The sequence below is a fragment of the Juglans regia genome, chromosome 7 (assembly GCF_001411555.2).
Source record: "Juglans regia cultivar Chandler chromosome 7, Walnut 2.0, whole genome shotgun sequence".
NCBI classification, from domain to species: domain Eukaryota; kingdom Viridiplantae; phylum Streptophyta; class Magnoliopsida; order Fagales; family Juglandaceae; genus Juglans; species Juglans regia.
Genome location: NC_049907.1, coordinates 40,080,827 through 40,202,722, shown reverse-complemented (window position 1 = coordinate 40,202,722; position 121,896 = coordinate 40,080,827). Strand labels below are relative to the sequence as shown.

The 121,896-nt window shown below is 36.4% G+C and overlaps 10 protein-coding genes and 1 non-coding gene across 16 annotated transcripts; 6 read left to right on the top strand and 5 right to left on the bottom strand.

Moving 5' to 3' along the window:
- Positions 1 to 521: 521 nt before the first annotated feature.
- Positions 522 to 4,979, bottom strand: LOC108985532 (protein WVD2-like 3). 2 transcript variants are annotated; one of them, XM_018957877.2, is made up of 8 exons: positions 4,817 to 4,966; positions 3,809 to 3,972; positions 2,299 to 2,866; positions 2,058 to 2,146; positions 1,811 to 1,904; positions 1,634 to 1,705; positions 1,327 to 1,437; positions 522 to 1,035 (listed from the first exon to the last, which is right to left on the bottom strand). In XM_018957877.2, the coding sequence occupies exons 3-8, from the start codon at positions 2,860 to 2,862 to the stop codon at positions 730 to 732; spliced, it is 1,236 nt and encodes a 411-aa protein (XP_018813422.2). In that variant the 5' UTR covers positions 2,863 to 2,866; positions 3,809 to 3,972; positions 4,817 to 4,966; the 3' UTR covers positions 522 to 729. The 2 variants fall into 2 exon arrangements, with proteins under 2 accessions (XP_018813422.2, XP_018813421.2); XM_018957876.2 differs by lacking the exon at positions 3,809 to 3,972 and having other exon boundaries at positions 4,817 to 4,979.
- Positions 4,980 to 13,052: 8,073 nt separating this feature from the next.
- Positions 13,053 to 14,956, top strand: LOC108985523 (uncharacterized protein At2g34160-like). Its single transcript, XM_018957857.2, has 5 exons — positions 13,053 to 13,346; positions 13,995 to 14,043; positions 14,304 to 14,366; positions 14,514 to 14,578; positions 14,662 to 14,956. Exons 1-5 carry the CDS (start codon positions 13,140 to 13,142, stop codon positions 14,710 to 14,712), a joined length of 435 nt encoding a protein of 144 aa, XP_018813402.1. The 5' UTR covers positions 13,053 to 13,139; the 3' UTR covers positions 14,713 to 14,956.
- Positions 14,957 to 15,045: 89 nt separating this feature from the next.
- LOC108985520 (ureidoglycolate hydrolase) lies at positions 15,046 to 21,890 on the bottom strand. The gene is made up of 12 exons (XM_018957850.2): positions 21,537 to 21,890; positions 21,277 to 21,362; positions 19,711 to 19,785; positions 18,991 to 19,119; positions 18,069 to 18,155; positions 17,736 to 17,938; positions 17,551 to 17,653; positions 17,197 to 17,288; positions 16,971 to 17,033; positions 16,489 to 16,729; positions 16,113 to 16,153; positions 15,046 to 15,306 (listed from the first exon to the last, which is right to left on the bottom strand). The coding sequence occupies exons 1-12, from the start codon at positions 21,732 to 21,734 to the stop codon at positions 15,209 to 15,211; spliced, it is 1,416 nt and encodes a 471-aa protein (XP_018813395.2). The 5' UTR covers positions 21,735 to 21,890; the 3' UTR covers positions 15,046 to 15,208.
- Positions 21,891 to 22,547: 657 nt separating this feature from the next.
- LOC108985521 (DNA repair protein XRCC4) lies at positions 22,548 to 32,346 on the top strand. 5 transcript variants are annotated; one of them, XM_035691984.1, is made up of 6 exons: positions 22,548 to 22,837; positions 22,929 to 23,071; positions 24,918 to 25,046; positions 25,665 to 25,787; positions 26,780 to 27,027; positions 31,899 to 32,346. In XM_035691984.1, exons 1-5 carry the CDS (start codon positions 22,705 to 22,707, stop codon positions 27,014 to 27,016), a joined length of 765 nt encoding a protein of 254 aa, XP_035547877.1. In that variant the 5' UTR covers positions 22,548 to 22,704; the 3' UTR covers positions 27,017 to 27,027; positions 31,899 to 32,346. The 5 variants fall into 5 exon arrangements, with proteins under 5 accessions (XP_035547877.1, XP_035547878.1, XP_018813400.1 ...); XM_035691985.1 differs by lacking the exon at positions 31,899 to 32,346 and adding an exon at positions 31,108 to 31,892; XM_018957855.2 differs by lacking the exon at positions 31,899 to 32,346 and adding an exon at positions 27,481 to 27,826.
- On the bottom strand, positions 27,437 to 31,096 carry LOC108985519 (pentatricopeptide repeat-containing protein At1g63330-like). Its single transcript, XM_035691965.1, has one exon. The coding sequence runs from the start codon at positions 29,574 to 29,576 to the stop codon at positions 27,618 to 27,620; it is 1,959 nt and encodes a 652-aa protein (XP_035547858.1). The 5' UTR covers positions 29,577 to 31,096; the 3' UTR covers positions 27,437 to 27,617.
- Positions 30,365 to 30,493, top strand: LOC118349114. Its single transcript, XR_004802105.1, has one exon. It is a non-coding gene; the product is annotated as a small nucleolar RNA snoR74 (small nucleolar RNA).
- Positions 32,347 to 32,978: 632 nt separating the features above from the next.
- LOC108985515 (glu S.griseus protease inhibitor-like) lies at positions 32,979 to 33,679 on the top strand. The gene is made up of 2 exons (XM_018957845.2): positions 32,979 to 33,103; positions 33,238 to 33,679. The coding sequence occupies exons 1-2, from the start codon at positions 33,082 to 33,084 to the stop codon at positions 33,429 to 33,431; spliced, it is 216 nt and encodes a 71-aa protein (XP_018813390.1). The 5' UTR covers positions 32,979 to 33,081; the 3' UTR covers positions 33,432 to 33,679.
- Positions 33,680 to 48,228: 14,549 nt separating this feature from the next.
- On the bottom strand, positions 48,229 to 63,126 carry LOC108980039 (TNF receptor-associated factor homolog 1a-like). The gene is made up of 13 exons (XM_018950855.2): positions 62,995 to 63,126; positions 62,020 to 62,257; positions 60,050 to 60,161; positions 59,176 to 59,264; positions 59,004 to 59,072; positions 58,786 to 58,915; positions 57,839 to 57,997; positions 57,185 to 57,533; positions 56,824 to 56,936; positions 51,859 to 52,012; positions 50,545 to 51,014; positions 50,247 to 50,448; positions 48,229 to 49,824 (listed from the first exon to the last, which is right to left on the bottom strand). The coding sequence occupies exons 2-13, from the start codon at positions 62,195 to 62,197 to the stop codon at positions 48,448 to 48,450; spliced, it is 3,402 nt and encodes a 1,133-aa protein (XP_018806400.1). The 5' UTR covers positions 62,198 to 62,257; positions 62,995 to 63,126; the 3' UTR covers positions 48,229 to 48,447.
- A 3,930-nt stretch (positions 63,127 to 67,056) lies between these two features.
- LOC108980037 (FHA domain-containing protein At4g14490-like) lies at positions 67,057 to 69,186 on the top strand. Its single transcript, XM_018950853.2, has one exon. The coding sequence runs from the start codon at positions 67,108 to 67,110 to the stop codon at positions 68,284 to 68,286; it is 1,179 nt and encodes a 392-aa protein (XP_018806398.1). The 5' UTR covers positions 67,057 to 67,107; the 3' UTR covers positions 68,287 to 69,186.
- Positions 69,187 to 81,585: 12,399 nt separating this feature from the next.
- Positions 81,586 to 85,560, top strand: LOC109007273 (cellulose synthase-like protein G2). The gene is made up of 8 exons (XM_018986885.2): positions 81,586 to 82,196; positions 82,317 to 82,421; positions 83,376 to 83,513; positions 83,605 to 83,817; positions 83,932 to 84,034; positions 84,163 to 84,332; positions 84,440 to 84,787; positions 84,911 to 85,560. The coding sequence occupies exons 1-8, from the start codon at positions 81,597 to 81,599 to the stop codon at positions 85,460 to 85,462; spliced, it is 2,229 nt and encodes a 742-aa protein (XP_018842430.2). The 5' UTR covers positions 81,586 to 81,596; the 3' UTR covers positions 85,463 to 85,560.
- A 21,502-nt stretch (positions 85,561 to 107,062) lies between these two features.
- On the bottom strand, positions 107,063 to 108,623 carry LOC109006721 (protein ALP1-like). The gene is made up of 4 exons (XM_035691541.1): positions 108,027 to 108,623; positions 107,662 to 107,893; positions 107,294 to 107,538; positions 107,063 to 107,227 (listed from the first exon to the last, which is right to left on the bottom strand). The coding sequence occupies exons 1-4, from the start codon at positions 108,621 to 108,623 to the stop codon at positions 107,063 to 107,065; spliced, it is 1,239 nt and encodes a 412-aa protein (XP_035547434.1).
- Between the last annotated feature and the right edge of the window lie 13,273 nt (positions 108,624 to 121,896).

Sequence of the window (121,896 nt, the reverse complement as noted above, 5' to 3'; positions counted from 1 at the left end):
CGTCATTCTTGCTTTCTTTTTTCCACCCTTTTCCTTTTAAGAGCTTTCAATAATGAGGCTTAGCATAATCACGCAAAAACATGGATTTCCAACCCAACAAAAGCACAACTTAATGGGTCCCTCACCCTAAACTTTATGCTCCTCATCTCTAGGTCAGGGTGACAGTAAACAAATATCAGAACTCCCACACTACCAAGCAAAATATGGGTACACGTTCTACACTGAAAACAAAAACTTTGATGATTATGTTATACAAGGACTGTTTTGTGCAATATCCCAAACCAACAAAAGAAATAATTTCGAATCCTAATCGAGGCATCCTGTCCAGAAAATAATAATAAATAAATAATAATAATAATAATAATTAGATGGGGCCTATGTAGTAGTAGGTCATACCCTTGGCTAGGTTTTTTTTTTCTTTTCTTTTCTTTTCTTTTTTGGTGGGCAAGTTGTATAAAATTAAAAACACTTCCATTTTCAATCTGTAAAATAAAAATTTGAATTTTACATGGAAGAAAAGAAAAAGGGAAAGGAAAGATGAATCCTTTATATATATATATGAATGGACATAACTTACAGAATTTACACATCATACATTAAACAAAGCACTGCAACAAGTCCTTGCATGTTAAAGGAAATAACTTACACATATTTTTTAGAGCAGTCACAAGAAAACTAGAGAAAATGAAGATCCATTTCCTCTCATAAATTAGAAAACTCACCAGAAACTCAAGAATGGACATTAACAACCACATTCCCCTCACCATTAGCCTTGGTTGTAAATGATTCGTTTATCCCTTCTGCTTCTTTGGATTCATCTTCGAATTTGCACAGGGTATTACCATTCTGGATGTTGATCTGATCCTTAATAAAGGTGGAACCATCGGTGGTGGTTTCTTCTTTGACAATACCAAGGCTAAGACGATTTCCCTGAGCACAAGCTCCTTTCACCTTGTGTCCCCGGGATAAACTGACTGTATCACTGCAGCTCTTCCTTCGGCCCAGCTTTGGTGATTTTGCACGAGTTGGTGGCAACTAACGTTCATGCAAGCAACAAAATTAATTTTAAGCATACTATTAAGATAGTCATTTTCTGTCACTTATGATCTCTAAACAGAAAGAACCTAGAAGTTCAGATACTAGCTTAACAATTTTCATTTGTTGATAGATAAAATTCATTGGAATAATGCCATGCACACCGCTAAAAAAGAGCAGAGAAAAGCAAGAAAGGAAAGATAAATAAAAAATAAAAAAAAATTACATGTTCCGGAAAAGCTCCTGTACTTCTATATGACATCATAAGAATAAGAGGTGTCTTTGCAGTACCTTTTTGAGTTCAGCCTTTGGTGGAGGTCCCTCATGATAGAAGCTTGGCATTGGGCTTGCCTTAAACATTAAACTTCTCCTCAGTTGTTTAATAGATGCCTCTTTCTCTTCCTTAAATTTTCAAAATTCATGAAGAGGACAGAGGCAAAGTAAATTATAGTAATATTATCTAACACAGCCACACAAAATTAATAAACAGAAATGAGTGAGGGAAAGCAACGACAGAAAAAACAGTCTATTGACCACCATGTGGGAGAGAGAGTACTCTAAATAGTCTAGTTCAAAGATACTTGAGAAAGAATCCTACCTTTGTCCTTGCTTCACTTTGAGTTTTCTCAGCTTCCAATGCTTGGTGTTTCTCCTCTAATTTTGAATAAAACTGAAATGTGGCAACATGATAGGGATGTGTGGCTTTGCATTTAGGCTATGTCATAAACACAGTACCTATATTCAAACATAAAAGGAACTTTGGAAGTAATAATACCTCCCTCCGCTTCTCTGCACGCTCAGTGCATCTAAATATTGGAGCTGATGCAACAGTCGGCCTGGACTTAATTGCCCTTGTAGATACTGCAGTTCTGTGCATAGTCAAAGGATGAAATTGATTTTAGAACTGAGAAGGTGAGGGGAGACACTAGAAAATTAAGAAAGAACCGTGATTTTTTTTTTATAAGTAGAAAGAAACATGAAATAAAACAAGTAAACTCCAATTGAAAGGGGTAAGAGAATACGAGGAAGCAACAGAACAGGAATCTTCTTCATCAGGATGCTTCTTGTTATCAGGTTGCAGCGGCTTCCTCGGTACCACTTGTGATATTTGCTGCAGGAATATACAGAAATTTAAAAATCAATTGAAAAAAAAAAAATTATATTTTACCAACTAGAAACGGTAATTTATTCATGATTCAATGTTTGTGATTGTGATCTTATGACATTCCTTTTACAGGAAATCAAGAATTAGTCAGTAGTTACCTGATAGGGCTTTGTGGTATTTGGATGTCGCAAATTGTTAGCAGCAGATGATTTATTCAGGCGAGTCCCAGCATCAGGTTGAGCACCAGCAGGAGAAATTCCACATGAGGCACGCTTTTCAGTTGCTAGTGCAAATGGCTGTGGAACAGTGTGTTTTGTTCGAAAATTTGCAGCAAGAGCTCTAGATGCTTGCTTGACAGGAATTTGTGACCTATCATTGTCCTTTTTCTTCTGGGTTTCTGATTTTATCTTTTCTTCAGGCAGACCAGCTTTAAAATGTGAGTTTATTGCATTCTGCTCTTCCTTACATTTTTCATTATGACAGAGTTCAGGTACCTCTACTGAATTTTCAGTAGTACATTCCTTAACATCATATTCCTTCACTTCAGTGCTTTCTTCTGAACTTTGGATTTCAGGACCCTCATTAATATGCTCGTATGACTCAGACCCATCATGATGAATGGGAGCAGTCTCATGGTTTGAATCATGGGAAACACCATTTGAATAAACTATGACACAATCTGGCTCCTTGTCCATACAAATATCTGGAACTTGTATTCCCATTGCACTGCAATAAAGGAACATAAATATCACATTCACACTAATTTGGTCATGCTCTCAGTGCCACAAACATCTCTGCATCCCAAATTCCCAACCATTACATTTTCTAATCCAATTTTGTTTTAATTTCCAAGTTACCATGTTATTAATTACAATCATCTTAAAATGGCTAGAATCACGTAAACATAGATATAAAATTAGTATTACCTCTGAAGCCTGAAGCCTGAAGCATACACAAAATATAACACCAATACCATTTTCTTTGATATGTTAGCAGGAAATTAATTGTATGGATCAAGAAAAAGAGAGAAGAAGAATCTTGGAGAGACTTTCTCCAAGAGAAACAAACATTAGAACCTATACGAAAAGCTTTTAAAAGTTAACATGATAAAAGGAACATACAAGATGCACATAGAAACAACCAAGGTGCACAGAGACTAGTGAACCAAAGGAAAAAGAAAGCAATCCAATTTCAGTCCACAAACAATTACATCTTGGTTAATCCACTTCCCAGGAATGTATTTGTGATATCATCTCTCTTCCTATGGGCTCAACTAAAGTCTTCATTATACTTATAAAAAAAAAAAAGTCTTCATTATAGAAAGTTGAAGTTTAGAGGAAATTGAAGCCTTCTGGCAGAAAGAAAACCTTGGAAATTATATATATGAATGAAAGAAAGGATAAATTCAACTTCCCAAAAAAAGAAAAAGATAAATTCAAAAGAAATGAGATTTCATTTGATGGGGGGAAATGCTACTAGTAGTAATTGTGTATCAATATTGTTGGAGTAAAGCAAATTCAACACAAATAACAGACAACAGGGACACAGTGAATCTAAAAGACTGAAGTATGATCACAGGAAATTACGATATTCATATGAAAAGGATATAAAGCAATGAATTACTCATGTCAAAGGGAGCACAGACACTTGTCCATACAAGAAGCAAACCTTAAATTGGATGTGAGAATTCCAGGAGAAAGCAAGGGGTTTTCCCAAGTGAAAGATAGGCACTCGAGCACTACAAAACAATATGAAGAATCCTCGTAGAGGCAGGTATTGGCGTTTGCTCAATCCACATTTAGGATATCGCGAGCCCAATATAGAATCACTGACTAAGAAGCATCAATTCCAGAAATTGGGAGACAAATCAAGACGAATTCATAATTTTTCAGTCTTAGCAAGGTAAATGAGAAGCACTAATAGCAGATAAGCGACTAGGATATTCTTCTATCACTAAAGCCAATATTTCACCAATTCTAGATTCAATCAAGAAAAGAGATCACTCATCTGCTGACTCCAACTATAAATAATCAATCTATCTAATAACATTCACGCCGACGTCAAAATTCATAGCTTTAAACTTTTGCTTGAATCTTAACTGCTATGAAATACACACAACATATATACCGATATACGTGTACACACACAGAGGACTAAACTCAACTAGAGCAAATAGCTGCGTTAACCCCCGCTAATCAGGGATTTTTGATCTTTGAAAAAATCCAGATTGACCAGAGAATGAGCTAAATCTGACCTGGCGATGCTTTTCCAATTAAAATAAACGCAGTCCAAGAAGATAGAGATCGAATAAGAAAGCTTCTTTTTCATGTTCAATGTTTATAACTAAGGGAAAATAAAGTGCTATTTCGATTCCAAAAATGACAAATTGTCCTACATTTCCGCGGGAGCGAAACAAAGCTCGAAGCAAACAAATAAATTACAATTTCAAATCGAAGCAACAATGAAGAAGCAGAAAACGGAACCGAGAGCACGAAAAGGCAAATCCAGAGAGAGGGAGAAATCAAAGAGGGAAGAATAACAAGCAACCAAACTACACCGCACGGATCGAGGCATTGAAGATTTGAATTTAGAGCTACATTTCAACCATGCACGAGTAAGCAGATCCGAGAGAGCAGAGAAAGAAGCAGAGTGTGGCAAATGTGGGAAACAACTCACGGTTTTGGTCCGATCTGTGAAAGCACGGAGTCTCTGCCTCCGGTCTCAGACTCTCAGGTTTCTGCTGCTTTCAGGCTTAGGCCTTGGGCCTTGTGGACGATGGTCCTCTCTCTTGTTATCGAGCTGTGAGTGTGCGTCTCTCTGTCTCTTTAAGTGCGCTTCTGTTTACACGTTGGTGCTCACGCTTCTGTTTAATATGTGTTGCCGTGCCTCGTCGGTGCTCACGCCGTCACTTCACGCCGTAACGTAGCTTTCGAAATGTTAATAACCACAGGTCCATACAGATTACAGTACGTAATTTTCTTTAGGAGTAATTCTAAATACAACCGTAAAGTGCGTAACCGTCGCGTAATCGTTTTGAAAAAGAGTGGGGTTCACTATTAAAAAATTAATTTTTTTCATGTGGATCCCATGTTTTATTCATTTTTTTCAAAGCGATTACGCGACGGTTACGCAATTCACGATTGTAAGTATATTTTCTCTTTCTTTAGACACCGCCGTTCCCATTCTCTTTTCTAAACAAAAAAATAAAATAAAAATAAAAAACTCATTTAAATAATATTAAGAATTTATTAATAAAATTATAAATACCCAAAAATGGAGAGATAGAAAGCATCATTTTTATTTATCAAATAATTCTCTCTTTTTTTATCAAATAATTCTCTCTTTGTTTTTAATTCTAATTCGTGAGGAAAATAATTTGTCACCAACATCTTGTTTTCACGTACAAATTATATTTTTTGCAAGTGAAGAAAGTATGCGATTCAACAACACTATCATTGAGGATCAATAAAAGTATAAAAAGATTGCTATAAAATCAAAATCAAAGACTTCTCTGCATATAAAAGGAATATATGTAACGTATTTATATATATATATATATATATAGGGATCAAATCATCATAAATACTTTTATTTTAGTATTTTCATAATCTAATAAATAGAGCATTATCCTTATTTTTTATAGAAAAATTCTTCTTATCAATTAGTATTCATCACCCCACACTTCACATCCTATGAAAAATACTTTCACACTCTATAAATAACATTCTCACATCTTATAAAAAAGTTATAAGTGTGGAGTATAAGAGTGAATAATAACTGATGCATAACATTTTTCTTTTTTGATCAAAAGAGTGAGATCGCTCAAAATCTAATCCGGCTTCACTTTGTTTTGTCTTATTGAATAGAGTGCAACTACATTTTTTTGGGTATATTTGATTTGCCATTGAAGATTGCAAACAAATTATAGAGTTTGTTTGACTCCAAGTTAGACAACAGTGGGACAGATGAAAGGCTCACGCAATGCTCCCAATGTTTTTCCAAAAAGGGTTAAAAATCTATATATGTTCTTGTCTGATTGATTGAGTGTTATAATAATGACATACTTCCTTGTGAATGCTTGTAAAGTATCAAAACTCTTTCAAGATTAGCAAAAGGCATCGCATTTTCCTATTCCACCCTAAAATATTTAGGAATTTGGTTTATTTATTTGTTAAAACTTTGGTTTTTTTTTTTTTTTACACCTTTTCTCAATGCTCATCTTTGGGTTTTGGTGATCATAAAAGAAATAATTACATACGAAGCGCCAATGTCTAATTTGGTTGATTAATAATATATTATATGTGAATTAAGTGTCTCAATTTATTTGGGGAGGGCATTTTTTTTACATATGTTTAATTATTCTAATCGTGAGTAGTTTGCTTGTAATTTAGATTTTTTCTGTATGTATTAATCACAGCTATAACTTCATTTTCACGAATGAATACATTCTATTTCTCATAAAAAATATATATATATATATATCCTAACCTGTTCTTTGTATTACTATTCGGGACATAATATTGGCGATTAATTTACGCTAAGCAAGAGGATTAGGGGCTTTCAGAATTGCGGTCAAATTGACACAAAGATGTTCGTGTCTTAGCCAAAAAGCAAAATGCAAGAGAAGACGTTACATCCAATAATGGCTTAGGCCCCATCCTCTCATCCTTTGATTATTCCCTCTAACCCTTTTGATAAAGGCTTAACACCCTCTAATTAATATTATATCATATCCTCCGTGCCACTTGCCCAGTTTACCCTTGGTATAACCCCCAACCATTTGATAATATATTGATAACAAGAGGGCAATTATGGATAGCAAAGATTATGGACCATATAATAGGGGGACATGGTGAAGCCGTGGATATGTACTTTGTGAGCTGTCAAGGTTTATGAATGGAGTAGAAGAAAAGGGTGTAAAAACATAATCGGTGTGGGACAGAGTGGCAATTGGTGGACCCGCCTCTCCCTATGTCACGCATCACAATCTTCAATGGGAAGTGAATCATCAATCGCCAGGGCCCCACATCCCAGATTGTACATATCAACGGCCGTGATTGATTACTACAGCCATCATTTCATCATCATCCCCTCCCTCTCTATACCTCATTTTTCAGTCCCACAATATTATTAAATAGCACTGGTGACATCAATGAGGGAGCTCCTCTAGTTTTGTTTCCCTCCTCCTCCTGTGTGTGATTTATGGCGGTTCAAGACCAGGTTGTCAACTTCACACGTGGGGTTATGTATCAGTTGTCTCGAAGATCAACAACCAGTTGGTGGTGAGTTTAATCAAAGGATTATACTGAACAGAGTATAGGGTCAACCATCTTTCTGCGGATTACTTTATGGGCCAAAGTACCTATAATGTGGTCTAGTGATGGATCTCCCTACGGCTACTTGCATGTAATTGATTTGTTATCATAAATGAGATGGGTCTCTCCAATATCTGAATGAGATAGGTTTTGATTTGTAAGGTCGAGCTGCTAGGCCAGGAAAATTACTAAGCATTCATAAGTTAGTGCGTAAATATATCATTGTTACTGACAATCTCGCTCATATGTGATTTACGTAATTTAATTTAATTTAAAAGATAAATTTTATAAATTAAATTTTATAAATTAAATTATATCATATAGATGATGTACAGTATAAAGATTTTCAAATAATACTATTAATATAGTGTAAAATGTGTCTCAAGCATTCCCAATTTGCAAGGTCGAGGGTAAGGGTGGGCAGCAGGCCGCATCTGGCCCCTAGCGGCGAGGGCGGGTAGGGCCCAACTCCGTACCTCTTTTTTTTTAATATAAATATATAAATATTTATTATTTTTACTATATATAAATATAGTAATATGCATTAAGTAGAATTTTTACTTAATACTTTATGTAAGTTACAGTGTAGTAAGGTAATCATTTTATAGATTATTTTGAAAATCAATGTTTTGAATACTGTATCAGTACCGGCTGATATGTATCATACCGAACAGTAACCGATATGGATGAGATAGGAGTTTCGTACCGGGTCAAATACAGGTCATTTCGGTGTGTTTTGGTCAATACTGGCTAGTTTTCGATGTACCGGCAGGTTTCCAGTTTAGCAGTCGAAATTTTATATTTTTGTATTTTTAATGTATTTTCATAATTTTCACATCTAAAGATTATTTTTTTAACTTTTTTTAATTCATTTTTCTCGAGGACTAAAAATCAAATCTCTACTCTCATTTTTATGATGAGGATGAATAATTATTTTTTTTAATAGTTGATTAGAGAACTTACAAGTATTATTGAGTTTTATAAATATGTATTTTAACTTTTTAAGACTTGCATTTATGCTATTTTGAAATATAATTTATACATATATAATTAATTTATCTATATATAAACTATCCTGAAAAAGTACCGATACCGAAATATCTTGTTTCAATATCTTAACCAAAACGGTCACCGAAACGGTATTCAAAACTTTGTTGACAATACAAGTTTCATACTTAAGTAATGTGAGACTCTTATATTACACTACAATTTATACAAGATATGTACTAATAAATTTAAAAGACTATATAAATTTTAAATTATAGTCATATTTATAAATTCAAATTTACAATTTAAGTCTCCAAATGTGTTTTTGATCACTTTTAAATTTAGAAATAATTCTTGGATCTAGTGGAATGTAATCTATTATTGAAGTGGGTAGAGGCAGAGTAGATTGAGAGTCTGTCCCCCCCTCAGCATTAGGGGTGTTCATCCGGATCCGGATCCGGATATCCGGCCATAACCGGATCCGGATCCGGATGTTAAACCGCCCGGATTAATCCGGATTTAATCCGGGTTATAACCGGATTTAATCCGGGTTTTTTTTTTTTTTTTTAAAAGACTTTAAAACTTAAAAAAATATTTTTATAGCACTTAGTTTTTTTTTTAATTCTGATAATAAATTAACAAACAAAATAAATAAAAAAGCAAAATAAATAAAAGTGTAAAACAAATAATATTGTTGTTACATCACAATGCAAGACATAAATTTACAAAAAACAAAAGAAAAAATAATACATCACAACTAATTAAACTAAAATATAATTTACAAAGAACAAAAGAAATAAATTTACAAAATAGACCAAATGCAACCCATATTCCCTTTGGATCAGCAAGCATGTTAGTGATGGCTGCATCAATAGCATCTTGATTTTCCTGCCTTGCTGCTCTGGCTGCAAGCAAGACAACTGTGTCTTTGTCTATATCTTTGTTAAAAACCTGTGCATATATGAGTTACTGTTAGGATTATTAGAACAAATGAGGGAATTGAATTACTAGGATCTTCTTAGAGTTCCATGCACAGAAATTCAGAAGCTTCTTATTGAAATCAGAAAAGTGAACGGTAAATTGCTACGTTTTCCAATGGAAACCAATGAAAATAGCTAAATCATGCAACCATTAGCGCCTATCTTTAACTTGTTCTCGCATTCAATCCTAATGAATTAATTGAAGATGGGTGATTAATTTGTTTTTCACTCACCTTGAGTTGGGAAATCTCCATTGAAATCATTGTCAGATGACGATATAGCCTTCGCTGAAGATAGTGCCCCAATATATGGAGAAATACTCCCAATGAAAAGATTTCCACTCATATCTAAAATCTCCAACCTACTTCAATTTGCCAAATCTACAAAGGGATTTGAAGACAGAAAGTATGAAAAAAAATATAATTTAGAAAGGTAAAAAAGATTTATGAATCTATGGACTTGGAAAGAAGCTGTAAATACAAACAGTAGTAGTAAAATATTTCTGCACTGTAATTGCTATATCTTACATGTGGTGCTTTTAATATTTCTGCACCAAAAGACATTTCTGATTTTGGGATATTACACTTGATACTTCTAAAGAGAATAAAATAAAAACACCTCAAAAAATTTGGACAACAAAATCACATTGACGGGATAATATAACACTAAAATAAAGGGAAAAAATGTTCAGTACTTCATGAGACCATTTTCTTTCAAACCAAACAGCCCACGCCAAGCAAGAAGGGACTGCCATATTTTCAAACAACGAAAACCCCCTCCCACCTTCACATTTCCTACTTTATATTGGGCTTAATCGAAGAGACTCAAAACCCCTCTCGCAAGTACGTAGAACAATGTTAATCAGAACTTTAAACACAACAAAACATAGATCAAACAAAAATCAAACCCAACAACCCAAAAACGAACCAACAACCCACACAAATCAAAACCCACTTACTCAAATCTAAAGTGCATCTAACTTTAAACACAACATAAAAATATCTATATAAACCGAGCAAGAGAGATGAACATACCGTAGGTTTCGGAGTTGAGAGAGACAGATGGGGCTCGTAGACTCGGCGCTCGCAGTGACGGCTAGCAACTAGGGTTTCACTTTTCAGCTCAGTTGAGATAAAATGAGAGGTAGAGAGGCGCTCGAGGGGTGCAAACCAGTGAGATGAGGGCTAGGGTTTCACCGTTTCAGCGACGAACTCAGAAAGAAGTATGAGACGAGAACGGAGAATGAATGAAACTTAGGAAAGTCGATGCGAAGAAATGAGGATTAATCTCAAGGTTAAACGGCGTAGTTTTCCATTAGCAAAAACGACGCCGTTTTAAATCAAAATCATTGTTTTTAAAAAGAAGCAGCCGGTTACGGAAACCGGGTTAACAACCGGATCCGTAACCGGATCCGGGCGGGTACGAAATTGTTTTTACCCGCCCGGGTTTAATCCGAGCGGATAACCGCCCGGATCCACCCGGATTCCGGGTTTCGGACCGGACCGGAAAAAAATCCGGCCCGGTTGAACACCCCTACTCAGCATACGGGGCGGGATACTCCACCCCCGAGATGCAAGGGCGAAGGGCGGAGAGAGGGCTACCCCGCATCGTATTGGGTAGCACCCCTAGTCGAGGGGCCCTTCTTCGTTTTTATTTTATTGTTGGCTCTTCTCACCATTGAGTACAGAATCTAAAGTTCGGACTGGGCTTTTTAGAGGAGTTGATTCAACCAAAACAGGCTTTCCATGCTTCCCCCAACGAACAGGAATGAGGAACCCATAGATTGAAGCAACTTGAACAAATATAACAATGAAGTCGGAGAAAAAAATCAAGAGGAAGATGGAGCAGTGACATCTCGAGCAAAGGCAAGAGGCGAAACGAGCAAAGGCAAGAGGCGAAACGAGCAATAAACAATGACCAAAGGCCCAAGAGAGGTCCAAATGAGACCAGGGTGGAGGCCTTGTGCTATTTTTTTTTTTAAAGGAAAATGTGATTTTAAAGTAATCAGGCCCATTTAATTTTTTTAAGAGAAATGCTTTGAATCTAAATTCGGGACTCAAAAAATGTTCTAAATGGAATTTTTTTATTTTTTTTACCGAAGGATTAAGAAAATATTTTCAATAATGTTGTGAATTTTTTATTTTTTTTAAATATTTATGATGATTAAAAAAATATATGAAAAAAAATTACACTATTCGGAACATTTTTTGGGTCTCGAATTCGGGGACCCATAACAGTACTATTTTTCCAATGACTCTCTAAAGCCCATTTGGATAGTGAAAGTATTTTATCTCATCTTATTATTATAATTTTTTTAAATTTTCACATAAAATATAATAAATAATTTAATTTTTTCAAATCACAAAATAATAAGAATATTAAAAAATAATATTCTAATAATATTTTATTCAACTTTCAACTTTTATCTCAACTCATCTCATCTTAACTTACTATCCAAACGGCACCTTACCGATGTATAACCTGAAGACAATAGTGGCAACTGAAATGACCCAAGAGCATTCTCATCAGGTTATTAAATAATGAGGAATGATATTTGCAGTCATGGAGAACGCAAACGCTGCACAATCTTTTTGAAAAAAATGAGTAAATACATGATTCATATGAAAAAAATTATTTTTTAATAATAGATCCACACATTTTCAAAATGATTATAGTGTTTGCACACTCTACAATTATTTGTAGCATTACTCTTAATAATTACTTAAAATTAGTCATTTTTTTTTCATTTTAACTATCCATTTTTCAAAGCATCTACACCCCATTATTTATTTTAACCATCTCTTTTCACGATTTAATTTAAATATTCTTTGTTTTATTCGATACTTTTCTTTCTCTTCCAACCTTAAGGGTTAGTTTGGGTAGATGAGTATTATTTTATTATTATTATTTTATATTAAGGATTGAGAATACTCCACTTTTATTCATTATTTTATTATTATTTTTCATCTACTTTTTACTATTATTCAATATTTTATCATTACTTTTTCATTCTTATTCACAGAATATCTGAGATCACCTCACTACTAAAACGTAACCTAAAACTTCATTTTTTTGCAAGTGTCAGACTATTATGCCGCCCAAAATAGCCTGCCCAACCTTACTGCACTTCACTTTTTGTTTTTGCTTTTTTCATTTTTGTTTTTACATTTTTTAATATATTTAAATATTTAAAAAAAATAAAAAAATACTCCAATACATTTTAAATCACTTTCTTAATAATTAAATAAAAAAAAAATTGGCGAGCGGTCAAATTGAGTGGTAAGCTTGGGAAGGTAAATATTATTGTCTATTTGTTATTAAAATATATTAATTACATTTATCATCTTCTTCAGACTGTTGAGGCAAGCTCTGTATTCTGAAGCGGCTAGGTAATGCCACAAATGAAAGATAAAAAAGGATTTGCTTTTTGCAGGGGTCAAATTGGTCATTCAGGAAAATTAGAGTAACGACCTATGGGGGGCTGGCCTAACTAACTAACTGTACAAGCTTGCCGCCAAGAATCCCCACTCCAATCGAACACAACCACGCGTCCATTGGCGGTTAGCTCTCCGTCCGTGTAACGGGAAGAGACTTCTATAAATTCACAATCCACTCCAGTCACCGTCCATTTCACACATTCAGCATTAGATTCTTACCTGCAAACACATTTTCCCGCCCTCTTCATAGTTCCGATAGAGAGAGAGAGAGAGATCTTCAATGGAGGCGAGCGTGGTTGTTGAGGAGGCCAAGAATGCCTCAGAGAGACTCAGCAACAACAAGAAGCCAGCTGTTGTAGTTGATGTTGGTGTCGAGGGCAATGCTGCTGCTGCTGCTGCTGCTACCGAGTCTTACAAGAAGAAGAAGAATCACATTCAGGTCTCCAACACCAAGAAACCCCTCCTCTTCTATCTCAATCTTGCCAAGGTATACTCCCCCGCCCCTCCCTCTCTCTCTCTTTATGTTCCTACTTTCTCCTCTTTTTTCTTGGATCAGAATCTATTCACTTTGGTTGCTGATAAACCTGGGAAAGAAAAATGGGTAATTGGAATTTGTGGAAAGTTCGGGTTTTCGCTTTATTTTTCCTCTGTTTCTTAGTACCACAGAATCTGGTGAGGGTTTTACTAAAGTAAGAACTGGGGGTTTCTTCGTTTTATTGCTGTTTTCGAAGCATGTTTGAAAGTGATGTTTAATGGCATTAAACCCTTAGGTCTTGGACGCTACTTAATCTGTAACTTGATCTTCACAATCTCTGAATCTTGATTTTGTTCTGTTTTGTAATAACTGGTTTTTCAAGTCTTGATTTTGTTTGCCTAGGTTGTATTCATCAAAGGAAAATTCTATGGTAAATTAGGTCATTTCCTCTGATTCATTTGTTTTTCAATTAGGTCCGGTAACTTTTCTCAAGTACTTTTGGCAATTGATTTACTATCTCATTTCATTGGAATTTGTGGAGGGTTCGATTACGCTCCTAAACAAGTTCCTGCTGCTTCAGTTTGCATGTTTTGCTGCAGCGAATTAAGTATCTTCTTTTTTTCTAATGCTGTTATGTCTAACCGTCCTTTTTCGTTTCAGAGGCTCATAAAACAGTACAACGATATCGAGCTCTCCGCCTTAGGCATGGGTATAATTCTCGAATCCTTACCCTTTTTCTTTTTATTTAAATTATATCTCTTTGTCCGAAAGTTTCTTCAATGTTCTTGCCATACCATTTAGATCCATCAATGTTTTTTGCCCGCTTGAAAGACAGATCTTAATTATTGACACTTTTGACTCTGAATTTCCCATCATGAAACCATGATGATTAGCACTTTACATCCCGCACTTTAGAAGCCATTCATAATCTTTTGGCATTGTGACTAACTTCTATTTGATCTAATACAGCAATTCCTACTGTTGTCATAATCGCTGAGATTCTCAAACGTAATGGATTGGCGATCGAGAAAAGTAAGGAGTCAATATATTTTTTGCCATACAAATTTCATAAAAGACCTCTCTGCGGTCAATATCTAACGTATCAAAATAAGAATTAAGACCACTCTGCGGTCAATATCGAAGTTATTAAAATTCTATTTAACTCGGGAAATGGAACAGGGATAACGACATCTTCTTTTGGTGCAATGGATGGTCAGAAAGGCCGGATGATCCACAAACCACAGGTTGCTTTCTATTCATTCATTGCTTCTTTTACCTATTTTTCCCGGTCAAATATATTTAGTAACTCTCTCTGTCACACATACAGATTGAGATTGTGCTGGAAAAGGCTGACAAGACCACTGTTGCTACGGCATGAAAGAAGTCTGCTGATCAAAAGACATGACGAAGCATATCATAGGGTTTTCGTCCTGGCTTTAGATTTCAGTGATTTTTTTTCACACTTTTACAGTTTGGTTATGCTGGTTCCAATTAGAGCTGCCACTAATTGAACCTTGGCATTTGCATGTTTTCTTTTGTATTTTACTGTTCTGTAAGATAGAAAAGAACTGTTTCATCTCAGTGCCAAATAATAGAGGAGATCTACAACTTTGCAGCTCTCACTCTCTCTCTCTCTCTCTCTCTCTCTCTCACACACACACACACACACACACACACAGACGGGAGTGCAAAAACACATGCCAGATGAATGTGTAAAAATAAAGGATACTCATAGAAAAAGGTGCTAAGATCTGTAGTGGTATCCTAAAGAAGACTCTCCAGCAGTTTGCTTTCTATGTAAAGAAGAAATCAAACTTCTCAATGAGTTCTAATGCTAAATCTTATATTATTTGACAATAATTATGGATGATGCATCAGGTCAGGGACAACTTTGCAAGAGTCACGGCTAATACCTTGACCCCATTTGCTATGTCCTCAATGGAGGCATATTCTTCAGGCTTGTGGCTGTAACCTGCAGAACCAAATTGATTTCAAGTAGATTAAGCGCATATTGATAACTTGAACAAAAATTGCCAGAAAATTGACATCCTTACGCACACAAATTCTGTATATTCCTATTTGAGTAATGCTAGTGACAGGCCTAGAGTGTGCGAATCCAATGCACACCCTTTGAAAAATTGGGACCCACCATGAAAAAGTGAATTTTTTTTATGGTGGGTCCCACTTTTTTTTCAAAATGCCTATATGAGACTTGCACCCCAATGCCTATACAAATCATTTTCTTCCTATCTTACCCCATGCCACTGAGATGTTCATCCCTGCTTGTATACGTATGTGTGTATGTGATATCCCATGTGATAAGAATGTAGGTGGTGAATGGGATCCCGCATTACTTGGGAAGGAGAAGTTATTGCTCTTTATAAGGTTCTAATGGGGCTCCAATTGCATTATTAACTAGTCATTTTAGAGTATAGGTCATATGGTCTAGGTTTTCTATTGGGGCATTGTAGTATATTTTTGCACTCGTGCAATTTCTTTTTATTCAATGTTAGAAAACCAGTGTACTTTTATGCTTGGTCTACATGGATACCATATAGGTGACATTGGAGTTCCAAATAAAAGCAAAAGAATCAGTGGCAACTGACATGCTTTCCTCAATAAGTATATCTAATTATATTACCTATGAAAGATGAAGTAACTAGTTGTCTATATAGGACCCTAACAATTTGAAATTATATTTTAAGGAAAAGTGAGAAAATTAAAAAAGAAATATGAAACCATAACATTGGATATAGAAAAAGAGGAAAGAGCTCGTACCCTTGTAACATGGAATGAATATCATGCCCATTGGAGATACCCTGCAAGAATGTTAAAATGCATGATCAGAAAATTTTTGTAGCCAGATAAACAATGCCATCGTTCCATAGCCCAGAATTCCCTCAAAAAGCTACGCTGCATAAATATGTTGAATTAAAAAAAAAATTGAATGCTGTCCTAATTAACTCTCGGTAAAAATTCATTAAGCACAAGAGAAGCATCTACGGCAAGGACCTATTTTATGCACTAGAAACCGAAGAGCAAAAGTGGGGAAAAGAAGAACCACAGTCATGATAGTACATGACATTCTGTGGGAAAACAATGTGCACATCAAGTGTGGTTACAAGATTTAAATCTCAAGTGTTGTCTCTCACACCTGGCCATAAACAGCGAATCGTGGTATGCTCTGCTAATCATGAACTTGTGAGTTAGGTTTAGCTCTTTTGATGCAGCTTCCACGGCCTTGATTATAGCTTTTTCAGCAAGGGCCGGTGGGTCTTGATTAATAACATTGAATTCAAATAGCCTCACCCCACGGCCTTTCGCTATTCTAATTGCAGATTGACGGATGTTCTCAATCACAGTGTTTCTTCGATCTTCATCAATGTCTCTTGTGTCTGCCAAAACATATAAGTAAAAATCGAAAACAATAGCTAGGAAACCAACTAAACCAATACCTCAGACAGTCAATATTTGGAACAGGAACAGCATGTGAGGGTCATATATATGAATATCTTCAACCAACCTAATAAGCATTAACAACAAGCTATTGTACCAAAATCCATGGAAACAACCATCCTATGTTTACTTGGCACAATATGCTTTCCTGGTAATTTTATTAACTGAAAAGAAGCATACCGATTTCTAGGTGTGATTTACTTGGGATGCTGTTAATTGCTCCAGGATGAAGCTCCAGAATACCTTGGAAACAGGAAATGTAAATTTATAATGGACCTCTACACTAACAAGGCAAGAAAAGAAGAGACAATTGGTTTAGGAAAATGGAAGAAGGGCTCAACTATTGAGTTAAAAAAAGATAATTATAAAAAAACCGATATGTAGGTATGAAGAAAGGATGGCTTACCGACTGTACCGACAGTATCGACTGATCCAGATTCTAGTACATGTTTCTCCACAGCCAATGCCAACTCTGCAGCTGCCAGGCCAGCATCATTTCTGCTCCAAATTGAAAAAAAAAGCTACTATTGTTTAAGTGAACAAGCAAATGTGCGTGTGTGATATTTACACACACACACACATTCTAAAAAATTATCCGCTTCTAAAAGAGTTGAAAATTTGACAGCTGGAAATACACTATTATCAACACAAAGTACACTCCAAAAACTACTTAGAGAAGTCTGCAACCAGAAAAAAAGAAAAGACAAGTTCACGGTGTTATTACAGCCAGGAGAGAGGTTTTCACCTCCAGGAAAATCACCTGTTTGGCATTAGGACGGCCCCTGCATGGCCTCCATTGCCTTCAAATTCCACTTTGATGCTTGCAGGGGCAGCGATGGCAGTTACAATACCAATAGATATACCTGGATTGAAAACAATTGGATTGATGGGATTTTAAAATACATAGCAAAAGAAAGGTTATCATTAGCAGTGAAATAATTCCACCTTCTTCCTCCAGGATGGGGCCCTGCTCAATATGCAATTCCACAAAAGCCGAGTAACTTCCTTTCTTTATAAACACACTGGACAAGTCATTGTCATCCTTTACATATCCAGCAGATCTCGCAGCATCTAGGAATGATCCATTTTTAGCATCAACTGTTGTCTTCAGAGCTTTTGCAAGTACCTCAATTCCTGCCAATAGGCGGCTGCACATTTAAGATCACATATGAGGAACCCCAAACTAGATAATGGGATATCGTGAAGGAAAATCCAACTCATATGGTAACCAGAGTGACGTAGTGCAACCATATAAAGATATATTTTGAATACAGAAACCTTCCCAAGCAGCTGATCCCAAAGCGTGTAGGCTCTTCGGAGGTGAATAGGATAATTTCCAGTGACCTTCTAGGTTTGAAACCAAATCTGCAGAAAGCCACCAGTCAACAAACCATGGACCAAAAATAGTTGCAACTACATGTTTGACTTGCGAGAACCACAAAACTTAAAAAGGAACTTGTACATTCCTCAGAATATCATAATTCATATGATGTAGCAAAAAGTTCAAAATGATCATTTCGATATCATTTTATGAAAATGAGATACAAATAGAGTAGTTTGCATATTTGTTTCTTATAGCTATAACTTCAACTGATGAATGGAAAATAAGATAGCATACTAAGTGCTGGAACCCAATTTCAGGAGGCTTTTGGGAATCTTTGGATGAATGGATACATCAGCCACCCATCACAGATGAACAGTGTTTCAAATGTTTTGGTTGTCACTCCAAAATTAGAAGGTCAGAATATCATCAATTTTCCTTTTAGGATCCCTCTAGTTCCACTGTTGGTTTGAAAGAAGGATGCCTACATAATTATCAGCTCAGTCCTTGGGTTATTAGGGTATGGCTCAGGAGAATTATCAGCTCACTCCTTGGGTTATCCCACTCTCCACACATCTCGCTGCTCTTTGTTACTTTCCAGAGATATATTGACTTATAAAAAAAAACATCTTAAAATATATCCATGTGTTAAGTTATGCACTTCTCATATGTTTAATGGATTTGCGTGGTAATTAAGAGCTAAATTAACCATGCTAAATTTTTTTGATTGGTCAACAAAATTTTATTCATCATAATAAGTACAGGCACCGTAAACAAAATTAACCATGCTAAATTAGCAGGCTTGCCCATCTAGAAACATACTTAAGATGGAAATTGTTTTAGAAGGCCTGCCTTAACATCAGACAGAAAGTTTCAAACCTCATTAGCACATTGATGGCTTCTATAGCACCTAAAACGCCAACAACTCCATCATACTTCCCAGAGTAGGGAATAGCATCAATGTGAGAACCTGTTGCCACTGCAGAAAGCTCAGGCTCATAGCCATCCCTGCATAATATAGCTTAGTGCAAGCCATTTGATAAATATATGATGAAGAAAAATTTGGGGTAAATGAGGCAGCGATGCAAATATGAGACTGAGATGCAAAAAAGCTCATTATGATACCCCGATTTCAATTTGGCTAGAGAGAGAGAGAGAGAGAGAATGACATACACTGATGATGGAACTATTTTCATTAATCATTGAAAATAAATTTACTCTCACAAATATCCAATTGACCAAGTTAGATGCATTTCATAACCAATAAATTGACAGGAGCTTGCTTTGAGTAAAAGTTCCCTACCAAACCAATCTGGACATTTGAGCAAGATAAAAAAAGAAATCAGAAAGAACCATAACAAGATAAAAGGCAAGATGGATGACAATTACCATATTACAAATTATACCATTTCTACAGTTGGAGGCCCCCAAGGTAATCTTTAAGAAAAGAAAAATGACACCTTAGATATGTAATAGGTTGGGTCTTGTCTCCACTCTAATTGAAAAACAACAATATATTCTAGCCAACCCCAAGAAGCAGGAATTTAAGAAGATTTGAGTTGAAAATAGAAAATATTCAAAGATGTAGACATGACTCACCATCGGCCAAAAATGTTACCAACAGCATCCTCTCTGACAGAGAGACCAGAGAGTCCCATCAAGTTCTTGATGTACCTGCAGTTTAGTTATTACAAGTGGATAAAATGAGGAAAGGGAAAGCCTCATATCAAGAAGAAGCTTGGTATTTTTATAACAAACTCAAACACAATTTCTTGTTTATTAAATGGCAGTAACACTGCTCCTTCTCTAGAAAATTATTTTTTTGGTTTCAACCATTTCCTCTTGAAAAGTCTAGTACTACATGGTCTTTGAGAAACTTCCTAAAACCGACTTAAACAAGTAGATATCTTGAAACTTCTCCAAGCACCGACCATATGTGGATGAAAAACCTTCCCTCATCGATTTCAAAATGGCTGTAAAGTGGAGCCCATAACTCATCATTTGTGTATCGGGTAATTGTATGAGAAGGTGAGTGTGAGCAAGTGTGGGTCAGCAAGTAAAAGTGAGCTAAAAAGTCAAGTGCTTGTGTCTCAATTGATTGAGTGTGCTTTTTGACAGTGAGCCCAAGTGTCAAGTGAAGTGAGTTTTTTGTGGAGTGTATGGTATAGGCGCTAGTTCAAAAGCTGTTGAGTGAGGCCCAACTATATATTTAAAGTGTGAAGTGTCCAAGAGTCTTTTGTTTTTTTTATTAAAGTGTGCCAGTTTTCCATTTTAATAAGAAAATATTTTTGTTCAACCTCAACAATATGGTATCAGACTTCTCTAAGTTCAACATTGTTCTTTTCTTTATCCCATATTAATCAATACTGAAAAAAATTTATTTGCTGTGCTCACATGCAGAGTTAGTCCTAGCTAAACTCTAGCATGTAATCATACTCTAACATCTCCGTGATGCTAAATGTGACCAACATATCAATCTACTAATTTATGTAAATAGTAGATGCGTCAAACTGCTGAGATTCCAAGATCAGGCAAGAGTCCTTAACTATGGGTGCATTGGTTATCCTATGAACATTTGCATGATTCATCAAAAGCTATAATGAAATTGAATGTATGAATATATCATTTGAAGTGCAATCGTTCAAGGAAATTAAACTCAGTTGCAAAATTAATAGCCTGAGATCATTTTAATAGAAAAAAGATGTCAAGGTCAGGGACCAAATAATGGGTGGGATACATGGAAATGTGTGGAGCAACCAGCTGGTGACTATCGTGACTGCCCAAGGTAGCTATAAACCATAGCACACCTCTTTCCATGATTTAACCAGGCCAAATTATAAGTTCCGGTCCTGACAGTAATTGGTGCCATTTTCAAAATGGTTCAATTCGCGATGGTGAAATCACACACAAACTCCAGTATAAAACAAAGATGGGGCAATTCAACCCACATGGATTCCCAATCCGGAGTAAGATTTTCTGCTCTTTTAGGTTAATCAACAATAAATAGAACACAGCATTTGGAGCATGCCAAACCTCCTAAAGTCATTTAAAGAGAAAAAATCATTCGGTCAGATCACTATCACATAACCAATTTTTTATTTTTTTAAAAAAATGACCCCATGTAGTTGGAAATAAACCTTAGTTGAGGTGAGTTGTGTTATATACCTGCGTGCCAAAACATCCTTCTCAGTGTACAGGATCCTAGTCACTGATGGGGCAGGTGTATCCGAGAAAGAAGCAAGTTCATCGATCTAATAAGCAAAATTCACAACAACTCTGAGATTAAACAAAAACTATACACACGGACGCACACGCCCAGAACTCTTAGTGTCGCACTCAAGTTATTCTGAAAACCTCAAACCCAATATCCTGAACTTCCAAGCGAATGAAAACCCCATCCATAACTTTAACACTGGGTTTAGTACCTGTTTCTGTAAACTTTCCATCTCAACGGATAGTGAAGAAAATGAGTTTTGAATGAAAGAGTGGGGCTCCTGAATTGGGTACCCGGAAAAATCCTCCATGGTTTTGGCCGTTGGGTCATCATACTTGTGAGCGACGATTACAGAAGAGCAAAAGCAGAGCACGATAAGTGGAAGGAGAGGAGGGAATCTCAGGGCCATTTTTTTTCTTTGGGTTGTGTTTTGATAGCAATTATAGAGCCATTATATGCGTAATTATATAAGGAAGGCTGCACGGTGCCTGCAACGCGGCCAAGTGCGTCTCGCGAGCACTCCAGGTTATCCTCCCTGCAAATCTGACCCCGATATTTTTGTTTTAAGTAATGTAAAGCTGTGGGGTTTGTAAGTATTGTATAATGATTTTTCTTTAAAATAAAATTTATTATTAAAATATTAATTTTTTTATATAAATTTTATATTTATTATTATTTTTTTAAATGAATGTACAACTCTTATATATTACAAATATCATTTCACTTTTGTTTTTATGCGCTGGACCCGACTTGACGAGAAAATTATAAGCCTGTGAGCTGTGACATGGATCTCACTCATCAATATTTTCTTGCATATTATCTATGTAAAAGTGATCACCGCATATCCTATTTAAAATGGGTGTGTAATGTAGAGGGATGCATGAATGTAATGTAATATCTTCATACTATAAAATGTTAAATAATTTTTTTACCAAAATGCCCTTGATGAGGAGAGAGAGAATGGTTACTCTTTCTTTAAGTTGGCCATATTTTGAACGATGAAGAAAAATTTTTCTCTTTAATTATTATTTATTATTTTATATCTCACATTTTATGAAAAATATTTTTATATCTTATAAAATATTCATATATTTTATAGGTGTAATGTGTGAGAGTGAATAGTAATTAATAAGTAAAATTTCTCAATAATAAAATATTTTATTGCATTTTTGTCTATATTTTATTTGTTTTTCTACATTGGGAATTTTACTTTATTTTATTTTATTTCTAAAGAGAGCTGGTTTAACATTCTGTTTTGGACGAGTATATATGGGTTTGACGAGGCGGGAAAGAATCCATATTCTCCGATAAATAGAACCCAAATTCTTATTCCCCTCCCCGTCTTCCAAAATCTCGTTGAACTAAAGTGAAAGACAGCAATGGAGTCAACCCGACATTCATGCTTAAAGCTCGAACCCCAACATAGCGAGCCCATCTTCGTAAAGTGTACCTGGTCCCAGTCCCGCTTTGACCTCTCCATCACCGACGGCCTCCACGCCTGGATCTGCCACGGTACTTCAATCTCTTATAAATCGAACTTCGAAACTAAATAATTTAAAGCTCACTGGAATTTTCGTTTCGATTTTGGACTTTTCAAATTCAGCGTCGGAAGAGGAGGTGAGAGACCGCGCGGCTCAGTGGGACCAGCCGGTGACCGAGTACGTGGAGTTGGCTGAGCGGTACTTAGGGTTTCAGCAGCCCGGTTCTATCTACCAGTTCACCGATGCCGGAGATGGCCACAAAAGGGTCTGTACTTCTCGGTAATTTTCTTTTTTATAAGTAAACAATTGTATTAATAGAATAGGCATAGCCCAAAGTATACAAGATGATATACAAGAGCAAACACTTATCTACGCTGAAGAAGAGGAAACAAGAAATTCAGCCAAGTCTAAGCCATTAAAGTCTATAGCTATGGCCCATACGAATAGCATTCTAACAAAAAATATCTAAGATCTTTAAAAGATATCTCCTTGTCTTCAAACGTCTTGTCATTTTGCTCTTACCATAAGCACCATTGAATACAAATAGGAACCATCTTTGGTAGGTCCCTTATAATTGTAAACGACAACACTCAAGTATATGTTTTCTTCGGGTGAGGATGTACCACAAGTATTTGCTGGAATAATTTTTATATCTTTTCATTGATAACCCACGGCTGCTTAAATAGCAGTCCACGTTCATAAAACTGAAAATATAACTGAAAAACAGAGTTGCCGAAAACAGAGGAATCACCTAGAGCCACTACTAGTAGCTGACACCTAACAAATGAAATAATGAAAATTGACTCCACGTACTAACGGAAATAGAAATGCAACAACAGAAAGATAACATCAATAGAAAATAGAAACTGACTTCAACGGCTACGACCCAGTCCATGCACGCATGCATGCCACTCCATGCACTACGTCCTTACTTTTGTTAGCCTTCGCATGTCTAACCTCCTCCCATATACTTGGAATTTGGTTTTAGGCCCCTCCCCGAACGTCGTGGCCTATCAATCTTCAACACAACTTTGATTTGTGGAATTCCTCATAGATTGGTCCAACAAGCTAGGAGCGCCTCCACTGTGGTGGGCATAAACCAAGCTATTTCTAGCCTGTTGAACACCTTAGCCCATAGCGCCCTAGCAACATCACAATGCAATATAAGTTGATCCATAGTTTCATCACAATTCTTACACATGCAGCACCAATCTAGTATGATCACCCCACGTCTTCACAGATTATCCGTCGTCAAGATCTTTCCCAGTGAAGCTGTCCATACGGTTGCTTTGGGAGGTGCCTTATTCTGCCAGATACTCTTCCAGGAAATTGAGTGTTTTGGACCTGCGTGAGAGACTTATAGAATGATCGAACTGAGAATATGCCTTTCCCAGCCGGTACCCACCACAACTTGTCATTTCCTTGGATGCTCAGTTTCACAGAATACAACAGTTGGAAGAACTCTTCAAAGCTACCAATTTCCTAGTCTTGGGCCGCCCTGCTAAAGACGATGTTCCACTGTACTTGATCTCCAACTATCACTATAAAATGAGCCATTGAAGCTTATTTCTCACATGCAATCCTGAAAACTGAGGGGAATAAATTTTTTAGTCTATTGTTTTCATACCATATATCGCTCCAGAATTTTATTCTAGAACCATCTCTCAACACAAGTCTAGTGTGACGAAAAAACACCTCCCATCCCCTACTAATATGCTTTCAAGTCCCCAATCCGTGAGGCCCATTTACCTCTTTACGACAAACGCCCCCCCCAACATGCAGATCCTTTTCGGTAATTCAAGCTTGTTATTTACTATTTGAAATTTTATGTATTGTTGAACAGTGTTCGGATGCAGGGAAAATTGGGGAAGATGTTTATAGTGAATAATGATAGTAATATAAATGATGAATCATAAATGTCTTCCCTAGAATTATGAGTTTTTACTTCAAATAGACCCAAAATGCTTAGTAGTTATTACATGGCTACTTTTTTTAGAAAGTCATTTTCTTGTTCAAATATGGAAATGGGAGAGTAAAGTTCTGAGGACTTTATTTCGTGAAGGGGCTTATGTAAAATGGTTACTTGACTGGATATGGTATTCATTGTGCAGTTGTCATGGACTTTTGACAAGGAAGGCACAACACTAGAATGGCGGTGGAAGTGTCAACTGTCACCCAATAGTAAGGAAACTACGGCAGGGATATTGGACTTTCTCATGGATGCAAATATAAGGCTAAGTGTATGATTGTACATTTTGTTTTGCTGCTTTATAGACATTCAGTGAAGTTTCCATATTTACATTTTGTTGAGAAAAGGATCTACCAAATAATGTAAAGCTATTAAAAAGAGGACGGTGCTACACCCACCGAGGTGTAGCCCAAGAGAATCTCCCGATAAGGCCATTTGGCCCTTTTTTTTCAAACATTTTTTTTTTATATCCTTGAACATTTAAAAAAAAATTCACAACATCATTAAAAAACACTCCTTAATCACTAAGTAAAAAAAAAAAAAGGGGAAAATGTCTTGGGACCATCTCTCGGTGGCCCAAGCATTTCCCTTCAAAAGAATGTAAGCAATTTACATGTTTATCTCAATGCGATGTATTTCTACTGGTGGAGACAAATCCATGAACCAAAAACAGAGGGCAAGATAATGGTTAAGGAAAATCTCTCACAAGCAATATGAGATTGATCTTGTTCAACAAATTCCTAAACGTGTTATTAAATTACTAGCCACTTTTATTTTATTATATTTTATTTCTAAGGTATTCTTCTGGAATTGAGATATGTAGTTCTCATGCATATACGGGTAATTTGTTTGTTTTATATATATTTCTGTACTCTGTATGCGTGCATAGGAAGAAGTTGTCAGAAAAACTCAATCGTTTGAGAGGCTAAAAGTGGAAGCTGAGAAGTGTCTAGCGCAGAGCGAGAAAATTAATGATGAGAAGGTGGAGTTCGAATCTGCAATATATGAAAAGGTGTGTTCAATAAGTTATTTTGTTTTCTCAGCATCTTACGTAGCATCAGTTCTTTTTTCTCCTTATTTTTATTTTGCTAATTGAGCTCCAAATGTAGGTTATGGCATAATCAATCTACGCGGTATATTGACATGAATAATATTTTAGTACTTGTACCCGTTAGTTTGAGTTTAGGATGTGAAACATTAATGGTAGCCTCCATCTTATAGGTTTAATTAGAAGATCGGGAAAGGTTTTTGTTTTCTTTCAAGATAAGGCTAATTTGTCTTGTAGCGAGTGAAAATAAATACAAAGCCAGGAAAAAGAGGGGCAAACTGCAAAAGTAAGGTCACTTTGAACCCTAACGATTCAAAACTGTTTTCTCAATCCTGAAGCTGCTCATTTAATCTAAACTTCCCCTACCCCCTCTCTTTAACAAATATATAAAGTAACGATTTTGTTAAGCATCAAGTGGCTTATGTTCATTATCTTCATCCGCAAGAACGGGTTGTCTACTTAAATTAATAAATGTTAGGGGCAGCCTGCTTTGTCGCTGTAGCGATCTGGTTGTTGGTTATGGAATTCCTTTGCAAGATTTCTGCCTCTCTTATTTATTTTCTTTTTTGTATGTAATATTTGGTTTGAAGATTGCACGAATACGGTTGAGGCTCTCTTGTTATACTAATTATTTTAATGTGACTAAGCCTCTTTCACAATTTTAGTGCATCTTTCACATTCACATCTGCTTAGTGAGATGAAATCGGAATGCTCACTTCTAGAAGTGATGTTTTATGTTAAATATTTTGATCTTTTTTAATATCAGTAAAAGCGATTTTTTTATCTCACGTACATGTATGTATCACGATGCAATCAATATCATCATTATATTTGATCTATGGATGCAGCTGGCAAAGCACTGGAGTAGTTCCAGCTACATTTACTAAATAGACATAATCATCATTTACATCTTTTTGGAAACATTATGCATGACTTGACCTTTTTTCTGCCTCTAGTTTCTTGGGGTCTTGAATTCAAAGAAAGCAAAACTCAGAGAGCTTCGGGGTCAGCTTTCAAATGAAAAAGCTGCTGGGAAATTGCCAGAAGATGAATCTTCTGAGAAAACAGATAGTTTTGACAATGGAAGTGATGATGAGAAAAGTGAGGAAGAACCTGCAAAAGATGTTACAGGCACTTCAAAGCTTGTGGTAGGGAGTAGGCCTCGTGGTCGACAGAGGACCACACGCATTTAGCTTCACACTAGGTAAGTGTAAGTTACAGCATGTTGAGCCTTCCTTGATTTTCTTTCCTTCTGTACGTTTATGTTTTTTATTTGTTGGTGTGGGGAGGCTGGGCTGGGTCCTGTAAAGATTTTCAACATGTATCGCAACTTTTCATAGGAATACAAACTTGTGTAAGTATACCTAAGCCACAAAACAAATATAATCCAACAGGACTTATGCTGACTTTCATCGTGCCCTTCCACCGTTCACTTGGGGAGTAGAGAATCAACTGATCCCAAGAATTAAAAGTAGCCATTCATTGCGAACTGAAACACTGCTTGCGGGATGTTACATTTATGTGCAGACTAATGTAGAAGAATGAGCTCAGTAAGACTGACATGTCACATGGTTGAAGTAGGTATTAGAATTGTATTGAAAATTGTAGTAGAATGGAGAAAGGAATAGGAATTTGATACTTCTTCAGGGATGTACAGTGTAAATTTGACCAAGCAAAAAAGCAGGAAGCAAGCTTATGCGCCACTGTACATGTCTAAGGAAAGCTAGCATCAGTAACTTTACATGTCGAAGGAGTAAAAGAAGAATGGAAGGCATAGATTGACCAGAGTCGTGCTTAAGAGGAAGTTTCCAAGAACGTGGGAAGTGACTGGAGCATTGCACAAGATTGTTCATCATCCATGGCAACGTGTATCAACATCGAAGTGACTGCTTCATTGGGTAAAAAGTTCCTCTTTCGCATTACCTCAAGGAGCTGCATCGCTCTCTGGACCTCTTTTTCTCGAAGAAGACCCTGAATCATGATATTGAACGAAATGGAGTCTGGTAAGCAACCTTTCTCCTCCATTTGCATAAGCAACTCACAAGCCTCCAATGACATTCCTTTCTTGCATAGGCCATCTATCATACTGTTGTAAGTAGAAACATTAGGAACCAAGCCATTGCTTGAGATTTCCTCCAACTTTTTCCTCGCTTCTTCCAATTTACCAGCCTTACACATCCCATCAATTAGTAAATTAAAAAATTGAATACCAGATTCAGATTTGGTACTCTCTAGGGACTGCAACAGATCCATTGCCTCCTCAATCTGTCCATTTTTGCAGAGTCCACCCAATAGAGCAGAATACGTAGCAAATACTGGAGAAGGGCCAGAACTCTGCATTTCTTTAAATAATTTATGCGCAGTTCTAACTCTACCCGCATGGCACAGTGCTCCTATAAGCGTGTTGTAACTTACAGCAGTGGGTTTCAATCCCTTGCATTGCATTTCTTGAAAGAGCTGAATAGCTTCATTGGTCTTCCAACTCTTGCAATAGCCGCTAATCATCACGTTATAGCTAACAACATCGAGCTTAAGACCCTTGTCCACCATCATGTTAAACAGCTTTTCTGCATCATCCAGCCGACCCACCAAACATAAACCACTCATGACTGAACTGTAAGTGTATAAATTAGGCTCCTTGCCTTGCTTTATCATCAACTTAAATATGCCACAAGCTTCTGCCATTTTCCCCTCTTTGCATAGACAATCTATCAGAATCGTGAATGTCACTACGCAGGGACAGATTCCTTGTCCCACCATTTGCTTAAAAATTATAGTGGCTTCTTTCCACAAACCTGACTGGCAAAAACCATGAATTAAAGTGTTATAAGTGACTAGATCAACAGAAATCTCGCGACCGACCATTTCTTTAAACAACTTCACAGCTTCTTTAAATCGTCCTAAACTACAAAATCCATCAATCAACGAACTGTAGACAACAACGTCTGGATGAATGCCCGCATCGATCATCTCCGAGAACATTTCCATCGCTTCACTAATCAATCCATCTTTGCAAAGAGCATCGATGATCATGCCATAAGTTAGCACATTCACCTTGCACTCTGCCTTCACCATCCTTCTATGCATCTCCAAAGCTCGACCAATCTCGTGCATTTTACAAAATCCATCAATAAGAGTCCCATATATGATCTCACTCTCTCCAAGTCTCTTCTCACACAGTTTATCAAACAGTTGAAGCGCATAATGAACCCTACCATCGTTACATAAACCCTTAACCAAAGTACCGACTGTCACCACATCCGGCTCAAACCCCCTCTTCGCAATCTCCCCAAACAGCCCAAATCCATAATCCACAACATTCAAGTTGCAACAACAATTAATCAAAATGTTCAAAGTGTACAAGTCAGGCTCAATACCAACACAATTCAACTTCCTATACATAAGAAACACATCTGAATAGCATTTCAGTCTGGAAACCGACCCCAATACATGATTAAACGTATCGATTGCCGGAACGGGTTGTTCTTGAACCAATCTATCAAAGTATCTCTTCGCATCATTGAGCTTTATTTTACCTGATTTACACACACCCCTCACGTAATATTCGAACTGGGTTGGAGTCACATGAGCTTTGCAACCCTTACTGTTTATGGGAATGGAATTAGAGGAAGAATTTCGAAGTGGAGTTTTGCGAAGAGAGTAAAGGGAGTGTTGGGTTTTTCCCTTTCGAATTGCATGTCTTGAAGAAGAAGACGAAGACGAGGCAGAAGAATTAGCAATTTTTAGCAACATGAAAAGAGAGAGAATTCAGGACTTTCAATGCTAAAGGTACATCTGAAAGAGGAGCTTTCAGTTTTTAGTGGACACTGAGCAGCATGACCGTAGTAGAACAACCACTTCAATTTTCATCCTCACAAGCCCAATAATAAATAATAATAAAACACGTTAATAATAATAAAAAAATTAATTATTTATACAGGATTGAAGTTCACATGAATCACAAACACGGGCGGGCACCCAATAATTTCCATTTTAAGGCAAACTATTACCGTCACCGTCAGATCAGAATCTCAGCGGTGCCAAATAAAATGCCACATCGAGTCTGCCCAAGGCTAGGGTTTTACTAGAAACATACACCAGTCACCAAGCACCTAGGGTTTCTTTGCCTATAAATACGTAGTTTCCCTGAACACAGGCACGGTCTCAACTCCTTCCGTTCGTTTTCTTCTTTGGTACATCTGGCCAACACGCTCTGGCTCCTTTACTTCTGTTTATAAGAGTAATCACGGTCGAGAGTAGCAGCAGAAAGTGAATGAATAAAGCTTTCTTCCGTCGTCTTCTTCTTCTCTTCTCACTGCTAAGTCTCAACCGTGTTTCTCTGTATAAGGAGATGTACTGGATCCTTACGTGTACCAACTCTCTGGGTTCTCAACATAGCAGAATCATGTTTTCTGTTTGTTTTTGAAGTATTTGCCCTATGTAGATTTGCTGAATTGAATCTGCAGAATCTAGTCATCTGTGGATTTCAGATGTAAATTAGTTTTTTATTAATATCACAATATGCACGAATCGAACCTGATTAAAAAGCAGGGCCCTTTTGCCTATTGTGAAGAGGGCTCTCGTAAATTTCAGGAAAATTACTTGCATTGTTATTGGGTGAACCTCTGCACATGTTAGTGGCTGAAGGTTCAGTAAATGATGCAACATTCCGGACGTTAATCTTGCATAGATTTGAGGGAATGGCTAAAGCTGTTGATAATGTTAATCCAGAAAAATGATTCCTATGTCAGGATTTTACAAAATTTTCATACTATTGCATCCCATGCATAGTCAGATATACCCTTTACATCCTTAGTGGTTGTAAAGTGGTAACGGCTCTGGACTCGGGGGTATGCTCTTCCAAGTCCAAGGTTTAAATTTTTTTAGGTGTAAATAATCTCTAGGAGCCACATTCTTAATGAAAAATTAACTATTTAATCAATTTGTGTATGAAAACTTTCGAGGGTACGATGCACGAGATCGGAGTTTATTCTGTAGGAATAGATCTATAGGATCCTGTCTTTGAGAGATTTTCCTACATAAAAAAAAATATATATATACCCTTTAGATCAGTACTCTTTGCATAAGAAAAGTTTTTAATAGACATCTTAAAGAAACATCAATTACAACTACCCACGTTTATGAATGCGTGTAGTTTAATTTCTGATGACCATTTCTTCAAGAAGGTACATATGATTTTTAATCTTTTATGGAAGATTTTTACATTATGTTGTGACTTGTGAGGGTATTAACACAGGAATATATTAAGATGTTTCATTTTCAGCCACGAGTTTTCCAAAGTAGACTGTAAACAGCTAAAAACACAATGCACGCGAAGGTTTGTTTTCAGCTAAAACTGCAAGGACGCGATCCGACTAGCCGCCGCATCTTATGGGATCGCAGCCTAACTTCTTCGTAGAGGCTGAGGAATTGCAGCCCAGAAGTTTTCATAAACGCAGCGGACGAATCTGAAGCAAAACGCACCAAAGAATGGCGTTTAGATTGTTGAATAGATCCCCTTCCGCTCCTACAGTAATATTGGACATTTTATTTAGAACGAAATGGGCCTATAACTTCATGCACATCACTCTGAAGGTGTAAAATAATGGGCTGTAAATGATTAATGGATTTACAGCCCTTGTTGAGGGACGTCCCTTCGTATTATAATCACATCGTTGATTCTGGAATCTCACGAGATGTTATGACCTTCAAAGTTCTGTTACGAAGGGAGGAGAACCCAGATGCTCTTACTAAATGCATGCAATGAGGAACTAATAAATCTTTGATTCGTTTAATGTGCAAGAGTAATGGACAGAAGCCACGAGTCTGAAGAACGAAATAGTAATTAGGCAAGAAAATATTACCAGATGTTATAACCTTCAACATTCTCGTAGATGCTACCGGTAAAGCAGGGAAGATAGACGAAGCCCAAAACATTTTCGGTGTAAGAATTTAAACGGGCATAATGTTTGGTGTAACAATCGTATTTGGCCTCCGGCAATGGAGAATTCGGATGTCATGGTTTTGTTCAGGTTGTTGAACCTAATGTTTAGTGTCATATTTGTTTGTCCGCAGCTATATCAAGATAAAGCAGATTGGTGAAGCTTTAAATTAAAGCTTGTCCATGATTGAAGTTGAATATTTTGATGATGATGATGTAGCAGCTTGTAGTTTTATTAAGGTATTGCCGCCCCAGGCAGGCTTCAAAGTAAGTTAATTTCCAGATATTCTTTCCAGTCATGTTATGACCCCGGCCCCAAAACGTTTTCGATATGTGGAGCGGCTCCTGATGCTCTTTTCATGGGCTTGGCAGAGTTCTATGATTCCTAAACGACAGTTGCCCAGTCCAAACCGTGCATGATGACGGTTGGTTATCTTCTCCTGCACCTGCGGAGGTGCACAAGAGTCTAATTAATGCCTTTGACGTTTAGGCCCTCAAAGTGGACAGCCTAATAGCCACGGAATGCACCAAGTGGATAAGCCCAGGCAGCTGATCTACCCAACATAATGGTCCAAGCTGGAGGCCACTCCCTTGTGATATTCGCAAAGTTGCATTAGTCATGTTAAGATATAAAATAAATAATAAAATTTATATATTTTTATTAATTTAAATTTTTAAGATAAGTGGTAATTTCACATAGTATCAAAGTAGAGGTCCTGAATTCGAATCCTGACTCTACACTCTATCTTATTTAATTAAATATTTCACATGTTGGACCACCGATTGAGGGAGAATCTAACTCACACGTGAGGGGAGTGTCAAGATATAAAATAAATAATAAAATCTACCTCTTCCCATCAGCTTAAATTTTTAGAACAAGTGGTGATTTTACAAGCCATATTTTGAGGACTGGCAAGTTGCCATGTGATATAATAATGTTTATGATTATTGTGTGGATTGTACGAATTTGACGAGTAATTGTTTTGTGTTCTCTTTTCTTGAATCGATCCGGAAAATTTGACCAATGAATTGTTAAATATTCAAAGAAAACTGCATCTAATACTTTGGCATTTCATGGTGATAGTTATGTCAAAGACAACTTCGCTTTTATTTGAAGTTATCTGACAAAGAAAAATGAAAGATCCAAACCCTTAGCTTGATAGATATCCAGATAGTAAACAACGTTGACATACCTCGATCGGTCGAGCTTATCGCTTTGGTAGTGATTCTCTATAAATACCCGGCCCATCTGATTCTCACCACATCCATACATCGATCGTGTTATCAATATTATAAGATTGTGAAGGAAAACTAGAAATGGCATCAGATCAGTGTGAAGGTAATGAATATCTATATCATTTGTTGTAAGTAATATTATATGTGATCAGTTACGTACACATGACCGTGTTCTTTCTTTTTTTATTTTTCTTATTATCTAATTCAAGTCTATTGAGACTGCATGATCATGTGCAGGTAAGAGTTCATGGCCTGAGCTCGTTGGAGTGAAAGGGAAGATTGCTGAGGCGACGATTGAGCGCGAGAATCCTCTTGTTGATGCTGTGATCGTGCCAAAAGGATCGGTTGTCACTCAAGACTTCCGGTGCGATAGGGTTCGGGTTTGGGTTGATGAGAAAGGCATCGTTTATCAGGTCCCCCATATCGGTTAGGACCCAGATGATCGAGCGTGCATTCGAGATCAGCCGGTCTAAGTAGTACTATATATTTAGCATGTAATTGCAGTACTATGAATCAGTAGTACTGAAATTGAATAATTAATTAAGGTTTTCTATTATATCCCACAGGGATATATAAATGCAGGAGTTACCTGTTGTAAACTCAATACGAGCTTATATTTTCATGCAAATAATGTAAGTAAGGTATTTGAAGGTGATCAATAAGACAGGCTTTTAATTAATGTTTTGAGTATTTTCATAATTTTGTATATCGTTAATGTTAGATCAGTCTCCCCGCGGGGGTGGCCAAAAGCTGAAAATTAATTAATTAGCTGGGATGGAGATTCAAGATCAAGCTGAGCAGCAGCTACCTAGCAGATACAATCTATATTAATTAAATTATTAATTGGCTTTCCTTTTCAAGATATCAAGATTACCAGAAGAAAAAAACCAAGTTCAATTAACATTATCACTGGCGCCCATTGAAGTTATAATTTGTTACCTTTAATTAGTATTAGTTAATTAAAAGATGTTAGTATTAGTTAATTAAAAGATATCATAATCAAACTGTTTAAATATTGACCAAGCCATGATGTTCGTACGCGTACGTAAATCTTCAAACAAAATTTTATCTTTTTCTATAAAAAAGGTTGTTTATTTCTTAAATGAAGGGAGAGGTCATGATCTGAATGCATGAAAGAAAATACGATGATTAAATTATCAAATTATTAAATATTAATGAGGTATTAATAATTATATTAAACTTCAATGACGTAGTACGTACGCGGTGATCATGAATAGATTAATCTTGATCCCCAGCCAATTCTCTTTCAATGATGAAGAAGATCATTCTTCTGAATTTAAATATTTTAAAGTTTATTTTATATATATATATATATATATATATCTCAAACTAGTGAATAATATATAGTATCATTCCAAATAAGTACTTTTGTATATATAGGGATCGATCCGGATCGGAGTTTGGGGATTCTCGATCGGATCCAGTAATATTCCTTGTACGTAAAAGAGGAGGAAATGCATGCAATCAATTAAGTTGCAAATTATTCATTGACAGCTAGTATGACAACATAAGTAGCTAGCTGTTGGCCAATGGCACGTACAAGAAACTCGCAACGTTCCCGTCGGATGAGTACTAGCTGTTGCACGCAACGTATCTAATTGATCTGGCTGGTTTTCTAAGACGTAAAGGATCGGACTGCTAAAAACTTAGGATTTAGATGCATTGCAGCAGCTAGCCTGCAGGCTAGCTCGGTTTGACACTTCCTTCTTTTTTTTTTACTTTGACAATTTGCATTTTGTAGCTGTCAAGTACTACTCACGCCGTAAGTACATATTTCGTACTATATATATATTCTTTGAAAATGCCAATGCTATTGACTTTGTTAATTAGATGTTAATTAAAACACCAACCTATCTACAACTTCTAAACAGCCAGTACTTTGATGCGGGAAGGGGAAAATCCCGCCGGTGCGGGTAGCGCCCTGCCTATGATCGGTACATTCATGACCGTATCATTTATTGGCGATCATGATCACTTTTGGTTTTCATTAATTTTTTAGTTTATCAGCATCTGGGGCGTCAGATATATTAAGCTAGCTAGGCTATAATATCGCTATTGATTCCGGTAAAGGATTATTAGACATTGGCTTGCTTTAAAAAAAAGTAGTGCTTCTGGACTAGCATAGTTATTATATATGCAGTAGGTAGTTATTATATATACAAATACTGGATCGAATACCAAACCGATTCTGGTCGTTGATTTTCTATCTTGACTAATGCTATATTTATATTGAAGTTTACGGGCCGGCCTGTGCGTATAACCTTTTTAAGAAGTGAGACTCAGTATTAAAAAAATATATATTTTTTTTAATATCATGTGTCATGTTTATTCAAAGGCTTGTGAACCCTAAACTTGCACAAATATTTGTCTAAATTAATATATTTTACTTTTTCTTATATATAAACAGTAGGCTGTTCCTAATGATTGTTGCTAGCTATTATTAACAACACATATATAGTAGCAGATCACTTGAATCTACAATTTTATTGCTAATTAGTGCTTGAAGGGCATTCACTTTAGAGCTAGTACTGACGTTATTGTTTACCTTTAATTCTTCCGAAATGAAATGTGAACTTGCCAATGATCTCCATCCAATGTCTTTTAATTTATAGTTTAATTAGAGAGAGAGAGATATATATATATATATATATATATATATCTTAACATGCATGACAGCCCATCATCAGCCACAAAACCAATACACATCTATGATTATTGTGTTCATACGAATTTGACGATCGTGTAATTGTTTCGTGTTCTAATCTTCTTTGTATGCCTTAGGAAAAGCTGACCAATATATAAGTTTCTAAATGTTCAAAGAAAACTGCATTTAATACTTGGCCGGGCATGACCTCAACATGATGATATATAATAGTTTCCGCGTCAAAGATAACTTCGCTTTTTTCTGAAGTTATCTCGCAAAGAAAAATGAAAGATTCAAACCCTTAGCTTGATATATATCCAGAAATATTCAGATAGTCAACAATGACGTACGAACCTCGAGCTTATCTCCCTTATGTAATGATTCTCTATAAATACCCCATCTCTTCACCAGACCCTTACATCGTGTTATCAATATTAATTATAAGAGTGTGAATTAAGGAAAATAAGAAATGGCATCAGATGAGTGCAAAGGTAATGATCAGCATTTATCAAGAGTTGTAAGCATGCATATGTCCATATATAACACATCGTATTCTCTTTGATCTAATTGAAGTCTTTTGAACTTGTGTAGGTAAGAGTTCATGGCCTGAGCTCGTCGGAGTGAAGGGGAACGTTGCCGAGGCGACGATTGAGCGCGAGAATCCTCTTGTAGATGCTGTGATCGTGCCAAAGGGATCGAGTGTCATTCTAGACTTCCGCTGTGATAGGGTTTGGGTTTGGGTTGATGAAAATGGTATTGTTTATCAGGTCCCCGTTATCGGTTAGGACTCGATCGAAGAAGAGCGCACTCGGGAGCTAGCTAGCTAGCTGCTCGTAGTATATATATTATATATTATATATTTAGCAGTGTAATTGCAGTATGATTCGCTACTGGAATTAAATAATTAAGGATTCCAATAGTACCCCATATATATATGGCATGTACTGGAAACTAAATAAGAGCTTCTATTCTTCATTCAATAATATTGTACGAATTAAAGGAAAATAAGACAGGCTTCATGTAATGTTTGTTATCATGTTCGAGGCATTCTCGTTTTGGATATGGCTGTGCACTCTTTTTCAAGATTTCATGATTAGCAGAAAGAACATGCAACGTCTTTATCACTCGGCATTGAAGCTGTTATTTGTTACCTTTAATCGGGAGTTTAAAACTTTAAAATATAGAATAATACTACATATAGTCGTAGAGTGTATAAGCATTATACAGTCATTTTAAAAAAGAATATGATTCACAAATTAAAAAAATTAATTAATTTTTCATGTGGATCCTATTTTTATTCATTTTTTCAAAATGTGATTGTGTGATGCTTATACAATTACGATTACAACTATCATTTCTCTAAAATATAAAACTCATAATCAAAGTGTTTAAATATTGCCCAGCGCTAGCTAGCCAAAATGAACGTAAATTCTCAAGCAAAATTTATCTATATATAATCTTTTTCATTACAAGTTACAAAAAACAATCACTAGTACTATGATCTGAATGAAAGAAAATACGTACGAAGATCTAAATCAATAGTAGTCATGAGATATTAATATATAATTACATTATACTTCGATGACGAGAATTGATTATTCTTTATCTCCCAGCCAAATATATATTAAGAAATATAATGGACTTTTTATTAATTATTTTCCTCCTAATTAGACATGTATTATTATGAACGTACGATATCGTAGCTCGTAGATGTAGGCCGCATGCATCTTCTTCTTCACGAATATTCATGCAGGTGGCTTGACTGATCATACGTATATATATATGTTCCTTCTTGTGTCCATACCTACGTGTTTCCTTCTTATAATTATGTATAACGTACCTAATTTAATTAACTTATATATAATTTGGCAGTGATCATATATATTTCGTTGCTTAGTGATTAAAAACTCAACTATTAATTGAACTGGTAATTAAAGGAATGTTAGATCCACATATTTATATATGTGTGTGACTTTAATGTGAAGAAGAAGAGCATTCAATCTTCTGAATTTTAAAAGTTTTTTTATATATATCTCAAACTATTGAATAATCGGCCCATTCCAAATAAATTTTGTGCAGGCCGGTTCGATCGAGAGAATGAGGATTCTCGAACTTTCATAGTAAAAGACAAGACAAATGTAATTATTCGATTATTTTAGAGATGAGATTAGATAAATTGATATTAAAATTAAAAAGTTAAATAAAATATTATTAAAATATATTTTTTAAAATTGAAAACTACAAGTTGTCAATAAAAAAAAAATAGAAAAAAAGAAAACTAGAAGCTGCAGGCCGGCCAATGACATAATTATAATAAACCTGCAACGTACATCGTCCTTAATTCCCGTTCGATGATGATCAGTAGAGGTTGTTGCACGCAACGTATCTTCTAAGGCAGGACTGCAGAAAACTAGGATCGATATGATTTAGATCATCTAGGTGGCTCCATTTGACACAGCTTGCACCTTTCTTCACGTTGACAATTTGCATTTTAATCATGTGTAGCTGCTAGGTAGCTGTAAAGTCATCCCGCAAGTACATATTTGGTACTAAATAATATTTTTTGAATATGCCAATATTATATTTGACTTTGTTGATATTAATGTTCTATATGTTTAATTAATGTCATGTATTCATACAACATGTCATCATCATGTTCAGTACCGTATCATATTGGTAATGACTAATTCTGGTTTTCAATATTGTTTTATTAGTTTACCACCAATATCATGGATAACGTTATCGTTATTTTATTCATAAGAATCTTCAAATTAAAGGTGAAAATAAATAAATAGAAAACAAAAGAGGAGCGGTTAGTGGTAATTAATTCGTGTTGCAAAGTAGCAATTTCCATATTTAAACTTATATATGATATATATTATCGATTGAAAATATGATTATTATATCAGCGTGGGGGTAGCAACCATTTTAGTTGCCAATAACAAATGCCTATATATATATAAATATATACTAGATCGACTAGTAAAGATGAAAAATTTCTACTCATAATCTCCATACATCATACATTATACATTATTTTTTATTTTTTATTTTTTTCTCTTACTAAATATGTGGTGTATGGATAATAATTAGAAGAACTCTATTAGTTTAGAAAAAATAAAGTCAAATTTTTTTAAAAAAATTAAAATAAATAAAAATAAGTGTGGCTGATTGACTGCCATGTTGCCAAAAATATAATAGGGCTCCATATCCTTGAACTAGACTGAAATGATATATATATATATATATATATATCTATCTCTTTATATATATAAAATATCTATGAGACGGAAATTTTTGTTTTAACTCTTTTTTTTTTTTTTTTTTTCGTTAAAGCTAACGGCAAGTATTTAATGAGCGAAGACTCTTGAGAAGCAAACCAGTAAACCAGGTAGATATGATCTATTCTGTGGCCCAAAGAGAAATGAATGCTTCGAGAAAACAATAAATAGCATTGGCCCCCCATGTGTTTTTCTTTGCTTCCTTCAATTTTCTTTTAAAAATAGAACACACCTCAACCTGTGTGAATATTCCTCTCTCTTCCCAAAATGTCATCTCATTTGTTTAATTTTTAATGGCATTTATAGATTAAAAAATTACGATATACTTAAAGTATATCCACTTATTTAAGGCAAGTGGTCCTATACCATAATACTAATTGGTGTAGACTAATTACCCTTGAGATAAATGCTTTAATATTTCACAAATTGACGTGACTTGATATAATACGTTATATTATAAAATTAATTTTATTATAAAATAGATCTAATGTATCATATGAAGTCATGTGAATTTATAAATTTATAAGATTTCTTTATGGCCGTAACACTTCTCAATTTAATAGGTGTATATTAATATATATATGCATTAGGCTAATTTATGTCTGCCAAGTAAATTTAAGATTAGAGTATATAATGTTTTTATTTGGTGGTTCTACTTCTCTCTATGCATGCTCTTAAAACAAGTTAATATCTCGATCCCAAACTGATGTAAAGTAAAGCATGAAGTCGGATAGAGCAGGCATAGAATCTCGGAAAGATTGAGAGAAAGAAGGGTGGTCGTAGATCAGAGAAAGAAATAAAGATGTTTTAGCTTTTACATTTTAGTCAACAGAAAGCCAAAATAGAGGTCCCATAAGATAGATAGGCATGGCTATGTGTCAACCCATGACGAAAACCGTAGTTGAGGCAGAAGAGATGAGGATCGGGATTTCGGAAGAAAGATGAAACCGAAGAAAAAGAAGAAGGAGAAGATGCAGTAGACGACGCGTAGGAGGAAAAGAAATAAAGCCCTAAGGGCGATGGCCAAAACGACGCGTTTAGAGAGAAAGGGAGGACTGGGTTGCAAGCTATGGGCTTGGCTTCAAATCCAAATGGGCTGGGCCCAAAAGAGAATAAAACACACTAAAACAAGCCCAGTCCGAAAAAGAAGGGTCAATAAGAAAATAATTTAAAATAAGAAAATAAATTTCACAACTTAGTAATCATAAGTACCAAAATTTTATAAACATAACCATAACAGTGAAACATCCTCAACGAGGTTATACAATTATCCAGCAAAATATAATACAAAAAAAATAAGTCTCATTTGGCCCAAAACACGCCATTAAATACCATCATCTTGATGATGCAAACTCAATCATCTTGTTAAAGTACTGATCATAGTAGTTAATTTATTTGTTAAAATTCCTTTGTAATATTCTATTAATTATATTACTTGTATAAAAGTTGAAGCAATGTCTTCTAAGCTACATATGCTATCAACTATTTTTACAAATTTTGTAAAAAAACATATTATTTTTATAAAACAATTGTTTGATCTAATTAGGCAAACATGTTTTGCATGTTGCTTTGACCTAGTGTGTGTATATATATATATATTTATGAATATTGTGTACATTACGTATGAATTTGTCGAGTAACATTTCTCTATCTGTATCCCTTGGAAAAATTTGACCAAATGACCTGGTTAAAGTGGCTGCCTTTGGATGCTAGTTGAAATAGTGATATCAAATTATCTGAGTTAATCTATGAATAGTAATATTTTGAGGATCACATGATTAAGATGTGTCTAAATATAAATAAGTTGAGATATGTGTTTGAATGTATGAAATAATTTAATATGCGTTTAACTTTTTTATGAAAAGTTAGAAAAAATATTGAATCCCATCAATAATTAGTTTGGGCTGAATTTGAGCTTCACTCCAACAATCATAGCCTAAATTGATCATTGACCGGAAAATCATAATTGAAAACTATAATTAGGTGCATGCCCAATGACGGCATAATTATCAACCTTCCCGTCCGACGACGAGTAGCTAGCTACGCAACGTAACGTAACGTATATAGAGTTATATATGAAACAGCGCTGTTGCATGCACGCAACGTATCTTCGGCTGGTTTTGACCTAAGACAAGACTGCTGAAAAACTTGGGATCGGTTTGACATTGCATCTTTTTTCACGTACGTCGGAAATGATCTGCATTTTGTAGCTGTTCATAAAAGTCATGCCGCAAGTATATATTTCTTACTAAATAATATTCTTTGAAAATGTCAATACTATTGACTAGACTGATATTGTTCGATGTATATGTTTGATGTATATAAAATCCATGGGGTATCATGTCTGCATGCTCACCGTATCATTACGTTGGTGATCATGATCACTAGTACTTTTGGTTCTTTTATTTATTAGATTTCGTAGAATAAAGTACAAATTAAGAATCTTGGAGATCATTATAACTGATCTATTGATTCCGATACTATAAGGTTAGACATTGATTTAGTTTCATTAAAAAAGAAAAAATTAAGCTAGGCTAGTGGCCTGACTTGAGTTGGTAATCTAGAAAATCAATAAAGTTTTGGGTCAAGTAATTTATTTTTTCTTACATTTTAGTCTGTTCATCAATAATATCGTTGGTATATATAATTAATTAATAAGAACTGACTACAAAGTCAGAATCTACATAATTTGTAAGCGCATAACTATTTGTATGCCTTGAATTTCTCCCTAAATGAAATCACGTGGAATTAGTACTACGTACTGATCTTCATATTGCATCCTATGTCTTTTGATATAAATATATATATATATATATATATATGTTTCTGAAGCTAGCTAGCTAATTGAATAAATAAGATCATGACTGGGTTTTGAAACTTGAAGATAAATTAATATGGAAGACCAATTAAAAAGGTTTAAGACAGATTAATTAGTATCTGGTTGAACGAATTAGCATTATTAAATCACTTTCCTTTCATATCATGTGATCAGAAGGAGCGCCTGTGTTCGAACAATGGAGGCGGCCTCATGCATTCAATATCCCATCTTATCAGCGCGCATGATCTTAATTATGCAATGGGCATTTTGCTCATGTTATCCAGAATCCATTTCCACAGCTGGCTTATGCGACGTGATGTTTATCTTGATCCGCTAGCTCTCTAAGTTTGTGATCTCTTGTTTGGTGGGGAACCAAACTTTTGCTTTTTGCTTTTTGCACTAATTTATATTATATAATTATAATTTTATTATTAGGGAATATTAAAAGAATCAAATAGATGCATGCATGCATGCCTGAATTCCAACCATTAATTATATATGTCATGTTCAACCAACCCAATTTTAATAATTAATTTAATTATAGACTTTGGATAAGCTGGTTTGGGTCTATTGTTTTTTTTAAATTGGATAATCCCTTGAATGAATGAAAGAAATATTATTGTATCCTATAAAAATCACACAATTGCTTGAAAAAGATTAAAAGATTTTTTGAAAACACAAAGTGATCAGAGATGATCTCTCGAAAGAGCGGCCACAAAAATTGCCTGACCTGATCCACTAATATTTGCACTTCACCTCAAATTCGGTAATAATTAAATATTATAATATATAGCTTGAGATCAAATTTAATTATAATGTCCAATAAAAGATTAATCAGGGACAAAGGGATGATCATGACCATATATGTTTGTATTTCCCTAGTACCGGAGGAGCGTCTCCACCGACTATTTTCTTGTCTTGTAGTATTCCGACACGAATCGTCGTATGTTTAAAATATTTGATATTTCCAATTTGCATCAAACAAAAGAACATGAAACCTGTTCAATGGCCATTTATCGGTTTATGCATGTTTTGCTATCTGATCACCACTCTACCACTTTAGATTAATGTTTGTTGAGATCATCCTGATCCCCACTAATTCATGTATATACCTTTTATTTAAGTTAATATATCATCAACTTGCCCAAGAAAAAAACATCGTACAGTCACTACACCAATTCCATTGCTCTCATCTCTGTTTCTGTCTCTCTCTCTCTCTCTCTCTCCCCCCCCTACATGCACATCGATCTGCTTCAGCAGAGAAGATAGAAGCTGTAAGGATGGCAACATGCAGCGGTGAGATTATTGTACTGTCAATTGCACAAACTATATATATATATATATATATGTAAGTCTGCTTGAGCTGATCAATTGTCTATAACACAAGGCCGGTTAATGACGAATGTTCATTTTAATGCAATATACAGGTAAGAGTTCATGGCCGGAGCTAGTGGGCATTAATGGGGAGGTTGCGGTCGGAATTATCATGAGAGAGAACTCCAGAATCATCAGGGCTGGAACTTTTAGGGAAGGATCCAGAGTGACCGCTGATTTTCGTTGTGACAGGGTCCGAGTCTGGGTCGATGGACGTGACATTGTGACTTCTGTGCCTAAAATCGGTTAGCAAAAGCTCGTCTCCCTGCATGTTTGGGAGCTTTTTAATGCTGCATATCTTCTTCTTCTTCTTCTTCTTCAAAAGGCTGCATATGTCTTTTGATTTGATTGCGTTGAAGTGGCAAATTACTCCCATTTGTGGTTTCTTTTTGGTCATTTACTGGAATATGAATAAATGTTGTATGCGTTGGCTTCGTGATTCTTTTTATTTTTTTATCTCATGATCTGCGAATTTATGCAGATTCCTATTGTTACGAAATCTGGATAATCCAGCTATTCATAGTAGTAGTACTCATGGAATTTGGAAACAGCTTGTTTAAACTTTAAAGGGAAATGAACTATACGTTGTCATGATTAATCTAATGTAAGACATTAATATATATATATAAACAGTCATGACGTACAAATTACCAAAAATAATAATAATATGCGACATCGATAGGTCTAGTTTAGTAATTAATATGCATCGACTCCATCCATACTTTTGGATTTTGCATTAATTTAAAAGAGTACATAGAATGATGGAAACAACGAATGGAAAAAGTAAACAGCGGCATAGTCCCTTTGTTAACCTAAAAAACAAAAATATCCCAAAAACTTGACATGGCCGGCGCACTAATTTATGTTAGAACGTCAACTTTATTGAAAAGCTATCGGTGCCGTACAATCGTTTTAACTTTTTATTTAAAGAAATATTTTAATCATACAAAAAAATTTATATAAAAATAAATTTATAAATTAGTGTATAATATGTTTCACATTATTTCTCTTTTCTTTTTATTAATAAATTAGACGAATTCTGTTGCAACATAAACACCATCAGAAATCATATCTGAATTTGGACCTTTCACGTATAATATGATGACCTTTCACCTACCAAAAACCATATACTTCATATTTTTGTACACATTTTTCTTTATCTGGACGTACGTCGGGAATTTGGCGACAAACGGGTGAGAGAGTATAATGTTCAGTATTTGACTGCCAACCTTACTTTGCGGGTCAAGTCGTAACTTTAGAAAACTTGAACTATTATATATATATATATATATGATTTTGTTATACATCAATTACTATTTATCCGATTTATATTCTAAATTTGATAATTTTTTTTTTTATAAAATGTGAGATATAAGATAGTAAATAATAACTGATAAAAAATAATTATTCATATATATATATATACACACTTATATACTCACGCAATCTTCAGATTCTACCAATTAATATCAGCCAATATGTAATAGCACCAGAGAAGAACACGTTGTCGGAAAATGACATGACCCTGATCACCTTCAAATTAAGTTGCACACATTCTAGCAAAATGCCGCACATGCTGAATTAGGAAGCAGCTAGCGATCGAGGAGTTTGACCCTCGTGTCGTTTTCAGACTTCTAAGTTTTTTGTAGATTCATTAAATGTAACACCTCCTCCAATATTTACGTTAATCAATGATCTTGTGGATGTGTAAATCACACCTTCCACATTATTTAATTTAGAAAATTTAAAATTTATTTTCTAATTTTACAGCATATATATAAACTGTATTGATCTGCAACCGCTCATGAAGAAAACTAATTAGGCAAGGAAATGCTCAACGCATGGCCTAATTTCAGTACAGCCTAATTATAATTATCCTAATTAATTTTTCCTAATTAACGTGTTAAAGCTGACCACTCAATTAATATATATATATATATATATAAACAACAGCTGTCCAATTGACTAGTCTTGTCAATAAACAGCAGCCCACCAAAGGTCTACAGCGTTATATATGATGCATAATTTTCTCTCTTTTCCTTTCCGGGACGTGCTACCGTTGGACAAATTGTATTTTTTTGTTTTATGTATAGTTTTTAATATTTTTAATATTTTAAAAAAAATTAAAAAATCATAATATTATTAAAAAATAATTTCTTAATTATTAAATTAAAAAAATCACAAAGAATAAAATAGAGCACTAAGAATAATATTTTCCTTTCCTAAAAGGATAACTCTACAGTCACCGCTCTCAGTCCCGCTTGGAGTTACCGTCAGTTTACGTAAAATGTTATTTATTTATTTTTTTTGTATATGTATTTTTTTAATACTGTAAAATATTTTTTAAAAAAATAAATATTAAAAAAGTAAAAAAATATATAGTAGTAACTTTCAGCGAGACTAGAAGCGGTGTAACTTCACGCTTCCTAAAAACCTAAAGTCCTCAATTATGATACGCAAGTATTATTAAACAGTAGGAGGGCAAGTTTATGAGTCACGCATCCACTTAGCTAGTATAGGGACTTAATAATAATGTAGTATTAGCTTATAATTAGGCATAGCTAACAAATTAATGCATAATTAATCTGGCCTAAGTGGAGGGTGGGAGGGAGCCTACCTACCTGGGATAACATCTTTGCTAATGCAATGCCACGTATTCAGATTGACGATAATATTTCATATATAATTTAGTTTGTTCCATCTTCTTAGCATGCAGCCAACCGGAACAACAAATTAGAGAACGTTACGTTGAAGCAACCTTAATTATAAATTTCCACCTTTACATTTTTTTAAGAGTTTGGTTTTGAGATTTTGGACTCTACTTGTAATCTCATATTCGTTTTGTTTAAGGTATTCATTTGTCTGATGCTATCAATAAATTAAGGTAGTACCGTCATTTTTTTTAAAATATAAACTTTAATTAATTTATAAGCAATTTTAAAGATCGCAAGTTACGGTTTGGATAATCAGATGAGATGAGATGGTTTTAGATAAAAATTAAATAAAATATTATTAAAATATTACTTTTTTAATATTATTATTGTTTTGAGATTTGAAAATATTGAATTGTTTATTATATTTTATATGAAAATTTAATAAATTTATAATGATAAAATAATATAAAATATTTTTACCATCCAAACGAAATATTAATGACTTATAAAACAAGAATTAGCCTTTATATAATACGCTAGAATGCGAAAAAAAACAACCCCATGCCTATATTTATACATGGCACGTGCATATTGAAATTAGAGGCAACTTTTCGTATCAAAATCATTCAAAAGATTATTTCATATATATATATATATACAGTTAAAAAGAGCACCATACAATGGTGCAGTACTGACTTATTCTCATTGTCTCCTGAGAATATTTATTCTTGAAATATATAATTAAAGTACTTTCTCTCTAACCAAAAGAAAATAAAAAGAGCAAATAAACTACAAATTAATACATATATACGTAAAAATTGAAATTACAATTCTTTAATGACAAGAACAAACGAAAAAAAAAAAAAAATCAATGAATCTGTAGTACTCTTTAACGTACGACCTGTGATTCACGACTGCGACATCAGTATCCTCATGAATTCAATCCAGCAATCAGAAGTACTTGAGCTTCGAGATAATTCTGAGTAATAAAGAATTTCAGTCAAGGATCTTCAATGTTGCAGAGTGCTTCATTGGTGGTTGGTAGCCACGCCGAACGGGACCATGAGACGTGGGTAAGCACTGGGCCGAGGCAAAGCATTACCGGCATAGTGCATTTCGTTGACTGGACAGCCTGATCCGCCGGTGCCGGGGATGTAGGTGCACCCCGAGGGCCCAGAGGGAGGGACAGGACCCTTTGGAAGAGACTGCAACCTTAGCTCCTTATGCGTCAACTCTCCTTCATCGTACAATACTCTGCTAGCTTTGTATGGTTGAACATGCAGAAGAGAGAGCAGCAACAGCACCGCCAAAGCAATATTGAGAGGTCTCATGTTCTTTGGAGATAAAAACAAGACGTACAAACTAGTATGTATGAATGCTTAATTCATGAGGAGGGTGTTATAGTATTTATAATGAGAAACTTTGGTGATGAAATTATTTTATTGGTTGCAAGGAATTTGACTATTGACCGCTAGCTAGGGGTAATTTCCTATCAACCACAAATTTTGAATGGGTCAATCAATAAGCAGGAAAGGGATGCAGGGGTTTTTTAATTGAATCCCAAGGTTTTACTTTTCCTACTCGTCCATGTTAGAATATTAAGGTATTGACGTATTCCTTGACGTATAGAATAGATTTTTTTAACTGGTTCATGCAAACTTTCGTTTGTAGAAAATCTTCCATACATGTGGGAAATTAGGTGCGAGCGAGTTGATTGGGGGCGTAGGATGTTTGAAGTGTGATTAACAAATAAGAGGCGTTTTGTGTGTTGGTTAAGTTTCCATAAAGTGGAGGAGTTGAGAGGAGATGAAGTCACCAATTCATGAGTCATCCCACCATTCGAACAGGTAATAATGATGTTCATTAACACCTCTTTAAAGAGTTGGATAAGTGTAATCTGGAAAGTCAGGCACACGTAATCAAACGTTGTTCTGTGGACAAGGAAAAGATTTATTCAAAAGAGTAGTGCAGGGAGAATTGAGATTTTCAATTAATACACATTTTTGTACCATTTCATACCATACCATTAAAATGTTGGCATTGGAAAATCTTGATGTTGGTTGGCGGATGCCATGATACTTGGGAGGATCATTACTTTCTCCAACCACAGCGGACTTCAGTAGAACGAGAAGAGTTGTTTTTCCTATCGATATTTATGCTTAGAAAACACATTTACGGCATGGCATGCCCAAACGCACACATTTCTAAGCACATAACCACTACTTTTCACCCTTCAATTTACTTACGCTAAAATCTTTAACGCGCACCATTCTTGAAGGACCAAGTATCGTCTCACCTCGAGGGAACATCTGTGACCGAGAAGTACTTAATTCGGCTCCAAAAGCCATTTAGGTATGCCACAGACTATAGTTCAAACTGTTGGAATTTTGTATCACTCGAATAGCAAACCGCGACGACAGCTTGGGTCAGATTATGTTGGTTCAAATTTCACGACCTCTTGATTCAACCAGTAAGCAAATCACCAGAACGTATCAAAAGCCTCATTTTTTAACTACTTCAGAGCTGGAAGCAAAGAAGGCAGAGACAATCTTTACAAAATGTTTTCTTATCAAAGGATTATAACATCACTCCAAATCTATGACCCAGCAATTTCCTCAAATAAATTATTACAATGGACAAGACCTTGGTTTCCTTTCAATGCCCATTTGAAGGCCGGAAGATTGTATAGCCGTTGACGCCACATGCCAGATTTGAATAATCTGTATTATAATATGGGTAACCATCTCCCTCCGGGTTCCTCATGCCAAGTAGAGATAAATCAGCACCAGCACCAGCAACCGGCCACTGATTCAGAACTAACCCATCTACCTGCCCATTTACATATGGTAATGCCCCGCCTTGCAGAATGAAATCCCTCATTGAGTCATAATGACTGCCAGGAGAGTGATAGTGCTGTTGAAACCCATCATCATGGTAACTTTGCGATCGCTCAAACCTGCAAGAGCTAGATGAGGACCCCACATCACTGGATATGCTCTCATCACAAGGAAATGTTAACTGCCTATTCAATAGCTGTGGCCCATTGCCGAGAGAATGAAAACCTGTGCTTGCTCCTCCCATCCCAACACCATGCTCATCATCAAGTAGGTCATTAATGATATCCAGATGCGGGAACTCATCCGCCAATGCACCTTGGGTCTGCCGGCCAGATGCACTGGCTGGGAACTGAGTGGATAGTTTTCCCTGCAATCCGCTGTGTGCAGACTTGTACAGGCCCATGTTTTGAACATCATTAACTAGGGAAGAATGGTCATACTGCATGTTTCTGCTGGTTTCCTTTTGAGAAGTCTCCATCCAGTGGGGTCCATTCTGCAAGACATCCTGCCTTACCATGCCATATGGAAAACCTGATTTGACCGTGGTTGGGTCAACCGTCTCAGGGTTCGGGGGTAAAAACATTGGTGCAGGTATCAAGGTAGCTGATTGCGAGAATGCTGAGGATTGGTTCACCCCTGAACTTTGAGAGTTAGGATGAGTAAAACCACCAGTACTTGAAGCAACGGCATTACCCATAATGGCATTTCTATAGGACTGGGGAACATAACCATGTGTTGCTGGTGAGGACTCGGGACCTATCCGGCCAGTTGCACTCACTGAACGGCTGAGTGGAGGGGATGTTTGAACCATGGAAACAACAGGAGCAGTCGGCCTGGGACCAGGAATTATAGGAGCACTAGAGGGCCTCGACATCATAGGGACATGCTGTGCCATGCCCTTTTCACTTGACTTCGGGCTTGCAACCTTCTGGGTCTCAGGTCTGGACACACCAGTACTTTGGGATGACGTCATCAAAGGCATGGTTTTCTCACTCTGTTGGGTAACATTTGAAGAAGCTTTCCCAGGTGGAATAGGATCAACAATAGCACTACCATTCTTTGATCGAATGGTTGAGGCTGGATTCCTGGGTGGACTTCTGGAAGAGGACGGTACTGCTGCTGTCCTATCTTTAGAGGGTCTTTCCACATCAGCCTGCTCTTTGATGCTTAGTTTCTTCGGCAGCGAAACTACTTCCTATAACATAGAAAAGCAACCTCCAGTCATGTTCAACTTGCCATCCTTTTGAGGGGAAAAAAGTTGAAATAATGTAAATAAAGTCGCTGTATGCAAAAGAAGAGACTTAAAAGGCATAAAACAGTGAACAATGACCCAAGAACACATAGTATGCAGGCTTTCAAATGGTATATGGGAATAACATGCACTAGGCACTGATAAGATCCTAACTTCGAAGAAAAAAGTTACTTTTTTCGCCATAAAAAATCCTCTGCTGTGCTCCCAGATAAAATAGGAGACAATGAGTAACTAGTATCTTCAAACCATTTTAGCTGTAAGAAGTATATGTCAAATTTACAAGAATATTATATTAGAAAAAACTAATTATAGGAATATGGCCCAAACAATTGCAAAGCTAATCATGCCATAACTAGTTACTCCACCTTCTTAACCATATGCTGCTCAGACCACTTTAACGGATCCTGCAAGGAGAGAACAGGCTCCTGCTCAGATTCACCAACTTTACAACTACCAGATAAATCGTTTAGATCTCCTGCATCCTCTGAAAGCCCAGAAGGTTGATTATCCATCTCATTTGCCCAACTACTCCCATCACAGGTTGCTTTACCTCGTTGGTTCCTTCCCCTACATAATTTAAGTGCAGAATCAGAAAAAAAAAAAAAAAAAAGAACTTGTATTTTAATTTAAGTAGGTGTGCAAAGAAATGTAGCCATATATTACCTGCCAGGTGATTTTTGGTTTATATAGTTTGGGAAAGTGTTCCCCTTATAGGGCCCATTAGTCACTGATGGTACAGAGTCTGTAGAACACGTTGAAGAACTATCATCCATTATTGAATGGCTCTTTCTTTCAACAACACCATTTTGTACAGATGACAGGGAATTAATTCCACTACTAGTGGCTTCCATTAGAGGATGAACTTCTGATGTGTCGGTATCCCAATTGACAGGACTAGCATCGCGGTCTTCTGAATCAGGCTGAGGAATTTCTGAAACACCATCTACTGAATCAGAGACATCGGAAACATCTTCCAGTGTATCAGGCTTCTCAACTGCAGGTTGCTCCTCCATAATGCTGTCATGTTTTTCATCATTTGGGTTTTCCAGTTGGTGCTTGTCTTGTACCGCCATGCCAGGCCTTTCCTCCCTCCCCTTTTCCTTCCCTTTCCGGTTATTTCGTTTTTGTTTGGCCTGTAGTATAAAAACAAATAAGTATGAGTCAATGATTAAACTTGAAAGCAATCTACTTTGTTAACATAAACGTTAGTTGACAACATCCAACATCAGCATTCAAAGCAATTGAATTTGGAATAACACCTTTTTCTGTCAAGAGGATGTAGGACAACATCTGAGGTGAATCCAGAATCCATAACAATTAAAAAGAGAAGAGGGGAACAATTCACAAATCTGAACACCATAGAAAGTCTTTCAAAATCTCACATTTGTTTCTAAGTAGTTTGCATAATTAACACATTCAATGTTGGCAAACCATAAAATAAACATGTAAGGAGGAAAGAGCAAGGAACAGCATAATCCAAATACTTGATAATGCTTTGCTCCTTGGCTCAGCCTCAAAAAAACAAAAAAATGGTCCTAGACATAAGTAGTCATGTTAGAAATCAGGTAACAAGGTTGAAACATTTAAATAACAAGCAAAGCACACTCCCTCACAGACATTCATAATAACAAGAGATGCACTTTTAGTGTGAAGATATCAAAGAAATGATGATGATTACTAAATTATTCCAACCCTATGTAAGCAGTTGTCGTTGGAACTGAAAACATTAACTGCAACACCATCAACATATCTAAACTTTGCACACGTAATCAAGCAGAAAATAAAGGAACCATTGAAGATTACTGGACTCAAATTTAGTAGATGATTAAACTCTCTTGAGATTATGGTTGTGAGATTTTTTTTATAAGTAAATTTTTTTATTAATACAAAAATAGGCATTGCCCAAGTACACAGGTAGCATACAAGAGAATACACCTAGTTAGGAGCTAGAGAATTACAGGTGTGAGAATATTAAACCTTGTTTTTCTTTGATTTCTTTTCCTTTTCAGTTGCTCCGCGTTTTGCCTTCTGCTCACTTTCAGCAAGCCATGCTGCTGCCTCTTCTTCGCGGATGAGCTCCTCTTGCCTCTTCAAAGCCACAGCTTCCTGGTATGCTACCTCGATTTTATTGCTGCATGTAAAGAGGAACACTTAGGGCATCTTAGGTACATATGGGCAAGTATACATGTTTACAATCTCATGTGTGGATTGAATCAGAGAATCCTATTACCAAATGATTTAGTCAATAAAATTTATCCATTGTGACCAATCATCATGAAGCTTCATTATATGGAACAAATGCAACATTCTCTATTTCCACAAAAAAAAAAAACTAAAACAGAAAAATAAAAAGGACAAAAGAGAAGTGAATACGGAAAAGTGTTAATCAGCGAGTGTTTGACACTTGGAGGATGACACCCTATTGTGTGATGTGGTGAGAGAACACAATCCCCACAATTTTGAAGACCGTGAGAGAATGACATTAGTATTAGAAGATCTGCTGTGCAAGACTCTTTATGGGTGATGGAAGCCATTAATAGTTTTTGTTTTGCTAACTTAATAGAATTTATGGATACCTAATTGGGGTTTCTCTAGTATACTTCCTGTGTACTTGGGTTGTGACCGTTCACACTTTAATGAGATTGATTTATTTAAAAAAATGTAAGTATTTATTAAAAAAAAGTTACTACTAATTTAACCAATAACTTCGCTCAAAATACGGGAATAAAATTTCAAAATAATTCTAACTTTAAAATCAATTGTCCTATTTGGAATCTCCCATCCCCAAGAAGATGAACAACTTCCTCGACTGTTTTTTTTTTTTTATAAGTAAGAGTACATTAATAAAAGAATAGGCAAAATGGTAATGTGTTTCTTTTCTACTGATTATTTAAAGAAAGAAAACTCGTGAGGAGAGAGGAGAGAGAAACACTCGTGAGAAAACCCCGTGTGAGAGTTACCATCTCGTCGCTGCCTTGGCCGGCGAGTGGTTGCTCACCACCGGCTCAGACATTATCGCCGAGCCCTGGTGACCTCACGGAGGGTTGTCCGGAGCTGGTCATCCTGCTGGCGAGAGATACACCAGTGCGTAAGGTTATTACCCGTAAGAGAGAAATCCATTTTGTCGTCACCTAGGTCGGCGAGTGGCTCCTGGCGGCACAAAATAGACAGACGGACCTCGACGGCTACGCCAAGGGTCTTTCGGCATTGGTCACCCTCCGGCGACCTGGTTTTGTTCTAGATCCGTTTCGGGCATCTATGTCGTTGGTTCTGTCTCCTAAGAAAACAGATCTGCCGCCACACACCCTTACAGGCGAGAGACACAGGACGGTGGTCACAGACCATCCTCCGTCGTTCTAGCTTGTTGGTCTTCAACAGTGGTTCTTAGCCGTGTATCGAGTTCTGAACTAGTTTCAATGTGATGATGAATGGCTGTTAAAGGAGGGGAGTTGGTCAATATGGGTTCTTCTATGGTGTTAGCCATAGAATCTAAATCCTTCACTCTGGTGAAGGAGGGGAGTATGTTGGCCATTACTGAAAGGGGTCTAAGGGTGATTTCTAAGTTAGTTTTGGGTTCAACAACAGTGCAGTGGCTAGCTAAGGCCATGGAAGAGTGCACAAAGGATTAAAAATAAGATTTTTTCTCCACTATTGGGGAAGGTAGACGCAGCTTCAAGACGCATCGTTGCTCAAATACTCGAGGACGTTATATGGCGGTAGAAGAATATGGTGGTGGTGGGAGGAGGAATTTTATCTTCATTCTTGAGGAGGGGGGGCAGTGGTTGGAAAAGGATGGGGGAGGTGCTGTGTGACTTTTCCTTCGGCAAGAGACGGAGCAAAAGACAAGGTGCTGCAGGACGTAGCTCTGCTAGGGAGTCACGTAGCAGAAATGTAGGTGGCGTGTCAGGGAAGGAAAACATGGAGGTGCACAAAAATCCTAGTAAATCCTCATTGGCGAGGCGATCCTATGCGGCAGCTCTAAAGACGAGTCATGCTTCGGGAGTTCAGAGTGAAGGAGATTCGCAAATCACGTCTCAGGACCAGCTTGTTCAGATGCACAATTACTTAAAGGAGATGGAAACCCAACTTGTCGAGCTAAAGGTAGCAATAGCTTTCTTGTCTTCGACAATAGACCGGCTTTCAGTTGGAGGCAACAGGGTTGTAAGAAACAAGATAAGCCCGAAGCATTTAAACCCATTAAAAGGAAAACGGAAAATCAGATTCAGCTCTATCCCTATATCTAGATCCAGGAGAGTATGGTGGGTCAAAAGGAAATCTGGGTTGTTTGAAGCAGGGTTTACATCTAGTATCGGCGTAGAGAAATTAGTAATGGAATGTCATTCGCCTCATGTAACACATGATAGACCGATAGTCAGTACTATACCCTTGGTCCTCAGAGTTGAAGAAAAATGGTGTACTGCCAAGGTCTGAAGGAGATGTAGGAACCCCAGAGGGAAAGGGACTTGCTGTCACCCCAGAATCTCCAATGAAGACCATGATACCATTGGAGCGAACCAATGGAGTTGCTAGAGAACCAAAGGGTTTGGAGTTGGTGTCTCATGTAGATGAATGCCTAGAGTCAGGAGTGCATTTGAATACTGTGTCTGGGGATAACGTTGCTCCCTTGGTGTCTCTTTCACCAATAGCGGACTGGATTTTGCCTAAAGTTAATGAGATTCAACAGTTTGTGGGCATTTCACATGGAGGATGTGAAGACCAATTCAATGAACTAATCACTACTATTGAGGCAAACCAAGCACTTGAAACCAAAAGTTTCAAGAAAAACAGGGAGTTACAACATCTTTCTTGGGCAATTAACTACGACGTTAAGGGTGGTAGCTCAACTAGAGGAAAATCTAAAGGGAGGATATTGTGAAGACGGGAATCAAGGGTTTGGAGTTGGGTGTTCGGGTAGAGTTTTAGGTGTACGAGAAATAAGGGTTGGGGACCGGTCTGGTGTATTTTGAGTTGTTTATTTCACGGGCTTTTTGGGTCATTAAGGGCATTTTAAGTCATTTTGGGCAAGGTGTTTTCTTGTATACATTTTGTGTACTTGGTTTCTCCTTTGATAAATAATATTTTTTTACTTGTAAAAAAAAAAAAAAAAGAATAGGCAATGCCATGTTCAGTACAAAGAAGATCCTATACTACGTAGGGGCAAAATATACAACTTCCTCGACTGTTGATGGCTGACTTCAAGTCAATTTCCCCTACACAATATAGAAATTTGCAAATATTGGCAAGCCATACTTCTGTTGCTTATTTCAGACTTCCAAGACTACCTTGGAGTTTTACATTCTTGATTCAATCCTCTGCTACCAGTGTAAATCCAATAACCAAAAAAAAAAAATTGACAAAACCATTTACAGCAATTACTCCACCTAAGCCTTGTTTATCAGTCCAAGTAGTCAATTCACAGTAGCTGCAATCCCAGTGTTGAGCATGCATGTCATACACTTGACAAGAAGAACGTTACTACAAAGGGCCATAAGACAAAAGTACATCTTTAAACCCAAGTTTCTTTCATAAACAAATTCGACATAGACACGTCCAGAACTATTAATAGTGCCTTGGTAGTAAAAGAGAACAAAATATCTGCTCTGATTTTTATTTCACAACTCTGATATTTAATTGTAATTGAAAATTTTTCTAGAAAGACAAAAGGAAATATTGACAAAAACAGGGAAATTCAGCGTCTGGAACCTATACAAGCCTTTAACATGTTAGAACCACAACCCTTTTCTTTGAAAGTGCATCTAGAGATGTAAGGTTAAAGGTGCCTCTCAAGGTAGCTTTCTTTGGTTGGATTGCTTCCCTTGGGAAAATCTTGAACATGGATAATCTGAGGAAGAGTGAGCTTATTGTTATCGATTGGGGCCATGTGTGTAAAAAAGTGGTTAAACTGTGGACAATCTATTACTTCATTGCGAGGTGGCCAGGGACTTGTGTTATCGTTCAGCAGGATCGGCCTTGTATGAGTAATGGGCAAGAAGGGTGGTGGATTTTTTTGCTAGTTGGAGAGGCCTTCGGGGTAATCCCCAAATTGCTGGAGTGTGTAAAACTATTCCCCTATGTCTTATGTGGTGCATTTGCCTGGAGAGGAATGGTCAGAGCTTTGAAGATCAGTAACTCTCTTTGGATGAACTCAGAAGAATTCTTTTTCAATACCTTATTTTTGTGGACTTCTGTTTTGTTTTCAATGGGGCTAGTTTTCATGAATTTATTGTAGCCATTTATAGTTCTAACCTATAACTAGGTGTTCTCTTTTGTATATATTCTGTATACTCATGCTATGCCTATTTACTTGATTCAATAAAATTTTATTTTACCTATCCAAAAAAATATAAATAAAAACATGGTAACAAAGGCAGCACAGAAAAGCTGGAAATCCCAACAAAACTATAGATAAGACGTGAGAAAAAAATTGGTTCTATTGCAGATTACATTAAGCAAGAGTTATACCCAAAACAGGGGAAAATTAATTAAATAGAAAGTGACCTTTAGATTGATTATAAACTGAAGACTTTAGATTATATTCAAAAAGGCATCACAAAAGGAACTTGTTAGAAAGACAAACTTGCACAGGACAGCAACATCAAAGCAGCAATCTTTGGAAACACAAAGGCTAAAACACATTGAGTTATACCGGTACAGCACACTGTTATACAACAAATAAATGACTTCCTAGATATCCTAGGACTATCAACTTGCAATAATAAGATGCAGGGAAACTGCAAATTATGGCATCCATATTGAAACAGCACTATATAAAACTTAAATTGACTCCATATTGAAGGTTGTCCACTTATCACAAAAAGGCCATCCATGAAAACAAAGGGCAATCAACAGATACAAAAATATCAATACTTGATAGAGGGTGGGGAGCACATGGGAAGAGTTTGCCATTTTTAGAATAGAAATTATAATTATCCAAATAACTACCTGAAAATATGGGCAAGGACAAATATCTCCACAGTTCTGCGACCCAATTCTGTAAGACGCCTCTCATCACGCTCAATAGAATCTTTGTTGAAGTCCTCTCCGGAGTTTCCATCCTGCATATAAAGGTAACGGATTGCTCAGTCATCAAAAAAGATTATAGCCTTAGCACCACAGGATCTGTTGCGACAGCAATTTCAAAAAAATCATTTTTGGAATTTTTGGATTCTTGAAAATTTTAACCCTACTCGTACTCTTTTAGAGCTCTAGAACTGTTTACTTCAGTTCTCCATATAATGTTTTTGCAATAATGCACGCAATCACCATAAAAAGGTTAGCAATAATCATATATTCAGCAGCACACCTTTGTACGATTCTGAGGACCCTTGTCATCTTTTGGAGGCAATAGATCCATGGCAGCCCTCTCAAGCAATGATAAGACATCATCGACCAATACAAACATATCTTTTTCCATGCGAACAATGGGGGCTGACATTTCTTCAGCCTCCAACAATTTCATCCTCCCTTTCTTACACTGCATCTGGCCTTCAAGAGCCTTTAAGCCACTATGCAAGGAATCCATTACCAAAGTAGAAGTGACTTCCTTTTCTATAAAGAAATGCTTCACAACAAATTTTAGAATCACATCCGTCTTCTCCCTGGACATACGACGCCTAGCATTTTGGTCAATTCCCAACCAGAAAGCACGGAAGCTGCATCAATAACAAAACATCTTAATCATCAGAAAAAACAAAGAAATCAACCTCAACAGAATATAACTAAAGTAGAAAGTTAATGGCCACAACAAGATAGAGCAACCCACCCCCCTGGTGGGGGGGCAAAATTCAACACATTGCAAAAACTGTGTCACATCGATGACCATGGGAACCGGGAAATCATTTCATTACCAAAAACTTCTTGGAAAGACCATGTCTTCCAACATAGATTTTAAGTAATTATCACTGACAGAGTAATCACTTATAATTGATCGATAATTACAGGGGTGAACATGAAATACCTTGACCACCTAGCTTTATCATCTATCAACTTCCCAAGCTTGCTTCTTCTCTCTTCTACAAATCGCCGGCAAATCTGCTCCACATTTGTCAAATAGACCCTAACAAGTTCTCTCCTATACTGACAATCAAGACAACGAAAGGGCCTATCTGCTTTCTCCCTACAAACCAGAAGCCAAAAAGAAATGCTTGTGAAGATAAATAACTGCAGAAGATTAAACAAAGAACGTAAAACAACATACCCGCTCAGTTACAACTCAAAGTCAATAACCAAAAAGAAGTTTCAGAAGGGGAATTGGCACAGGTCAAAAATCGTGTACAATCAATTAGCTTAACGTGATGTGTAACCTTCTAAATCAACTTAGAATAAATGTACATGCAAAATCAACTACAGATTAAAGAAAAAGTTCTGGCCCTATCCAGCTGCCTTGTGACTCTTAGAATATTTGGTTCACTTAGTCTTTAAGCCCCCTCTCCTCAAGTGTAATCCACAAAAACACAACCAGCAACAGGGAACACCTTAAAAAAGGTAGGACATGGATGATTGACAACAAAAAATCAAATAAAATACATTAAATAGAACTTCAATAAGTGTAGTTAAAGCCTTCAAATTAATTGCGGTAAAATGACCCAATTGCCTAATATTTTAGCGAATTGCCTAACAAGACACATAATCGATCTTCTAACAACCCAACTGTGCCATCAAAGAGAGGAACTTACTATTGCAAAACAATGCAGTAGAAGAAAGTTAAGTCCAAACAGGACAAGCATATATTGCCATGCCTAAATTGAACAAACAGAGAATACTGTTCCAAGGAAAAAAAAAAAACATCTACCAAATTGAAATTCCTACAAAATTATAAATATCCATGAAAGGCAGTCACAAATGAAACATTTTGGGCTTAAACTATTTCGCGACAGCTTCGTCAGTCAATTAGTTGTAGCACACCTTATGACTTGAACTTGAGCCTTTATTATAAGAGTGTCAGCATCAATAAACCCATCTGAAACTTTTGACAGCTCCATGAATTTTTTCCACCCCCAGTCATGCTCTTTCTTCCAGAATCGATGTAAAGTATCTACAAAATTTACATTTACTCAGTTGCACTGACACAATAATATTAAAAATTCCATAAAACTAAACCAGAAATTAACCAAACAACCAACCAGAATATTTAGATTTCTTTGGATCTTTGTTCACCACAGCTATAGTGAACTGTGCAAAATGGCTCCAGCCTGTTTCACAAACAAAAGCAAGCAATATAATTAATTACAAGCATACAGGACCAAGAACCATGATCACCAAAGAAAATTTCCAATCTCCTTAGATATATCAAACCTGGAAGAAGTTTGTCATGATTAGCAACACAAAGAAACAAAGAAAGATGATTGCAGACGTCACAGCCTTGGGGGTAAATTAAAATGTACCTGCAACAAACAGAAAAAAGCTTAGGTCAAAACTAAAATGTTAATTAATCTAATATAATTAACAGTTTCGCCACCGATCAAAAAAATCATATAATTAACAGTTGGGCAACAGCTAAAACTTGTCCCATCCATGTCATCGTGATGCACGCCATCAAGATGTAGACACAGGCTCCATTTGGCGCCTAGTTTTTTCATTATGATTAGGAAAGGGGAAGGAAAAATCCAATTTAAAAATTGGAAGGCATTATCTAATGGTGACATGAAGCATATAATCATATAATGTTAGAATAATAGAGAAGATACCAATATTAATCGAATAACTATTCTTTGCGATAATTAAAAACATTTTTTATATGTCAATTAATTCAGAACATATAGAAATCTTCTGTGAAGGACTTGGAATCTACCACTGCATTCATCACTATTGATGAATAACAAGTTACATGTGATATGACAGACAAATGATCTCATGGCTTCATGGTATTCTCTCTCCATCAGAAGTATAAGTTGGAATTTTGACATGCATATAAATTAAATAATGCGTAAAATTCCCTTTTATTGACCTAAAATTCAAAGATGATGAGTGACAGGTGCAGGATTTCTTTTCATAAGCATAAAAAATACACATATGGACATGGGTAGAAATACTTAAGACATAACAATGCATAGAGCCTGTAATGATCATGCATTTTATATACAACAATACTTTTACAAGTAAACATTTTATACGCAACAATTATATGTAAAAAGAAAAGAATGCCAAACGGCATTTTCCAGATCCATACCATTTGTAGCCGCCAACCTCAAATTGATTACCACGAAGTTCTCTTTTGTTAATCTGTGAAAAATTCTCTATCTTCCACGTATGTTTTCCATATAATTCAGAAGGTTTGGGCCCTATATAGAAGTGAACATGACTTGTGAACAATTAATTATCCGTTTGATTAAAAACAAAAGGAACAGGCAGAAGTAATCAAGAACTTCAATATGATGGGTTTAAAAACAATTATTTGGGAAATGCAGGAAACTTAGCTCTTAGATAAATAGCATTGGCAATTTTATCAATTGGATTTTATGAATAATTGGAAGTTCTATTAACCTTCAGCTCAGATGGTCAAAGACTCAAAACCAAACAAAAAGAAAATGAAGTATGAGTATATGAGAACCCTCTACACAAAACAATTCACCAAAGGATAATGTGAACATCAAATTATTAATATAAAACTTCTACGGTATACTTAAGGTGATGGTTGATATTTACGTTCTCTAGAAGAACAAGATTTTAGAAATCATAGGAGGTATGCAGCAAATGATCTTAGAAATTTGAAAATATATCAATATGCAGCGAAAAGAGTGAAAAAGAAAGGAATCCCGCATAAGAAAAAAGCCCAAAATAAATTAAAAGGAAAAGTCATACATTATATGTCGGAGGGTCAAAAACCCCACCACATTGTTGAAGTACAACAATAGTTTCAAATGGAAGACAAAGTACTTGCACGGACTACAAGTAAAAATATAAGAAAATAATTCTTTCCATATCGTGAGAGGGAAAAGCAAGTATAAAAAAAATTAAATCATTAAACATACAAAATATATCATGCATAGGTGTTGCTCTTGTATATGTCCCGTGTACTTGGCTATGCCTATTTTTAATAAAGCTTTTACTGATAAAAAAAAAAAAAATATTCTACATATTGACCAATATATTACAGAGTGGAAAAAGGTTGCTAACTTTAGTTCCGTCCACTTCTTCATTTTCAACAGTCTATACGTGTCAGTAATGCATAGAAGAGCAGCTTACAAATAATTGAACAATCTACAAAACTAATTTGTGTTTTATCATTAAAACTCTTTAAGAACTCTTTAATCATTTTTTTTTTAATTTTTTGATCGGAAAAACTCTTTATAAACTTGTTAGATAAATAATCAAAAGACTTGCTAAGGATGTTAGCCAGATAAATACAACATTCAGCTGCCTTTTCCCTACTAAGACCAATCCAAAATTCAGTTTTCCTTTTTTTTTTTTTTAATTGGCACCGGGTCTTCGAGAACAGCATTTCAACTAATCCAGTAGGTGCACAGACCCTCAACAAAGAGTTCCCCGCAAGTGCACATCGGGTAATTCAATGGGAAAATCCCACAATCTGATGGCCCCTAGAAATTGTTTACACCTAATGGGATTCAAACCATAGACTTGGAGGGAGTAGACCACCAAATCCTGAGCATTCAATTAGAGGGTCTTAAACAACCAATCTGACTTCAACACCATTCTTTTTTTCTTTTTCTTTTTTTTAATAAGGCTTCAACTCCATTCTTATGGAGAAAGAGGTGCTATCTGAGCTAGAGCTCATTTGCCTTAACTTCTTACTTCAAGTAAATTTCAGGTGTCCATAAAGACCTCATCTTGCTGACTTTCATAGTATCACTCCCACAGGAAAGAAAGGTCTCCTAATGATAGAACCTTCCACTAACTCCAAGCAACAAAGATATTACTTTCTAGCTGAATAAGATTTTCTTACAACCAATAACTTAATGCTGTATTCCAACAGGACCATTACGCCAAAATATACACTACCCTTGTAGTGCATTTCGGTGTAATTCATGTTCTCTACATCTGGTTTTCAGTAATGCAAGACAAAGGAAAGAAAAATGCTTAAATATGTCTTTACATTACAGAATCGTTTGTTCTTTTGAAAGGGAATTATTCGTCTACATGATGCATACTTGAAAGGGGGATTGTAAGACGACGGCATACCTCCATCATCATCGTCATCAGAATCCCAGTAAGGAGGCGAAGTTGATGGGGTTCCGTTTTCCACCTGCTCGGAAGACCGCCATTCTGCCAATGCTTCCCCAGATTGGCAACGCTGCCCGGTTGAAATTCCCTCCACGGACCTTCCCACTCCAGACTCCTCACTTGCAGTTCCCGCCATTGCTCACTCCAAAATTCTTTCCACCACACTCCAACTCCACTTGCGAGCCAATAAGTGAACCTGTCATATTTGCACGACATCACGACATATATATCAAAGTACACCAAAGTATTAACAAAAATTCCAAAAAACTGGCAAAATATAAACAAGTGTAGATGTTCGTTTAAGATATCATAGGCTCGTGGATTCTATAGTCTACAATTTAACAAACTTTAAAAGCCTTTTGTTTGGCTGCCAGGAGTTTTCATCAAATGGGACATAAGAACCAAAACCTCCACTCAAGTGATATTAATTCAACTATCTGGCCCCGATTCTTTTGTTCCTGTAATTTCCCAAATCCCAACGCAGCAAACAAAATTAAAAAAAAAAATGAAAATTTTGTTGTCTCTCCATTTTCCTCATTTTTCTAGTCAAGCAAAGAAAGCTCGACATTAAAAAGTCTCCAAACCAAGACCCCCTTGACACCGGCGCCCCCGGAAAACCAAAATATCAGTAAACCCTAGATTTACATGTCGAAAAAAATAAAGTAAATAAAGATTTAAATGATTAAAAAAATCAAATAAATTAAACCCAAAAACCCTAAAATGCAAAACCATCTAGACGGACCCAATTGCACGAAACACAGGCCCAGCAGAACCTGCGAAAATCCAAACCCAATGATCGCTGATAACAATAACCCAAAACACGATCAAATTCGAAACACGAGACGCCAAAAAACGCCAACACGAAATCCAAACAAATAACGGGAAGATTTAAATTTAGAACGACACCCCCGTAGATCGAATGGGCGTACGAACCTGGAATTAAATCGAGGAACAGAGCTTTGTCAATGGCCAAAGGAAGCTCAGAGATATTAGAGAAAGAGGAAGGGGGAGGAGAGAGAGATAGAGAGGTCGAAGGAGCAGCAGAGAGAGAGAGAGAGCGAGGCTAAAAAAGAAATTTTGTATTTATTCCAAATTATCTTTTTGAACAAATTTCTAACTTATCAGATTTTTTTTCTTTGGATAATATTATGTGTGAGATTATATACAAATATATAATCGACAAAAATAAAATAAATAAATAAAAATAAAAAGAAAAAAAAAGAAAAAGAAAAATATTACTTTGATATCTAAATTGAAAAATAATTTGTACAAGTTTCAAATAAATAAGTCTTATACAAATTTTTGTGAAAAAATAGATCCTATTTTAAAAAAGTATAAAAAAAACTATTATTTATTAGTGGATCCATTATTTTACAAAAGACTTATATGAAGTTTGTCTATATAGGACTTGTATCTAGCATTACTCATCTAAATTTGATATTTCATTTTAATATTTTCTTTATTTTAATTATTTTTTAACTTTTTTTATTTAATAATTAAAAATTTTTATTGAATGATTAAAAAAATAATTATTTATATATTGATATTTTTTAAAAATTTTTAAAAATATTATAAAATGATAAAAAAAATATAAATTAAAAAATTAAAAAAAATTAAATATTAATTTATTTAACCATAATTTGAGCGGTGCTACACAAACGGCATAGCAGCTCAAATAAAAATAGTAATAGCGTGGGGATGGCGGTGATGTTATATACTTTTTATATATGTAATATTGGGTCGGCGACGATTGTTTTGGTGAGCAGAAGAAGTGAACTTAGGGCTCTACTTCAGCTAATTGTACGGCCCACTACTCTTTTGAGTCTTTTCGTGTTTTTTTCCCCTTTAATGATGCGTGAACGTTTTGGGCATTAGGGTTTGTGATGAACACGATGAAAGTTAGGAAAGTCGTTTTGGAACTTTTAGTGCCCGCTTAGGAGAGCTTTCCAATGTGGGTTGGTTCATGGATTAGCTCTCAGTAGAAGATAAACATCATTGACACACATAGATTCTAATGGTTTGTGTACCTTTTTCGAAACTATATGATTTCATGGAACATCTTTCGTTTCAATGAAATCTTGCTAACATATGATCATATGGTAATCAACTATATAATTATCTATTGTATGCCCCCATATTAATTGGAGAAAGTAAATAATTTTATCTTCCTCGATCAGATGGCATATAACAAAGTTGGTATTTATTTTATGATGTGAATTGTGAAATCCTTGACACATTCATACCTCGAGATGGCGCCATCTATGTGGTTATAATGTACAATCAAAGTAATAATTACTTATTACAATTTTTTATTATTGTGATCATGTGCTAATAAACTCTATCATTATCAATTGAATGCCCCTTGTATGCATTCGAGACTATAAATCATTTATCTTTTTAGCCAACATGGTACTTAACAGGCCTAGTAACACACTAGAGACCATTTTGTGGTGTGAATTGTAAAATCTTCAACTCAACCCTAGCTCGAAGTGGTGCCTTCTATATGGTAATAAATGTACAGTCAAGATAATAAGAGTAATGTTATATACAAGTTTCAAATAGACAAGTTTCATATAAGTCTTTTGTAAAATAATGTGTCATACTAATAAAGAATAGTTTTTTTTCACTTTTTTAAGATGAGGTCCACTTTTTTATAAAGGCTTGTATGGAACTTGTCTATTTGGAGCTTGTACAAATCATTTCACATTTTTTAATGATATTGTAAATTTTTTTTTAAAAAAAAAAATATATATATATATATGTGTTAAAAAGATGCATATGGAAAAAAAAAAAAAAAAAAAAGATGAAATGCACTGTCGGAAGCCCCAACAGTACTTGTAGAGCCACCCTTATTATTTTTGTCGTCTTAAACTCAATGAACTTTGTCAATGTTGATGGTAAAATGTCCTTGGGTGGCCATTTATTGGTGTGCAATTTTATCGTCACCTTCAAATGTAAGATATCGGCCTCAATTGCCACCAGTGTCTTTGAAGTTGACAGGCTGGCTAACTTCTCTACTGGACTGATAATTTCAAGTTCTTTTACAGCTGCCCTGCCATCAGCCTTTTGATATTCTGCCCAAAGCAAACCTCTATGTTTTGTGTCTCCAGCTGCAAACGTAGTCATGTCCCTGCTTCAATCCTTGGATCTTAGAGGATCATTGATTTGGGGATACTTGAATGGCTGCCAGTTGATTACAAATGATGCTTTATAAAGGAGGATGGATATGTAGAGATTATTGACAAAAATGGGGGTGCTTGAGAGGCGAGGACAATCGGTAGCCGCGACGACACCCTTACAGAGGGATGCAGGCAGCACCACCTTCGAACTTCTCATGGGGCATATATTGTTACAACGTGGGAGATGAACACGCGCAGTGCATCGGTGATTCTTTTTTAGCCGCACGGGGGAAACACCGGCCAAAGACCCCCCTTGTGTTCCCTGCCGCGCAGGGAGGTTTAGGGTTTGATAAATCGCGCGCACCTCCCAACCCCACACCCCCTCGGTTTGCTGCGCGCCTTACCAGCTTCGCAGTTAAAAACGCCATGAAACATGTACGCAAAAGCAATGTGGGACTTTGTTTACAATGTGATCGTTTTTTTTATCCTGGGCGTTTTGGTGGCTTTGGATACCCACGGGTGAAAATGATTTTTCCAAAACTGGGGAAATCAGCCCAATTGATCGTTTTATCTGTTCTAAGGGTCGAGTGGACTTTGGTCCACCAGCCCATCATCCCCCTTCCATCTTCCAATTGTTCGGGCAATCATAATTTTGGTCATGATCCGGGTTTAATTTATGTTCATATAAAATAAATTTTATTATTCTCTTTATAAATTTTAAAAGATTAAAAAAGAAACAACTACTAGCAAGAGGCAGAGCGGATAAAAATAAATAAAAAATCTATTCAATCATTCTTATATATTTTTCTAATTTATTTATTTATTTATTTTTGTTAAATATTAAATATATAGATGATAAGTAGACAAATTTGTTTAGTTAAGTAAAAATTAAAAAAATTAAGTGTAATGTATCATATAGGAATGTGAAATCACTCTAAGATTCGGTTTGGATAATAAGGTGAGATAAGATGATTTTAGATAAAAGTTGAAATTGAATAAAATATTGTTACTGTAAGGGGATTTCCCTCCCCCCAATCCCAATAGGCCTGAGATTGGCAACCAAGAGAACAAATATCAAAGGCCCAGTCTAGAAAAAGTGAAGTTTCTAACCCGACTCATGGGTAGACTCCTCTGGACACAACCTATATGAGGGAATGTGCTGCAGGGATGAAGACTAGTCGACCTGGAGACCTCTCGAATAGTGTCCAGCCCTTGAGTGTTTGTCCGTGTAGTGGACGTAATGTACGGAGGACCAACAATGACACTAGCGAGGTGAGAGAAATAAAAAAATCACGCTGCATTAATAGCTCCACTACCTAAACTACAAGCTACATTAATGATGTTGTTACAGAGTCACGCTATATTAAAGGAGCCTAACAAAAAGAATAGTACAAAAGACACAGACTCCACAGGGATAGGCACGATTTGTCCCTCCAGACTTATAGTATAAATAACAAGTTTTAGGTATGAGAAAACATTCTCTGATCCGTAAACTCTCATACTTATTTACAAACTTCTAAAATAATTTACTAATTTTTACATCGAAAACTCTCCGGCTCCAAGGCTACCCTCTCCTAATTGTCTTCATTCCCATCTTTTGCAAGTCTAAATTTTAAAGATCTAAGTTGCTAGAATTTGATCTAAAAGCGTACGAAACAAGATGTTAATAGTTATAATATTATTATTATTTTAGTATTTAAAATTTAAATTATTTATTATATTTTATATAAAATTAAAAAAAATTATAATAAAATGACGAAATAATGTGAAATCATTTTTATATTCAAACGGAATCTAAAAACAAAGACCGCCCACCAAGATTTCAAATTTGGTGAATGTTGAGGCTCCACATCGCAACATTTGAAATTCACCGACTCGTACTCACTCGACTCTTCTCTATCCCTCTCTTACATTCCTCTTTTAAACAATGGAGCCCCAACCTCTGAAGCTTGTAATGGTCCAAGGCCCACGCGAGGGCGAAACCCTTGAATTCCCACTCGGATCTTCCATCCGAATCGGCCGCCTCGTCCGCGGCAACAACGTCCCCATCAAGGACCTCGGCATCTCCTCCAAGCACCTCTCCATCGAGTCTTCAGCTTCGGGCTCGGGCAAATGGATCCTCCGCGACCTCGACTCCTCCAACGGTACCCTCCTCAACGCCACCAAGGTCCTCCCATACACCCCCTATGACCTCCGCGACGCCGACTCCATCAAGATCGGTGAACGCACCTCCTTCTTAGTTAAGATCGACGGCCACGATGCAAGCCAACTCAGACGGAACCCCAGGCGCCAAGCCGCCGAAAAATGTACGGTGGAACCGGTAGCAGAGAATCGGTCCCGGAGAGGTAAAGCTTCTAAGGTGAGCGAAGCTAATTGTGATGAGAAAGGTGAGGAGTTGGAAACTGGGAACCGAAGGAAGGGTCGGCCGAGGAAAGCTAGGGTTTTGGAGAGTGAAGACGCTGCAGAGAAACTTCGTGAGCCGGAATCGGAGAATGTGAGACCCGTGGAAGAGAAACCGGCACGGCAAACGAGAACTCGGCGTACTCGGAGTGCAAAAGAATCTGCGGTTTTGGAACCGATTCTCGAGAAGATTCCGGAGAACTCGGGTGTAGAGTGTGGAGGAGTGGAGGTTAAGGGTAGAAAGACACGAGCCGGGGCGAGAAGAAGGAAGAATCTATGCCAAGAGTCATTGGATTGCGCTCGAGTTGATGCTGCAGAGAACAATGAGAATGTAGAGGAGCCGGCGCATTTGGGAGAAAATATTAGAACAGATGTTGATAAAGGTGCTACGACCGGAGTTGATGCTTTGGAGAATGTGGAGGAGACGAATTTGGAAGAAAATGATATAATAAATGCAGGTAAAGGCACTGCGACTGGATTTAATGATGAGGTAGAAAGAGGGTCTGGTTCTGGTGTCAAAGAGGAAGGGCTGGATTTGGAGAGGATGACGCTTGAGGACTGGTTCAATTATTTGGAGGTCCATTTGCCAAAGCAGATAATTCATGAGACTGAGGAAATGATTGAGGGTATGGAACAGAAAGCCGAACGAGTTCGTGAGTATATTCTGGAGCAGAGGAATGAGAGGGGTAAAGTGCCCGTGGGATAGAGGATCGAGCGGTTCGGCTAGAGAGGTAATGTTGCTCAAATGGCTTCATTTTTTAAATGTATGATGTGGACTACTTGTGAAGTACCTGTAAAAATCTTTAATTCTCAATGAGCTATGCAGTTCACAATGAACATTTTTGATCCTGCAATATATTTAGTTGGTATTCTTTCTTGAGTCATTGGTGTAGTTAGAGCCTTATAGGAGAGAGCGAAGTCTACTGTGAAAGATGATTAGGCGTCTCGAAGTTCTTCCCAAGATAGGAACTCTGGCACCTGGTCAATACTGTTTTAGACAATCTTTGGATCAGTGAGGTGGCTGCTTAGGGTGAGGTCAAGGTCCCTCAGGCCCCATGACTGGTGTTTCAACAGCATTCTCCGGACAAGTACACTTTAAAGCCCCATTGTGCTTAAAATCCCATTTACAGGTAGGTTTGGGATATAATCAATGTAATCATGAACACAGTGCTGGATATTCTACACACAACTCACAAGAGCAGCTTAATGGAAGTGATGCAGAGGTAGGAGGAAGAATGAAACAACGGAACAAAATGGCAGAGAGGAATTAGACGATTCTATATATCTTGCAACCTACAAATGCTCTACTACTTGTTGATGTTGAAAAAAATTGCACAATAGGCTAGAAGGGGATAAAAAGTCATTCACAGCCTATTGGGGCGACTTGGCCTCGAGCAGTGTTGTTTGGAGCTCCTTACATCGTTTCGGTGCGGCTGTACGGTGGTGATGTGTTCATCCATTGCATATAAGTGTAGAGAAAATAAAAAGAGAGATACAAATATTTATGTGGTTTGACATAATGTTTATGTCTATAGGTGTTTGAGAAGGAGAAATTCATTATAATATTTTTGTTTATAGTCTTTTATTTTTCACTGTATAATAGTAGTTTCGGATACATTTACTATAATATTTTTGTTTATAGTCTTTTATTTTTCATTGTATAATAGTAGTTTTGGATACATTTACTGGAGAAAAATCCATCGGCAATTGTCCAGACCCTCCTCTTTATCTGATTTTCCTTTCATTTGTGCTCCCCTGCAGGCCAAGCCTTTGCATGTATGACCCTCCTTGACAGCCCCATGCTCCCCTGACCCCTACCCCTGGCAGGCCACTATACTCCTTGATCCCATGGCCCTACCCCTTGACACCATGGCCTTATGCTCCCTGAAACCCTTCACTTACCATTTGAACCTCGCCCTTTTGTCTTCTAGTAATGACCTGGTGGGTTGAGCCTTGTCTTTAGGCTTCATTACTTTTACCCCCTCACACTATTTATAGACAACAAATAAAGGAATGAAAATAAGGAATAAAAGAATGTGTTTACAGTTAATCGTAACAACCATAAAATAGAAAAATAGTCACTGCACTCTAGAATCTTTTGTGAAATGCTTGTCTGGAGGAATCGGAGGCACTTAAGGATTTCATCTGGTAATTTCAACACAGCTATTTGGTGAATAGCGGTGAGTTGAGATTAGATAAATTAAAAGGAAAATTCTTATTGCAGTCCCCACAGGCTTAATGAAACACTGCGTTTCATTAAAATGAAACGCAGTGTTTCATTAATGCCAATGACACGGTCCCATGAGGTCCATATTTTCGGGGCCTTCCTCTTTTCCTCTTCACAGGCTCACTCTGTGGCACTGCGGATGGAGCACCCACATGCATACTATGCGGTGACAATGCAGATGAAGGCTCTACTTGTAATATTGATCCGATTGTAGTGCCAACAATGTTGGGTTGAAATTGTGCATTTGGATTAGACAAAGGACGAGTGCCTGGTGGTGATCCGTGTATCCCAGACTGGGATCCAGACCCAGGCCCAGACATTCCTCCCGGCATATAATAAGATGTCGAACCCGATAACGCCATGGGGTCCCTTCGATCCATGCATTAACTTCAAACAACTTTATATTCACAAATCTTTCACAAGCAAAGTTTTCAAATTCAAAGACAAATTGCACACAAGAAATCTTATTTTGGACAAATGGAAATCTTTGAGACCCGATTAGTAATCACTGGAAAGAGTTTCCTGCAGGGTACTTGAATGTTTTAGAAATTATTTTTGAATTTGAGAACAGACGGGGTTTGAACTGTAGGAAACACATTCGAGCATTCGAAACTAAAATTGATTCCAACGTAGCTCGTTCCAAACAACTGTATCTGCTTCGATTCAAAACAAGAAAGCTCCAAGCAGATACATTGTCTCAAAGGTACATTAAAACTAAGACATGAAGCTCCTTAAGTCTAGCTATGGTAAAGCAAGGAAAGAAAAACAACCTACTCGGTGCACTAATTGCATATGTAGAAGGAAACAAAACAGGGAAACCCAAAGAAAGAAAAAAAGGTTAAGGATAAATATAAACGAATAAATTAAAATGAACTAAAACCAGATGAAAACCCAAGACGGTGATATTGATTTTGCTTGGCCCAAAAAAGGAAAGAAAGAGCACAAGCCTGAAAAGCTTGTGGTGGTTGATGATGGTGGAGATTTGGTCAGGGCCGTGAGGCGTGTTGCAGAAGGAGAGATTCAAATGTTTTCGTCTTTTTTGCTTTAGACTGAATATAAGGGTAATGTGGCCATTTCCTGCTATAAAATGGGGTTAGTTTAGTCATTTACACATTGGGACTGCAATGCAGTCCTCTTTAGAGGACTGTATATAGCATCTCTCAAATTAAAATAGTTTGTAGATAATAATGAGATTGTTGAGTTAAGACGAATTGAAATGAGATATTTTTATTTTAAAAATTACTGTATTTAAATTTAAAAATAAGATAATATGATTTCAATTTTTTGAAGAGATCTCATCATTTATAGGACGGTATTTGATCTTGCCGACCTAATATAGTACTACTGAACTGTTGGTGTGTCAAAGCACCGAGGATTGGATTGAGAGGGGTTTGTTTCGGTCTGAGGCTTGGACTGTTGGTTTCAGAAGTGTCTGTATGAGGCTTGAGCCGTTGGTTTCAAAATGGAAAATGATAAACATGTAATATTTTTTATAATATTTTATACAATCATTTTTTGAGAGATATTTTTATAAATTAACTTATAAAAATAATATCAATTTATATAAATATCTTTATTTTTAAATATAATTATATAAAAAATTGTACATATATCATTACTAAAAAAGAAATGTCAAAAATGTGTTGGTCTCAGAAATGTTAGGCTATAGTCATCTCAATGAATAGTATTGAAATAGGGAGAAGTTAGGAATCGATCAGAAGAAAATCCAAATTTAACACTAGCCAATCAAATTTCACCACGTAAGAGGTGCAACAAAATCCCCATTTACATTTACATGCACTAGATTCTCTACTTTTGTTTTTTTTTTAATCTCTTCCCCCTCTTCTCTCTCTTTCTCACTCCCCCCACCCCGTCGCTTGTGCTTGCTTAAAGAGATTCTTCTATAGGTGAAACGCACACTCGAATGATCATTTCTCCACATGCGAAGAAGCTAACTTGAACTAGAACCAAATGCTCTATGCTTGCTTGCAGAGATTCATGCGGATGTTGAGTTAAGTTGGTTCTAATGATGAGTTAAGATAGTAGAGTGAGTTTTGTAAAACTTATTTAAGATGAATTTAGATATATTTAGATATTAATATAAATTTATATATATTTATGAGATTTTAAAAAAGATTGTGAGTCCCATATTTAAGATGTGTTGAGTTGAAAAAAATTGTGTATCTCACGTATAAAGAGATTTTAAGTTGAAATGAATTTAATAATTTGAAAGTTGAGTGTTTGAATTTTAAAAGAGGTCTAAATCTAGTTGAGTTGAATTTGATCAAGGAAGCAAACGCAACCAATCTCTTTCGGAAGAAAGTGGTACAACATTTTTTGTTCGGGTTGTTGAAAGAATATTTGAGAGACGACAATTGACTCGAGCTTCCAAAAAATGGATAGAAACGACTCAAATTTTCAGACAATGATGTCTTTTGCTAATGGGATATATTAGTAGCCTTGAAATGGTCGGGAAAAGAAGGGCCATCACTGTTGTTGGAGTAGAATAGCACCAATGGTATATAAACTTGGGGTTGGAGCTGATCTAAAAGGCAAAGATCGAAGCATTAAGGTGATGATGAGTTGGAGAGGAAGGCTTTATTGCCTCTATTGATCATCTCAACTTTGATCTCCATGGCTAGCTATTTGGTTTATTATGTGTAATGAATATTTGGATATCGAGATGGTCTGACCGTACCAAAATATTTGAGATGATTTGTGTTCCAACTCATTAACCAAACGACGCCTCAAGGTATCCAGTGGTTTGGACTTTGGATACAAGGTGTGCACCCAAAGTTTGTTCTCAATGCAATGATTCAAATCTCAAGCTATTGTCTTGTGAATCACACCTTGAGAGTGCTATTACTGAGTTCAAAGGTATAAACTTGTATTTGCAATATTATCAATGAACTTCTGCTCATCATCCCACACACTGCCCACTATACTCTTTTTTTTTTATTCTAAACTAATTAAACTTTTCTACTCATAATTCATATACCAAACATTTAGTAAGGAAAAAAAAATTAAAAAATTATGTGCGGTGCATGGTATGGAAATGATAAGTAAAATTTTTCATTGTCAATATCCCTACCAAGTCTTCTACGATGGAATTTCTACTAGTTTGGTTTATACTAACCTCTGTGGCATTAGTTAATTGATCTGTCTTCGCAAACACCTTATTGCTCGTTTGATTAGATGGTGTGTCAAAGCAAGGTTAGCTTGAAACTCCCCTAAGTGCTACTTTGTACTGATAGGCTGTGATTGCAATTTTACTTGATTTTAGTTGGAAGGTTCTCTTTCTTGACCAGTAGTCTCCAAGTTTTCATTACAACTAATCGTTGGTGTCAGAAATAGATCCCGCGAAGTATCAAATCCAGATTGTGATGCATCAAATCCATGTATGAATGATCTTAAAGATTTTGTTCTTTAAGCAGAATTACCAAAGTATTTGTTATTAAGCAGTTAAATCAAAATGAATTACCAAAGTACAAACCAATTGATGTGTCACTGTTATGAATTTGAGTAATGTTCGGTAAAAGTCTCATCATATAAGTCTTTTATAAAAAAAGAGTTCTACTAATAAAGAATAACTATTTTACAATGGCTTCTATGAAATTTGTCTATTTAAGATTTATATAAATAATTTCTCTATGAGTTTGAGTAATATCAAGTACAATACTCAAATAGACAAGTTTGATACAAATTTTTTGTAAAAAAATGGATCTCATTAATAAAGAATAATTTTTTTACAATTATTCTAGGTTTAATTTTTTTTTTTTGTTTTGTTTTTTGTTTTTTGTTTTGCTTTTTTTCATGTATTTTTTAACACTTTTAAATATTTTTAAAAAAATATTCATAATATCATTAAAAAATACTTTCTTAATTACTAAGTTAAAAAAAAAAAAAAAACACCTATGAGCCCCATGTGTGACTTTAGCATTTCTGATCCAAATATAGTGTCATTGCGGTGAACTCTATTAGGTTTAATATTTGAGTAGTGCTAGGTTGTCGGCCAGGATTGACTGCTGGGTTGACTGCCTAGCACAAATTTCTCTTCTCATTTTTTTTTAATTTTTTATTCATATATTTTTTTTTATCATTTTAAAATATTTTTAAAAAATATAAAAATATATTAATAATTACTTCCTTAATTATTAAATAAAAAAAATAAAAATATATGAGATGTTAAAATGAGATGTCAAAGTACTTTTTTTTAATATTTTAGTCCTGGTTGATCACCACCTTCAAGTTCTACATCGTGTTTTCTCAAGGGATGAATGATCTTAAAGATTCTGTTCTTGAAGTGGCTTTATTTTTGTTGCCATAATCATTTAATAAAGAAAAATGTTAAATGTATTTAAGAGAAATATATAAAAAATTTATCTTTTCATATATCAATTATTGATATTCTAAATAACGAAATTCAAAATTCAAAATCAGTATAATTAAATATATTTTTAATAAAAATATAATAAAATTATTTAATTAATAAATTTACAAGCTATGTAATACCTATATAATAATGAAATTCAAAATTCACAAGCTATGTAATACCTATATAATAAATTTATAATAATTAAAAATATATATTTTCTCAGTTAGTGCGGATTCTCGGAATATACATCCCATGTCAGATTAAAAAAATTTGAAATTCAAATCTTAAACTTTTTCTACTTTGATTTACAAATAGGAAAAACCTCCGTTGGGTGCAAATCCAGTTTGGACGCCGCCCAATAGCATTTTGTTACGTAAGACATGCCCCAAATTTCCATTTACACTCACATGTACTAGATTTCTCTTTTTATTTTTCATCTCTCCCATGCCGCTGCAACTTTCCTCTCTCTCTAAAATACTCTCTCGAAAATACACTCTCATACGTGGGTTGTTGATGTCGTGTTTTGCGGATATGGGCAACTTTACACCCTCAGTATGCGACGTGATTTATTTAGAGTCTCTGGTAATGTTTCGGTGTAGTTGTACGGTGATGTTTCGTATGTCCACGATGGTGAATGAAAAATAAATACTGTGAAAGTAAAAATAGATGATACCAAAATTTACGTGGTTTGATAATATGCCTACGTCCACGGAATTTGGGAAGGAAAGTGATATGAACCCGTAAAAAATGAATCCCTTAAACTCACAATCAATTCGAAAACTCACATAAGAAAGTCAAAATCAAGTCAATGGATGGAGAATCTAGACTCGATGAGAACTGGTTTCAAGAATTTAGATTATATTAAAATCTAAACCCGTTGAAGAACTCGTCTCAAAAACCCAGATTACAAAGGAGGAACGCTACAAATGTTGTGATTTACCTTTGATAAGTTCAAAAGTTCAATTAAGAACAAGAGGAGTAAAACTCAACTTACAATGAATAAATTCATCAAATTTCATAAACTTCTTAACATAAGGCAACAAAAAGTATTTAAACTAAAACTTAATTAAAACCCTAGCCAAAATAATGTCATATCTTCCAAAACTACCCCTGACTGAACAATGCCACGGCTACAGTACGTCGCTGCAGTAACTCGGCTACAGTAACCTCTTGAAACCCTAATTTCTAAAAAGTAACTTTCCAAATAAGCCATTGGCTAAAATATAAGGCCTTCCCAAAATTTCTAGTTCATAAGAAATAATAATTTTTCCAACTTCTTCCTGAATAGGTGCCCCCTTAAGTATTTCTCATAATAAATATGATTATTCTAAACTAATAAAATATGTCATTTAAATGAATTAAACAAGTTGGGCTCTTGCTAGAGTCGTCCCAAATGGATTGTATCACCTCATTGATCTTCTTGGCTCTTGATCATGTGATTGACTCATTTGGAACTTGCAAAAGATCTTTAAGACTAGGCCCACTTTGGTTCCCATCAGGAAGTCTCCAATATAATATATATCTGTTTACAATCACTCATGGATCCTCATGCCTCACTGTACAGAGAAGGTTGTAGCTCTTCCTCAACATATTTCCATTGATTCCCTATTGATCCGTCTGTTCATTAGTTCAGAAGAAGTCCCCCTTAATGTTGTTCAGGCATCCCCTTTTATAGGCTTGTCTACCTTTGGCAAATCTTCCTTGTGTGAATACTCTTCTTTCCTCTTCTGACCTTCTGTCACTTTACAGTCCTAATATCTCTCTTGTCTCCATATCCCCCTTGATATGTGCAACCCTCATGTCTTACTCATGTCCCTTCTTATCTCTTCATGGTCTCCCATTTTGTCCTTACTAATATCTTGATGGGCTGAACCCAATTTATGGGCTAGTGTATTTTTTTTCTCCACATGGGTCATTGCATATGAATTAATAATCATATTAAATTCATCATCATCTTTTTGCACATGTCAAACCAACCCAAAAGACACACAACAACAAAATGACAATGAAAATCTATATCTTAGGGAAAAAGAAACAAAGCAACAAACTTTTATTACTTTCATAGAATGCTGGGCGGCTTGTAGAGGAGAGTGAGGAGAGTGTATTTGAGAGAAAAAGAGAGTATTTTAGAGAGAGAGAGGGGAAGTTGCAGCGGGGTGGACGAGAAAGAGAGAGAATAGGGGAATAAATGGAAAATAAGGAAGGAATCCAATACATGTGAGTGTAGATGAAAATTTGTTGCATGTTCTACGTGGCAAAATTTTAGTGGCCGGTATTAAAAATGAGTTTTCACCTAACCGACTAGGAGCAGCTCTCTTACAAATAAATTTAAGCAGTTTGAGAATTATCAGGTTATGAATGTTGGTAGAAGAGTTTTGTTACTACTCATCTCACACACCACACACCATACTTATTTTTATTACTTTAGTTATTTTTATTTTATTTTTTAAATTTTATTCTTCATAAACTAATTAAGTTTTTTTATTCATCATTCATAAACCATATATTTGGTAAAGGAAAAAAATAAAAAAGTAATGTGTGATGTGTGATGTGCAAATAATGAGTATAATTTTCACCGTAGAATAACTGCCTTTGAAAATGTGTACGATTTCAAGAGGTACACCACACAACGTTCGGTCGAACATTCAACATTCGTTGACTTTATCATTGAATAATGCAGTTCCATCGCTCCTAGCTTCACCTAGGAGTTACTGTTGGCAATTGTTTATGTTTTTTACTTCATGATTAAGGAAGTATTTCTTTATAATTTTGTAAATTTTTTTTTTAAAAAATATTTAAAAGTGTTAAAAAATACATGTAAAAAAAAAGTAAAAAAAAAAAATACCAAAATAACTAACGGTGGGTTCCAGTTCCCGCTGGGAGCGGTGGGCATATAAGTGCCCTTATTCATTTGGTGCACATATTTAAAAGGATTTTGTTATACATCAACGACTATTCACCCTCACACCCTACACTTGATATATATATTTTTTTCATAGGATTGGAGTGAGATAATAAATAGTGACTGATGAGAATAATTATTATATTTAAAATCTACAAATGATAAAGATATCTTCCTACAACTTAAAAGAGGCTATCTTTCTATTATTATTCATTACTGTGTGAACAGTAAAGAGGCTGTTTTTTTTTTTGGTATGTTTGTTTGGTTTTTCTATGGCTATCTTCCTATTATTGTTCATCAACAGTAATGAACAGTAAATAGGCTTTTTTTTTTTGTTCCCGCATGTTTTTTTGGTTTTTTTGTTTCTTTTTGGGTTCGTCCATGTGAATGCCAGTGTGCAATGTAATACCACAATCCGCGTCTCTCTCTACATCATCACAACAAAACTACGGCAAAATCACAACAAAATACCACGAAAATAAAAAAATCATCACATAAGTCATCACAACACTTGTGTGAGAACCTGTGCGTGAGGGAGGTGGACTTCGTAAGAGGTTTTTTTTGGTTCGCATGTTTGTTTGGTTTTTCTGTTTCTTTTTGGGTTCGTCCGTGTGAATGCCAGTGTGTGACGTAATACCACAATCCGTGTCCCTCTCTACATCATCACAACAAAACTACGGCAAAATCACAACAAAATACCACAAAATAAAAAAATCATCACACAACTTGTGTGAGAACCCGTACGTGAGGGAGGTGGACTTCATGGGAGCAAACGGCATGGAGATGGAGGCCAAGCTCTCTGGAAGGGGATGGCCAGTGGAAGAGGAGGCTACTGTGGAGGTGGTGGCACCGGAGGCACAGCAACATCAAGCTCATTCAGGCTGTGCATAGCCGAGAGAGCGTGAGAGAGGGAGACCGGTGTGAGGGGACTCGCTGGAGCGAGGTGGTGCCGATGGAAGGGGCGGTGAGGCTCCTCGGTGCACGGCAGCGCCGTGCTGGGCAGAGGAAGATTTGGTTGGGAGAGGGGTAGCGTACCACGTACGCGTGAGCTGAGGGAGGAGAGAGAGAGGGGAGGAAAAAGTGAGGGAAAATGAAGAGGGTCTGGGTATTTATCCAATCCCTTCGTCTTGGAGTCTTCAAAATGATCTAATTGTAAAAAATTAAAATACTGATTTAAATATACATAAACATTAACTTAATTAAAAACATTGAAATAAATTAAATAGATGATGAAATTTTATTAAATATTTTTAAGAAATTAATCTCAACCCTTTATTTTAAGTCCTTAGATTTGATCTAACAATAGAAATTTAAACACTAATTTAAACTAATTTAAAATTTAAATAATTAATATATAAATAGCATATCATACATAAACTATAAAATTTAATTTATAAAATATTAATATTTCATCATTAAATAAATGATGAAATTTTATTAAATATTTTTAAGAAATTAAAACCATATAAATAATTATAATTTTAACATAATTTAAGTATGATAATATCCTTAATTAACTAAATAAATAGCATATCATACATAAACTATCAAATTTAATTTATAAAATACTAATCTTCCATCATTAAATAAATGATAAAATTTTATTAAATATTTTTAAGAAATTAAAACCATATAAATAATTAGAGTTTTAACTAAATTAGGCAAACGTGCGTGGGGAATGAGAGAGATGGAGAAAGGAAAATTGGAGAAAAATGTTAATTTTTGGATTTTAAATTTCAACCCTTCATCTTTAATCTTCATATTTAATCTAATGGTAGAAGTTTAAATATTGATTTAAACTAATATAAAATAGATAATTAAAATATAAATATTCTATCATACACTTAAAATTAACTTCAATTTATAAAATACTAATTTTTCATCATTAAATAAAAAATAAAGTTTTACTGAACATTTTTAAGAGAATAATATTATATAATACACTAAAAATCAACTTTAATTTATAAAATACTAATTTTTCATCATTAAATAAATGATGAAATTATACTGTATATTTTAAGAGAAAAAACTATTTAATTAATTTAAATTTCATAATAAATGATGAACATAAATAAATAATAATTTTATTCTTATATATTAGACTATTTTAATATATGAAATTATACTTTATTTTTTTCTTCAACTTGACAGATGTGCCAAATGTACTTTCCACCGCTAGTTATTATGAAAAGATGCTAGATTTTTTTTTTGTAAGCTAAATAGTATACTGTGCATTTTATTAAAATAAATCAAATAAATTTGAGATTTATAAAAAAAAAAATTAATCAAGTAACTAGGAAGATTCATTATTCTCATAAAATAACTTTTAACAATTATTTAATAAAATATATTTTTAATAAAAATATTAATTTATATATTATAAAATCAGTATAATTATATACAAAATAATTTTTTAGTTGCCACTTTACCATTTCTTACGCAGTAAAGGATTGTACGAGGATGACAATCCATTAACAACTCGTTGGCAACTTTAGAAAAGGATAAGTACGATTTGGGAAAGCCCAAGTGGTGGCATCCTTTTGAGGCTTCTTACCGTTGAAAGAAATTCATATCTTTGATAATATTTTGACTTTGGATAGCGCTTAATCCACAAAGCCACCAAAAGCAGCCACGAATTTTTGTTTTTGTTTTTTGTTTTTTTTTTACTTAATTAAGAAAATATTTTTAAATAATGTTGTGAATTTTTTAAAAAAAAAATTTAAAAGATATAAAAGAAATGTATGAAAAAAAGCAAAAAAAAAAAAAAAAAAAAACTTTCTTTGGTGTCTTCATCTGTGGACCCTTTGACTTTCTTTTTAGAATAATTCTACTTGCACACGGGAGGGGTACCCCCCGCGTACCCGTGAGTCCACGTCAGCCTAAGTGAAACGGTGCGTTCGGCAAATAACAACCCTAATGACTGACGATTCGGTGCGTTCGAAACCCAGCAGATCCTCGTTCGTTCTCCCTCACCTTAGTAACGGCTCGGCAAGATAGATGGCCATGGAACCCCGCAAGGAACACAGCATTCAGGACCTGCTGCGTTTGCTTTCTTCCAAGCTACTTGTTTCACTACTTGTTTCTATTTCCAAGCTAATATTGTAAATGTTATCAACACCATTCAGGACCTGCTGCGTTTGCTTTCTTCCTCTCCAAATCAACATGAAATATATTAGTATATGCATCTTCACGCTCAAAAGCACTAGCTTGTACGTGAAAAACATCACAAATAAAACAAATAAAATGTGGCTCTCACTTTTACTTTATAGTCCAGGTGTTTTCCTACTATTGAGATCCTGAGTATCTGTTAATTTGTTTTGTTTTTTTTTTAACATTCAGCGTTTTCCTGCCTGATTCACTGGGACCCACTCATAAAAACAATATGCTGCCGAAAAATAAGGAAAATGATACCCTTACTACACTGTACTACCGGCCTATTACCCCGTTTATTTTCTAAAATTTATTTTGCCTCAGCAGTGCTGCACGCTCCCTTCACTTTGAATTTTCTGTCAGTTTTACTATTTCCTCTTTCTACACGTTTTCGGTAAGATTTGACATAAATATATATGGGCTTAATTTTTTTTTTTTTTAGCAGTTGTGCTACTCCGACAGTTAAGTATAATTGGTACTTTTTTTTTGTTATTATTTTTACATATGTATTTTTACATTTTTAAATATATTTTAAAAAAATAAAAAATTTAGTGATAAGAGTTTCATTTTCTTTAAATTTAGGATGATATTATAGCTACGGCTGATTTTCGCTAATTATTTTGATGTATTTTTTTTTATTTTTTTTACATTTATTTTTTTAACACTTAAATATATATAATTTTTTTAAAAAATTGATAACATCATTAAAAAAACACTTTCATAATCTTAAAGTAAAAAAAAAAAAAAATGCAAACGGTAGCAAGAAGATTAGTATTATCATTTTTTTAATATAAATTTCACATTTTTAACATATGATTGAGCATGTTTATTGGTATAAATTTTATATAAAAAAAATATAAATTAAAAAATAAAAAAAAAATAAAAAAACTAATTTAATCTAATAGTCACTATGAGAGCTACTCTGGCTCATGATTAAAAGGATACATTAAACATACATTCATCACATTTTTTCTTTTTAGAAATTAATAAATAAATTTTGAAATCATAAAAAATAACTTTTGAACATGATGATGATTCGTGCACGTCATTTTCGTTCTTTGTACGTACATTCTTTTCAAATGTATGATTAGGAGGTTCTATATAGTAGAATTTTATATAAATATTAAATAAAAGATTATTGGAATATTTTTTTAATATTAATATTATTTTAATATTTAAAAAAATTAAATTATTTATTATATTTTATATAAAAATTTATAAAAATTATAATAATAAGGTAGTTGAATTAAAAAGGATTTGATAACGAAAGCGAGTCCAGTGTATTTTATTGTTTTTAAATGTTAATCACCCAACTCGGCCCGAACCGAAAAGTCTTTGCAGCAGAGAGCATTGAAGCAAGCAATGGATTCCCTCCCTCTCCATGTCTGTCATGTCTACAAACTATCCATTCTCCTGAACAGAGCATACTCCCTTGTCCACTCCACGGCTTTGGCTTTCTTGATTTACTACAGAGTCTCCTTCCTCTTCCAAGATCTCAACATCAGAGCCACGCCAGGGCTAGTACCATGGCTTCTTGTGTTCGCTTCTGAACTCCTCCTCTCTTTTATATGGCTCCTCGGTCAAGCTTTTAGATGGCGTCCCGTTACTCGGACAGTCTTTCCAGAAAGATTACCGGAGGACGATAAGCTCCCTGCCATTGACGTGCTCATATGCACCACAGATCCAGACAAAGAACCAACTGTGGAGGTGATGAACACTGTGTTATCAGCCATAGCGCTGGACTACCCGCCCGAGAAGCTTAACGTGTATGTTTCAGATGATGGTGGGTCTCCTCTGACTTTGCATGGTATGAGGGAAGCTTGGAGGTTTGCAAGGTACTGGCTTCCTTTTTGTAGGAGGTATGGAATCAAGACCAGGTGTCCAGAGCCTTATTTCTCGGCTTTATCTGATGATGGAGGTTTAGGGAGTTCTGAGTTCACGACAGAGCGCCAGAAAACTAAGGTTAGCTCTGCGTGCGTGTGTTTTGTCCTTTTGTTTGGGGGGTTGGTATTTTAGATATCTCCTATCCTGAAAAAAATCGTGTTTCAGCAGCCATAGATGACTGGGAAGATATTGATGCAGGAAATGTACGAGATGATGAAGGACTCTATAACAAAAGCAAGAGAAAGAGGCGGGCAAGGCCATAGTAGGAGCAGTACTGCCCGAGATCACCCTTCTGTCATTGAAGTATCACTCCTCCTTTTCTTCACGACCTTTTAGGCCTCGTTTGTTTTCTAAAAATATCTCATCTCATCTCATCTCATCATTATAATTTTTTCAAATTTCTACACAAAATAAAATAAATAATTCAATTTTTTCAAATTCCAAAACAACAATAATATTAAAAAATATATTTTAACAATATTTTATTCAACTTTTTAATTTTAATCTCATCTCATTTCAGAAAACAAACGGGCCCTAAATAGTCCCAAAGTTTTTTTTGCGGGATTACAATTTATTTGGGTCGTCCATCATTATTTTCTTCTTACTAGGCAATTTGGAAGAGTGTAGACTACTATGTTCCTAATTACGAAAATGCTTAATTAGTACACAAGGATGCACATGGACTCGGCCTATATGAACAATAAATTTACTGTTCATAATAGGAGTCTGTGTACAAATCAAAACCCATAACCCTAGTGACGGGATCGCATCGGGTCGCATTGTCCCTAAAATATCAAGGGAGTGCCATTCCATCAGTCAAGTTTTGCTCCCACGTTATGCAGCCAATAATTTCCTCAATCGAAAATGCTATTCCTACAGAAGTTTTCCACCGAAAACTTCTACCGAAATTGTATTTTATTTTTTTTTATTTTTTTATTTTTACTTAGTGATTAAGAAATGTTTTTAAATGAATTTATGATTTTTTTATATTTTTTAAAAATATTTAAAGTGTTTAAAAAAATGATTGAAAAAAAAGTAAAAAAAAAAAAAAAAAAAACTTTTGCCTTTCGGTAGAAGTTTTCGGTGGAAAACTTCTGTAGGAATAGCAGTGCTCTTCCTCGATTCTCTGGATTTCCCGACAAACATTGCGTCGTTTCCACTCATTGACTGGCCGGCTGCCGGCTATAGGGACTTTTTGAATAAAAAAATATCAGTTTCTTCATTTCTATGTACAATTAATTTCTCTGAGGTTTGCAGGTGATGCAAGATGAGTATAATGGCCCACTTCCTGTGCTAGCAGCTGACAAAACCAAGATGCCTCTCCTCGTCTACGTTTCTCGTGAGAAAAGGCCTTCTCATCCCCACCATTTTAAGGCTGGAGCTCTCAACGTACTTGTATGAATTTCTCCTCCTATTATTTTGTAATTTCATTGAGTTTGCACCGTTAGTGTATAAAAAACTTGAGACTACTAATTTTTTTTGGCAGCAAAGGGTGTCAAGTGTGATAAGCAATTCGCCCTACATACTAGCGCTGGATTGTGACATGTACTGCAGTGACCCGACATCAGCAAGGCATGCAATGTGTTTCCATCTTGATCCTAACATCCCGCCCTCGCTCGCTTTTGTTCAATTCCCTCAGAGATTTCACAACATCAGCAAGAGCGACATCTATGACAGTCAGCTGAGAACACTGTTTTCGGTATGGGAATAGAATCCGAGCGTCAGTTAACTTACATATGAATATCAGAGCCTTCATTAATTATTAAGTAGGTCAAGACAGATTTTTTCACTAAACTTCCTCTACCCGTTTTAGGTGCCATGGCAAGGCCTAGATGGGCTTCAGGGACCTGTGTTGTCCGGTACGGGCTTTTATATCAAGCGGGTTTCGTTACATGGAAGTACCAGAAATATTGCAGGTTTGCTGGATTTCTTTCTAATCTACTGCTGATGAATTCAGAATTACTACGTATATATTCTGCTTATCTCCAACTCCATCACCTTCTGCTACTATGACAAATGCTTACTAATCCACTTCAATTTGCAGACATGGATCTCGAGGAACTTAAACAATCATTTGGTTCATCCAATGAATTAATCAAATCCGTTCGCCGAATCTACGAGCCAAATTTGATGGACGATCAGGATAGTTTGCAAAAAGTGACTCAATTATTGGCCTCCTGTTCGTATGAAACCAACACCAAATGGGGAAAAGAGGCAACTACTTCACATAATACTATTTTTGATCTTCACAATGTTTGAATTACCGATGATGCATGATGGACGGCATTTCACCTAAACATATTTGAATTTCTGCTTGGCAGGTTGGTTTCTTGTACGATTCTGTGGTGGAAGATTACTTTACAGGGTTCAGGTTACATTGCGATGGTTGGACTTCCGTTTATTGTGATACATCGAGGCCACAATTCTTAGGAAGTGGTACCACGAATTTGAATGACGTCTTAATTCAAGGGACCAGATGGAGCTCCGGGTTGATAGATGTCGGTTTCTCAAAGTTCTGCCCTCTTATATATGGACCAACCAGAATCTCCATTCTTGGGAGCATGTGCTATGGAGAACTTGCATTTTTCCCTCTTTATTGCTTGCCATTATGGTGTTTTGCCACTATTCCTCAGCTCTGTCTTCTTAATGGAATTCCCTTATACCCTAAGGTAAGAACACGTACCCATATATTCATTAATGCCCTGATCTTATATACAATTCTTTTAGTACACAGAAGGTGCCCGTGACCGGCCTGATATAAAGATTTTTGTTTTTGTCGTGTGCATGCACAGGTCTCAAGCTCCTTTGTTGTTATTTTCGTGTTCATATTTGTATCGTCTCTTTCTAAACATTTATATGAGGTCCTATTAACCGGAGGGTCATTCCAAACCATGAAAAATGAACAAAGAATATGGATGATCAAGTCAGTTACATGTTACTTGTATGGAAGCTTAGATGCTATTATGAAGAAGATGGGTATGAGGGAAGCCAGTTTCTTTCCAACCAACAAAGTTGTAGACGATGAACAAGTCAAGCTTTACCAAATGGGAAAGTTCAATTTCGCTGCGTCTAACATTTTTCTTGTTCCTATGGTTGCTATAATAATCTTAAACATGGTTGCCTTCGTTGGTGGACTTCTCAGAGTCATGTTTGTCGGCGATTGGGACAAGATACTTGTGCAAGTTTTCATCTCAGGCTATATCTTAATCATGAATTTCCCACTAATCGAGGGGATGATGATAAGGACGGACAAGGGACGAATTCAACCATCGGTCACTCTATTGTCTGCTATTGTATCCATTATTTTCTCCTTTTTAGGATCTATTATTATCTCAATTTGTTAGGTGAGATAGTAGAGAACCATTTAGCTCGTGTTTATTTTGTGCTGATCATGTCAACCAGCCAAATCTTGGTATGTATCAAAGGATCTCCCTTTATTATTAAAGACTCCCTCCAAATCTTATTATTTATATTGTTGTGAATAAAGCTCAGGATGATTAATTATAATAAGGTTTGGCTTACCTCTTGAGAAAACAGCATGATTAACTTATTTTTCACTTAAAACAATCTTTATCTATTTATTTTTCAAACATGATATATCCATTAAAATACGATGTAAGTCAAATTGATTAAAATAAATAAAAAAATTCAAACAATCTACTTTTGTATATATAAAAAAGACACACACATATATATATATATGTATGAGAAATGGTATATCACACTCTACTATACATTACACTCTCCACACACCACACATAGTTTAGTTTTTTTTTTTTTTTTCAACCCAGCACGTTAGGTGTGTTGGGGCTTCTTCACACAGTAGAGTGTGAAGAAGATTTTTTCTATATATATATAGATATATACTAGTTGATGGTGCAACATGCAAGGCACGTTTTTCCAATTGTGTGAAAAAATCTTGGAACATCTATAAACAGTAAATAAAATGTGATTGAAAATAAGATAATGTAGAGTAGTATAAAAACTTGGTATAAAAATTTGAAATTGGTTGAATTTAATAGTAATGTGTTAATGAATAAGGTGGGTGAAGAGTAGCACTCAAAAATATGTTTTTTCTTTCTTGGCCAAATTCTTTAATTAAAAACAATTATTGGCACTCAAAAGAATGAAAATATGACACCAAAATGCAAAAAACTATGTCTACCTGTGGCACATAGAGGAGGGAATAATAATCTTATCTTCTAGAATAAAAACTAAATTCTATCATTTGAAATCCTATAATGTTATGAACTGAAAATAATCCATTCTAACAAGTCCAAAAAAATATGCCAAAATCAATAGTCATTACATTTAATAGCCAGCCAAAGATTCATAAAAAATATCACATCTAATCTAGCATCATTTCTAAAACAATCTTGCTACAGATTCAATCCACAAAGTATCACATCTTATCATATTGTCAATCCAAATTTAGCATAGCATAGAAAATTAGTTCCAAGTGTATTCTAAGATTATTTTAAATTAATTAAACACAAGAACGATAAAAATATTTTTTGGGACAATCAAAACAGCTATTACATAGATAAGGTGGTATATACATCCACAAGTTATGTTGTTATATTATTTGCGGTATGAATGGAAAGGAAATTGAATTTTTGTGGCATTGTTTTGCCTCCAGTACTGGTCCATGTCGGCAGGAAGTTACAAATAAAAGAAAGCGTCTAGAAAATGAAGCATCAAAGTGGAAGAAACAACGAAAATAAAAGAAAAAAACAATCAACATAGAATTCATATCCAAAGCCAAGTAGCAGGAACAAATAAAGGCAAGACGGGCTCTTAAATTCACACCTCACACAAATCCTCTTAATTCGAAACAACATTTACAATTTACAAGCAAATAATCTTATCAAAACATCTACCTGAAATTTACATTAATGGAACCATCACAAAGGAAAAAAACAAAAATACCTAGCTTTTAACATTTGTATCTACATGTCGATCATATAAAATCTGCACCAACAGATAGCAAATTACATCAATAATCACAAACGAAAACAAAATCAATCATTCTTTTAATTAATTGGGAGAACACAAATAATATTTCTTGGAAAAAAATCTATCAATTTTTTTTTATGAGAATCAAAGAAAGCGACCTGTAGCAGACATCCAAAATAGCTAATGAGAATGAGGGCCAAGAAAATGAAACAAACGACAGATCAAACCGACTAGATAACCTGTATTGAATTGACATTAATAATTGAAATTAGCAAGAAACGTTAGAAAAATACAGCAACAAAAATATTAAGTAAATAGACATCGGATCGAAGTGAATTTACATAAAATAAAAGTAAGCATGTAGAAAATGGAGAATGAGAATGTAACAAACAGGAAAAAAACACAGCACATAATTCAGATCCAAAGACGCAGACACAAACAAATAAGCACAAGACCAGCTTTCAAATTCAAATCCCACATAGTTGCCACGAACTTCGAAGAGCCTTTTCAATTTATAAGTAACTAATCTAACAAAAACATCTAGTTTATACATCTGCATCGTTGGAACCATCATGAAAAAGCACCAAACCACCTAGATGTATAAGTTTAGATCTATACATCCACCACACAGTTTACAAAACTAATATACATAAAACTCTTGATCCATTTGAGCTTCGCGCTCGCGCTATTACGTGGTCGAGTCCAACTCCCATTCGAGCTCCGTGCTCGCACTATTACGCAGTCGAGTCCAACTCCAGCACCATTCGAGCTTCGCGCTCACGCTTTATGCGGTTGAGTCCATCTCCCGCACCATTCGGGCGCTCACAACATACGCCTACTCATTAAAACGCTGGATATCTGTTCGTAAACCCGTTCACATTCAACGTACCCACCCAGGTCAGAAATTCTAGTAAAAAGAGACTGAGGAAATATGAACAATTGGAGATTGAGGAAATAGGAGTGCGTGGATATTGAGGAAATAGGAGTAAATGGAGATTGAGGAAATAGAAGCAATGGAGATTGAGGAAATAGGAGCGCGTGGATATTGAGAAAATATGAGCAAATGGAGATTGAGGAAATAATAGCAAATGGAGATTGAAAAAATAGGAGCACGTGGATACTTAGAAAATATGAGCAAATGGAGATTGAGGAAATAGGAGCGCATGGATATTGAGGAAATAGAAGCGCGTGGATACTGAGGAAATAAGAGCGAAAATAAACTGAGGAAATAGGAACACAACAAATTTTGTTTATAATTTTCAGCCTCAAAATGGTGCTCAAAATTAGCGGGTTTATGTGGAGGGGAAAAATATACTAGCTCATAAATTGGGCCCAGCCCATCAAGATATCACTAGGGACAAAAGAGGAGGATAAAGAGATATATGGGCTACAAATGTCAGGAGGGGAAGAGGGGACAAGAGGGATATAGGGGCTGTGAATGTCAGAGGGAGATAAGAAGGGATCAAGGTGAGCAAGTCAGACACGCCAAGGGAAGAAGTCATATCATTGCAGGTAGATTCAGAGCATGCCAGAAAGAAAGTAGGCCAAGGAAGGAAGCTGACACGCGCAACAAATGGGCATATATATAAAGCATACAGCCAGATGAAAAAATAGACTAATGAACGGCTTCTACTTCTCAGAGGGACCGAGCTCTCCCTTAGTCAGATTTTCTTCTTCAAGCAACCCCTTGAGGAAGACATTGCCCTCAACAAGAAGAGTTTCAACCTTCTCTATACAGTGAGATATGAGAATCCATGAGTAATTGTAAACTGATATATTATATTGGAGATTTCCCTCCCCAAACTCCCGTGGACGTAGGCATATTGTTTAACCACGTAAATCTTGGTGTCATCTATTTTTATTTTCACATGGTATTTATTTTTGATTCGCCGCTATGGACGTACGAAACGCCACCGTATAGCCGCACCGGAACACTGTCGGGGTCTTCAAATAATTCACATCACGGTATCGGGAGTGTGGATTTGTTCAGGCCCACGAAACACGACATCAACAATATGTGTTAAAGAAGATTGCATGGCTAATATTCCATGTGCATTCCTGGCTGAGCCAAATGATAAAACTCTACTTATGATCACGTTTTTGTGTGTGGAAATGATAGTTGGTGGTGGGGTTGGATATTTTTGTGTATTTACAGCTTTGAAAAAGTAACTTTAGCTATAGAATCTTTTTTTTGATAAGTTAAATCATCAACTTTTTATTTTTTCCCATAAATTTAGCTATAGAATTTGTCTCAAGAGAAATGTGTGTAAATGATCATGTTGTGCATGTTTGAATATATCAGGTTCTCTTGGATTAGCAATAGCCTATTTGTTGTAGACCTCCAAGAGGTATCCATTTTTAGGTACATTACCTGGAGATATTTGTCAATGGACAAAATGCCTATATAGATTAGTCATACAGTGGAAGGAAAAAGTTGATAGTCCATGGATTAAGAAAAAAAGGGGATGAGATATTTGTGAAATATTCTTATATGAACAAAAATTAAAAATCATTGGATGAATTGAATGCCACTTTCCTAAGGGAGGGATTGCCTCATTTGTGTATTTGAACACTTGTGATCTTCCTTTGATCTGGTATGAACAATGGTGAAAAATAGGTTTCTATTATTCTACTCCATTTTGTAAATTACATATATGAATTTAGTAATCTCCTAATTAAGGGAGGGTTAGGCTACAATGAACAGTTATTATGTGAAATCGAATACAAATACTAGGGAAGATGAAGGTAGGAACTATCGGAAATATGTCTTTTTGGCATTTAGAAGGAAAAAGATGACTGTTTTATGTAAATGTGTAGAAAATATTGTAATAATCAGCTCTGTTATGTATGTTTTTGGACTGCACAGAAATAAGAGGAACACGGAGGATAAAAAAAGTTGCCATAAGATTCAACAGTTGCCCCATTCGTACGTGTTGCATATATCGTAAATTTATGCACACTAAATAGTATGGCATCTACTCCATTTTCCTTAGCATGTCATCAATCTTCATTATTTTTTTGCTTAATTATGACTAAGTCTGGAGTCATGAGATCACTATGCAAAATTTACGCAGCATTGGACAAGAGAATGACATTGGAGCTAAATAAAATGAAATAATGAAAAGATGATCAGTGGGAACTTGGCTTGCTCTGCTTCAGAAAAATTACAAGTACGTAACCAAAATTTCCCAATTGTTACCATTGCGTTAAGTCCAAAATATTTACCATGCATGACCCAAAATGTGTAGACCAAGTGCTATTCTTGCAAAAACTGACCATGTGATTGGAAACTGAGGCCTATGGCATGCGCGATAAACTATTTGTGTTTACGTGGGAAACTCAAGTGTTTTGGCTCCATTTTCAAAGACAGTCTCTTCAGACGTACCACTGTCTGGGGGTTGGTATACAGCTTGGGTTGGCTATTGTTTACCATGGTACATGTTAAACAAGGTTAAAAATTGAGAAGTTAGTTCCATTTCCTTCACAAGTTGAAGACTCAGATTTTTCCTACCTGAGGGTTTATTTAAGGAATATTAAGGCTCTTGCCTCCTCTCAATCTGTTGAAGCACCAAACTCTGCTGCCCCTGCATTTCAGACCTATTCAGAGCAATACAGCAGCTCTTCAGACCAACACAGCCGCTCTACACATGTGTGTAGCAAACCTACAATGACAGAGGAATAACAGATGTACTTTCTATAGGACAGCTGTCGTATATTGCACATGGCAAAGTGTATATTTGTAAATACTATAAATACACTACTGTAACAGAAGGAAATATACAAGAGAGAGCTTTGAAAGAAAAATTGTTTCTGTCTCAAGCATTCTATCGAACACTTCTCCTTCTATCCTTATTCCTATGTTTATTATGGTATCTCAGAGCCAGTGACTAACGTCCAACCCAACAAATGACAATTCCAGAAAAAAATTCCCACCCACCCACCCACCCTCATCTCGTCTGCTACACAGTTTGTCAATATCAAACTCACCATTGAAAATTTCCTCCTCTGGAAAGCCCAGATCGTACCCTTCTTGAAAGGCCATCAACTATTTGGCTATGTTGATGGCTCTATTCCGTCGCCCACAGCCTTCATTGATGGAAATCCAAATCCTGAGCACAAGAAATGGGTCTTACAAGACCAGTTACTCATATCCATCCTTAACTCCTCTCTCTCGAACTCGGTCCTTTCCCAAGTTTTAGATTGTACCACGTCCCATGAAGTCTGGACGACTCTCCATAATCTCTTTTCGGCTAAATCTAATGCCCATGTATTTCATACTCAATATCACCTCGCTACTCTACGCAAGGGTTCTGAATCCATCACTGATTATTATAACAAAGCCAAATCTCTCTTCTCTTCCTTAGGAGTTGCTGGTCATCCCATCACAGACCAAGAGTTTTCTGTTTATCTACTTGCTGGCCTTGGGACTGAATATGAGTCCTTGGTTACGGCTTTAACCACTCGCCCAGACTCTCTCTCACCGCATCAAATTTATAGTTTCTTGCTCAACCATGAATCCCGTTTGGCCCATCAGACTCAAAGTTTGCTTTCGGGTCCTTATTTCTCTGCCAACACTACCACTTCCAAGTTCTCTCCAGGCTCTTCGTCCTCCCACAGGGGCCGCAACTCTTCATTTCGTGGTGGTCGTCGTGGCCGTGGTGGCCGTAATGGTGGACGCAACACTGTTGCCTCTTCATCCAACTATTTTCAGAATCGACCTGATACGCGTCTCTATTGCCAAGTGTGTAGTAAGGCAGTGCACTCAGCTCTTACTTGTTATTATCGCTTCGACCATGCGTATCAGGCCCCTGCACCATCCTCTCTTGCAGCTAACTTTACAGCACTGCCCCCTCATGTTTCGACGTCCAATTGGTTCCTGGACTCTGCTGCAACTCACCACTTCACTGCAGACTTGGCCTCTCTGAATTTGGATTCCACTCCATACCAAGGCTCCGACCAAGTGAGCATCGGTGATGGCTCCACCCTACCCATTCAGCACTCGGGCTCGGCTCAACTTCACTCTCCCTCTGGCAAATTTCTCCTTCATAATCTACTTCATGTGCCTTCCATTTCTAGAAATTTACTCTCTGTTCGGCAATTCTGCCTTGACAATCATGTGTATTTTGAATTTCACAGTCATTTTTTTCTTGTGAAGGATTCGGCTACCCAGGCGGTTCGACTCAAGGGACTCGTTGAAGATGGGCTTTATATTCTGCCATCCACCATCACTGCATCCCAATCATCATCTACATCCACTCCAAAAGCATTCTTGGGTTCTCGTACATCTACAACTCAGTGGCACGAAAGGCTTGGTCACCCTTCAACTAGTGTTACCAATCTCACCATCCAGCGTTTTAGCCTTCCTACCACATCCACTCGTGAGATAGCTTTCTGTCCAAGCTGCACAACAGCAAAGGCTCATGCTCTCCCTCACCCGATATCCCCCACTATCTCCTCTGAACCTTTCAAGTTACTTTTTGCTGATGTATGGGGCCCCGCCCCAGTTTTATCTAGTAATTCATCTCGCTTTTATTTGTCCATCTTAGATGATTATTCCAAATATTTGTGGTTTTTTCCAATGCAATCTAAATCTAATGTTTCCTCTATTATTCTTGCTTTTCTCCAATATGTGAGTAATGTTTTTTTTAAGAATGTTGTCTCTATTCAAACGGATTGGGGAGGAGAGTTTCGTCCTTTACGACCTATTTTTCAATCCCGAGGAATTATTCATCGTGTTACTTGTCCTTATTCTCACCAACAAAATGGGAGTATTGAGAGATGTCACCGTCACATTGTCGAGACCGGACTCTCTTTGCTCTCTCATGCATCCATCCCACAAAAATTTTGGGCCGAAGCATTTCAAACGGCCACATACTTAATCAACCGCATGCCCACCCCTCTTCTTAACAACAAATCTCTTTTCGAAGTCTTAATGGGCCACCCTCCGGACTATCGCTTTCTTCGGGTCTTTGGATCTTCTTGTTGGCCCAATTTAAGACCTTTCAATAAACACAAACTTGACCCAAGATCCAAAATGTGTGTATTTATGGGCTATAGCCCAGATCACAAGGGCTATCTTTGTTATCACATTTCTTCTGGTCGTACATATATCTCCCGGGATGTTGTGTTCAATGAAAATTTTTTTCCATTTGCTGCCCCTCTCAATCCCGAAACTTTGGATCCCCACCGGCCCATTCTTTCCCCCCTCACGTCGGCCTTCATCACACCTTCCTCTCCAATTGACATCCTGCCGTCTCAGCCCATATGTCCCATATCTTCACCCATGGCCCAAAGCCCATCACAACCCGAACCCACTTCATATCCTTCTCAGAACCCTACCTCATTACCTTCTGCTGCCGCCAACTCCAATCCCTCGAGCTCTCCTAATCCCGCAACCTCGTCTTCTCCTCTCCTCACTCAACAACCTTCAGTTCCTTCTCAGATAACCTTACCCCCTCCCTCTCACCCCATGGTTACTCGCTCCCGAGCTCTCAAGCACTGTCCCAAACAACGAACAGACGGCACCATACCTTGGCCTCCACCCCGACCCTCTCTATCCCTCACGGAAACACTACCTTTCCTTCCTTCTTCGAACCGACCACCTCCCGAAGAACCCTCTTCATTTTCTGAAGCATCCAAATATCCGGAGTGGAGATCTGCTATGCAGATCGAGTTCCATGCCCTCTTAAAAAACCGAACCTGGGACCTGGTCCCTTCCACCCCCAATCTCAACGTCTTAGGTTCAAAATGGGTCTTGAAGACCAAAAGGCACGCTGATGGAACCTTGGAACGCCGTAAAGCACGGCTTGTTGCGAAGGGTTTTCATCAGCAGCCTGGCGTTGATTTCTCCGAAACCTTTAGCCCCGTCTTCAAGCCCGTCACAATCCGTGTCCTTCTTGCTCTTGCCGTCACATACAAATGGCCTCTCCATCAACTTGATGTGCAGAATGCCTTCTTACACGGGGACCTTGAGGAGGCTGTCTTCATGCAACAACCGCCGGGTTTCATCAATCCCGATCATCCCACACATGTTTGTAAGCTAAGAAAATCTCTCTATGGTTTAAAACAGGCCCCCCGGGCCTGGTTTGCAAAACTCACTGATCGATTACTTCATCTAGGTTTTCATGCTTCTCGGTCTGATAATTCGTTGTTTATCCTGCACACTAACTCTGATTGCATTTATATTTTAATTTATGTTGATGATATCATTGTAACTGGGTCTAGTTCCACACTTATCTCTGATTTTATTGCATCTCTGAGATCCTCTTTTCCTGTTAAAGACTTGGGCTTGTTGCATTATTTTTTGGGTATTGAAGTTACCAGGGTCTCTAATGGTCTGTTTCTTTCACAGTCAAAATATATAGCTGATTTACTTTCTCGGACTAACATGCATAAATGCAAATCGGTGTCCACTCCCATGTCCACTTCTGTGAAATTATCTGCCATTGATGGGTCCACATTTGAAGACCCACAACTGTATCAAAGTGTTGTCGGGAGTCTTCAGTATTTAGCCTTTACCCGTCCTGACTTATCTTATGCTGTGAACAAGGTCTGCCAGTACATGCATAGCCCTAGAATTTCCCACTGGCAGGCAGTAAAAAGAATCCTGCGTTATCTTCAGAATACTCAACACCTAGGCTTATTCTTGTCTCACTCATCTTCTGTGAAAGTTTCTGCCTTCTCTGATGCTGATTGGGCCGGATGCCCCGATGATCGGAAGTCCACAGGAGGTTTTTGTGTGTATCTTGGTGCGAACTTGGTTTCCTGGGGTTCAAAAAAACAAGCAACCATTGCTCGCTCATCCACTGAGGCCGAATATAAATCCGTTGCCAACACGGCATGCGAGGTTATTTGGATTCAGTCCCTGTTAAAAGAACTTGGTATTTTTTTGTCTGATTCCCCTGTCTTGTGGTGTGATAATTTAGGTGCAACATATTTGTCTGTGAATCCTGTACTTCATGCCCGTACCAAACATGTAGAGCTTGACTATCACTTTGTGCGTGAGAGGGTTGCTGCAAAGACACTTCAAGTTTCATTTCTGTCCAGCAAAGATCAACTTGCTGACATCTTGACTAAGCCACTCTCTACCAACAGATTTCTTCACCTACGATCAAGCCTCACACTTGCTAATGTGCCGCTTGAATCGCGGGAGGGTATTAAGGCTCTTGCCTCCTCTCAATCTGTTGAAGCACCAAACTCTGCTGCCCCTGCATTTCAGACCTATTCAGAGCAATACAGCAGCTCTTCAGACCAACACAGCCGCTCTACACATGTGTGTAGCAAACCTACAATGACAAAGGAATAACATATGTACTTTCTATAGGACAGCTGTCGTATATTGCACATGGCAAAGTGTATATTTGTAAATACTATAAATACACTACTGTAACAGAAGGAAATATACAAGAGAGAGCTTTGAAAGAAAAATTGTTTCTATCTCAAGCATTCTATCGAACACTTCTCCTTCTATCCTTATTCCTATGTTTATTAAGGAACAACCGCAGATTCCGAGCTGCTACATCAACACCAAGAACATTGCCAAGATTTTTTTTGATCAAGACCAAGAAACCCAGTAAGTCCTCCATTACCTTTAAAAGAAACACAGCTAGCTAAATACTAGAAGAAAAAATGTGTTCTTTGGCACAAAATCTGGGGATGGGTTACGGTGAGGAGAAAATCTCATCCTTGCTTATAAACCTAAATACTCGAAGCTATCTAAACTAAATATTCTCACTCTCATCATAAGTTTAGTAAGCACTCTAAAAGTGTCGATGGTAGGCCTATATGCATGTGAAATGGACTTTTGTCTTAACCTCTTTTTAGCTGGCCTCTCTAAATATTTCTCTAGCTGACTCCTTGAGTTTTGAGCTTCAGCTACTAGGGTTCTTGCATGAGAAGATGCACTGTTTTGAATACTAACTGCCAGGAATTCAATAAGTTGGAATTATTTTTAGAGTGGAGCTACTATGCTGCCCGGTACGCCCAGCGTTTTTTTTTTCCACATTTTTAATACATTTTAATATTTTTAAAAAATAAAAAAATATACCAATATATTTAAAATCACTTTCTTAATCACTAAGTAAAAAAAAAAAATATTTTTTTTGATCAGTGGTCAAATATATGGAGTGGTCATAGTGGGGAGGCAAATTAGTTTTTTCCTTATTTTTATAGATTGGAACTTTACATTTGATGAAACGTTATACTGGGTATTTTTATAAATGGACTTTTCTGTCACTTGGTTAATCACTGTCATAAGAGTAATTTGTGGTTGGTAACCCATATAGTTCATACTATTTTGTCCATTCTCTGTATCTAAAATCAAACTTGGATTGTGGTTGGTTATATAATGGTGCAGCCTAGGGCTATAAGGTGGCCGGTCCAGACCCAAAAAACCGATCGGACCGGATCGGACAAAAAAAAACCTTGGTCGGTTTCGGTCTAAGGGAAATTAAATTTTCGATCTTCGGTCTTCGGTCTGGTCCCGAGGTGGGGGGTTCCCAGACCAGACCGACTGACAAAGAAAAATGCATTTTTAATTTATATATTTATATATATATATTATTTTATATAATAATTCTATAATAAATTATGTAATTTTCATCTCACATACCCCATTTACAATATAAAATTTTAAATATGTAATTACAAATTAATTTTCTCTTAATTGTATATTATCAATTAACCTATCACCAATTCACCATTAACTAATTACTACATCTATCATCTAATTAAAGTTATTAGATAACAAAGTAACTATATAATTAGAACTAAACTAAATCACTATAACTATAATTATAAATTTATAACTAAATAAGTCTATAAGTATATATAGTATTAATATCACTATGACTAATGACTATATCACTATGACTTTATGAGTCTATGATCATATATTATTATATAGTATTAGTATGTATTCCATAATGTATAACATATAGTATTAGTATCACTATATCATTATAATATATATATATATATATATATATACACACTATATGTAGTAGTAACACTATTAAAGTATAATATATAGTAGTATCATTAATTCACATTAAAAGAATAATCCACATTAAATAGTTTACTTAATTTTACTAATTTAAATAGTTTTTTAAATTAATTTATGTGTCAAATAGATAAAAGAATCACAAGTTAAAAACACACAAGTCTGCCCAACATCAAACATCGTTGTTTAATTATGTTTTCAATGAGTTAAAAGAATAATCCGCCTGGGTCCTAACAAAAACTTTGAGTCGACAAATGTCGCAAAATTCGGAGCTGCTAGGGTGTGATACCCCATATGATATGGATAATGGTAGGTGGTGTATGAGATCCCACATTGTTTGGGAATGTGAAGTTCGTGCTCTTTATAAGGTTCCAATAGGACTCCAATTGTATCATTGACTTGTCCTTTTGGAGTATAGGCCATGTGGTTTGGACTTTCTATTGGGGCGTTATAAATGGTATCAGAGCCTATCCCAACCAGAAATGTGGGACTTGAGCCGTGCCACCTACAATGGATAGGCCCAACGAGGACGTCGAGAATTTTAGGGGGGTAGATTGTGATATCCCATATGATATGGATAAGGGTAGGTGGTGTATGAGATCCCACATTACTTGGGAAGGAGAAGTTCTTGCTCCTTTTAAGGTTCCAATGAGACTTCAATTGTATCATTCACTAGTCCTTTTGAAGTATAGGCCATGTGGTTTGGACTTTTCATTGGGGCGTTACATAGGGTCCCGATAGATGCTATAAAATTCAAGTTGTTTGGATTCGCAGAGATAAAGCGGCAGAGCCTCAAGCCTTCCCTTGGGTCTTGACAAAAGCTGAAGGCCTCGAGCCTTGCCTCGGGTCCCGTCGGAATTAACTCTTGCAGAGCTTCGAAATGCTTTGTGTTTCTATTTAAAGGACCAAACTCTCCCATTGCTCACTGACCTAAACTCTCTCATTGCTCATTGACCTAAACTTCTACTTATCCAGAAAAGATATCATGGTCGGGCAACACTCTTCCAATAATATTCCTGATTTGAATCAGGAAACGATTACGCCTAAACCACTAGTTTTTGCTACTGAGACCCTCAACATCATGGTGGGAACAAAGATGCACTTCGCTAGTAGAACTAATGTCGAGGTTGTTGCGGGAGCCAGAATGCTATAACGACCATGACTCGGAGGTTACAAGCAAGGTTGGGTGAGATAGATCAGCTCAGAACAATCTTACTTATCTATTTTAGTTAGTTATGTTAAAGAGTTTAATCTCTACTGTTGAATGCAACCCTAGATTCCTCATTTCCCCTCCTCTCTCTCTCTCTCTCTCTCTCTCTCTCTCTCTCTCTCTCTCTCTCTCTCTCTCTCTCTCCCCTCCAGTCGCACCCCTTCCTCTGTGATTTCCCTCTGAGCTTCCCCACATCACCGTTGCATCCTAGGCCACGAGAGCTGCTTGTCACCAAGTTCGAGTTCGAGAGTCGCTTGTCGCTGTCGTGTCTCAACCTATTTCTTCATCACAACGAGGTCGAGTTCGAGGTGAAGTGAAAAGAATCGGAGGTTTCCTCCACCGAAACGTCAGTGCTCGAGTGGATCAGGAGCTCGAGGAGTGTCCAGAGCTTTTTCGAAGAACATGCTTGGGATCAGCCATGTTTCGTTTGCTTGGGATCGGGGGAACCTTCAAGGCAGATGTTGGGTTTCAAGAAAATTTCCAAGTTTTCTTAGTGGCAGACCTGTTTCTTCATCACGACGAGGCCGAGTTTGATTTTTTTGCAAAAGCTTTCATTTTTTTTTTACCTCTACTTTTGATTGTATATATTCATTCTTGTTTTGTTGGTATATTAAGGCTTTAATTTCATTGGATTAGATAAGGTGTGTTAGTTTGCTTTGAGGTTGTTGGGGGAGATATTGCCATCCATGGAGATGAAATTGTGCGAATCGAAATCTGTGTCTGAGATAGTCCATATAGGAAGAACATGCTTGAGCCCCTTTTTGAATTTCAGAAAAATATGCAGATTTGTTTTCGATTTCAGACCGAATGGACTGACCGAACCAAACTATCCCGAATGGGATTGGATTGAATCGATCCTTATGCATTTCGGTCCGGTGTAGGATTTTTTCCAGGGTGTAAAAACCCTGCACCGAATAGGTCCGGTTCAGTCCACAAAACCTCTTCGGGACCAATCGGACCGAACTGGATTCACCCCTAGTGCAACCTATGGGAGGAACCAAGAATTTATGAGGTGGGCGTGATGGGAATCACGCATCAACTTGTGGTAGAGGCCAAGAAACCCAGCCTCGAGCGCATGCTAAGAGATGAGACAGTTTCATTTTCAGATGCCTCAACTCAAGGACCGAGTGAGGTCCTTGAAGAGGTGACAATTCCAATTAATGAGGCTTCAATGTCTAACATTAATGCACTTGGTATTGTATAGTCAGCTTTGCATGTGTTTTGGTTTGTTGCTAGTAATAACTGCATGAGCTGGTTTTAACCTATGTGTTAAACATATTATTATAATTGTGTGGTTTTGTTCTCTAGCTCCACCTGAACGGAAACGTGGACAGGGACCCACTAGATGCACAAAATTTGACTGCATTCACAAATTTGGGAAAATAGCAATGGAAATTAAGGATGACCAAAGAGGAGTATCATCAATCATGTCATAATGCCACGATGTTTTCAACATATGGATTGTCAAACTTTACGCAGACTTGTTGATAAACAAAGCAAGGATGAGCTAACGGATCGTGTTCGGGTAAGAATTGTGCCAAATAAAGCAAAACTATTGAATCCAAGTTTATTTACTTAACTTTATATATGATGTTTATGTCAAAATAGGCCGCTTTTGTATTGGATTGGACCAAAAGCAACTATCAAGAGACAGTGATAATGACACTTGCTCAAAAATATAATGATTTTCACTACCTATTGCATTGCAAGTACTTGGAGTATGATACACATGAAGCTGCTATTTCTGGAGGGAGTAAGTTGGTAGACAAAGCTGTTTGGGAATGTTTATGTGAGAGATCGGCGAGTGAAGATTTTAAGATAACAACTTTCCATAGTTTGATTTTTTTGGACTTTACGAGCTGGTTTTGATTGGTACATCTCAATATCAATGTAGGAATTATCATTGCATACAATAATAATATTCAACAATTTGTTTAAATTCTACAAACATAATAGGCAAAAACAAAAGATAAATCACAAGGGTGGCAGGAACTCTTTTATTAGGCTAATGGAGGAAAAAGGTAAAAGCATAAATTCTGGGTGAGTTCTTTGTTTAGTTTCTTTCTCATATACAAGAATGGACTGTCAAGGTTTCTTAATTCATTGAAGTGGGAACAAGCTCCGAATTATTTTGCTTTTTATGAAGATGTGCATTGGTCTACAAAGAAGGGGATATTTGTCAATATTGAAGCTGCTAAGCAAAATTAAGTGAGTCTATGCCCAGTTTGAAGAATAGTTTTTTTTTTTTTTAGAAATATATAGAGATTAAAGGGTTTAATGCCTAAAACTGATATGCTTATATTCAAATGTAGAATTTGATGGTTGAGCGGTTGAATTAGATGGATCCAGAAATATGGGGGATGATTTAGCAAATGCTGTGTTTAAGGAGGTTTTGGGTAATCGATCGGGCTATGCTAGAGGTTTAGGTTACTTAGTTATACCTGAACCATCTCAATCATTGTTGTCCAATAGGGAGTTTCAACGACTTTGTGAGGAGAATGAGAAGAACAAGGCTGAGGTGGAGGGCTTCAAGAAAAAACCTGAGTCATTTAAGAGTGATGCCCAAAAAATGCAGGCTTATTTTGAAGAATGCGACAGACTCGATAGTCGTGTTACAAAATTGGAGTCACAGAGAGAGTCTCAACAGGAGACTCTGGGAGATGAGTAGCCATCCTCTAGTTAATGGGTTGGGGACTTTTTTGAACTAAAACAGATTTTTTGAACTTGTTAGAGTACAATCTCTCAAATCAAGGTGCATCGACCTTTTGTTTAGCATGTTAGGGTGGGTGTTTTGTGGGATCTTGGTTGGAAGTGGGGAATTATGCCAGGACAAAGATACTAGTAAAGAGCATGTATCCTTTTGATAGTAGGCCCATGGAAATATAGGATTTACAATAGCGAAGTGGGATTAAGAACATGGTACAAGTATGATATTAAACTTAATGCTCTCAGTTTTTTAACGTCTTCCCCTAAAATTGCACACTGCTATTTTACTTGCATGTTAAAGACTTGCTGAATTGTTAGAAAACTCCATGATCTTTATAGATTATTCGACTTGTAGTTCAAAAAAAAAAAAGTTTAGAACTTTTAAATGGATAGTATAGTAATTGCTATACAAAATTTAATGATGGTTGCTCAATACATATTAACTTAAAGTGATAATGGTGATAGTGGCTTGAATATGTATTTGTGCTAGTAGTATTAAAGTAGAAATGAGATGTGTTTGAAACATACATGCCCCAATTCACAAACTCTAGGTAGTTTGGGAAAAGTCAGTCTAATATGCAAAAGGTTGAGTAAGAGGCCGTGGGTGAAGTTACAATGATTTGTATTAGATGTTACCCTTTAATTTATAAAATATGTAGCTGGATTAGATATATACTAATATGCACTCCGCTTTTTATATTTCTCTATGGATGTTGATATATAGAAATTAATAAGCACACATGCACTATGCACAACAGTTGTTGATTTTACACATTATATATACCTCCTTTATTTTCAAGTTTCTTTACTATCATAAAGATGTCAGTTTAGTTGTTGAGCTATCTGTGGGTATTAGGGCATGGTTAATGTTGAAAAATTTAAAACAAGTATAAAATATGGAGTGGTTGTGAGACTTGCATTTGACCTTTTACATGTACACTGATATTTGACAATCTTTATCTAATTTTTCAGTCATCAGAAATAGGGACTAAATATCCAAACGGTGACGATGGAGTGCCTGAGCATGCAGAACAAACATAGGAGAATCCAAGCTATCTCCATGAATTCCGTGGTCGAGAAGATCTTTCTTAAAAGATATAGAATGAACTCCCCAACCTTGTATGAAATGCACGAGAGGGCTTCAAGTTAATACATGCATACTATTTTGATTAGTTTGCTCCAATGCATGTTTTATGTAAATACGTGCATGCAGCTGGCCGGTGACATGCAATGACACAATGTGGCATTTCAATATATATATGCATGTTGAACTATCAAGTACTTTTTTTTTTTTTTTTTTATTTGGGGATTTGGGTAATATTTTGGAATTATACTTGTCATTGTCTGGAGTAAACTGCATTGGCATTGGCACTGGCACGGCTTAAGACAAATATCTAATATTTGACAAATGTGGGCATTAATTAATTTTATCCCCTAATATGCAATGTGGGATGTTAGTCCCAAAACTAAATTGTCTCAAAACAATCCCAACAGCATATAATTTAGTGGATATTAATATCAATTCAAAGTTTTTTCTGGCATATTAAGCATGTCCTTAAAAATATACTATATGTATATACTGCTCGACATTTCTGACGATTATGTGCCTGTCCAAATTAGTTATTTATGGTGATATTTTTTAGTCAGTGTTGTACATTTCTGAAAGGAATTAGTTATGCCACAAGTCCGTAATTCTCGCAAGAAAAAAATGTCAGGAAAAAGTATCCTTGACGACAATATTTAGTGGCAAATACAAGAAGACAAATTCTGGCACACATATTATGGTCAGAAATAATATGCAGGAGAAACTTTTCCAGTAAAGAATTATCGCCAGAAATGCTCATTTTTTTATGAAAATAGCACGCATGAAACAATCATTTCGTGCTGTATAACATGGACGGAAATGCTCATATCTGGCGAGAAAAGGCACCAGAATATGTATTTCTATCGAGTAAAACCACCTCATGGGTCAACATATTTCAGGCAAAATTCACAGTACATCGACTTAGGATTTGGTGATACTAGAAAAAGACCGAAAAATGATATTTCTTGCATTAAATGAGGTTGGACAAACATGATCGGAAAAATTAAGAGTGTTCATTTGGATTCCAGTCTGGGTATCTAGGTATACCTTGCCCGGAACCTTGCTTTCAAACCCTGGCCAGGTTTTGGCTTGAGTATACTCGGGTTATCACCTGGGCAAGAACCCGAATGAATCCGGGTTTTAACAACCCTAGGGGTGCAAATGGGCCGGTCCGGTCCGGTCCGGTCCAACGATGGACCAAACATTTTCGTTCCATCATTTTTCCTGACCGAACACCCATAGGGACCGAACTGGACCAGTAGCTATCGGTTCGGTCCGGTCCGGTCGGTCCATTCGGTTTGGCCTATTTTTTTTTTAAATCAATTAATAAAAAAAATTTATTTAAAATACTAAATTAAACTAAGTGACTTATTAATGTGGATTATATAACAAATTCAATAAAAAAATATTTTATATGGTCAATGAAAATAAATTAGATGAAAATTACATTATTAATTTATATAATTATTATATAATTAACTAATTGATATTATATATTAGTTAATTCATAGAATATTAATAAGTGTTAATAACATATTTAAAATTTTATATTGTTAATTTATAGAATATTAACAAGTATTAATAACATATTTAAAATTTTATATTGTTAATTGTACAATTATTATATAAAATATATTTTTTTAAATTTTTCATTCGGTTCGGTCCGAAAAAACCTTGGACCGTGGACCAGGCCGAGACTTTTCGATCCTCTAAAATGTGGACTGAGACCGGTCTCTGTCTTGGTCCAGTCTGGACCAAAACGGTCGGTCTGACCGGACTGTTTATCACCCCTAAACAACCCAAAAATCTGGGTTCTAGTTTTCAGCCCTTTCTTTTTTAATAAAGCCTTCAGTATTTAATATTTTTCACAAAAAAAAAAATGCTGAAAAGCTTTTTTTTAATCTAAAAGCCTATATTCTAGTACAATTGTTTTAAGAAAAAATATTGACAAATATATTTTTATATTTAAAACAATTATTGCCTTTTTAACTAAATGCATCTTAAAAAAAAATCAATATTTATCATGTAAAATGCATGCAATAATGTAATTCACTACATATTAAATTACATTACATTACAAAACAAAAAATTACAACATATAAAATTAAAAAATATAAAAAATACATATCAAAAGTGGATTGTAAAATTACATATCAAAATTACATGCAATAACACAAACTTCTTCTGTATTGAGTGAAGGCTTGAAATCTCATTTCCTAGCAATATTAAGGGCTGGTTTGGATATTGAGACGAGATGAGAATTTTGAGAATTTTGTGAATAGTATATAGATGATATGAGTGAAAATTTTGGGTTGAAGAATAGAATTTATGTGGGTCCCATTGTAAGATGTGTTTGGAAGTAAAGTTGAGATGAAAATTTTCTATTTTGAAAGCAGAGAGATTGGTGGGTCTCGTTCTGTGCATTTATGGCCTGTCAAATAAATCACGCGTCCTTTTTAATTATCAATCCCTGATTCGTCTCTTTCCCCTTGAGACTTTGTTCATCTCCCGAGTCGTTATACATTCTCTGAAATGCCAAACCCTCATAAGGGCATGTGTTTCAATACTTCGTGAAGCCGATTGTGAGAGCTGCGTTTGATGACCGCATCTCCTGCATTTGAAGAATTCTTCAACAGCCGTGTGACCTGCTTTTCAAGTCTCGCATCACCTGCGTTTGAAGACCCAGCCCTCTCCAGCTCTATCGATTGAGGGTTTGCACTGGTTTCGTCTTCCCTGTTTCAATTTTGATATTTCTGAAACAACTACGAACTGGCGAAGAAGGTATGTTCCGGTATTACTGTTCTCTACTAAACCAAATCCAAGGAACGGAGATTATGGTTTGGTTCATGCATTTCGCATCTCCATTTTCTTGAGATCAGTGTGTTCGATTTAGAGTGACAATGGTTGGGGTTTGAGTCCCTGTTGAGAAATTGTAATAGGCATTCTACATATTTTGTTTCATGTGTCCCCTTTATCGTTTGGTTATTTCCTACTTCATGTGTTTCCAATCGCAAGCATCCGAAGCCGAAGGATGCATTCCGTTGAGATTCTTCCGCAGTCGTAATTTATTAAAGTTTTTACATGATAGGATCCCGGGAGTAAAGTGCTCTGTGTTGGGTTTAGGTTGATATGGGACAGATTGTGCAAATTTGCATTATCTCAGGGTTATCACCCAGCTACTGTCAATTTCATTTATCACATAACAACCGACTTTCCCTTTGCCACTTTCTAAAATCAACCTAAACATGGCACTACATTTACATGGCACTGCATTACATTCGATTGACATAGTTTTTGAATGTGAATTTGGTTATTTATGCTGGGGTTTATTGGATTTTCGCACGAGGTCTTCATCCTGTGTTTCTGTTGTTTGGTCAAAACATTCGACCAAGAATTATATGAATATATGCTGGCAAATGCTAAATATCTGAGATGTTGTGTGTTTTTATCTCATATCTTGTGGCTGCTTCAACTTTACATACGCCAAGTATTGAATATATGGGTTTGAATCAGTTTACTTGGCCCTCTATCACTTTATTAAATAGTCAAGCTTTCTGTAAATGGCCTTTTCGGTCCATTACTTGACTCTGTTATTCGACTTACCATTTTGAATCGTTGGGAAATGGGTGAGGGAGGTTTATGGTAGACCAACTACATCGTACAGTGATATTGTGAACAATGGCAAACAAAGGAACTGGAGACTCCATTTGCATATGCTGCAGTGAGGTATTATATTTGTGATATTGTTATAGTTTCCAAACTATGTGTCCGATGTTAACAATACTGACCTTGTGTAACGCAAACCAATAAATTGATCAGCTGTTATATTTTTTTAATCACAACGCATTTCCCTTGATAACAACCATATTGCATGAATTTACCTATGGCATATGCACAGGCCAGCTTGTTACTGAGTTCTTTGCCTTTATTCTCTTTGGCAATGGCTTGAAAAACTTTACAGTAGCATACATTTTACTTTGTCGTTTTTACTTTGTCTTCAAGAATTATGCCAACGTGTAGCGGTGTGTCCATAAGCTGCCCTCATCCTATGAGGCTAGAAGATGAGCTGGTTTTGGGACGAAGACCTCTATGTTATTGTGGCACCCCCTCCAAACTACGGACGTCGGCCAAGCCCAACAGTTTTGGGAGGCGTTTCTTTAATTGTCAATATTATAAAGGTGAAAAACAATGTGAATTTTTCCAATGGGTTGATCTTGCAATGTCGCTACCAGTTTGTTGTGGACGCACGTTGGAATTAGCAGAACGAAGGAATGAAAGGATAGCCCATGAACGTGCAAGAATAGAAGAGGCCAAGTTCCAATCAATGAAGATGAAGTACAAATGTACATTGATCACATCTTGACTTTTATTTATTACTTTATTTTTTAGTGTTAAATTTCCTAAACATAATGATAATGTTAATCATTTAATGCTACCTTAAATGATATTTCGATGATGTAAACGACATGGTTGGTGTTAGAATCATTTTGAAATATTGTTGTAAGTGCGGGTCAAGTTGTAAACTGTTGTATTTAAAGGTATTCTATGTTCTGTTCCTATCTTATATGCTTTACACAATATTTTGCTTTTAACAGAATGGCTTGTGAACTGTTGTATTGAAGTAGATGAAGAAGTTCATCACTGTTGTATTTAAAACATGTCATCCACATGTGGCCTGGTTGTGAGCTATTGTAATGTCATCTCGGCAATGCTTGTACATGTTACCTTTTAACACAGACTCAATTATTAAATACTCAATTTCCAAAACCACCAAAAACACAAATGCGCGTGACTTCATTGAAGATGAAGTCATCTACCATGTGGTAGTTTATCAAGTAACTACTATCCGTTCATCAGCAAACTCATCTTGTCTAATAAATACATATACCAAATATCCATGCAATCCTTACAAAACCCGCCATACAAAATACTATGAATTATTTAAATAGTACAAAACCATCAAGACTTTTAGCAAAAGCACCACACGTTCATTCTCCAAATCTATCTGCCCACATAGGGATCGCAATCCCATCTCTCTGTGCTATCATAGCACTAGCTGACTCATGGGACATGTCAACCACTTCAGATGTCTCGCCCGCATCATTATCCGCCCCAGTCAAATTTTCTTCACTAAACTGAAGCTCCAATGCAGCCTGAATGAACTTATCATTCGGCGTTACCGTTTTAATAAGGTTGTGTAGTGTACATCATGCAGTAACGAGCATACCTTGCCTGGTAGGGCGATATCGAGGCATTGCAGTCAATATTTGAAATCGTTTTTTCAATAATGTGAATGTACGTTCAATAATGTTGCGCATCGATGAATGACGGAAGTTGAAATATTCTTTATAGCCTCGAAATTGACGACCTCTATAACTATCAGATCGATGATACCTCTCTCGTGGATAGGGAGGCATAAACTTCTCAATGCATGGAAATGCAGAATCAACAAGATAATAATATCCTGTCATATGTGCAAAATATACAAGACACAATGTTATAAATTAGGGTAAAAATTTTGCTTCATAATTTTTTACACAAATTGGTCGAAGGCATTTTAAATTAAATCAAGAGTACAATTATTTACCTTCCGGTGGCCAAGGAAATTGATTTCGAGATCGACTCAAAGCATCCAAAAATACGTGGGCATCATGAGCTGTTCCTTCCCAGCCAGTATATACATACGTGAACTTCATATCGAAGTCACATAAGCAAAGCACATTTTGTGCGATTCGACCACGATGATTTCTATATGTGTCACTTAGTCTAGATGGTGCAGCAGCATCAATCATGGTACCGTCCATCGCACCAAGACATTTCTGCAAGACCATTATCATATTACGTAGCTCAACAGTATTATTATTTTCGTAACATGCGAAATAAAAAAAACAAAACCAAACACACCCACGATAAAATTAAAAAACCACAGTGCAAATATAGGAAATTTCATACCTCGAACCATGGATAATTATGGGGGTTCCCCGCAATGTAAGGATGGACCCCATCTATGTCTGTGCGCCTAATGATAGTCCTCCCTAGCTGATGTAGCGCACGCATAACCGTCTTCACATGGCGGTTAATTTTTTCGCTTGAATGTTGGAATCGGTCCCCAACGATGCGTTGACCTTGTGCGTGGCCAACAAGTAGGCAAAACATTCCCACTGATTCTTCCACGGAGACCCGCTCTGTAGGGTCCATTATTAATGACTGTCGTAAAAGGTCACACATATAACGGAAGGCAGGAATCTCCATATGAAACATTGTTTTGCAAGTCCTGGGGTTCCCATTCAAGATTGCTTGAATGTATTGATCCCCCCGAAGCCCAATATTGTGTTCGGGCACTCGAACTCGACCTCCACTCAATTGTGATGCCATCCACATCATGTAGATGATGTTACACTGCTGCGTTGCGGCTTCATCTCCACTCGAATGATATTCTTGGATAGGGTCGTCAGCCTCGCTGGTATGAGACCTAGTTGAGGATGTATTCTCAATGTCGCTGTTTGTTTCTATCAATGGGACTTCTTCCGAACTACTCTCATTGTCCATTATGAATACCGGAATGCTTGTACATACAAACATATAAAAAAATTTAAAGATTACTTCTCAATTTAAAAGGTAAGTTTAAAGCAAATATTGAGGTGGGAATGGCCTTTTCTGTTAAACCCATGTCGGTCTTGTTTGTATTTTATTTTTTAACCTTGTCTAACCAGCATTATCACAATATAGAATCATATATAGAAATGCATAGGGTGAATGATGTAATCAAGTTTGCAAATTAGATAGACGAAAATGTTAGCACTGATCACATCTCAATTGCAAACCAACGAGCAATAGAAACATCTCCACTTGAATGGTTCTTCAAGTAATGAAAAAACTAAAACATGCCAAAAAATAAGTTCTAGTTGCCATGAAATGAAAACACAACAGAATCATGAAATGAAAAACATGCATAAAAGCCGAGAGGAACTACAGGGAGCCTCCAACACTTTCACCGTCTAATGCGATAACCATTGAAGGAAAACAAAGTAGGGAAAAATTCCGATCACAAACTCTTCCCGTTTGTGACCGATCACTGCAAACTCCAAGCCCACTGGCTTCTGCGCGTATCCGAGATCGACACAAACGACCGCTGCACTTTTGTGCTCAACAATCGGTCGAACGCCTTGTTAAATTGCTCGGGCGGTAGGAGAGGTTGTACTTCTTCAAGCAGCTTCATACAATGCATCTGGAGATCAAACGCTCCACAGGACTCCATGCTAGTGTCCCCTTTACTGCGCTTCCTCGACCTACTGAAGTCTATCGATTCATTTGCTGCCTTCTCTCTGGATTCGGTGCTACGTTTAATAGCATCAAGGGTCTCGCTCATTTGCACTTGAATGGCTGGTTCTTGGATGGGCCATTTCTGTTGTCGTGTACAAGAGCTGCTGGCATAGGAGGCGGAGAACGGTCTCGGTGGGACATGGGGATTGTTCGAGGGGCCCGCATCATGATCAGTAACTGGTCGCCCACGATTTTGCATTATCTCATCAAGCAAGCGCTCATCGTCACTGTCAGGGGTTGGATCTGTCGAAGCACGATGCATTGTACCAGTTGCAACTGAACAACCAAATATTGAGCAAAGTTGTTCATACTTTGGGCATCCCATCGTCTTGAAATGCTTCCATGATGGTCTCACCTAACGGCAAAGGGATTAAAATATTTAATTCTCATTACATGTTGATCTCTTCTAATTTACAAATAGATTTTAAAAACTAGAGCGAAAAATAGATTATAGTACCCGAAGCGCATTCACCCAGTGTTCCTCACTAGCAATTGGTGCCTTCCTCTCGGAGTCCCACCCCAAACCAGTTTGCTTCAGAAGGTCGGTAAATTCCCGTTGTCTTCGTTTCAGACGAGCAATTTTACCTTTAACTTGATCAGAATTAAAATTTCTTGGCCCAACGGTAGACAACTTTTCAGCAAGCCTTACATGATCACCGTTTGTGATCCTCCCTCCCCTCAATCTATCCATGACAATGTCTTCAAACAACATCTCTATCAGCAAATCCTCAAACCCATCTGCCCATAAGGTTCCATCCCGGGTCGAATCGATAGACTCATTCTCCATGTGGTTCTAATATGTGCTCAAATGAAAACAATGGTTTGCACATGTAGTGAGATGATATTGGGGATTCGGTTAATTTGAAACCACCATCCCCATTGTGATCACACAATGAGATGATATAGAAGAAAGTTGTTAAATAATGAAAAAATTTGTGAGTAGAAAAAGATCTTGCATCAAGACTCCAGAAGACCAAATATTAGATGGAAGAAGGTAAGAAGTTGAAAGCCAATAAATTTAAAACTCAAGTAAAAGAAAATTCATACCTTTTTAGTTGACAAACTGGCCCTTGAGCGTAAGTAGTAACGCTACAAGAAGAAATAGTAAAAATTAGGCCTCAATCCGATGTTAAAAATGGTCAAATTCTGGAGCTTCGAAGAGTTGTTTGATATAGAATTTAGGGTGGAAGAAAAGATTTTCAGACTATACATACCAAATAGATAGGTGTTCAAACGGTGTAGGTATATAAATTTAAATTGTCATTCGGTTTTCTATAAGTTAAGTTTATCAAGTGCAATTAATTCATGTTGTTGAGACGTCATGATGAAGATATAAAAGTTACTGATCTTTGTAAGTATTACAAATTTGTCCTAAAAACATGTGAAACGGCTAATGGTTGGGAAAGTCCTGATTCTCAAAGGTTTATGGAAGAGGTGAGTGTAATGTAATTGCAGATTCAGTTAGCCTTCAAAGTAATAATCACTTCGGTGCACACACCATAACCCTTTTAACTAGCTAGGTGAGATGAGACTCCATTATGAATCTCCAAATCTACGTTTAATGTATGACCACTGTTGTATATATTTCTATATAGTTGTTTGCTTTTGAAAAGCATAGGGGCTTGTGGATTGTATGGGAATGAGAACTCAAGTTCAGTCCAAAACCATAAACATGTTTAGAGACATGGCCATAATGTACTTGGAATTCATGCAAAATATTTGAGTCTAAAGATAATTATCTCCAAAATGGGAAACAGATTTGAATAGAACCCATAATGTTTTATGGGTTTTGGAATCAAGTGGAGCCAGTTTATTACAAGGTAAATTAGTCAGTGTGATATATGGCCTTGAAGGACCAGGTTGGCAAGAACAAGATTGCCTTACTTTACAAACTAGATTCTTGAAAGGATGGTGTGGTTATGCATGCCCTAAGGTTTATTCATATGACATGGTCCTGCTTGTAACAAATGGCTTTTCCATTTCAGTCGAAAACCATGTCTGACTTTAGAGACATGGCCCTTGTGAACTGTTGCCATACTGAGTTGTTAAATTGAGTGAAAAGCTTATTAACTTAGTAAATGGGTAAGAGGGTTGAAAAGAACACGTATATGAATGAAAAAGGGTGGGAACAGCTGCGGATGTACACTGACCCAATATTGGTGGGTCAGTCTGATATATGGCCTTGAAGCGGCAATTTGGGAAGACCAGGATTGCCTACTTTCAATATCAGATTCCTTAATGCGCAGGATGTTACATATCTAAAGATTTTATTCATATAAGATGGTTCAACACTAGAAATGCCAAACCATTTCAAGGCCGTGTAACATCCTGAGCATTGACAATACACACCTTAACACTACAAACCAATACCAAACCAAATTTAATGAATATACCTGTAGAACAGAAGGCTAATCCTGCGAACCCAAGACAATAACACCAAATGTGTAAACAACCTACTCCAATGTCGGATTAATTTTCCACTCAACCGCACGTTTTTACAATAATTTGCATATTTTTCGTTTGGCAGAACACGTTGTCATTTGGTTGAGAAAATAGAAATGGTGATTCAAATATACCTGGTAGGAGCTTGTCTTAGGACCCGTCGTGGACGAACGCTGAACCAGCAGCCATCTATTGCGACATTTGGGGATGGCGTTGCGAGACTTGCACCGTATCATTGGGGTCCCTTCGGTTCGAGTGCTTCCTGCGCCTTTGTAGACCATGGGTAAGGGGGCAATGAGATAGCCGAAGTGAAGGAGGACAGTGCGTTCATACAATTTCAAACCACGCGAGGCCAGGGGTCACTGCTGTTGAGATCACTTCTGTTCGTGCTAAGGAAGCCCAACAGCTGCTGTGCATTAGGGCTAGAGATTCGATTAGGTGGCCGTGATGTTTACACTACCAATGCACAGGTAATGATAGAGATTCTCCTACCAGTTTGATTTGAGGTTGGAAAAGGCTGGACCACAGTAGCTTTCGAAAACGAGAAGACAAACACTGTCAATATCGAGGTTGCATCGGTGCGATTCGAAGGTAAGAGAATCCGATTTTCGCAGTTGGGGCATGAAAAGAGATTGCTTGTGTCTGAGGGTTTTGGGTTTAAACACATCTCGACAACGTTTTCAAATTGATCAGACGTTGGTGGCTACTGTCATTCACATTAGATGGGTTGAAGTTTGTAATGAACAGGAACTTCATTACAAACGGGATGGGGTAGTTTGTACTTCGGTAGAAAGAAGTAGCGTGTGATAAAGTACAACGAACCAATGGAAAACAGCTACAACCCACTGCAGTATTGTCATGTCAATGAACAGTGCAATAAAGACCAAAACACAGATATCTCGTCTCTGTTTTTACTGAACAGTGTGTTTGGATATTTAATCTCATCCCAATTTGAGATGTTTTTGGAAATTCTGGGTTTCATCCCGGTCCCCAAACCAGCCCTAAATCCTGCCAAAAAAAAAAAAAAAAGAAAAACAGTATATTATTTCAACAAATAGTATTAATTGAATTCAAGCAATAAGCAATAAACTTGTATAACTCATGTTGAACTAAATGCAAGTTAAATTCATGTTGAAATGATTCCACTGCGTTATTTGTTCATCTGGTTCTGGTGATGCTGGTGTTGATCATCATGAAGATTATGATGGTTTCTTAGAATATTTGGGTCCATCTGCTTCTCTTTTTTTTTCTTCAATTTTCTTCCATAAAATCTTTAAGGTGAGTTTGAAAAGTAGTGTACTTTTATAAAAAGCCCATTTTATGGAATAAAAAAAAGAAAAAAAGCTATTAGAAAAACTATCAAAAATCACCATCAGGAATATAGTTTGGCTCTGTTTTCTTCAGAAGCAAAATTACTTTCGAGGAAGGTTTCCAAAATTTTTTTTGTTGATTTCAGTGGATCTACCACCAGATACTATAAACCTAAATCAATATTGTAACTTGGACTGAGAATACATTGCCATTAAAGTAGCCTTAAGAAATAGAGGAAAAAGATGGAAACATGTTAACAACCATCCAATCTGATGACAGCCAAAATTATATTTGTGAGTTTGAACCACAAAACTGAAGAAAAATAACATTAAAAAATATTCAGAATAGGGACAACCTGAGCAAGAAATTCCAACAAGAGCAACTTAAAAAAGAAAAGAAACGCATTAAGCAACTTAATTAGACAGGATCCCCTCATGCTCTGCTAGGGTTCCGACCTCAGATTTGGTTTTCTGCCTACGGAAGGCGGGGGCATGGCAGCTGTGAAGGGAAGCTCGGGATGTCACACCTATGCTAACCTAGTGGCGGCGATCCCTCAACCTCTACCAGAGATGGTGGTTGCGCCTCGTGGGCCGATGTTCATAGAGGGGGAAGTCTTTTTTCAATTTTCCAAGGATGAAATCAATTGATCTGCATAGCCCTTCCATTTCCCTTTCGTCTTAAAATTTATTCACCAACGCCCCTCACTGGACTTTATTCTAGCTTTCATACACAATTGATGGGGCTTAGCATCTTTGCTTGTGGTCTCTGCCATGAGGTGGCCACGAAACGTCTTCATTCAGCTCGCCATGGAATCTGATTTCGTGAAGGCTTTCTCGTGTGAATCAAATGAAGTAAATGGTGTCTCGTACACAATGGTGTCTCGTATTGTGTCTTCCACTGGACCTCGAATTTTAAGGAAGAGAAAGAGCCTTCAGCAGTCCCTGTCTGGATCTCCCTACCAGGTTTGCCTCCTAACTTCTACCATGAATCTTTTTTACGAATTCTAATGGCACCTCTTGGACGATTTATTCGTTGGGATAACCCCACAAGGTGCGTGACTCGCACGGATGGTGCCTGAGTATGTGTGGAGATGGACGCTGCCAAGGCACCTCTCCATCATTTTTGGATTGGTGTACCAGGGGTCTCCTCTAGTAGAAAACAAGTTATTGTCTATGAGACCCTCCCTGCCTTTTGCTGTAAATGCAAAATGTAGGGCCATATAATTAGCAACTATTGTTCTGGAAAAGAACAGGGGCCTGTTGAGAAAACTAGGACTCGTAAGAAGAAGCAACTCGAGAGCAGTAATGAGGAACAATATGTGAACAACGTTCGTGTTAATTATATGGAGAAATAGGAGGATTTGGAAAAAACTGAAGAAAAAAAATTCATTTTGAAGATGTGGAAAAACTGAGAGTAATTTGGTGGAGTTGGGTCCTCCTTCATCCCTAGTTAGGAAGGAGGCTAAGGAAAAACTGATTGGAGTGCCCAGGGGGTTTTGGATTTAGAAGACCAGTTTGGTTTAACTAATGCTATCCTGTTTATAACTGAGGAAAATCAGAGTAGGGATAGAGAAGTAGAAGACAAGAGTTTGTCAAAAGAAATGGGGAATGAGGATAATTTTATTTTGGAAGATGATTGTTCCTCGGAACCAGAAAATGAAACATTCCTTGAAGTGCTCCCACAGGACAAACACTATCATACGGAGTCTAAAAGTTTGCCTAGGAGGAAGAAATGCCATAAGAAGCAGTTTGTGAAAATCAGGAGCTCCACTCGTGTTCATGCCTAGAACATTTCAGAATCTCAATGATTGGTCCTATTGTTGCTTGGAATTTACGAGGCATTGGTACTTCTAGAGATCTTTTAAAGAAGATTAATGAAAGGTTTAAACTAAAAATTATTGCTTTATTTGAACCTTTTCAGAGCTCAGATCGAGCTCAGAGTTTGATGACTTCCTTACATATGAATTCTATGGTTGCTAATGACATTGTAGGTGGTAAAATTTGGATGTTTTGGGAAAAGGATACTGCTGTGCAAATTGTTCATGTGGGCATACAGTTTATTATGTTAAGAATTGGGGAAGGATCCTCCCAATTTTTGTGTACCTTTATTTATGCCAAATGCAATAGGTATGAGCATCAAGTTTTATGGGATGATATAAGTCTTCAAGGGTCGGGAGCTGGTCCTAGACTGTTTGTTGGGAATTTTAATGTCATTAGATATGATTTTGAAAGAAAGGGAGGTTGATCAAGACCTAGAACTACTATGTCTGAGTTTAATAACTGGATTCGCTAGGAGGGATTGATTGAAATGAAGACTAAGGGCAGTGTGTTCACCTGGTACAATGGACATTTTGGAAGGGCTAGATCCTGGGTTAAACTAGATAGAGCTTTGCTAGATGCCTCTTTGTTGTCATTATGCCCGAATGCTGCAGTTTCTATCCTTCCTAGACTTACTTCAGATCACGCTTCCTTAGTCATTGAGTTTCTCCTTGATCCTTTCTCCTATGGGCCAGTGCCTTTTAGATTCCAACAGATGTGAGTTGAGCACCCTAGTTTCTTAGATTGTGTTAAGCAGGTTTGGTCTAATGAGGTGCCGGGTTGGGGTTTGAATAAACTGAGTGCTAAACTAAAGAAGACAAAGGTGGCTCTCCGAGAGTGGAATAAGTTGGTCTTTGGCAGAACTAATGATAAGATTCATAGGCTGGAAACTCAAATTGTTGCGCTGGAAAATAGGTTACAAAGGGGTTGGGATGAGGAGACGGATAGGGAGCTTCTCAATGCTTCGACTCAGTCGGCCCCTTAGCAACGCAAAGAGGACATCCGGCTACCTCAATTGGCCAAACTGAATTGGTAGGTGGAAGGGGATCGGAATTCCAAATTTTTTCATGTCGTCTTAGCTAATAAAAGTCGTAAAAGAGTTCTTGATATGAGGCCCCCTGTCGGTATTGTTTACGAGTCACCTGAACAGATTCACCAAGGGGCCACTAAGTTTTTTAGGAATTTTCTTCAAAGGGAACCTCCTAGAGAGATTCCAAAATTTGTCGCACTTACTATCGCCGGTGATTTTGGAGGAAGAGTGCGACTACCTTTGTTCTATGCCCAATATGGAGGAAATTTTGGAGGCAGTGTCTTCCATCCCTCCTAACAGTTCTCTGGGGCCGGATGGCTTTGGTTCGGGTTTTTTTGAAAGCTGTTGGGAGATTGTGAAAGTTTGATGTCTCGGATGCTGTTTCAGATTTCTTTATTTATAAATATTTTTCTGCCTCTTTTCTTGTTTTGATCCCTAAGGTAGATAATCTCACGGGCTTTGATAAATTCAGGCCTATTAGCCTATGCTCTATTTTGTACAAAATATGCTCCAAAATTATTGTTAATTGGTTGCCTGGTTTTCTTCCAAGGATGATCTCTCTGGAACAGGGAGCTTTTCTCCCAGGTAGGAGCATTTTTGAAAACATTAGTCTCACCCAGGAGATAGTTAATTCCATCAATAAAAATCTTATGGTGGGAATATGATGCTCAAAGTGGACATGGCTAAAGCCTATGACCGAGTCGATTGAAATTTTTTATTGGAGGTCCTTTGTTGCTTTGGTTTCTCTTCTCAGGTCTGTGCTCTAATTCAGGAGTGTATTTCTACTCCTTGGTATTCTATCATGATGAACGTTACTACGAAAGGTTTCTTTCATGGTGGTTTGAGATTGAGAGACAGGGGGACCCTTTGTCCCCTTATTTGTTCATCATCTTACAAGAAGTGCTTTCAAGGCCGATCAAGCAGAGCGTGGGGGCTAATCGTTTCGGTCAATTCTCTCAAGCCAGAGGTACTACTATTATATCTCATTTAATGTATGCTGATGATGTGATAATTTTCACTAATAGTAGCATGAGATCCATTAAGGAACTCCTAAATGTGCTTCAACAATATGAGACCTGGTTTGGACAAAGTGTCAACAAAGACAAGATGGCCCTGTTCCTCTCTAGACATATTTCTTTGTCTCGTAAGAGGGAGATCATGTGGAGAACTGGTTTTTCGGAGGGCTCTTTTCCCTTCAAATATTTGGGGGTCCTATCGTCTTGGGTAGACTTAAACATACATATATGGAGGAAATGTTGACTAAAGTGCGCAAGAAAATAAGTGGTTGGAGAATGAAACTTTTATCTGCGGATGGTAGAGTGATTTTATTACGGCATGTGCTATCTAGTATGGCTCTTCATTTATTTGCCGTTTTGCAGGTCCCTCAATCAATCATTAAAGAGCTGCACCGTCTGATGATTACTTTCTTCTGGGGGGAGACAAATGGTAAAGGAAAAAAAAATGCATTTCTCGGAATAACATTTGCAAACCATTAGAGGAAGGTGGCCTCTCGGTTTGAGACACCTCGATGACATGCAAAAAGCCCTTCACATGAGATTTGCTTGGAATTTAATTCAAGAAAACTTCCTTTGGGAAAATTTTTTTAAAGATAAATATATGGGGGCTAAGCCTTGGACCTTTATTGATCCTAATAAGGGTTCCAAATTTTGAAAAATGATTATTAGAAGTATGCCCCTTGTCATGAATAATGCGCAATGGAGGATTAAGAATGGAAATGTTTTTTTTTTTTTTCTAGCATGACAAATGGCAAGAACGTGGGCCCCTAATTGATCGTATGACTTCAATGGGCTCCCCCTCTTCTGCGTGTTAAAGAGTGTAAACTGAATGATAGTTGGGATGTAGATTTTATTATGGGGTTAGGTTGCCCGAAAAATGTTGATGATATCTTGGACACTTTAGCCACTTGTAAGACTGGTTCAGATGTTCTTATTTGGACTAAATCTGATAATGGATGTTTTTCTACTAAATCGGGTTGAGACTATGTTCGCATCAGGGGATCACATTTAGATTGGCATCCCTGGGTGTGGCATAAGGTGATTCTGCTTAAAATGTCTATTGTTATGTGGAAGGCTTGGTATTCGGCGTTAAGCATTGATGATCATCTCCGTCGTATTGGTATTCCGATCGTCTCTCGGTGTGATTGTTATTGTGTTGTTGGGCATTACGAAGATCAAAACCATGTTCTATTTGAAGGTGAGCTACCGCATAAGGTGTGGCAATTCTATGGAGTCATGTTCGGTATCCCTGTTGGTAGAACTTGGAAGGATACGGGGTCCTCTTGGTTTCGTCGAGCAAAATCCTTTACTCAAGTAGATTTAGTTATGGGGCTCATCCTGGTGATTATCACCTGGAGACTCTGGAGGAGAAGATGTTCGGCGGGAATGGAGGGTCTTAATGTCTTTTTACCCGATCTTTTGCATTCCATTAAATACTGGATTGGTTTATTATGTCATGACTCACAAAAAATTTCTAGTTTGTCTAATTTTGATGTGTAGGTGCTTCAATGGTTAAATATTCCTACTGTCACCCCTTTAGCTCGCAGGTGCCGTTTAGTGGCTTGGACAAAATTCCAGACTGGGTGGTTCAAATTGAATACAGATGGTAGTAGTCTTGGCAATCTAGACTCTTTCAGTGTGGGCGGTATCATTAGAGACGATCATGGCAAACTGGTCCATGATTTTGCTTCTCACATTAGAGTTGGATCTAATAACAAAGCTAAATTACTAGCCCTTCTTCATGGTCTCAAGGTTTGCATCTTTTTGAATTTAAACTTTATTGAAATTGAATTTGATTCTTTAACTGTAGGCTCATGGTGGAACCAAAGAAGATGCGGGGTGTGGTACGTGGAGGACTTCTGGGAGGAAATCAATGAGATTAGGGCATCCATGACCTACTCCATAAAACATATTTTCAGAGAAGGAAATCAAGTGGCAGACTGGTTGGCTAAACAAGGGGCGGAAGGATCTAATCTTGTTTGGAATAGATTGGGGATTCTCGATGCAGGTTGAAAGGCCTTATTCGTATGAATTATTCTGGGCTACATTCCTTATGTTTTTTCTAGTTATTTTTTGTTGCTTGCTGAATATTTTAGCTTTTTTGCGGGATCTGAATTTCAATGTTGGACTATTTTTTAAGTTTGATACATGGGATGCTTCATTGAATATCTGTATACCCCATGGGTCGTCTTATGTTACCACGGTATTCCTCTGCTATAAGTGAGGGCAATAAATAAAATTGAGGTTCCGTCCTCTTTAAATATATATATATTTACTGTAATAAAAACCAAATTATATTTTCTACCAAAAATATCTTCCTACCAGATGTAAAGGGAAAAACTACATGATAATCCAAACAAGTCTGTTATAAGAAAATGGGTTCAACATCATCTAAAACTTATGCCCACGATCCAGATCTCATAAACCCAGTCCATATCTTATAAGGAATTTAGGAGACTTTTTGATTATGGATATTTTCACTCGTCTCCCTTTTAGGTCTCACAAATCCAGATCTAACCCATAAAAACAACAAAGATTATTCCATTCAAACATTTACATAAAAATAAACCCAAAATCAATAGAGAGAACAAAAACCCAGTCGCAGAAGCAAGCCAAGAGTAGAAAAAATAGCAGATCTAGCAAAAATAACAGCATATAACAGACCCAAATAAATAAATAAAACCCCACGTTTAAAAGCAAACCCAAATCAGACCCTAATCCTTTCCCACATGCTTTCAGATCTAAAACACTGTCAAAAAACACAGATTTGGAAGTGTAAAGCATGTGTTTCGGGGATATTTCCCAAAGAAGTAAATACGAACGTTCAGTTTGTCAATAAGAACTAACCTAAAGACAATATTTCTCAACCCAAATCAAAATAATAGCACCAACACAGAGAGAGAGTATGTGAAATGAAGTAAAACTAACCTTGTGTTGTAGAAGTCGACGATGGAGCAAAAAAGTAGAAGATGATGGCCATGAGGAACAGATCTTTGATCGGCAGAGGAAGAGTGACAGGAGCTAGGGTTTCAGCACGAGAGAGAATAAGACGACGGAGTTACAAGTGAGAAACTCGAAGAGAGAGAGAGAGAGGCTGTGGCCAGAAGATGAAGTCCAGAAGGGTTTCAAGAAGGGTTTCGACCCTTTTGATCTTAATAAATTTATTTTTAACCCGGTACCCGGCCAGGCTATATCCAGGTTTAGTCTTTCAGTTACTGGCCCAGAGTAAATCCAAACTGGAATCTGTAACCAAAATTCGGTTATCTGGATTCTAAACCGGGTTGAAAAAAAAAATTCAATCCGAATGAATAGTCTTAAAAAAAATCTAATTTTTGTTGTAGTGTAGCTAGCAGTACTTCCCGTCAATAATTATAAGTATCTGTCTGTCGTTCTCGCTCCATGGCAGGCTGGCTGGTACCCAAAGTTTTAAATTTCGTACCGTACCGGCCGATACGGCCGAAATTTTTCGTTTCGGCCGTCCGTCCGGTACAGGTACTATATGTGTTTCGTACCGGCCAAAATACCGGCCGTACCGGACTGTAGCAGCCGTTTCGGCCTAAATTTCGGCCTGTACCGGCCGATATTTTGGCCTGTGTATTTTTTTTTTTTTCGTTTTTTCAAATTACAAATTTATTTTTTAACCCCTAATTCAGACTAGATTATTTATAATTTTTATATATATGTATTTATATATAATTTATTTATATATAAACTATTATTTTGAAATATAATTTTTATATATATTTATATATCGACTATCCCGAAACGTTATCCCGAAACGCTATCTCGAAACGGTACCGATACCGAAATATTTCGTTCCAGTGTCTTGACCGGTACATCGTCCGGTACGGTATTCAAAACATTGCTGATACCACCACCTAGCTAGTTGTCATGCATGGATTTATTGTGGGGACCAACCCCATGTCCTCCATTTATTTCCAATCTAACTGCGTCCACATGCATGCAGCTAAGTGTAGAAATGATCTCGACCTGTCCAAGCTGTACAAAGACGTCACCAGAACCAAACACTGCAATTCCTGCAATATTTCTTTCGCGCGAGTTATTGTTTATTACGTACTTGGTTATCAATCGTACCGCGTCCTGGTAATTACCCTTGTGTTTAAGGTTGCTGTTTTAGTTATGATAGCTTTTTTTATTGTTCATGTTTATAATAGATGATATAGATACAATCATTTGTATCCTATATTTAAAATAAAACAATAAAAGAATTTTATAAATAGTTGTATTTTTTTTTATTTATCATTACTCCCTAGTTATTCATGTTTGTATTGGAAATTATTTTGTTAACCTCATCCATGGTTGTGGGTTTTCTTTCTTATTTAAAGCCACCAACGTATCAAATCTGTTTTCTAATAAACTTAGGTGTAATGCACTCTTTCTTAATAATAATAATAAAATTTGTAATTGCAAGCCAGACGTACACCATTGAACCAAACTTTGCCATATCAAACATAGATTTTAAAAAAAAAAAGATATTCGATATTCATTCATTTATAAGTAAATTGTGGAAATGCTAGATGTGAAATTATAGAAAAATGTTTTAGTCACATATAAATTTCATAAAAATAAACTCACAAATTGAAGTGACTTGATATGATAATATCATATTATATAGTTAACATACAACTCATTTTAAAACAACTTCCAATGAAAAATTAAGAACTTGTTTGGACACTTATAATATCTTAAAATTTTGTAGATAATAATAAAATTGTTTAAGTTAAGATACTTTATTGAATTTTAGGAACTAAGAGATAAAAATTGAACATAATTAATACAATAAAGTTGAAAATTTGTTTGAATATAATTTTATTAATATAATTTTTGTTTTAAAGTTTGAAAAAGTTATATTAATTTTTATG

Excerpts from the sequence above, each read along its gene's own strand:
- LOC108985532 (XM_018957876.2), bottom strand. The coding sequence starts at position 2,862 with ATGGGAATACAAGTTCCAGATATTTGTATGGACAAGGAGCCAGATTGT. Across the intron at positions 1,905-2,057 it reads TCCTGTTCTGTTGCTTCCTC|AACTGCAGTATCTACAAGGG; the intron begins GTATTCTCTTAC and ends GACTATGCACAG. Across the intron at positions 1,438-1,633 it reads AAAGTGAAGCAAGGACAAAG|GAAGAGAAAGAGGCATCTAT; the intron begins GTAGGATTCTTT and ends TGAAAATTTAAG.
- LOC108985523 (XM_018957857.2), top strand. The coding sequence starts at position 13,140 with ATGGAGGCGAGCGTGGTTGTTGAGGAGGCCAAGAATGCCTCAGAGAGA. Across the intron at positions 14,367-14,513 it reads TGGATTGGCGATCGAGAAAA|GGATAACGACATCTTCTTTT; the intron begins GTAAGGAGTCAA and ends GAAATGGAACAG. Across the intron at positions 14,579-14,661 it reads GGATGATCCACAAACCACAG|ATTGAGATTGTGCTGGAAAA; the intron begins GTTGCTTTCTAT and ends TCACACATACAG.
- LOC108985520 (XM_018957850.2), bottom strand. The coding sequence starts at position 21,734 with ATGGCCCTGAGATTCCCTCCTCTCCTTCCACTTATCGTGCTCTGCTTT. Across the intron at positions 17,034-17,196 it reads CGATACTGTCGGTACAGTCG|GTATTCTGGAGCTTCATCCT; the intron begins GTAAGCCATCCT and ends CCTGTTTCCAAG. Across the intron at positions 16,154-16,488 it reads GATTCGCTGTTTATGGCCAG|GGTATCTCCAATGGGCATGA; the intron begins GTGTGAGAGACA and ends ACATTCTTGCAG.
- LOC108985521 (XM_035691984.1), top strand. The coding sequence starts at position 22,705 with ATGGAGTCAACCCGACATTCATGCTTAAAGCTCGAACCCCAACATAGC. Across the intron at positions 25,047-25,664 it reads ATGCAAATATAAGGCTAAGT|GAAGAAGTTGTCAGAAAAAC; the intron begins GTATGATTGTAC and ends ATGCGTGCATAG. Across the intron at positions 25,788-26,779 it reads AATCTGCAATATATGAAAAG|TTTCTTGGGGTCTTGAATTC; the intron begins GTGTGTTCAATA and ends TTCTGCCTCTAG.
- LOC108985519 (XM_035691965.1), bottom strand. The coding sequence starts at position 29,576 with ATGTTGCTAAAAATTGCTAATTCTTCTGCCTCGTCTTCGTCTTCTTCT.
- LOC108985515 (XM_018957845.2), top strand. The coding sequence starts at position 33,082 with ATGGCATCAGATCAGTGTGAAG. Across the intron at positions 33,104-33,237 it reads GGCATCAGATCAGTGTGAAG|GTAAGAGTTCATGGCCTGAG; the intron begins GTAATGAATATC and ends GATCATGTGCAG.
- LOC108980039 (XM_018950855.2), bottom strand. The coding sequence starts at position 62,197 with ATGGCGGGAACTGCAAGTGAGGAGTCTGGAGTGGGAAGGTCCGTGGAG. Across the intron at positions 58,916-59,003 it reads AAAGAAATCTAAATATTCTG|ATACTTTACATCGATTCTGG; the intron begins GTTGGTTGTTTG and ends TAAATTTTGTAG. Across the intron at positions 57,534-57,838 it reads GATAAAGCTAGGTGGTCAAG|CTTCCGTGCTTTCTGGTTGG; the intron begins GTATTTCATGTT and ends TTATTGATGCAG.
- LOC108980037 (XM_018950853.2), top strand. The coding sequence starts at position 67,108 with ATGGAGCCCCAACCTCTGAAGCTTGTAATGGTCCAAGGCCCACGCGAG.
- LOC109007273 (XM_018986885.2), top strand. The coding sequence starts at position 81,597 with ATGGATTCCCTCCCTCTCCATGTCTGTCATGTCTACAAACTATCCATT. Across the intron at positions 82,197-82,316 it reads CAGAGCGCCAGAAAACTAAG|GAAATGTACGAGATGATGAA; the intron begins GTTAGCTCTGCG and ends ATATTGATGCAG. Across the intron at positions 82,422-83,375 it reads ATCACCCTTCTGTCATTGAA|GTGATGCAAGATGAGTATAA; the intron begins GTATCACTCCTC and ends TGAGGTTTGCAG.
- LOC109006721 (XM_035691541.1), bottom strand. The coding sequence starts at position 108,623 with ATGGACAATGAGAGTAGTTCGGAAGAAGTCCCATTGATAGAAACAAAC. Across the intron at positions 107,894-108,026 it reads ATAATTATCCATGGTTCGAG|AAATGTCTTGGTGCGATGGA; the intron begins GTATGAAATTTC and ends ATGGTCTTGCAG. Across the intron at positions 107,539-107,661 it reads ATTTCCTTGGCCACCGGAAG|GATATTATTATCTTGTTGAT; the intron begins GTAAATAATTGT and ends CACATATGACAG.